This window comes from Solea senegalensis, linkage group LG4, assembly GCF_019176455.1.
Source record: "Solea senegalensis isolate Sse05_10M linkage group LG4, IFAPA_SoseM_1, whole genome shotgun sequence".
NCBI lineage: Eukaryota > Metazoa > Chordata > Actinopteri > Pleuronectiformes > Soleidae > Solea > Solea senegalensis.
Window position 1 is genome coordinate 1263012 of NC_058024.1, and position 141559 is coordinate 1404570.

Below are 141559 nucleotides of genomic sequence, written 5' to 3' on the forward strand. Positions count from 1 at the left end.
CAGTGTTGTAATGTAACAAAGTTCAAATACTTTGTTACTGTAGTTAAGTACAAAACTCATGTACCTATACTTTACTTTGTTTATATTTCTAGTAACTTGTACTTCACTCCATTTCCTCCAACTCTCTGTTAGTCAAATCAGAAGAAGGTTTTAAATGGAAACATGTGGAAAAGGGAACATATTCTGAAGATGTTGTAGATGTAGCAGCTGCCAGATTTGTCTTTGTCTTGTCCCTGATGTCCTTTCACTGACAACAAGCCTGTGGAGATTTTCTGTAAAGTAAAAAAGTAAATGTTCAAACACAGGGCGGCGCAAACACGCCCATCCATGACACGGCAGCGTCCTCGTCGGGAGGGTTTAAATGGCAGCACCTGCAGACGGAGAGTCAGTCTCCTCACAGAGACGACAGCAAGAGACAGAGACAGAGTCAGAGACAGAGACGACAAGAGAAGGAGACCACCCAGGCGAGAATAAGCTCATCCTTTGACTCATCATGTGGACTGTTCTTGTGGTTCTTGTCCTCTTGACAGGTAAGGAAATCAAGCTTTGACCTGTTGTGGTTATGAAGGTGTTTGTGATATACGTTGATGAAGATGATGATGAAGACGATGATGATATTTTTCTTTAATGGTTACAGCTGGATACAAAGCAGCGGCCTATGACAACGAACTCAACTCTGTGTTGGGGAAGTTCTGTCCTGAAGGCAACGTCGTGTCAGGGATAGAAAGGTAACACAACACACATGTACACACGTGTACACACATGTACACATGTACACACGTACACACGTGTACACACATGTACACACGTGTACACACATGTACACACGTACACGCATGTGCACACTGTCGTCTGAGACTTTTCATATTAAAACTTGAGAAAGTGCTTCACAAGGCAGCAATAAAAGACATTAAAAGACAACTGTTATATATAATATAATCTATTTTCTCTTTCTTGATAAGAATCAGAAAAAAGGCGAGTTGATTAAATTATTACTAAAGTATTATATAAGTTTCAGTAAAGGTGAGAGATTGATTAGATTTTATTGTCAGGCAGTCAAGACTCAAATTTGAGCAAAACAAGACGGGACAGTTGTGATTGACAGAAAATAAGTATGACAACATGTGGTTTCCCTCGGATTACGTTACATATTTAATGTTAGGATTGACTGATGCACAAATGGAGTCTTGGGGGACACCGTAGTCATAGTCAGAGACGTTTCTCGTAACTTACGAGTCTTTGATGAAATCATTTGGGTTTTTCATTTGCAGCGCCTACAATGACAACAACAAAGATCGCCAGTGGACGATCGGATGCAGGCCTCTTGTAGGCGTTTCCAAATGCAGCTGGTCTGGGTTTTTCGATCTAAATCAGCAAGAACTCAAATACAACTGCCCTGCTGATCATGTCATTAACGCCGTCTACAGCATTTATGACACTTCTACTCAAGACAGGAAGTGAGTCACAGCACGCCAGAGACTGAAGAAGAAACGTTTGCTTGACTTTTTGTTGTTATTGTTGAAATGATTACATGATTACAAATTAATAATAATGATGAATATTTTCAATTTGTCAAGGTGGAATTTCCAGTGTTGCAGTAATACAACACTGATCACCTTTGAATGTCGGGAAACATCAACGATGAACTACTTCGGAGAGCACTTCAGCTGGACTGTGCCTGGAGAGAGCGTCCTGACCGGCGTCAGCACACATGGCAAGAACGCTGACGGGTAATGGACACGAGCTGCCAACAAGAACCGCGCTTTGAAAATGAGGAAATGACTTTTTAAAATGATGTTTTTACTTTACAGAGATCATCGCTGGAGTTACAGCTACTGCAGAGCGGTGATCGTTGGTGATTCATTTCATTCTACTTTGTTCCCTTAACCTGCCGTAGATTTAAGTGATCTGACACTGGAAGCTTTCCACTGGAATTAACGAGAACAAAGTGGAAATATTCGTAATATATTGCATTCTAATCTTTGGCTAAAACAATCAGATTTGATGCAAATACAGATGAATATCGATGTAATTCCTCAATCACAGGCACATAGCCCACTACACTAAGCCCACATGCACTGTGCATTCCTCCGTCACACGACATTATAGATTATAGATTACAGATTACCACCAAAAACATCTGCAACAAAAAAGCCTTAGAGTAAATCCCACGTCAGCAGAAGTCTCTGAGTTGTCACTGAAATGCTGGTGTTTTTCTGTCTCTCTGTTTAGATTCAGAGACGTCCGCGTCAGAACTCTTTGCTGCAAACACAGCAGATTCTCTCACTGACGACGATGTTGTCACATCGACAAAGAATTCACCGTCCTGTGATGACTGCTTGTGGTCAAACGTAAACGGACTGGTCCAAGTTCCATACACAATAAGTGACGCCTTTACCAGCAATGAAAAGACCATCATCGAAAAAGCCATCAATGAATTCCACCTGAGCACATGTGTGCGCTTCGTCCCTCGCACGAGTCAGATCAACTACGTCAGCATTGTGAAGAAAACAGGATGTTTGTCAAAGATTGGTCGAAGTGGAGGGATGCAGGAGTTATCTCTCGGGGCCGGCTGCACATCAAAGGGCATCATTCAGCACGAGTTAATGCACGCGCTCGGCATCCAGCACGAGCAGAGTCGATCCGACAGAGACATCTACGTCAGGATCAACTTGGACAACGTCAACACTGATTACCAAAGTAACTTTCGGCGCCTGGACACGATCAACGTCAACGTCCCGTACGACTACTCGTCTTTGATGCATTACGGACGCAAAGACTTCTCAAAGAACGGACAGGACACCGTCACACCTTTGATCGCCTCAGCATCCATCGGCCAGAGGATCGGTATGACAGAGAATGACTTTCTGAAGATCAACAAGCTTTACAGCTGCAGTAAGTACAACACTTCTCCTGGTTTGTGTTCTCTGAGAACCTTGAGTGGAACTCTCACTGTGGGCTTCTCCTTCCAGAGAACTACCTCCATAAGAGCGGAGAGTGGGACAGTGAGGTGGGGCAGAGTTTCACTCGCCAGTGTCCCGAGGGCCAAGCTGTTTCCAGCATCACCAGGTGAGCTCCACGCTTGTTCGACAAGAGCTGACGATGATTTTACAACTCTGCCATCTAGTGGTCACTTATTTAAGTTTGTTTCCACTGCAGCGCCTACGTCAAAGCTAAACAAGATCGACACTGGGGGGTCACGTGCAAGGCTTTCCAGAACACCAAGATATGCCGTTGGTCAGCTTATGTGAACGAGTACTCGAAGGCCTTTAACTTTGAATGTGGAGACAACGAAGTGATCGCTGGCGTCCACAGTGAATTCAGCAGTTTGGTGTATGACAGGAAGTGAGTGTCCTTTGTTTTTAGATCGGCTGCATTCATGTAGACGAGTTCCGCTCATGTGTGTTTTTCATCATGTGACTGTTCCATTCAGTCACAAATGAACACAGCTTAAACTCAAACAGAATCCAGATTACAGATCATGGAGAGTGGTTCTGAAAAACTCTGAAAGCATTCAAACAAGTCCGTTTTTCTGCAAAGGTTCAGTACAGATGAAGACACATTAGAGTTTTACCTTAGATATGAAAGTAAAGTACCAATGACTGATGGTTCAGGTGAGCAGAGCACCAAGACTTTACACTTCCTAATCACCCTCATATTGAAAACTTCTCCATAATCCAACACAAGCCGCTTTTTTGGATTCAAAGAAAAGAGAGCAGCAGGTGTTTGCACAGGTGAAGTCACGCCTCACTCTCGTCTCACAGGTGGAAGTTTTACTGCTGCAAAGCCTCTTTCAGCCTCTTCAACTGTAATTCCGACCCATTCGTCAACTACTACAGCGAGTACTTCAGCTGGAAGGTCGCCAGCGCCAGCTTCCTCAAAGCCGTGACGAGCATTTTTGATCCAAACACAGGGTGAGTTTTTGTCCGTCAGCGTTTCCTCTGAGAAAACTCCGAATAATCCGTGTGTTTGTTTTGACAGCGATCGTCGATGGAAGTTCTCGTACTGCCAGAGTAAAGTGGAATGAATCTGCCGTCTCTCAGTGATCCACCTTGTATCATGTAGAGTAAATAAATACTGTGTGTGTGTGTGTGTGTGTGTGTGGGGGGGGTAATATGATTCATATAACAAAGATAAATCTTACATTTCAAATTAATATAAACTCTTATTAAACTTCTGAAATGCTCGATTTTGGAGTCTATTTTTTTGTGTGAAATTTTCCCACGATTGAACCAGAGTTTCTTCAAAAATGTCAAAAATCACATTGTAATTTATTATCAAAGTATTTATTAGTAATGCAATGAAAATTAGATTAGATCACAGAGTGCTGTGGTAGTGGCCTGCGCAAGATTGTGCAGTCAAACCAAACATGGCGGCGCACATCTAGCTGAAACATTTCCACATCGTACACTATCAAGAGGAAAAAATAAGGGGAAAAAATACTTGAGTCGTATTTTCTTTACTGCACGTGAAGAGGGCAAACACGGGAGACTGGAGGATCTGGAGGGAGACGACAGGAAGGCCAGCGACCACATCCAATTGTCGTGAAATTCAAACACTTGAAACTAAAAGGAATTGGTCAAGGGCCGAGGCAGCGAGCTGCGAGGAACGCACTTCAACGTTAACGACCAGTTCCCGAAAGAGATCCTGGAGCAGTGTTGCCAGGTGAGAAATGTAGGATTATCGCACCAGAGACATAAAATGATCGTATTTTGAGGGAAATTATCGTACACCCGTCATAACCAAAGTCTTTTGATGCGCTATAGTCACTCTAGTGTTGAATAGCGTCTAACAGGCACTCACAGGTTTGTGGCGACCTCTCCTCCTCCTCCTCCTCCCCCTTCCACAGGTTCTCTCATTTTCCATGCTTCTCCCAGACCGGCTCTGCTTCTTCTTCTTTTTTTCTCATGGGGCGGGCGCAGCGGACTATTCAGCCAATCATGGCCGTTGTTCTGAGGCCAACGCATGCAGGTCACTCGTAGCTCACGTTTAGAAAAGCACAATTGGCTGGAAACTTGTCACATGGAAACAGATGCCTTCAGGGTTCTCAAAAAAAGACATCAGCACACGCACATAGGCTGTCAGACCGGCACACACACACACATGCATACACAAGAGCACAAACACTCTATACTAGGCATCAGGACTTGCACATCTGCACGCAGAGAACACACACAGGCTACACTAGGTAAGTAGATATGGTTAATAAGAGAGACTGCCCCTAGTGGTTGTATACATAACAGCAACCTAACAGCTTTGCTGATGTCGGCACCGGCAGTCGGCTCAGTGGCGAGAGAATTTTTGCTGCCTAACCCTGTCTTTTTTGCCCTAACCCCAGTAACATCTGTGCATATTCAAGTTGGAAAATACTAGTAAAAACATACCTTTACGTCGCATTCAGGGGTTTGAAAAAATGACCCCCAGTCACGTTTTCAGAGAACGACCTATATCTACGTTTTCAGGGGTTGGAAAAAACGACCTATATGTACGTGTCAGTTGGACGACAGGTTAAATTAGACAAATACACTCAGGCTTGTCACTTGGAGTGTGCGTGGAATCGGCTCGAAGCATAAAAAACATAAAGTCCTCAACCACCTAAATAGTCTTCAATAAGTCAGATTGTCAGCTTGCCTCATTACAATTTCCCCACATATACACAGCAAGCTACAACTCTGGACAGAGAGGAGTAGCCATCATGATCAATAGAAAATTAAACTTCACACATAAAAACACTATAATAGACTCAGAAGGTAGATTTATAACACTTCACTTATTAATCAATAATACAGATGTCTATATATCTAACATATATGGTGCAAATGTCGACGACCCCTCCTTTTTTCACACTTTCTTCTCCTCACTGTCCACTCACCTAGACACAACACTGATAATAGGAGGGGACTTCAACATGGTACTCAACCCAGAACTTGATAGGCTCAGTAAGGCAGGAACAACACGGAACTGGCAATCGACAGAAACACTTCAACAATACATGAGTGATTATGGTCTTTGTGATGCTTGGCGTTCCTGTCATCCAGCTGACAAAGAATACACCTTCTGCTCACCTGTACACAACTCCATCTCTAGAATTGACTTCTTTCTCACCAACAGCTCAATTCTATCAGACATCACAGACACTCAGATTCACCCTATCACCATTAGTGACCATGCACCAGTTTCACTAAAGATAACTAATAAGGCCATCACACCACCAATCAGAAACTGGAGATTTAATACATCATTACTAGATGATCCAAATTTCATCAAATACTTCAAAAAAGAGTGGTTAATATTTCTGGAAACAAACAACCTGCCAGGAACACCACCGGGTGAGGGGTAGAATAATCTCCCACCCATTTAAAAAGAAGAAAGAAAACTTACTGGAATCAGAACTACAACATAAAATAAAAACATTAGAGACTGCTTATGCTAGCAAGAAGAGAACTTGCTAAATAATTTAAGAAAATTAAAACGCAGTTCCAACTGGAGAGATTACGCTTGGAAAACGTTGAACATAGCAATAAATCAGTAAATACCTAGCTAACCAACTTAAATTAAACAAAGAAAAAACAACCATCCACTCCATAAAAGACTCGGAAGAAATAAATAACATTTTTAGAGATTTCTATAAAACAATAACTCATCTAGTACAGACATAAACACATTTTTAAACTCCATAGAGCTACCAAAACATAATGAATGTTAATAATGAACAGGTCAAGTCAATGGAGTCATCATTAGACTCTGCCACCCCTAAATTCCTCTGGAAAAACAAACTAGCACGCATCAGTTTAAAAACCCTCCAAAAAGCAAAAGCCTATGGTGGTCTGGAACTTCCAAACTTCCTCAACTATTTTCTTGCAAATAAGCTTCACTATATCCAAAAATGGATTAAATCCAACCCACTGGACAGCCTGTGGCTAGACATTGAAGAAATTAAAATCTCCGTTGTAAGCTCGGACACACTCTCTTGATGTGGTTGTTAACAATTACTATAGAAACTGTACCTGACGTTGTCTATGTTATGTTTTGCCAGGTATGTTCTGTGTATGCTAAATAATTTCAATTGTTCAACGTTACTAACCCATACACTATGATACTGTTGTCCACCTCGCTCTCTACCTCCCTCCCTCCCTCCTCCCCGCTCACTCCCCCTTCCCTTGTCTGTCCACTCCCCGTCCCCCTGTCCGATCCGGTTGCCCACACCACATAAAAAAATGAGAGGAAATACAGTGCAGTGTGAAGCAGCTCATCAACACTAGAAATACAGACCATAATACTAACTCTTCTTCTTCTTCTGCTTTTATTTTGGTAGTAACAAAGAGAGTTATAATAATAATAATAATAATAATAATACATTTTATTTATAGGTGCCTTTCAGGACTCTCAAGGTCACCTTCCAAAAAAGAATTACAGAAAGACAAGAATAAAAACATTTTTTAAAAAAACAATTTGACTACGCAATTAAAATACAGAAGAGAAGGCAAAACAGTAACAATACAATCAGATACATCGCTGAACAGATGAGATGTGACTTGAAGGTTGACAGTGTTGTTAAAGTCCGGATGTCCTGGGGGAGGGTGTTCCAGAGCCGAGGGTTAGGGCAACTAAAAGATCTCAATCCCATTGTGGATAAGTGGGCAGAAGGGGTGGAGAGGAGCGAAGCAGAGGAGGTCTTAAGTGTATGGGAAGATTTGTATGTTTGAAGGAGTTCAGTGAGGTTCTGTGGCTTTGCTACTGAGCAATGCCTGTACTTCCTTGCTCTCACTGAGACTTGGATAACACCCTCCAACCCCTGCGGCTCTCTCCTCCGTCCACTCTTTCTCCCACACACCCAGATCCACTGGAAGAGGTGGCGGGACAGGTCTGCTCATCAACCCCAACTGGACTTTCACTCTTTACCCACTGCCACACTTCTCTTCACAGTCGTTTGAATTTCATGCCGTAACTGTAACTCACCCAGTAAAACTAATCATTGTTGTCATCTACTGTCCACCAGGCCCATTGGGACACTTCTTGGGGGAACTAGATGTCCTCCTTTCAAACATCCCAGAAAATGGCCCACCACTTGTCTTTCTTGGCGACTTCAACATCCAGTCAGAGAAGTCATCCAATCGACTTCTTTTACTTTCCTCTCTTTTTCTCACTTGCTCCTTCTCCACCAACTCACAAAGCTGGCAACCACCTTGACCTCATCTTCACCAGAAACTGCTCGGTAACTCCACTTCATGTCTCTGATCATTTCTTCATTTCCTACTCTCTCCCGCTCTCCCAATCTGATGATCTCATCTCATCAGATATTGCACTTGTCCGTCTTAACATTCGCTCTCTCTCTCTGTCCTCAACTGTTCTATCAACACTTCCTTCAGCTGACTCCTTCTCCCTCATGCATCACAACTCTGCCACAGACACCTTCCTCTCCACTCTGTCCTCCTCTCTTGACTCTCTCTGTCCTCTTACTTCACGGCGGGTTCGTAAGTCCTCCCCGGCCCTGTGGTTGTCGGACTCAGTGCGTGCTGAGAGAACCACGATATGGGCAGCAGAAAGGAAATGGAGGAAATCAAAACACCCTGACAACCTGCTTTCCTATCACTCTCTTCTCTCCACCTTCACTGCCTCTATCTCTGCAGCCAAACAATCTTTCTATCTGACTAAAATTCAGTCCTCTTTCTCTAACCCCAAAAAACCTTTCTCGATCTTCTCTAACCTCCTTGACCCCCCACTCCCCCTCCTCCCTTCTACCAATTCACTTTGTCAACTACTTCACAAAAAAGTAGATGACATTCGCTCTTCTTTCTCAACCCCACCTCCTGATCTCACCACTCTACCAACCACAAATTCAGCTCCTACTCTATCCTCTTTCACTCCTCTATCTCAGGATCAAGTTCTTTCCCTAATAACCTCTGCCCGCCCCACCTCCTGCCCCCTTGACCCTATCCCCTCTCACCTTTTCAGTCAATTGCTTCTGATCTTCTTCCTTTCCTCACCCATCTCATTAACCCATCTCAATCATCTGGTTACTTTCCGGACTCTCTTAAAGTGGCCAGAGTTACCCCCCTCCTTAAAAAACCCACCCTTGACCCGTCTGAAGTAAATAACTACAGACCTGTCTCTCTTCTTCCTTTTTTCTCCAAAACTCTGGAGCGTGCTATCTTTAATCAACTCTCCTCCTACCTTCACCGGAACAACCTCCTTGATCCTCTTCAGTCTGGTTTTAAAGCAGGTCACTTGACCGAAACTGCACTTCTTGCTGTCACTGAGCAACTCCACACTGCCAGGGCTGCCTCTCTCTCCTCTGTACTCATCCTCTTGGACCTTTCTGCAGCGTTAACCACCAGATCCTTACTTCCTCCCTCCAGGAACTAGGTGTCTCAGGCTCTGCACTTACCCTACTCTCATCCTATCTTCAAAACCGAACATACAGAGTAACCTAGAGAGGATCTGTGTCGGAACCCTGTCCTCAAGCTACTGGGGTCCCTCAAGGTTCTGTCTTGGGCCCGTTCCTCTTCTCTCTATACACCAACTCTCTTGGTTCTGTAATTCACTCTCATGGTTTTTCCTATCACAGCTACGCTGATGATTCCCAACTCATTCTCTCTTTTCCCAGCTCCGAAACACATGTATGTCTGACCATTGAAACTCAATCTCGACAAGACCAGTTTCTTTTTCTCCCAGGAAATGGTTTTCCCACCACAGATCTGACCATCACCCTTGACAACTCTGTGGTAACTCCTTCTCATACCGCAAGGAACCTGGGTGTGACATTTGATGACCATCTCTCCCTCACTGCCAACATTGCTGCAACAGCTCGATCTTGCAGATACATGTTACACAACATCAGAAGGATACAGCCTCTTCTAACCCAGAAGGCGGCACAGGTTCAGGTCCTGGCTCTTGTCATCTCACGCTTGGATTACTGCAACTCCCTCCTGGCTGGTCTCCCTGCGTGTGCCATACGACCTCTGCAACTCATCCAGAATGCAGCAGCTCGACTGGTCTTCAACTTACCAAAATTCTCCCACACTACACCGCTCCTCCGCTCGCTTCACTGGCTTCCTGTAGCTGCTCCGCTTCAAGACTCTAGAGCTTGCATTCCATGCTACAAACGGATCCGGTCCAGCCTACATCCAGAACATGATCAAAACCTACACCCCAGCCCGCCCACTCCGCTCTGCATCGGCAAACCGGCTTTCACAGAACTCAAGACTATTTGCTTTAAGAATGCTGGTAGAGAAATACAGAGAAGGTCAGAGGGAGGCTGCATTGTACCTTTGTAGATCTGGAAAAAGCCTATGACAGGGTGCCGAGAGAGGAACTATGGTACTGTATGAGGAAGTCTGGAGTGGCAGAGAAGTATGTTAGACTGGTGCAGGACATGTATGCCAACTGTGAGACAGCGGTGAGGTGTGCTGTAGGTGTGACAGAGAAGTTCAAGGTGGAGGTGGGACAACATCAGGGTTCGAGTCCCTTCTTGTTTGCGGTGGTGATGGACAGACTGACAGATGAGGTTATACAAGAATCTCCATGCACTATGATGTTTGCAGATGACATTGTGATCTGTGGTGAGAGCAGAGACCAGGTGGAGGAAAAGCTCCAGAGGTGGAGATATGCTCTAGAAAGGAGAGGAATGAAGGTTAGTCGCAGCAAGACAGACTATATGTGTGTGAATGAGAGGAACCCAAGTGGAACCATGAGGCTACAGGGAGTGGAGATAAAGAAGATGGAGGATTTGAAGTATTTAGGGTCAACAGTCCAGAGCAGTGGAGATTGTGGAAAAGAGGTGAAGAAACGTGTTCAAGCTGGTTGGAATGGGTGGAGAAAAGTGTCGGGGGTAATGTGTGATAAAAGAGTATCAGCCAGAATGAAAGGAAAGATATACAAGACAGTGGTGAGACCAGCGATGCTGTATGGTCTAGAGACAGTGGCACTGAGGAAAAGACAGGAAGCAGAGCTGGAGGTAGCAGAGATGAAGATGTTGAGTATCTCTTTGGGAGTGACGAAGATGGATAGGATCAGGAATGAGTCAATCAGAGGAACAGCACATGTTAGATGTTTTGGAGATAAGGTCAGAGAGGCCAGAATGAGATGGTTTGGTCATTTACAGAGGAGGGATAGTGAGTATATTGGTAGAAGGATGCTGGGGTTGGAACTGCCATGCAGGAGGTCTAGAGGAAGACCAAAGAGAAGTTTATGGATGTAGTGAAACATGAAGTTAGTTGGTGTGAGAGAGGGGGATACAGAGAACAGGGTGAGATGGAGGTGGTTGATTCGCTGTGGCGACCCCTGAAGGGAGCAGCCGAAAGGAAAAGAAGAAGAAGAAGAAGAAGAAGGACAAATTCCATCATACTGACTGGAGTGTGTTTGCCTCTCCTGGCTAGGATCAGTAGAGGGGCATCAACAACGCTAAGCACTGTAACAGTGCAAATGTCGCGGAGCACCTAACCAACTCTGACCCTGGGCATATGTGGCAGGGCATTCAGGCCATCAGTGACTTTAAAAGCAAAAACTGCAGTCCCATTGTTACAGATGCTTCCTTCCTGAACAAGCTTAATGAATTTTATGCTCGGTTTGAATGGGATAATGCAGATCCTGCCACTAAACTGACTCTCCCCCCTGACCACCAGCCACTCACTCTCACTCTGGCCAAGGTCCGCTCCATGTTAAGCCGTACCAACGCACACAAAGCTGCCGGTCCAGACGGCATTCCAGGGCGAGTGCTTAAAGCATGTGCTGTGCAGCTTGCACCAGTTTTTATAGACATTTTTAATCTGTCTCTTGCGCAAGCTACTGTGCCCAAATGCCTAAAAACAACATCAATTGTGCCAGTGCCAAAACATCAAAGTCCAAGTACACTCAATGACTGTGATGAAGTGCTTCGAGCGGCTCGTCCTGGCCTAGACCCCCACCAGTTTGCCTACTGTAACAACAGGAGCACAGAGGACGGCATCTCCCTGGCCCTTCACATTGTTATGACACATCTGGATAATAACAACACGTATGCCAGGATGCTGTTTGTTGATTTTAGCTTGGCATTTAACACAGTCATCTAGGCTGATCAACAAACTCCTTGACCTTGGCATCAATCCAGCTCTCATTTAGCAGACGCTTTTATCCAAAGCGACTTACAATGGAATTCAATCAGCCAGGGGTGGAATCGAACTTGCGATCATGATGTCTTTCGCACATAGAGTAACCACTTAACCACTTAACCACTGAGCCACGGGTGGAGTGGCTCAGTGGAACCCACATATTCCTAGGAACCCACATATCAGAGGTTTTGTCCTGTACTATCAACACCTCCAGCCTCGTCAAGAAGGCCCACCAGCGCCTTTTCTTCTTGAGGACTCTCAAGAAGAAACACATGTCCCCTGCTGTGATGATGCACTTCTATCACTCTGCGACAGAAAGCATTTTAACAAACTGCATCTCAATCTGGTATGGGAACTGTACTGTGGCGGAGCGTGAATCACTACAGCGGGTGGTAAAAACAGCCTAGTGCATTATCGGGACTCCACTCACTGCCCTTGAGAACATCCAGAGCAAGCGCTCTCTGCGTAGGGCTCCTAACATTGTGAAGGACTCTCATCCTGCACACAGACTTTTTAGCCTCCTGCCCTCTGGCTGCCGCTACAGGGAGCCTCTGGGCCAGGACCAGTAGGCTAAGAGACAGTTTCTTTCACAGAGCAGTAACACTCTTGAACTCTCACCCTGTTAAACGTACTTTAGTTAAATTAAATAAATATACGTAATTAATGTGATTAATGTAAATATTAGCAAGAGTAGCTTTCATACCGTCTCATATAGATCCATCTATATTTATCTGTGTTACAAATATTATCTAATACTTGCTCTATTGCACTTCTGGTTAGATGCTAAACTGCATTTCGTTGCATTGTTCATTGCAAGTGTAATGACAATAAAGTTGAATCTAATCTAATCTAATCTAATTTTTCAATATTTCCTGACATTTTTTGACCTAAACATGATGAATGGAGAAAATAGGAGTGAGCACCTGATGAAAGAATGGAAACGTTCCAGGACTTCGTGCCAGGGTTTTTACAGACTTATTAAGTTCATAACATGTTACGCAACATTTATCGTTTCGTGTCATGATGAGCATGAGTCACAGTTAATTGTCCTTTGGCAGGAGTCAGTAAAGTTGTTTTTAACCGTGATGTCACTGGTCTGGTCACACACACATATGAAGTAAGACGATTAAAACACAATCCTTGTTCAAATTTTATCAAACAAGCATTGAATGTTGTCTTTCATGTTTGTCCTGCACTACACTCATACCTCTGACCTTTCCCTGACTCATTCACTCGAGTGACCTGTGATTGTCTGACTGACTGATTATGTATCTCGTGTCGGTTTTTGGCTTTTTCAGTGTGAATATTTTCTACTTTCCGTCATTTTCCGGCTTCTTAAGTGTGAATATTTTCTACTTTCTGTCATTTTTCAGCTTCTTAAGTGTGAATATTTTCTACTTTCTGTCATTTTTCAGCTTCTTAAGTGTGAATATTTTCTACTTTCCATCATTTTTCGCCTTCTTAAATGTGAATATTTTCTACTTTTCGCCATTTTTCGGCTTCTTAAGCGTGAATATTTTCTACTTTCCGTCATTTTCCGCCTTTTAAATGTGAATATTTTCGACTTTTGACATTTGAGAACATCATCTTTTCTGTGATCGAACATTGATCAACATTTTATGATCATTTATGAAAATATTCACCAGCTGCAGGCCTACCTTCACACACACACACACACGCACGCATGCACGCACGCACGCACGCACTTCACACACACACTGAGTTGGTGATTGTGTAATTTTTGTGTGTCATTGTGTGTGTGGAACAGTTTGTACTGAGCTTGTTTTTCCACTGAAGTTTCTGTCACTGTGGGAAAAACCTGCTGCTGTCACTCACCCACAGACACAAACTGGTTTAATCTTTTATTCAACATTTATTTGTAGTAAAAATTCTTGTTAGAAACGGATTAAAAAGATGAAATGGGTTTTAAGATGTGTTTTTAAAAGTGGACAGTGAAGGAGCGTGTCTAACAGTGAAGGGGCATGTCTAACATGTTGTGGAAGATTCTAAACATCAGCTGTTCTTGTTCGGCTATTCTTCTTCTTCTAAATATTTAAATATATGGCGGCGCTGTACGGCAGCGGCTGCTTCGGCGATCCTCTCAGTGAGGGGGCAGCGAGCCGATTTGTCGATGCAGAGCGGAGTGGGCGGGCTGGGGTGTAGGTTTTGATCATGTCCTGGATGTAGGCTGGACCGGATCCGTTTGTAGCATGGAACGCAAGCACTAGAGTCTTGAAGCGGATGCGAGCAGCTACAGGAAGCCAGTGAAGGGAGTGGAGGAGGGGTGTAGTGTGGGAGAATTTTGGTAAGTTGAAGACCAGTCGAGCTGCTGCATTCTGGATGAGTTGCAGAGGTCGTATGGCGCATGCAGGAAGACCAGCCAGGAGGGAGTTGCAGTAATCCAAGCGTGAGATGACAAGAGCCTGGACCACAACCTGTGCCGCCTTCTGGGTTAGAAGAGGCTGAATCCTTCGGATGTTGTGCAACATGTATCTGCAAGATCTAGCTGTTGCAGCAATGTTGGCAGAAATATAGAGACACGGATCACATTACAAAGCCTTGGTCTGCTACGAATTAAAAAGATGAATTCATCTTCAATATGTTGTGACCTTTGACCTTTGCCTACAAACGCGAAGAAATGTCTTTATGGTGGCTGAAATGTTGTGATTTGACCTTTGATTGATCATTTCGTGACTTAAACATTGTGATAATATCGTGACTTAAACATCTCAATAATATCGTGGCTTAAACATCGTGATAATATCGTTTCGTGACTTAAACATTGTGATAATATCGTTTCGTGGCTTAAACATCGGGATAATATCCAATCCAACTTTATTTATAAAGCACTTTAAAAAACAACAACAGCTGAAACAAAGTGCTGTACATCAGAGATAAATAAAACAAATAAAACATAAAAAATTACATCATCGGCCTAACAAAAAATACCAATACCCTAGAAAGTATAAATAATACACAAATGAAAGAGTCATACAATAAAACTATAAAAAACGTCTCATACTGGGTCGAAAGTCAAAAGAGTAAAAATGGGTTTTAAGATGTGTTTTAAAAGTGGACAGGGAAGGGGCGTGTCTAACAGTGAAGGGGCATGTCTAACATGTTGTGGAAGATTCTAAACATCAGCTGTTCTTCTTCGGCTATTCTTCTAGGGCGGCGCCCTGTACGGCAGCGGCTGCTTCGGCTCCCAGTAATACAGCCAATACATCGCTTAATTCGCCATCTACATTACTGTCTGCTCAGCGGAACAGAACACGGTATATGACTGTCACAGTTTTCTTAGGACTACGTAAATTTAGAGAAGCGGATCACATTACAAAGCCTTGGTCTGCTACACCAGTCGGACCCAGCAGCCTACAAAGCAGCAGAGTCTCCCACCAGCGCAGTCTGCCCACGGAGACACCGGAGGCGGTGCGGGAGGAAACAGAAGTGCGGTTGTCGCGACAGACTTACAGCTAAGCTAAAAGCTAACCCGTTCTGATCGTATGCTCCCAGGAAAGCCAACTGGACTACCTGAAGCTGGACTTAACCACCAAAAGGGAAACAAGAAACTGCTGCATCCTCATTTTCACTGAGACATGGCTAAACTCATCTGTCCCTGAAGCAGCCATTAGCCTGGACAGGCTAACAACATTCAGAGCCGACAGGAGTCACGTTCTCACAGGTAAAACCCGAGGGGGTGGAATTTGCATCTACACTAATAACAGCTGGTGTAACAATGCTACCTTGGTCTCCAGTCATTGCTCTGTGGACATTGAGTTTGTGATTGTGAGATGCAGACCCTTCTACCTGCCCAGGGAATTCACCACCGTCACCATTGTTGTCGTGTACTTTCCACCCAGCACTAACACCACTGTACCCTCTACAGTGTCATCAGTGACATGCAAACCACAAAAAAAAAAACACACTGGACTTAGTCTACACCAACATCAAGAAGGCCTTCAGAGCATTCCCCCGCCACCCACCTCGGCTCCTCAGACCATCTCTCTGTTATGCTAATTCCAGCATCAGCCCCTGCTCACCAGAGAAAAGTGCTGTGAAGAAGGTGAGAGTGTGGCCTGAGGGATCTATGTCTGCACTACAGGACTGTTTTGAGTGCACTGACTGGGACATGTTCAGAGAAGCTGCAACAGACAATCAACATACAGATGTGGAGGAGTATGCTGCATCTGTGACCGGCTACATTCAGTGGTGCGTGGAGGAGGTCACAGTAGAAAAGACAATAGTCACACGGGCCAACCAGAAACCTTGCTCTGAACAGCACCCTGCGAGGAAAGCCACCCCCCACCTCAATGAACAGGCACTCAGGCTCGAAACCACTGCTGTACGGAGAGCCCTGAGAAAAGTTAATGCAAGGAAAGCATCTGGCCCTGATAACATCCCGGCCTGCATGCTCACAGACATCTTCAACACGTCACTGATCCAGGCCGTTGTCCCCCCGTGCTTTAAGTCTGCCATGATCATCCCAGTGCCCAAGAAACCAACCATCACATGCCTTAATGACTTTCGCCCTGTTGCACCAACAACGACCATCTTGAAGTACTTTGAGCGGGTGGTTAAGGACCACATCATTTCCATACTGCCTCCATCATACGACCCGCTCCAGTTTGCGTACCAACCTAACCGCTCCACGGAGGACACCATCTCCACTGCTCTCCATCTGAGCCTGGAGTACCTGGAGGACAAGAACACCCACGTGCGGATGCTGTTTCTGGACTTCAGCTCAGCATTCAACCCGATCATCCCCCAGGACCTGGTACACAAACTAGGCCCCCTGGGCCTCAACACCCCCTGTGCAACTGGCTGCTGTGCAACTGGACTTCCTCACCGACAGAACCCAGTCTGTCCGTGTGGGTAACAATACCTCAAGTGTCATCTCCCTGAGCACCGGTTCCCCACAGGGCTGCGTCCTGAGTCCCCTGCTGTTCACCCTGATGACCCACGACTGTCATCCCAGGTACAACACCGACAACAACGACATCCTAAAATATGCGGACGACACAACAGTTGTGGGCCTTATTCTGGACAACAACGAACTGGCCTACAGAGAGGAAGTGCGACATCTGGTGGACTGGTGCAGGGTAAACAACCTGCTCCTGAATGTTGAAAAGACAAAAGAGATCATCGTCGACTTCAGAAGATCCCGACTACTCCCTCACTCATTGTCAAACATTTTTACTGTATAATCTTTGAGATATTAAGCATCAAAGTTGTCTCTTTTTTTTACTCAGAAAAAGGCAGAACACTCCATTTGTACTGTACAATAAAATCACTTTAAGTTCTGACATAAGTTCTGACAATGGTTGGTACGGTTGACCTCAGGAGCATGCTGACTACTACACCACAGTTTTGCCATTCACCCATTCACTCACACTTACAGTACATACAGCACATCTATGTGCAGCGCAATTTCTGTCACTCATCTTTCATACCCACTCACACGTCAGCCGTCAGATGACCTGTGAGTATGTAGACTAGTGGGCATGTAGACTAGCGGAGCCGGGAATCGAACCCACAACTATCAAGTTGAAAGGCTACTTGCTCTACCAGTGAGCAACCGTTTGCCCCTGGTGGGAAAAAAAGGCAACTTTAAGGCTTAATTTCTCAAAATTGATACAGTAAAAATGTTTGATAATGAGTGAGGGAGTCGTCAGCATGTCCCTGAAGTCAACTGTACCAACCATTGTCAGAACCTATGGGCCAAAGTTATTTTATTGTACAGTAAAAATCAAAATAAATTAGGGAAAATATTTCTTTCAAAAGCTTCTGGATAATGTGACCCAATGTCTTAAAATCAGCACGATTGATTGCACTGGTATTAGTAACGTCTTATTTTGAAAACCGATCTCCCTCTGTATCAAACTAGCGCTGACATTCTCAGTCGACCGTAAGTTTGACTACAAGGGCGCACTTAAAAACGAATGACGGCTCACTTGACCGCAGTTTAAAGGTGGCCTCTTTAAACATCAATGGGGGTAGAAACGTACAGAAGAGAGCTTTAATTTCTGAGGTAATTTTCCTTCAAGAAACACACAGTGATAGTGTGAATGAGACAGACTGGAACTTATGGTGGGGGGGACAGATCGTGCTCAGTCACGGCTCTAACATCAGCGCAGGAGTAGCTGTTCTATTCTCTCCATCAGTAAATGTAAATGTTTTAAATAGCACAGAGGTTTTAAAGGGGAGGATCCTCTCAGTAAAGGCAGAAATTCATCGTTTCTGTTTTACTTTTATAAATGTTTAGGCTCCAAACAAAGGCCCAGAGCGCTCAGTTGTTTTTAACATTTTAAAAGATCATTTAAGGCTGTGTGGTTATGGGGCAATGTGTGGTTAAGGGGGGGGGGACTGGAACTGCTGCACAGATCCTGTAGACATGACTGGTCAGGAGCTGCACCCTCAGTCCAGCTAGCAGCAGAAGCCTGCCTTCACTCAGGCAGTACACCTGGATACGAGTGATGGGGGGAGTGGTTAGTGCAGCCAGACAAGACAGGGTTTACCTGTCAGCTGGTTGCACTAATCGGGCTGCTACTTGTTACACCATCCCAGTAGGGTTTACTGACCACCATGCGATCTGCATGGAGTTTGTTTTATCCTCAAACTGCAGTACAAAATCATTTTAGCATTTCAATGTTAAACTTTTTATTGACTGTGTTTTTAATCAAAATTTTAAATTGTTCTGGGAACACTGCTGCAAACACTGCACAACACACATTACTTATGCTAGTGGCAACATGCTACCGCATCTGCGGAGGCATCAGCCCAGTGTGACGCTTGACAGCTCCCCGCAGCATTTAAACAGGCACTCAGATGTCAGAAGTCAGACAGGACAAAGGCCATAAGTAAAGCGATGAGGGTGTTTACAGCGAAAGATATGCAGCCTTATGCCGTGGTGGATGCAGGATCTCAGCATATGATGAAAGTAATTGAGTCGTCTTGTTTTGTACTATAAAATCAAAAATCATTTAACATATTTTGAAATATATCATAAGTACAGTACTGTGAAAAAGTCTCAGGGCACCAACAGTTTTTTTATGTCTGTCAAATGTTTTAGATCATGTGCAAACCTCCATTTTACAGACCCACCCACTTTATGAAGGACACACAAGTGAACATCTTTGTGAAGCACTGACACAATCAGTGACACAATGGAAACTAGAATGAATATAGAAATGTCTTCTGTCCTCTTATTGTTTCTAAATCTCTGGATTGTGATGTTGATGATGTTCTTAATCCCTAATCAAGCTGCCTCATTATTTCAGTTTTTGCATGATTGCATGACATATCCATAAGAATAACTGATAAAAAAATGTAATTATAAATATCTATCTATCTATATATGTCTATATATACATATATATAGACATACACATATATATGTTTATATATTCACATATATATGCACACTCAGAATCAGTTTTCAATACTTAACCTGAGACTATTTAAAGCCATTGTTTATAGCTCAGGCTTGAGACAGAAGGTATCATGAACTATGGCTGAGCAGAACAAGGGACTCAAATGCAGGACTCAGAACACGAATCAGTCAGTAACAGAGTTTAATTCCAGGCAGAGGTTCGGTACACGTGAAGTCAAAGAGATCAGGCAGAGGTACAAAAGCGTCAGGCAAAAAGGCAAGGTTCAAAAAGGCAGGCAAGGTTCAAAAACACGAGAAGACAAGACTACGGCTGTGAAAAAGAATGCTGGGACGTGAGCTATGAACTACAACGAACTGGCGACGAGACAAGACACAGAGGGGAATATAAGCAGTGGTTGATTAGGGAGTGATAGGATGCAGGTGTGGTAGACACAATCAGGGATCAGGTGCACGCAGACAAGGAAGGGGGCGGGGTAGACAGGAACCTGAAACAGAGACAAGAGTGAGTGTTTTCCAAAATAAAACAGGAAGACAAGACATGGAACATGAAGGGAGAAACAAAACAAGATACTTAACGGAAGTGACAGATCATGACAGAAGGTGGTACAGAATTATTAAAGCTTTTGGTTAATAGTTATAATAGTTAACAGAGATATATTTGTATTTAATTCAGATTTAAAGAATATGTTTTTTTAATAATTAAATTTTCCCAAACGTTGGAAAGTGTGTCACTTTATAAAAAGCATGTTCACTTCCAAAAATAGCCACTAGTTGGCTAAACCGAGGGTGAGCAAAACTGAAAAACACATTTACACTTTCATTTAGTGAAAACTGTGTTATTTCAGGATTTGGGCGATTTTTTGGTTTGGGAGCACGTGGGGGAGGGGTCTAGAAAACAGTACAACACCCGGTCCTCAAATACGTCCTCATTTTTCTGAATGTCCCAATATTGTAGTTGTTTTATCTTAAAATGTCCCGAGTTTCCACAAATACAAACACACACTCACAGCAGGCACACGACATGTACTCTTTCTCGTGTGTGAGCGCGTGCGTGTGCGTGTGCATGCATGTGTGTGAGTGTGTGTCTGCGTGTTTGTGTGCTAGTGTGTGTGTGCATGTCAGTGATGCGCGGGTCGGGATTATTTCCAACCCGCGGGTCCCGCATTTATTTAATTGCAGCTGTTAATTTGACCCACTCCATCCCGCACGCACAACCGCATCTATTTTCACAAATAATAATTCACAAATTGTTGCTGGGATGTAGAGAATCATCCTCGCCACCTTGGCAAGCAGAGGGAAGGCCTTTGACTGCGACTCCCAGAAATTTAGAAGATCATCCCCATCCCACAAGAACTGGCTGTCAATGTAGCGCTGAACCTCGTCTTTCTCGCCATCTTCTTCACCGTAATCCTCCCACTCGCTGAACTCATCTCTTTTTCTTTTCGCTCTCTCAGGTTCCTCAACTAAACAATAAAATTGAATAACATAGATTTACTTTTGATTTACATTATTCCGCCGTAGGAAATTGTTGATAAATAAACCATCAATACACTGTTATAGAGTATTTCTTATTATGCCTATTAGTCACTGGCGTCTGGCGCAACCTAACTCGGACAGTGGCATCTGGCTCCCCCGCTGGGGCTGGTGTTAGCACTCTGTCAAATTCCCTGAGAAGTCGTCTGGCCTGGTTGTGGACAGTGTTTCTCTCCTCAGCTGGAAACATCTTGAGGGACTCCAGTTTGCGTACCAACCTAACCGCTCCACGGAGGACACCATCTCCACTGCTCTCCATCTGAGCCTGGAGTACCTGGAGGACAAGAACACCCACGTGCGGATGCTGTTTCTGGACTTCAGCTCAGCATTCAACCCGATCATCCCCCAGGACCTGGTACACAAACTAGGCCCCCTGGGCCTCAACACCCCCTGTGCAACTGGCTGCTGTGCAACTGGACTTCCTCACCGACAGAACCCAGTCTGTTCGTGTGGGTAACAATACCTCAAGTGTCATCTCCCTGAGCACCGGTTCCCCACAGGGCTGCGTCCTGAGTCCCCTGCTGTTCACCCTGATGACCCACGACTGTCATCCCAGGTACAACACCGACAACAACGACATCCTAAAATATGCAGACGACACAACAGTTGTGGGCCTTATTCTGGACAACAATGAACTGGCCTACAGAGAGGAAGTGCGACATCTGGTGGACTGGTGCAGGGTGAACAACCTGCTCCTGAATGTTGAAAAGACAAAAGAGATCATCGTCGACTTCAGATGATCCCGACTACTCCCTCACTCATTGTCAAACATTTTTACTGTATAATCTTTGAGAAATTAAGCATCAAAGTTCTTTCTTTTTTTTTTACTCAGAAAAAGGCAGAACACTCCATTTTTACTGTACAATAAAATCACTTTGGCCCATAAGTTCTGACAATGGTTGGTATGGTTGACCTCAGGAGCATGATTGAAGTTGCATCATTGCAACTTCACTGTTCCACCGTGTTTCACATTCCTGTATCACAGCGTGCGGGAGGTGTACAACAGCACTGGACTTCTTTAGGTAAGTCACAAGGCTTTTGCATTTGTCAATTACATGACTCACATCATGCATGTATGCTGGTGTGACATCAAATGTGTGTTTGAGGACGATGTTGATGACATGGGCTGCACATGGCATCCACTTGTGGCTGCGGAGGGCAGCGTTGATGTTGGCTGTCTGGTCACTCACGAACATGACTTTTGGTAAACGTTCAGGTTCAATACCGAAGTCATGCAGCTCCTCGATCCCCTGCTCGTGAAGGTTGTAAACTGTCTTTTTAAGAGTAGAGTCAAATTCGGCCGTCGTTATGACGCGACTCTTCAATTGCCAGTCTTCACTGACGAAGTGACCGGTAAATGCGGTGTACGCCCGTGTGTTGTAATCGTCAGTCCACAGTGGTCAGAGGTAATTGCAATGCCACAATCCAGAGCTTTATTAATCTCTTTGGCGAGGATTTCTTTTTTGTCTGTGGCCGTCGCTTTGGCTCTGTCGCAGACGGTTTGTCTGTGAGGACGTGCACTGCTGGCATCCACACGTCCATAACGTGCACCTACGTTAATAAGTGACTGGGCTACAGCACGGAATCCATCGCCAGAAACAATGTCAAAGGGACGCAGATCTTGACAGCACAAGTCAACACAGGCGTCGGTGACCTCAGATTTGACTTGCGTTGGAATTTTGTAACTTTTTTGGAACATTTCTTAACTAGTGCACGTGTGTATGTGTGTGTGTGTGTGAGTGTGTGTGTATCTGTGGGTGCATGTGTGTGTGTGTGTGTGCGTGTGTGTGAGTGTGTGTGTATCTGTGGGTGCATGTGTGTGTGTGTGTGTGCGTGTGTGTATCTGTGGGTCCATGTGTGTGTGTGTGTGAGTGTGTGTGAGTGTGTGTGAGTGTGTGTGAGCTGTTTCTATTTGCCGTCACTGTTTGCAGCCAACGTTGAGGATGGTTTGTATTTCAGATTAAAATAATAATCCCATAATAACCTCCTCTAAGTAGATGATGTTGTTTGTCTGACTTCAATGTACAGAAGAACATTTTCAGAGAATGTAGGTCACAGAAAATGAGATTTCCTCAACATATGGATATTATATCGCCGTTTATTACGATAAATCGTACACCAAACATTATGGTGCACATAGATTATCACAGATTATTAAAGATTGTAACAGATGATTAAAGATAGTTATAGATTGTTATAGATTATAAAAGATTTACATTATAATAGATTATTATAGATTATAATAGATTATTAAAGATTATTATGTATTCTAATAGATTATAATAGATGGTCATGTTTTCTTTCTTGATACATCAAAGAATCAACCCATGGAGGTGCGCGCGTGTGTCTGTGTGTGTGTGATTTGAAACTTGACTGTTCTTTTTCTTTTCTTTTATTGTTTTATGTTCATGTTTGAAATGAAGCCATCATTCATTCATTCATTAATTCATTCATGGAAGTTCCTTCACTTTTTCACACTCTTGTCATTTTTGGGCTACATAGTTGATGGAACATGTCACACCTGCTCCTTATAAATCCAACCCGAGTTGCTTTCTTCTGTTGTCCAAATGTTTTTTCTGCTTGGAGGAGTTGTATAATGAATGAATGAATGAATGAATTATTAATTAATTAATTAATTAATTAAATATAATTAACTGCATTAATTCTGTAAAAATGTTTTCAAAACCAAATAGGAGTGGTATTGTAACTGAAATAGTCCTAATCAAATCTGAATTGAATTGAATCGATTCAGGAAATTGGTGGCGATACTCAGCCTGAGTCGAGCGGTGCTTTGAGAAGGAAAGTGTGTGTGTGTGTGTGTGTGCGCGTGTGTGTGTGCGACTGCAGTGCTGTGGGCTTTGGCTTCATCTGACGGCACGAGTGTGAAAAACATGTTCTGCTTCTTTCACTCTGTCACATCAACATAAACAGCAGAAGCTAAACAAACACATTAACGGCGTTAAGAAGACAGTGAAGCGGCAAAGTCAACACACGTTTGTGTCCATGCAAATACCACAAAACCACCTCAGTGACAGACATTTACAATAACAACACATTTACATCTGCAGTCGACAGAAGTAGAAACGTAAATGTTCCTCAATGTATCGTCGACTTTATCTCATCATCAAATATTTACAGTATTTATACAAAGTTCTTAAAGTTCTCAGAACAGTCCTGATCAAACTGCTGCTCTTCATCCTTGTATTGATTTAACATTTATATTATTTTGTATATTCTTTTATTCTGATTTATGTTTTTACTTTAATGCTTTAATTCATCTGTTACATAATTGTAACACACACACTTTTTAAAGTTGTCCTGACACACTGCAGTTTTACTTTTACATTGAAGTGAAGTGAGTTATTTCTTGCTTTGAATGTTATTTGTTCTGTTTTAAACTGAATCACATCCAGAAATATTAGAACTTGTATTTTTAAGACAAGTTAATTTGTGTTTTGTTTCTGCATTATTTATTCATCTGAATAAACCGAATAAACCTTTACTGCATTATTTATATTGGAAACACTGATTAGTGACTTTAGCCATGAACTGGAAAAGGTGTCAATGTTATTTTGTCCCTCATCCGTCTTCATTAGCTGGTCATTAACAAAGACAAAAACTGTATGCAACCTGTATGCAACCTTTACGCAACCTGTACATAACCTGTACGTAACCTGTACATAATCTGTACGCAACCTGTACGTAACCTCCTGTACGCAACCTGTACGTAACCTCCTGTACGCAACCTGTAACCTGTATGTAACCTGTATAACCTGGCAACCTGTACATAACCTGTAACGCGTAACCGTACAACTGCAACCTAACCTGTACGCGCATAACCTGTATGAACTTGCAACCAAAATACGCAACCTGTACATAACCGCTCCTGTATATAACCTCCTGTACGCAATGCGCAACCTGTACATAACCTGCAACCTGAAACCTGCGCAACCCGTGTGCCATAACATGCAAAACCTGTATGTATGTACAGGTAGTGTACAAACAGCAGTGAGTACCACTGTGTGCAACCTGTACATGTTGTATGCTAACCTGTACAACCTGTGTACAGTGTACATAACCTGTACGAGCCCCCGATGGACCAAATGGTACAGTGAGTACTTCCGACCAGTGTTGTAATGTAACAAAGTTCAAATACTTTGTTACTGTAGTTAAGTACAAAACTCATGTACCTATACTTTACTTTGTTTATATTTCTAGTAACTTGTACTTCACTCCTCTACATTTCCTCCAACTCTCTGTTAGTCAAATCAGAAGAAGGTTTTAAATGGAAACATGTGGAAAAGGGAACATATTCTGAAGATGTCGTAGATGTAGCAGCTGCCAGATTTGTCTTTGTCTTGTCCCTGATGTCCTTTCACTGACAACAAGCCTGTGGAGATTTTCTGTAAAGTAAAAAAGTAAATGTTCAAACACAGGGCGGCGCAAACACGCCCATCCATGACACGGCAGCGTCCTCGTCGGGAGGGTTTAAATGGCAGCACCTGCAGACGGAGAGTCAGTCTCCTCACAGAGACGACAGCAAGAGACAGAGACAGAGTCAGAGACAGAGACGACAAGAGAAGGAGAAACGGAACCACCCAGGCGAGAATAAGCTCATCCTTTGACTCATCATGTGGACTGTTCTTGTGGTTCTTGTCCTCTTGACAGGTAAGGAAATCAAGCTTTGACCCGTTGTGGTTATGAAGGTGTTTGTGATATACGTTGATGAAGATGATGATGAAGACGATGATGATATTTTTCTTTAATGGTTACAGCTGGATACAAAGCAGCGGCCTATGACAACGAACTCAACTCTGTGTTGGGGAAGTTCTGTCCTGAAGGCAACGTCGTGTCAGGGATAGAAAGGTAACACAACACACATGTACACACGTGTACACACATGTACACACGTACACACGTGTACACACATGTACACACGTGTACACACATGTACACACGTACACGCATGTGCACACTGTCGTCTGAGACTTTTCATATTAAAACTTGAGAAAGTGCTTCACAAGGCAGCAATAAAAGACATTAAAAGACAACTGTTATATATAATATAATCTATTTTCTCTTTCTTGATAAGAATCAGAAAAAAGGCGAGTTGATTAAATTATTACTAAAGTATTATATAAGTTTCAGTAAAGGTGAGAGATTGATTAGATTTTATTGTCAGGCAGTCAAGACTCAAATTTGAGCAAAACAAGACGGGACAGTTGTGATTGACAGAAAATAAGCATGACAACATGTGGTTTCCCTCGGATTACGTTACATATTTAATGTTAGGATTGACTGATGCACAAATGGAGTCTTGGGGGACACCGTAGTCATAGTCAGAGACGTTTCTCGTAACTTACGAGTCTTTGATGAAATCATTTGGGTTTTTCATTTGCAGCGCCTACAATGACAACAACAAAGATCGCCAGTGGACGATCGGATGCAGGCCTCTTGTAGGCGTTTCCAACTGCATCTGGTCTGGGTTTTTCGATCTAAGTCAGCAAGAACTCAAATACAACTGCCCTGCTGATCATGTCATTAACGCCGTCTACAGCATTTATGACACTTCTACTCAAGACAGGAAGTGAGTCACAGCACGCCAGAGACTGAAGAAGAAACGTTTGCTTGACTTTTTGTTGTTATTGTTGAAATGATTACATAATTACAAATTAATAATAATGAATGAATATTTTCAATTTGTCAAGGTGGAATTTCCAGTGTTGCACTAGTACAACACTGATCACCTTTGAATGTCGGGAAACATCAACGATGAACTACTTCGGAGAGCACTTCAGCTGGACTGTGCCTGGAGAGAGCGTCTTGACCGGCGTCAGCACACATGGCAAGAACGCTGACGGGTAATGGACACGAGCTGCCAACAAGAACCGCGCTTTGAAAATGAGGAAATGACTTTTTAAAATGATGTTTTTACTTTACAGAGATCATCGCTGGAGTTACAGCTACTGCAGAGCGGTGATCGTTGGTGATTCATTTCATTCTACTTTGTTCCCTTAACCTGCCGTAGATTTAAGTGATCTGACACTGGAAGCTTTCCACTGGAATTAACGGGAACAAAGTGGAAATATTCGTAATATATTGCATTCTAATCTTTGGCTAAAACAATCAGATTTGATGCAAATACAGATGAATATCGACGTTATTCCTCAATCACAGGCACATAGCCCACTACACTAAGCCCACATGCACTGTGCATTCCTCCGTCACACGACATTATAGATTATAGATTACAGATTACCACCAAAAACATCTGCAACAAAAAAGCCTTAGAGTAAATCCCACGTCAGCAGAAGTCTCTGAGTTGTCACTGAAATGCTGGTGTTTTTCTGTCTCTCTGTTTAGATTCAGAGACGTCCGCGTCAGAACTCTTTGCTGCAAACACAGCAGATTCTCTCACTGACGACGATGTTGTCACATCGACAAAGAATTCACCGTCCTGTGATGACTGCTTCTGGTCAAACGTAAACGGACTGGTCCAAGTTCCATACACAATAAGTGACGCCTTTACCAGCAATGAAAAGACCGTCATCGAAAAAGCCATCAATGAATTCCACCTGAGCACATGTGTGCGCTTCGTCCCTCGCACGAGTCAGATCAACTACGTCAGCATTGTGAAGAAAACAGGATGTTGGTCAAAGATTGGTCGAAGTGGAGGGATGCAGGAGTTATCTCTCGGGGCCGGCTGCACATCAAAGGGCATCATTCAGCACGAGTTAATGCACGCGCTCGGCATCCAGCACGAGCAGAGTCGATCCGACAGAGACATCTACGTCAGGATCAACTTGGACAACGTCAACACTGATTACCAAAGTAACTTTCGGCGTCTGGACACGATCAACGTCAACGTCCCGTACGACTACTCGTCCTTGATGCATTACGGACGCAAAGACTTCTCAAAGAACGGACAGGACACCGTCACACCTTTGATCGCCTCAGCATCCATCGGCCAGAGGATCGGTATGACAGAGAATGACTTTCTGAAGATCAACAAGCTTTACAGCTGCAGTAAGTACAACACTTCTCCTGGTTTGTGTTCTCTGAGAACCTTGAGTGGAGCTCTCACTGTGGGCTTCTCCTTCCAGAGAACTACCTCCATAAGAGCGGAGAGTGGGACAGTGAGGTGGGGCAGAGTTTCACTCGCCAGTGTCCCGAGGGCCAAGCTGTTTCCAGCATCACCAGGTGAGCTCCACGCTTGTTCGACAAGAGCTGACGATGATTTTACAACTCTGCCATCTAGTGGTCACTTATTTAAGTTTGTTTCCACTGCAGCGCCTACGTCAAAGCTAAACGAGATCGACACTGGGGGGTCACGTGCAAGGCTTTCCAGAACACCAAGATATGCCGTTGGTCAGCTTATGTGAACGAGTACTCGAAGGCCTTTAACTTTGAATGTGGAGACAACGAAGTGATCGCTGGCGTCCACAGTGAATTCAGCAGTTTGGTGTATGACAGGAAGTGAGTGTCCTTTGTTTTTAGATCGGCTGCATTCATGTAGACGAGTTCCGCTCATGTGTGTTTTTCATCATGTGACTGTTCCATTCAGTCACAAATGAACACAGCTTAAACTCAAACAGAATCCAGATTCCAGATCATGGAGAGCGGTTCTGAAAAACTCTGAAAGCATTCAAACAAGTCCGTTTTTCTGCAAAGGTTCAGTACAGATGAAGACACATTAGAGTTTTACCTTAGATATGAAAGTAAAGTACCAATGACTGATGGTTCAGGTGAGCAGAGCACCAAGACTTTACACTTCCTAATCACCCTCATATTGAAAACTTCTCCATAATCCAACACAAGCCGCTTTTTTGCATTCAAAGAAAAGAGAGCAGCAGGTGTTTGCACAGGTGAAGTCACGCCTCACTCTCGTCTCACAGGTGGAAGTTTTACTGCTGCAAAGCCTCTTTCAGCCTCTTCAACTGTAATTCCGACCCATTCGTCAACTACTACAGCGAGTACTTCAGCTGGAAGGTCGCCAGCGCCAGCTTCCTCAAAGCCGTGACGAGCATTTTTGATCCAAACACAGGGTGAGTTTTTGTCCGTCAGCGTTTCCTCTGAGAAAACTCCGAATAATCCGTGTGTTTGTTTTGACAGCGATCGTCGATGGAAGTTCTCGTACTGCCAGAGTAAAGTGGAATGAATCTGCCGTCTCTCAGTGATCCACCTTGTATCATGTAGAGTAAATAAATACTGTGTGTGTGTGTGTGTGTGTGGGGGGGGGGTAATATGATTCATATAACAAAGATAAATCTTACATTTCAAATTAATATAAACTCTTATTAAACTTCTGAAATGCTCGATTTTGGAGTCTATTTTTTGTGTGAACCAAAGTTTCTTCAAAAATGTCAAATATCACATTGTAAGTATTTATTCATAATACTAAAACTCTGCTTTTATTTTGGTTGTAACAAAGAGAGTTACAGTATGTGCATAATATATATAATAATATAAATAACAACGTGAAGTACAGATACGTGACAACACTTCATGTTTCATGTTCCCGTGATCATCTCCTCCTCCTCCTCCTCTTCCTCCTTCTCCTGCACTGGCTAAAAAGTCATGAATGTCGTACGTGTGTGTGTGTGTTTGTGACCTGATTAGAACGCTCCACTTCATACTCTTCATCAAGTCTGACACCGTGTGAAACGCACACTTTTAAAGACAGTGGTGACACATTTGTGTGTTACTCCAACTTTTGATTTCATTTTTTGAATCAAATCAGTGGCATGTTAAATTTGACAGGATGAATGTTTGTGAGTTAACGTGTGAATATGTGTGTGTGCGTCATTTATATTTATACACAAAAATCTCTCCATGTTTTCATATTTGCTCCAAAGCTGCTTTAGAAATGTAATAATTACGATAAATACAGTGGCACAGGAATTTCCTTTGGCTGTGACCTAATTATACCATGAGATGTCGGGTAAATGGTTATTATGTAACCAATTCACCTAAATACCATTACACACACACACACACACACACACACTTTGATTGTTAGTCACAGTAAAATGACAGAACTCTTCTTAATTACACCACGACAACACTTCTGGTAAATAATTTCTAATTCATGATGTAGTAGAAGTGACAGCGCTGTCAAGTATGAGGAAGCGAACACGCGTGTTTAATGACCGTGCTGGAAACGACACAGTGTCGCTGCTTCCTCGTGTCCAGAGTATAAAATGCAGCACCTGCAGACAGACAGACAGTCAGTCTCCTGCCAGAGCAAGAAGAAGAAGAAACAACGAGCTCATCATGTTTAGCATCATCATGGTTCTCGTCCTCCTGACAGGTAAGAGAGTCGACCTTTGACCTGTCCTGTATAAAGTACCTTAAAGTGACACTTAGTAAAAGTGTGTGAGCAGAAAAAGTCTTAAATTTTATGACATTTACTTAAGCATCAAAAGTCATTTCTCATCTAAAATCTACTGAAGTTTTAGAAAGTGAGGAGTTAGGATTGAGACATGGTGGGTCAGTGGTACGGCCAGTTGTCTTTCAAACTGGAAAGTTGTGGGTTCAATTCCTGACTCTGCTCATTTATGTGTCCTTGAGCAAAGACACTTAAGGCCATGATGATGATGAAGATGTTTTAACGTTGGTTACAGCTGGATACAAAGCAGAGACCTATGACAACCAACCCAACGGCATTTTGTACAAGACATGCCCAGAAGATCAGCTGGTGTCTATGATTAAAAGGTGAGAACTTTAGCTACTTATAGCTATGAACCATGTTAGATTTAATCTGTAATCTGGATTATCATTCTGAAGATAGAATGTCTGATCCTGCATACACACTTGGCACAAAAGTGGAAATTCAAATAAATAATCCAAAAATGTCATTTATGTAAAATCGTGAATGATTTGTCATGAAAGCTACGGCTGTCATTTACTGTTGATCATCATCATCATCATCATCATTGTCGTCGTCGTCGTAAAATATCTCACACATGATTGTTACAGGCATAAACATCCAAGTATCATCTGTATACACAATAGAAGTGCATGTGTAACCATAATAGGAACGGTCCCAGAACTGAGCCTTGGGGGACGCCATAGTCAAGTGTGGAAGATGAAGAGAATTGTCTGGTCTCTTATGATCCTAATATTCAAGTCTTTGGCTTTACATCACAGCTCCTACGATGACGGTGACAAAGATCGCCAGTGGAAGATCGAGTGCAAGGATTTTGGCAAATTGTCAAACTGTGTCTGGTTCCGCTTCGACAATCTCCATCACCAAGAACTCCAGTTCAACTGTCCAGCCGATCATGTGATCGACAGCATCCACAGTGTGTATGACACCAACAATGAAGACAGGAAGTGAGTGGTTTGTTGAAGTTTTAGGATTTAGGATCGTGATGACGTCATTTTTGTTTAAATGCGTTTCACGTGTTGAACACAAGTGTCTCGCTCAGGAGACCAGAGGACATTTATTTTGGACTGAAACACAAACCCTTGTTTTATCATTTCTTTCTCCAGCTGGAGTTTCAGGTGCTGCACCGCTGCACTACTGACCACCTTTGAATGTCGGGAAACGTCCAAGGTCAATTTCTTCAAAGAAGACTTCACCTGGCACGTTCCTGGTGGAAACTTCCTCAAAGGCTTCAGCACCCATGGCAGGAATGATAATGGGTCGGTCCACTGACGCCACACACACACACACACACACACACATAGGCTAACCACACTAATTAATGAAGCCACTTCTTAATAACAATAATAATAATAATAAGCTTTTTATTGTGATTGACAGAGATCATCGCTGGAGTTTCAGCTACTGCAGAGCAGTCATCATGGGTATTTCATTTCACTCTACTTTCAGATTAAAGGGATAGTTCAGGTGTTTTAAAGTGAGCTTGTACGAGATAGTGACACATATTTCCACCGGCTCTACTCGCCTCACCACAGCACAGTTTAAGTAGCGTTTCCACTAGCATAGTAACTTGGTACCAAGTACTATTTTTAGTTCCTGCTCCAGCGAGGTTGTGATGATTGGTCAGACTGCCGGCCACTGACTGGCCAGAGTGTCGTCACAGGAAGTGACGTCACACACACAAATCAAGCCCAACTGTAGATCAGTTAAAACAACTCAACAATTCTAAACATGTGTGTGTGTGTGTGTGCGTGCATGCAGTGATGACTCCGCCCACGTTAATTAGGTACTTGTTTTGTAGTGGAGATGCGACCTAATCTTGCCGTGCCGAGGCGAGTAGAGCCGGTGGTCAGCACTGAGTGTGTCACCCCCCTGTGGTACGGACTGTTTCAGTGCCTCATACAACCACACTTGAAATAAATGTTGACTTTTTCCTTTAATATAAAGAAAAAAACAAACTGTAATGCTTGATGTGAAGTTGAGACAGTGATTTTGACTTTCTTTGTTGTCTTGGTTCAGATTCTGAGACTCCGTCACCGATCCTTGTTGCAAACAGTCCAACCCAACACTCTGAGACTGACGGAGATATTGTCGTCCATTCAAGAGACAAGCGGAGCGTCAAAGTCTGTGAACCTGAGAACTGCTTCTGGTCAAAGGGAGCAAACGGACTGGTCCAAGTTCCATACACAATAAGTGACACCTTTACCAACAATGAAAATAGCGCCATTGAAAAAGCCATGAATGAATTCCACTTGAGCTCATGTGTGCGCTTTGTCCCTCGCAAGAGTCAGATCAACTACGTCAGCATTGTGAAGAAAGACGGATGTAGGTCAGAGGTCGGTCGAAGAGGAGGTGAACAGGAGTTATCTCTCGGGTACAACTGCGTGAACAACGGCCACATTCAGCACGAGTTAATGCACGCGCTGGGTTTTTGGCACGAGCAGAGTCGATCCGACAGAGACGTCTACGTCAAAATCAACTTGGACAATGTCAAAGACGAGCACGTTAGCAACTTTGATCGTAAGGAAACGCTCAACCTCAACGTCCCGTACGACTACTCGTCCTTGATGCATTACGGACGCACAGAATTCTCAAAGAACAGACAGGACACCGTCACACCTGTGATCGCCTCAGCATCCATCGGCCAGAGGATCGGTATGACAGAGAATGACTTTCTGAAGATCAACAAGCTTTACAGCTGCAGTAAGTACAACACTTCTTCTGGTTTGTGTTCTCTGAGAACTTTGAGTGGAACTCTCACTGTGGGCTTCTCCTTCCAGAGAACTACCTCCATAAGCGTGGAGAGTGGGACAGTGAGGTGGGGCAGAGTTTCACTCGCCAGTGTCCCGAGGGCCAAGCTGTTTCCAGCATCACCAGGTGAGCTCCACGCTTGTTCGACAAGAGCTGACGATGATTTTACAACTCTGCCATCTAGTGGTCACTTATTTAAGTTTGTTTCCACTGCAGCGCCTACGACAGTATTGAGAAAGATCGACACTGGGCTGTTACGTGCAAGGCTTTGGAGAAAACCCACGTTTGTCAGTGGTCGACTTTTACCAACCAGGCTTGGCACGACATAAACTTTGAATGTGGAGACAACAGCGTGATCGCTGGCGTCCACAGTGTGTACAACCATATGATGCAGGACAGGATGTGAGTGTCTCTGTTTGTACCTGTACTGACTTCATGGATGATGAGCTGATGTGAAGTCACACCTCGCTCTTGTCTCACAGATGGAAGTTTTACTGCTGCCGAGCCTCTGCCACCGTCAGGCTTTCCAACCTCAAACACACACCTCTGGTCAACTTCTATGGCGAGTACTTCAGCTGGAAGGTCGCCAGCATCAACTACATCACGGCAGTGAAAAGCAGCTTTGATACGACCACACGGTGAGCCACACGCACACACACACACACACACACACACAGCAGTGATCTTCAGGAAATATGGAACAGCTGTTTTGTAAAAGTTGTTGTTTTGTTCACAGTGATCGTCGATGGAGCTTCTCATACCAGCAGAGAAGTGTTGAGTGAAGCTCACATGAATCTTTAAATACTTGCTGATCTAGATTAGATCTTGTCATGATGGAAAATAATGGCTTCAACACATGATGTCTGTATTTGTTCATTGTAAATCTTGTGGATTTACTGCTTCATGCTCACTTCTTGTAGAGTTTTGTACCGTGTTTCCTGAACTGTGTGTCGCTGTTGTTTCTGAAATAAATGCAACGTTAAAAACAGCATCTCACTGTTTGTGTGTTTACATTCAGACAGAGTATCACAGCTGTTAGTTAGGGTTAGTTCACCATAGTTAATTAATGTCAGATAAACACGTGAACGTTACGACTCAGAGGCACAAAATCACTTGATCTCCAGTACAGTTAGTTATTTAGTTAGTTATTTACTTAGTCAGTTAGTTATTTAGTTATGCCGGTGTTGATGCTGGGTAGCCTTACTTCATCGAGGTGGGGCCACTTTTCTACGTCCTTCTGAGTCGGATGTCCTCCGCTGACACTGGAAGTCTTTTCCCGTGTATAAACCATGGGCAGATCAGCATCGAGCTTCTGATTGGGAACGACGTGCCCAAGGCACACCAGCCATGGAACGTGATCGCCACCTGTGGTGACGGGCCATATGCCATCAAGACCATCCTAGGGTAGGCAATCAACGGTCCATTCGGAGCTCGCACGAGCACCGCTTCAGAAGGCTATGGACATGCAATAGCTACAGTAAACCACATTTCAGAAAAGAACGTAGAGCAGCTTTTGCTGCAGCAGTACAACCAGGATTTCCCAGAGCGCCTGTGCGATGATAAGGAAGAAATTTGCAAGAAGATCGACAGTCCATGCACCACGTGACAGCCTCGACCCATCACGATGATGGTCACTGTGGCGACTGTGGTGCCAAGGCACTTCGCTGAATGAGGAGCTTCTGCAGAGTCCGCAGAATCTCCGGCTGACGAATGATGATGGACGAGTGCACTGTGCATTCATGTTGGGAAAGTCAAGGGTTGCACCCTTAAAGCAAATGACAATCCCACGAATGGAGCTAACAGCAGCAGTGCAAGCCGTGAACATTGACAAGATGTTGAAAAAGGAGGTTCAAATGAACCTGCAAGAATCAATACACTGGACAGACAGTACAACCACCTTGAAGTACATTGAAAACAACACTCGTAGATTCAATATGTTTGTAGCTAACAGGATCTGTACCATTCGGGAGCTAACCAAACCAGCACAATGGAGATATGTCAACACAACAGCAAATCCAGCGGATTGTGCCTCCAGAGGCCAAGCATCAGGTAAACTAGTCTGCAACCTCAGTTGGATTCAAGGTCCTTTCTTTCTTCAAGAGAAAGAGTATTTGTGGCCAGAGAAACCATGGTCACTGGAAATCAACGATGATGACATGGAGGTGAGGAAGTCAGTTACCACTAACCTCATCCATGTAACCGAAAGTACGGACTCTGTGAACAAGCTCATTCAATACTATTCTAGGTGCTACAAATGAAAGAAAGAAGAGAATTACTGACAAAGGACAGCTACTCCCAAACTGATAAAGAACCACGACAGGTCATAAAGCAAGCCCAAGCCCATAAATTAACAAAAGGGAAAAAGGCTCTAACTGTCCAGGACTTAAAGAGGGCGGAGCATGAACTAGTCCACCTCTGTCAAGAGCAAAGTTTTCAAGATGAGGTATCAAGCTTGAAAAGGGGCGACTCCACCCTAAAGAAGCCCTTTGTACAAGTAAGATCCAATATTCCATGATGGATTGTTAAGAGACTGAGGTCAGCTCCGCAACTCATGCATGCCAGCAGAAGCCATGCACCCAATCATCATACCTAAAGATGCTCACATCACCACCTTGATACTGAGAGATATCCATGAAAAAATTGGACATAGTGGAAGGAATTACATGCTGTCTCATCTGCGCCAAAAATTCTGGATCCCCGACGCAAATTCCACTGTAAGGAAGTTTCTGTCTAAATGTGTCACCTGCAGGGCCAGAGGAGGGGAACAAAAAATGGCTGACTTGCCAAAAGATAGACTTCAGCCAGACAAACCACCATTTACGCATGTTGGTACAGACTACTTTGGACCTTTTTTGGTAAAAAGAGGACACTCAATCGTGAAGAGATGCGGAGTAGTTTTCACCTGCCTGACAACTAGAGCCGTGCACATTGGAATCGCTCACTTAGAGCTAACGACTATCCTGTGGCTTTGGAATTAAGTGTACTTTAAGTGTACTGTCGCCACTACAACAAGTTAGTGACGAAAACTAGTGATTTAGTTGGTTAGTTATTTACTTGGTTAGTTAGCTATTTAGTTGTTTGGTTGGTTAGTTAGTTGGTTAGTTAATTATTTAGTTGGTTGGTTAGTTATTTTCTTGGCAAGTTAGATATTTAGTTGGTTAGTTATTTAGTTGGTTAGTTATTTAGTTGGTTAGTTAGTTATTTAGTTGGTTAGTTATTTCATTGGTTAGTTAGTTATTTAGTTGGTTAGTTAGTTATTTAGTTGGTTGGTTATTTAGTTGGTTAGTTATTTCATTGGTTAGTTATTTCATTGGTTAGTTATTTACTTGGTTAGTTAGTTGGTTAATTCACTAAATCAGACATTTTGAACTTGTGTATGATGTTTGGTGTGGGAGAGTGAGTGTGTGTGTGTGTGTGTGTGCGTGCGCGTGCATGCGTGTGTGTGTGAGTGTGTGTACGTGCGGCGGAGTGTGATGTTTGGTGTGGGAAAGGGAGTGTGTGCGCGGTGTGCGTGTGCATGGCGTAAGCGGCGGCGTGTGTGTGTGTGTGTGGGTGTGGGAGAGTGAGTTCCTTTCACCACGTTGTAAACAATGATTCTCACTGAGTGACTAAAAGACTTTCCTCAGGTGATGGAGCTTCGGTTGGTGCAGCATAAATAAATTTAAAATAAGTGCAGCAGTGAAGCCTTCACACAGATTAAATCCCACAGATTACCGCTGCTGTTTATTCTCTGTCACTGCTGTGTTCTCTCCACACTGTTTGAAATGTGTTTGAAATATATAATTCAGACTTAACTCAGTGACGGTTACGCCCCCGGGGTCGTGACTGCTTGTTTCCTGTGTGTATGTGTGTGCATGTGAATGTGAGATGGGTTTCAGGTGTGCATGTCTTGAGTGAATGACCTGTGTGAGTGAGTCTAGGGTGGATCCTGGGAGCTGATCCTGGGACGACTTCCTCAACCACTCACAGCCAGACTGCCAGCAGACGTTTTGTGCTTGATTTTAATAAACCTCTAAAATGGTTTGTTTGACACAAGTGACACAAAGTGACCACACGAGGCAGCAGAGGACCAGCAGCTCCTGTGTCCCCGCCAGCTAACATCACTGATGTCTCTATGAGGTTTGGTGTGAGAGAGTGAGTATGTGTGTTTGTGTGTGTGTGTGCGTGCGTGCGTGCATGCGTGTGTGTGGGGGGGGGGAGTGAGTGGTTTACAAACTTCAGTGTCAGAAAGATCTGTTTGTAATGTTTTAAAGGTGATCGTGAACAACTTGAAAACCACACACACACACACAATAATGACAGCATGTGTCTGTTCAGCCACAACAGACCACCTTCTCGTGTGTGTGTGTGTGTGTGTGTGTGTGTGTGTGTGTGAATCTCAATTAATGGAAAGGAACGCTGGTCATGGACAGGAAGAGCAAAATTGGGAATGACTGTGCTCTCAGTGGAGGAGTGGAAGCAAATCAGATTTTATGACCTCACGTGTATTAGAGCGAAGAAGATTAGCTGAGAGGGCGAGCGATGGAGAGAGAGAGAGAGAGACTGTGTGTGTGTGTGTGTGTGAGAGAGAGATGAATGTTCCAGAAGCTGCAATTTGTTTTATTTTTCTAATTTCCTAACCCTCGTCAGGTTTCGGGGGATGCACTTAATAACCTTTATTTATCTGGAGAAGACTTAGACTGAGCACTATTACCACACACACACAAACACACACACACACACACACACACACACACACACACACACACACACACAGGTGTCAGGGAGGAAGAATGTAATTAATAATCACAGTGGGAAGGGTTTCACAGCTTAGTGCCTCAGTGTGTGTGTGTGTGTGTGTGTGTGTGTGTCTTCCCACAGACAACATTAATATCACATTATTTGTTTATTTTAATTCACTTTATGTTTTAGCCTAAAGATGTGATTTAATTTAATAGTTTCAACATATACACACACACACACACACACACACACACACTCTTTTATGAGTTGTTAAAGTAGTTTTGCTTGTGCTGTTACAACCATTGGATGTGGGAACAGACACACGTACGCCTGTACTCACACACACACACACACACACACACACTCTCTCTCACACACACACACACACACCAAACCTCATAGAGAAAATCAGTGATTTCAACATCACACACACACACATGCTGCCTCCATCACTGAGTTCATATGTCTGATTTTGTCACTTCAGTGTTTGAAATCATTTGTTCAGATTTTCTTCAGTGACACAAAGTGACCACACGAGGCAGCAGAGGACCAGCAGCTCCTGTGTCCCCTCAGCTAAAATCACTGATTTTCTCTATGAGGTTTGGTGTGGGAGAGTGAGTGTGTGTGTTCTGGTTCTCAGCAGCAGGGGGCGCTCACAGCACAGTCATCTGAATCTGTACCACCACACTTCTTTTTCTTTTACAGTGTTGTCACTTCAACATTTGCATCATCATCATCGTCACACCTGTGGTTCAGAGGTCAGAGGTCAGCACTTACTTTACATGTCAACAGGAAACAATGAAAGTACATGTGAAGAGCTTTACCACAGGCAACAGCAATGTGTGTGTGTGTGTGTCCAGGTATTACTAATGTTGTGGGGACCTAAACCTGTTTACACAGTCACATTATGGGGACTTGTCATCCTTGTGGGGACAAAAATCAAGTCCCCACAACGTAAATGACTACATTTTAAGGTGAAGACATGTTTTAAGGTTAGGTTGAGGTTAGAGTTAGGATTAGGATTAGGATTAGGATTAGGATTAGGGTTAGGATTAGGATTAGGATTAGGTCAGTAGTAATTGTGGTTAAGGTTAGAGTAAGACTCCAGGAAATGAATGTAAATCAATGCAATATCCCGTCAAGTCATGAATGTTGAACGTGTGTGTGTGTGTGTTCTAATAATACCAGGAGACATATTAGGACAGTGCAGCTCTGAGTCTCATGGACAGCTGATCACCGAGCAGCTCACGTTTCACACAAACAGCAAGTAAAAATAAACAGGACAGAGAGAGAGACACGTCTTTATCTCACTGTGAGACAGACGTCTGTAAACCTCTCTCTCACACACACACACACACACACACACTCACTCTCCCACACCAAACACACAGGAGTTGTTGATCCACTGCTGCCTCCATCACTAAATTCAAATGTGTTATTTTGTCACTTCAGTGTTTGAAATCCAACGTTCAGATTGACCTCAGTGACACAAAGTGACCACACGAGGCAGCAGAGGACCAGCAGCTAAAATCACTGATTTTCTCTATGGGGTTTGGTGTGGCAGAGTGAGCCTCAGTGTCAGGCTGGTGACCAGCAGGGGGCCAGTACTGTATGTTTACATGTTAAGTGTTTCCTTGTCTGTCAGTCAGTCTGTCACACACACACACACACACACACACTTATGTGAAGTGTTATTTCAGAAACAAACACGTCGAGAAACGACCACCTGGTTCAGACCTGCAGCCCCTTAAGACACACACACACACACAAATAATACAGTCAGTGTGTGTGTGTGTGGGTTGTGTCAACAGTGATTGGTATGCAGGGAATGTTTACATGAATCTGCTGCAGCTTACGCTGAATTTTACTCGGAAAAAAAGAAAAGGTTTATAAACCCAGTGAACCTGTGTGTGCATGTGTGCGTGCGTGTGTGTGCGATCATGTCTGACATGTTTCATAAAACTTCTTTAATCACAAACACTTGACGCATTAATCGAGTGTCAAAGATCTGATGTGATGTGAAACTGAGACGTCTCACTCTGTTGGATCTGAGCAAATAATGTTGTCAGAGAGAGCTAACTGGTGCTAAACAGCGCTAACAAAGCTAATCAGAGCTAACCAGTGCTAACCAAAGCTAATCAGAGCTAACAGCACTAACCAAAGCTAATCAGAGCTGACCAGCACTAACTAGTGCCAACCAGAGCTAAGAAGAGCTAACTAGAGCTGACCAGTGCTAACCAGAGCTAACGAGTGCGAACCAGAGCTAACAATGCTGTCACAGAGACTTAACTAGTGCTAACCAGAGCTGACCAGAGTGTGTGTGTGGAAAACCCCGGAGCTAACTGTTAGCCGTTAGCAGAGAGTTAACTGTAATTGTGTGAACTTGATTTTGCAGACTGGTGCAAAAGCAGCAGCAGTGAACCTACGATGTTGTTTCCTGTGTGTGAACGTGTGAGATGCTGTAAAGCGTGAATGTTTGTTTAATGTGATGCTAAAGTGTTTACACTGAAGCTGTTACAGCAGAATAACTCTTTTTATTCTGCTTTTCATTTATTTCAGAACAGGAAGTGATGACATCATATTAAGCATCAGAAGCAAAAAAAAACATGGACGTAACCGTGTCTCAGGCCAGACATCGTTAGCTATAACAACAACAACAAGGCTTTACTTGGTCTTTAGTTCACACTAACAGCAACAAATGTAAAGCAGCAGGATCCAGCGCCAAAGTCACTGAAGTCACTTTATGTTTGGCCTCTCAGCTTCAGGTTCACGTGGAAACGCGTCAACCAGAGGACGAAGACCGTGAGAAGACGACGACTGTAAAAAACAAACAAACCGGTGTGTTCATGAATTAGTGCCCTCATATGGCCGTGCTTTGACATTTATTGTGTGTGATTCCAACAACCACACGGTGATAAATGTCTAAGCATGTGAGTCAGCGTTCCCACACGTCCTTTAAACCCTTGAAAGTCTGTGGATTTGAAAAGAAAATTCAAGGCCCTTGAAAGTTTTTGAAAATGTCCCTAAATAGAAATGATAGTCCTTGAATTTTGGACAAGAAAGACATAAAGTTGATATTTAGGTAAATGTCTCCTGTCCCCAATGTTCGCTTCAGGTTTCCCACAGGTGCTTGAAATCCTTGAAAGAGCCATAATAAACATGGGTCATTGAGAGTGCTTAAATGTGGTGCAGTAAAGTTCAGTTGATATTTATGACGCCACCTACTGTTTGATGTTTACTGTTTGCTTGATGTACGTAGACGAGGCCGACGCAGGACAATGAGCGAGTAAAGTTAAGTTAAGAGAGAGAAAATGATGACATGATGCCCAGGGAAGGAAAATTTCAACATCTCTGTCTCTCCAAAGACAAACGAGAAAGACTGACTTTGACCAAGATCTTGAGGACATCACAGATGCAGAGCGTGCTGCACATCAATAAAATCAATAAAAAGGGACGCCATGGACAAAAGTTGTCCTCCCATCTTAAACTGTCAGCACATTTGGTCCTTGAATTTGAGGGAACTGGACCTGGAAAGTCCTTGAAAGGTCATTGAATTTGAGGCAATTTGACCTGGAAAGTCCTGGAAAATCCTTAAATTTGCAGGACCTGGAAAGTCCTTGAATTTGACCTGGAAAGTCGTCGAAGGTTCCTTGAATTTGGGCAAACTGACCTGGAAAGTCCTTGAATTGACCTGGAAAGTCACCAAAAGGTCACTGAATTTGAGACTATTTGACCTGGAAAGTCCTTGAAAGGTCCTTGAATTTGATGTCAAGCCCAGTGTGGGTGGGGCCAAAGTGACGTATCTTTGTAACAGTTTTCAAACTTTCAGACGTTTTGTTGCATCGTCTCCTCTTTAGTTGAATTCCAGAAGAAAAGTCTAAAACATCCTGTGATGTTCTAAAGGTCAGAGGTGGCAGATGTGTGAATGAAGGGGCAGGACTCTTTAACATCACCTATGCTAATGTATCTCGTACCCTGCTGAGGCCTGAGGACGTTAATAACAGAGGAGCAGCATGTGTGGAGGAGCTCGTCTCCATGACAACAGAGCAGGGAGTGAAGCCCTGTGACCTCTGAACCTTTAAACTCTGCAGCAGGCGTGAGAACAGGCTGTGACCAAGACATGATGATGAGCCATGATCAGACATGATGATGAGCCATGGTGAGACATGATGATGAGCCATGATGAGACATGATGATGAGACATAATGAGACATGATGATGAGCCATGATGAGACTGATGATGAGCCATGATGAGACATGATGATGAGCGTGGTAAGACATGATGAGAGATGATGATGAGCCATGATGAGACATGATGATGAGCATGGTGAGACATGATGAGAGATGATGATGAGAGACATGATGAGACATGATGATGATGATAAGACATGATGAGATGAGATTTGACATGATGATGCATACGATGAACATGATGATAAGACATGATGAGACGATGATCTATATGATGAGACATGATGATAAGACATGATGATAGACATGACATGATGATGCAATATGATGAGACATGATGACATGATGACATGATGAGACATGATGATGAGACATGATGATGCAATATGATGAGACATGATGATTGATACATGATGAGACATGATATATGAGACATGATGTTGAGACATATGATATTACGAGATATGATGAGACATGATGATAGGACATGATGTTGTGACATGATGATGCAATATGATGAGACATGATGACATGATGAGAATGATGATGATGCAATATGATGAGACGTGATGATGAGATATGATGAGACATGATATTGAGACATGATGAGACATGATGAGACATATTTATGAGCATGATGAGATATAATGAGACATGATGATGAGACATGATGATGAGCCATGATGATGAGACATGATATTGAGACATGATGAGACATTATGTGCGATATGATGAGACATGATAATGAGAGATGATGAATCATGATGATGAGACGTGATGAGGAGTTAAGGGGGTGGAGTGGCTCAGTGGTTAAGACCCTACCTTGTGTACCAAAGACATCATGGTCGCAAGTTCGATTCCACCCCTGGCAAATTGTACTTGATTCCATTGTAAGTCGCTTTGGATAAAAGCGTCTGCTAAATGACATGTAATGTAAAGACTCAGCATGTCTCAAAATGAAGACAAACTGTGGATGAGTGAAAAAGTTGTGATGTTTCTGTGAGGAAACTTTTACAATGAGCTTTGTTTGTTGCTGCTGTTCACGCTGTCCTGTCCTGAAGACCACATCTTCTCCCTGAAGGACAAACAACCAGATCAGAGACGTGTCCAGTGCTGTGGACAGTTATTGATGTGTGTGCAGACACAGCACAGATGTTTCAGACTGTAAATCCACACAAAGACAGAGGACGAACACAGAGGCTGCACTTTTCCTTCACTTCTTTGTTTTTGCTGCCAAGCACAAGATTCACATTCTCTTTGAAACATGTGAACTAAGAACAAAGCTCTCACTGCAGACTGAAGAGTCTCATCGTCTGATCATGAAGATTTAAACTGAATCTACACAAACACTGAGGACACACGTCAGTTTAGTCACTCTCCCACACCAAACCTCATAGAGAAAATCAGTGTTTTTAGCTGGCAGGGACACAGGAGCTGCTGGACCTCTGCTACCTCGTGTGGTCACTTTGTGTCACTGAGTTAAGTCTAAATTAAATATTTTAACTGAAGTGACAAAATAATACATTTGAACTTCGTGATGGAGTTCAAATGTAATCTAGCAGTAGATCAACAACTCCTGTGTGCTGTGTTGTTAAAATCACTGATTTTTTTCTTTGAGGTTTGGTGTGCGAGAGTGGGTGGTTTACAAACTTCATATTCCTGCCTAACAGTGAGATAAAGACGTGATCATGTGACGTAGATAACATAGACTTAAACTGATGCAGGTTTAATTCACTGAGTGTTTTAGAAAGCTGTTTTTCACCCCTACATTTCAGGTTGTTGGTTTCACCTGAGTCCAGGTGTGAATGGGTTAGGTCACCTGTTGTCTGAGTGTTGAAAGACAGCTCAGGACAGTGATGTGTGTGTGTGTAAGGCGGTGCATCGTAGCGCAGCATAAGCGCAGGAGAGTCAGTGGTATACCAACTTGACTCTGCTGTTGGAAAAGTCTTGTCTGATGGCTCAAAATTAAAAATGCTGATGACAGAAACTAAACGTGAACATAGAAATAACAGATGAATTAGTTTTTATATTGAAATCAACATAATTAATGTGTGTTTTTGTTAATGAAGACGACCTTGAATTAACCTGAACACCCCTGTGTCTGTATCTCTGTTGTTTCTCCTCTCTCTCTGTGTCTCACACTCGCCATCTTCCCTAGAGGCTGGATCAATGTGTGTGTGTGTGTGTGTGTGTGTGTGTGTGTGTGTGTACACATGCACTGATCAATGGTGATTACTAGCAGCCTCTCGGCTCTTTGTAATTGCAAACTGAGGAGTGATTGGCACTGAGCCACAGGCCACTGCCGCCACACACACACACAGTCTCAGCCTCAGATCAACTCTTTTAATCTGCTCTAAAACACCGATGTGACGACTTTGAGGTGAAAACTGTTGTTGACTGAAAAACGTAGTGTGTGTGTGTGTGTGTGTGTGTGTGTGTGTGTGCCTGCAGCCTTGTGTGGAAACGTTTGCTTGAAGATTCTCTTTGTTGTTGTGTTGTTTCAGTCTGATCTGTGTTTGTCTGTGTTTACTAAAATCACTTATTTATTTGTGATTATTTAAAGGTTGTGTGGACACAGGAGGTGGGCGTGGGGGTGGGGGGTGTTGTGTCTTGGTCCATTTATTCACTCTTTCATTCAGGAAAGTCAGTTTATTAAAACATGTGAATGTAAATATTTGCGTTCACTCTCTGAGCGAGCTCGTTCTCCTCCGTCCACGACTGAGGACACAGTGACTCCTCTGTGTGTGAAGACAGTGTCCACTCACAGTTCACACACACACATGCACTGTTGCTGCCTGTTAAACTGCGACTTTTATTTTGAAAACTGTGATTTAGTTGACCAAAAGAATCTCTGATTTTTATTTTAAACAGACATTTATTTTGAAAAACTGTGGGTTTGCTTTTAGTGGGGACAAAGAGAAATTTAGGCTTTTATTTTGAAAACCACTTTCTTGTGTTTTAACAAAAACAGAGACTCTGACTTTGAAAACTGTGGCCTTTTGTTTTAATGTGGACAGAAAGCCTTTTATTTTGAAAAACGCTTTGCTTTCAGACCATTAGACTTTTATTTTGAAATCTGCATGGTTGTGCTGCGCTGAATAAAATGGCCTCCATGTACAGATGTGGAAACAGCCAGTCACCAGGGGGCAATTGTGAACTGTTGTGATTTTCATTCATTCATAGGGTTTGAAGTGGATTCTGGATCCTGGATTCTGTACCTGAACCCGGTTGATGATCGTGAAACAAGAGTGAAGCGGACAACATGATTGGTCGATCCCTGGGGCAACGTAAAAAAAAAAATCTCATTTGTAAACATTGTAAAGAGTCACAACGTTTTATTTCAACACGATTCATTTTAACTGCTCAACGTTCGAAAATTCAATGAAACCACAAACATTCAGTTTCTGATGTGGCCCTCTGCTGTCTGTGAGAGGAACTACAACCTCACCAGGTCAGGGTGGTCCATACAGAGGGAATGGTTTACACAGAGGGAGCGGTTTACAAACCTTCACTGTTCTCCAAAACCTGTGAGGAACATGTCAGACCAGCAGCTCCAGAACCTGCGAGGAACATGTTAGAAACGAGCTCCAGAACCTGTGAGGAACATGTTAGATCAGCACCTCCAATCTGTAGAGACATGTTAGACTAGCAGCTCCAGAACCTGTGAGGAACATGTTAGACTCCAGAACCTGTGAGGAACATGTTGAGAACCAGCAGCTCCAGAACCTGTGATCATCAGCTCAGAACCTGAGGAACATGTCTAGAAAACCATGTTAGACCAGCCCAGAACCTCATGTTAGAAACCAGCTCCAGAACCTGTGAGGAACATGTTAGGGCTCAGAACTGTGAGAACATGTTAGACCAGCTCAGACCTGCGAGGGGCATGTTAGAAACCAAACATGAGATCCTCAGAGGAACATGTTAGACCAGCTCCACTCATGAGGAACATGTTAGACCAGCAGCTCCAGAACCTGAGAACCCAGCTCCAGAACCTGTGGGAACATGTTAACCAGCCCCAGAACCTGTGAGGAACAGTGTAGACCAGCAGAACCTGTGAGGAAACAGAACCTGTGTGAGGAACATGTCCAGAGCCCAGCAGCTCCAGCAACCTGTGAGGAACATGTTAGACCAGCAGCTCCAGAACCTGAGGAACATGAGCCAGAGCTCCAGAACCTGGGGAACTGCTGGAAACCAGCTCCAGAACCCAAGTCCAGCAGGTTAGACATGACCAGACAGCAGGGAACATGTTAGACCAGCAGCTCCACCTGGAGTGAGGAGAGTGAGGCCTAACCTGTGAGGGTATGTTGTAAAGCTCCATGTTGACCATGCTCCAGAACCTGTGAGGACATGTTAGACCAGCAGCTCCAGAACCCAAGTAGGAACATTAGCAGAAGCAGCAAGCAACATGCCAGCAGCTCCAGAACCTGTGAGGAACATGTTAGACCAGCAGCTCCAGAACCTGTGAGGAACATGTTAGAAACCAGCTCCAGAACCTGTGAGGAACATGTTAGACCAGACCTGCAGGAACATGTTGGAAACCAGCAGAACCAGGGAGGAGAACATGTACAAACCAGCTAACCAGCAGCTCCAGAACTCAGAGGACCTTAGCCAAGGCTCTCCCAGAACTACAGAGGAACATGTTAGACCAGCAGCTCCAGGGCTGCAGCTCCAGAACCTGTGAGGAGACATGTGTAGGAACCAGCAGCTCCAACCCAGAGGAACATGTTAGACCAGCAGCTCCAGAACCTGTGAGAACATGTTGAAGCAACCAGATCCAGCAGCCAAGTGAGAACATGTGGACCGGCCCAGAACTGTGAGAAGTGTTAGACCACAAACCCAATAGGGGGCATGTTAGACCACCAGCCCAGCCTGTGAGGAACATGTTGGACCAGCAGCCCAGACCCAGCCCAACCCCGCATGTTAGACCACCAGCTCCAACCTGAGAACATGTACCAGCAGCCCATACCTCGAGGAACATGTTAGGACTCCACTAGCCCAGAACCTGTGAGGAACATTTGACCAGCAGCCTAACTCAAAGTAGAACATGTTAGACCAGCAGCAGAACCTCCACCAGCATTCCATCAAGAAAGGAACATGTTGCAGCTTGTGAGAACATGTTAGACCAGCACTCCATAACTGAGGAACATGTTAGACCAGCAGCTCCAGCTGTGATAAGAAAAATCATCACCGTTAGACCAGCAGCTCCAGAACCTGTGAGGAACATGTTAGACCAGCAGCTCCTGTGTTACTGTGATCTTTGTAAGAAAAATCTGTTCAGAAAACTTCTGTAACTGCTGAAGTTTAACACATCACCACAGTTCACCATGTCACCACCCCGTGTGTACGTGTGCATGTATGTGTGTGTACGTGTGTGTACATGTGTCTCCTGATGTGAACGTCTGTCAAAAAAAGGGAGGAGGCAGTTTTGAGGGGAGGAGTCATGAAGAGGCGGTGATGCTCCGCCCCCTCTCTCAGCGTCAGCAGCAGTTGCAGCAGCAGTTCTCTCAGTAGCAGGACGTGTGTGTGTGAGAGAGAGAGGGAGAGAGAGAGAGAGAGAGAGAGAGAGTCCCGGTATCTCTATGGACGTGTGTGTGTGTTCGGTCAACGGAGCCACACACACACACACACACAATTAGAGTCGCGATCTTTGTTTCGTCTTTTCTTCTGTGAATCGCGTCAATATTTTCTCACAGAATCTCAGTGTGGATTTGTTCTGAACCGGAACCGGAGCGGGAGGAGCAGGAGCAGGAGGAGCAGAAGGGGCAGCAGGAGCTGGAGCGGGAGCAGGAGGAGTAACGGCTCTCACCGGAGCTCAGTCACGGTCAGTTCATTGTTATCAACGCAGCGTTTCCTGCGCTGTCCGTGTGTCCGTGAACGCAGCACCGTGTGTTTGTGTGTGTGTGTGTTTATTTTGCTGTAAAGAGCAAGTGCTCGCCCAGCTACTGTATGTGTGTGTGTGTGTGTGCGTGCGTGCGTGCGTGTGTGTGTGTGTATCGTCGCTGTTGCTACAACGTTTCATTTGGGGCTGACTGTGTTTTACAGCAGCAGCAGAAGGTGGAGATGTTGTTACTGTAGCTGTGGTGTTTCCTCTGAGCTCAGGTTATTTTTAGTCCTCTCTCTCTGTCTGTCTCTCTCTCTCTCTGTGTCGCTGTCTGTGTCTCTCTCTCTGTGTCTCTGTCTCTCTTTCTGTGTGTCTCTCTCTGTGTGTCTCTCTTTCTGTCTCTCTCTCTCTCTGTCTCTCTCTGTTATTAACCGGCTTTCTGAGCCACTTATCTCTGCTGCCTCTCCTCCTCTCCTCGTTCCCTTTTGTCTTTCCTTTCCTACATACCCATGTGTCCTCCCTCCCTGCAGGACAGCTGAACATGGACAGGTGTGTTTTTAAAGGCCTGACACTCACTGAGGTCCAACCCATGGCTCTGGGTTCATGGTTGGTTCAGTTCCACTCGGTGGAAGAGTCCATTGTTCTGAGTGGGAGAATCTCTCAGGTTGTGGGTTTGATTACCGGCTCCGCTCGTCTATGTGCCGATGTGTCTTTGGGCAAAGACACTTAAGCCCACGTTGTGTGAGTGAGTGAGTGAGTATGAAAGATGAGTGAAAGATGTGCAGTATGAAAGGGTGAGTGAATGGCAAAACTGTAATGTAAAGCAGCTTTGAGAACACCTCTGTGTGTGTGTGTGTGTGTGTGTGTGTGTTAATAGAAGTAAATCAATACTTTGTCCCTTCATCACACACACACACACCTGTTGGAGGTTTACTGGATGATCACATGACTAACATCATTATTATCAAAATTGATTAATTCTCTGGAATAATCTGTGCTTCACCGATGCCTTGCTCGGTGAAACCAGGTCGGGCAGATTTTCCAGCTCCAAAGGAGAGGTAGAGGAATTCCTGAGGAATGCCTGTGACCCACACTGGCCTGAAGACCCTTCACAAGACCTTGGGAAGGGAGCCTCCAGACCTCCAGACTGGGTGTCCTGCCCTACAAGGTCTACAGGAAAGGCCCACTGTTGCTATGTACACTGTGGACGCGACCGGGAGGGTGACAGAGGGCTGGAACCCTCTGAGATTACGTCTCCCTTCTGAGTGTAGAAGCCAAGACTTTCCTCTCGAGTGATGGAGAATGGCTATTTAGACCCTGGCCTTGGCACACTACCAGATCCCAGACAGAATCAGGTTCAGGACCTCATGGGCAGGTCCTGGAGGAAGGGGATTGTTACAGGATGCATCCTGTGCATCATGGGGATGAACCTCCAGATGAACCAGTGACTGCAACAGGCAAGGTGGGTCCTGAAGACTCTGGGGGAGGTGGCGTCATGGACAAGGATGGTCTTCAAGCCCAGGAAGTCGTGGAACACGGAGGGAGGGGAGTCAGAGTGAAGTGGTTTGAGGACTCCCTCAGGGACAGGAACTCAACAACAGCTCAGTGAGGAGGATCAGACCGACCACGACTCCAGGCTTGGATTTACTCGTTTAACAAAACTTTGTCCACTTTGTTTTTCTCATTTCATTTCAGGATGAGTCGCCTCAAACTAAAACATCGATTAAAATAAGAAATAAAATCCCTCCTCCTCTTCCTCCTCCTCCTCCTCCTCCTCCTCCTCTGATGATCAGATGTTCATATTTGGTGCATGTATGAATGAATCCACTGCTGTTTACACATGATTGCCCACCAGAGGGAGCTCAGCCGTGCACCAGCAGTGGTACACACACCACAGTTTGAGAACCATGGCTCTAAAACACACAGCAGTAATTCAGTGGATTAACACGTGGCGACCATGTGGTCGGGAGATGAACGACTGTTTTATTGATTTTAATTTAGTGCAATTTCACTCAGCCTAGCGTGTGCGTGTGTGTGTGCATGCGTGTTTGTGTGTGTGTGTTTGTGTGCGTGTGTGTAAACATGGTGGCAGTGCAGAGTCATTAGTTCTGGGGCATTAACTGCATATGATTGGACACAACATGATCACCCCCTGTCTTTTGTTTTGGCTGGTTAGTCTGCTGCTCATGGAGCCAAACATCTCTCTCTCTCCCTCTCTCCCTCTCTCCCTCTCTCTCTGGGTTGCCATGTCAACCGAGGACGTCCTCACCACCACAACACCACAGTTATGTCAACAAATGCTATGAAACACAACTTTTAGATTTATGAGCACAATCACACGGACGTGACGTGATCATGTGGACATTTCCTCATGTGTGCAGGAAACAAAGAAGAACGGCACCGGTGCTGGTTTCACGCTTTAACAGAACCTGACTATCAGCCTTATATGCTGCCCCCTGGTGGTCTTTATGAGTACGTAATCAGCTGGACTGGACGTCGTTTCTATATCGTCGTATATATGTATACTCATATATGAGTATACATAACAGCATACATGGTGTGTGTGCGTGTCTCTGTCCCTGTGTGTGTGTCTCTGTGTGTGTGTGCATGCGTGTCTCTGTCCCTGTGTGTGTGCGTGTGTGCTTGTCTCTGTGTGTATGTGCGTGTGTGTGTGAGAGCTGCAGACACAGTCACCTGTTTGTAAATGTAGTGAAAACTGTGGCGTGTGAAAACACGTTGCTCTGTGGAGGAATTTTAAACTTCTCCACGACCACAGCAGCCACAGAGCGTCTAAGCATAACGGTGCAGTAACCATGGAGACGGACGGGGGAGGGAGGGAGGGAGTGGGGGAGGAGTTGAGAAAATCGAAAAAGTCAAATAGTTGAATAATGTTTGGTTTCAGTTTGTGGTTAAAGATGACGAGTGAGTGAGTGAGTGAGTGAGGGTTGTTTAACGTCAACAAACAAACAAATAAATATGAAACATGAGAGACACACACACACACAGAAGCAAAGGAAATGAGATCCAGCAGAAACAGACACGTTAAATTTAACAGTCAAACAACACCGTGTGTGTGTGTGTGTGTGTGTGTGTGTGTGTGTGTGTGTGTGTGTGTGTTAGATTCTGAATCGGTGACTTTGTTCCTGGCATCGAGTCAAAGTCACACACTCATGCAAGCAGAGGCAAACACACACACACACACTCACACTGTGTCTCTGCAGCTGCTGCATGTGTGTATCACTGCGGCAGACGTGACCCACGTGTCATGTGACGTGAAGTTGACCCACATCAGAGGTCAGAGCTGAGTTTATGTCATGTGACCACAGACAGGTGAGCGGACCTGTGATCAGCTGACATCCTCCGGACGAGGACAGAGGCGGGGTTTCACTCTCACTGATTAATGACACAACTGAAGGAGCACAAAGGGGGCGGGGCTTAACTTTACTGTAATTTGTTACAACTCTGAAAATTAAAAAATAGTCACTGACGTGTGTGTGTCTGTGTGTGTGTGTGTGTGTGTGTGGAGTCTTGTGTTGCCCGGCTGTCATTTTCTGTCAAACTGTCCCCAGCTGTCTCTAGCTTGCTCACACACACACACACACACACACACACAGACACACACAGCTGTCCCTGTAGCTCCTCTCTTAGCTGGTGGTCTCAGTAGAACATCATTTTCAGGAATGACAGTTGCTCACTTTCTCTCACACACACACACACACACACACACACACACAGGAGTAGTTGATCCACTGCTGCCTCCATCACTAAGTTCAAATGTCTGATTTTGCTCAGATTGACCTCAGTGACACAAAGTGACCACACGAGGCAGCAGAGGACCAGCAGCTAAAATCACTGTTTTCTCTCTGGGCTTTGGTGTGGGTGAGTGAGTGAGTGAGTGAGATAAAGAATGAAATGTAGAACTTTAATAACAAAGACACAGCGAAGACGAGCTGATGCATTACATGTTCTGCCTCTGTGTGTGTGTGTGTGTGTGTGTGTGTGTGTGTGTGTGTTTTTGCAGTAGTTGCAGTGTTATAATTAACCTTCTGAGACACACATGCACACACACACACACACACATACACAGAGGGGGTGAAAGCGCTGATGATGCGTTGACGTCCTGAAAACACAGCTCTAATCAAAGTGGGCGTGTTTTTTGGCTGCGTTTGCAAAACACTCGCAACTCCCATGACTCCGCCCCCTGCTGCTGCTGGTGTTTTTTTTTGTTTGTTTTTTTAATCCTTGTTTTTTGGGGAAACGTGAAGTGCGGAGTGGGCGTCGACAGGATGTTGCTCCAACATTTTTTTGATCCATCTGTTTTTTTTTTTGTTTTTTTTTCAAACATCCCAGTTGAAACAACAGTGTTTGGTCGTCACGGCGACTGTTGTTCGGGGTTTGGTTAGGAGAGGTCGTCCGTGTTTAAAACAAACGCTCCTCGCTGTGTTTGTAGAAGACGTGGACACACCTCCTGTATGTCAGGACCACGGGGTCAGGGGTCACTGTCACAACAACATGGCCTCAAAATGGCCTCCGCACCTTAATATGATGTTTATCACAGGTTTTTAGCCATTTAAAGGGACACAGGCTGACCATTATTTGACACTTTCAAACAAACGTTTTTAACACAAAAAAAGTGAAAACTGAATTGAAATCTGGGCGACTCAAAGTTCTGCTTGAATTTTTCACCATTTGAAATATGGTGAAAAATATCTTTATGTTTGTGATTGATCGATTAATCATTAAAATTCAGCCCCTTTGTAAACCATTCACTCTCTCCCACACACACACACACACAGGTTGATCCACTGCTGCCTCCATCACTGAGTTCAAATGTCGGCTCAGATTGACCTCAGTGACACAGAGTGACCACACGAGGCAGCAGAGGACCAGCAGCTAAAATCACTGATTTTCTCTATGAGGTTTGGTGTGTGAGAGTGAGTGGTTTACAGACTTTGTGATCATGTGACGTAGATATCGTAGACACATCATAGACTTGTGGTCGAGTTTACGTCTTGTGTTCAGAGGAACACTCACTCACTCACTCACTCACTCACTCACTCACTCACCCACCATGTGGCGTCGGCTTCCTGCCGGGTCGTATTCACTCGTGACTTGACACTGCTGTGTCATTTCGCTCGACTTACCACTACAGCTAGAACGCTTCAAGTAGAACAAACTATGAAAGTCTGAAGTCGTCGGAAGTCGGCGTCGTGGAGGCTTTCAGCTGTCCCGGGATCGTCGGACAGTCAGTCTCGAGTTCTGCGAGTTCTGCTCCAGCAATGTCGATGCCTGGGCGGGCTGATCATGCTGGGTAGGCTGACCGGACTGCTGTTGTTTGAGTTCACATGTGTCTGTCACCGCGAGCACTCCTTCCTCTCTGCTGGAGCTCTGCTTGTTTTTCTCTGGACTTTTCTTTCTTCACCTTCATAACATCCGTGTTTGTTGTTCTCCTGCGGCGCCCCCTGCTGTCGCCTCGCCCCTCTTTCTGTCAATCAAAGGGTTTACAGTTTATTTACAGTCAAAGGATGAGTGAGTGGATGATTCTACAGCTGGAACTTGTTTTTATCGTTTCACTGGGAGCGTTTGAGTGATGCTGATGTAACCAGGTTATATTTTAACCCTTAAACTTACATGTAAATATGTTCATATAAACTCAAAAGGGTCTGGGATCACAACTTAAGATAAAATAAAAATGTGCAGTGTATAAATAATAATAAGAAAATATGCTGGCCAGATTGTAGGAACAATCTTACTGGCAGAGCGACAGACGTTCATCCAGAACCCAGGCCTGAAGTCCCGAATCCCGCCCGTAGCTTGACCACAATCTTCTCCCCCTCCTCGCAGTGTGACTCCGCCCCTCCTCGCTCTGTCACGTCACACACACACACACACCAGCCGCGCTAATGTGAAATAAAATGACTGTCAGACACCAACATGGAGACTCCACTGTAAGATTTCCACTCTCATATCCGGAGCTAACGTACACGACGTGCTTCTCCTTCAGCAGATCGTAAAGAAAAAAAAGAAAAGAAAAAGAATCACAGGTGTATCCCAGAAGCCACCTGGTGGACTTGACTGTAAACCGCCCGAAACTGCTGTAACTGTTGGAAATCATAACAAAACAGTGAAAAAATAATATAACGGTGCCTGATAGCAGTTTAAATAGAAACAAATCATTTTTAATGTTTTAATGTTAAGTGTTTTTTTAGTACTAAAGCCTGTGAACGACCATAAACACTTCAGATATTATATTATAATTAATTTAATTACTTCATCAAAAAAATACAGTAATCCTCACTAAGGGTGGGATACACTGAGACTCCGCCTCCTTCACACATAATCATATCAAACACGACCCGCCTCTGCTCTGCTGCTGTATGCACACAAACGCTCCCTCAGTCAGATCTGACAGATAAAGACGCGCGTAATAAACCGTTACATTGTTTCTGTTCATGAAGAACAAAGACATGAACACATGAACAGTGACAAACTGCAGCTTTAATGACATGAACACATGAACACTCACTCTCCCACACCAAACCTCATAGAGAAAATCAGTGATTTTAGCTGCGAGGACACAGGAGCTGCTGATCCTCTGCTGCCTCGTGTGGTCACTTTGTGTCACTGAGTTAAGTCTAAATGAATTATTTTGTCGAATTCACTAAAATCAGACATTAGAACTCAGTGATGGAGGCAGCAGTGGATCAACAGCTGCTCTGTGTGTGTGTGTGTGATGTTAAAATCACTGATTTTCTCTGTGAGGTTTGGTGTGGAGAGTGAGTGTGTGTGTGTGTGGGGAGGAGCTTCCTGTCACAGAGACATAAAGACGGAGAGATCCTAAAATGGTGCTGTGATGTATCCGTGACCTCTAGTGTAGAAATGGAAAAACCTGTGATTAGTAAAGGACGTATGATTTATGACCGTGAGACCTGTCGCAGTGACAGAGGCTCCTCCCACATCCTCCTGAAAAAGAAAGTGTGTGTGTGTTACAGTTGTCAGTGTCACCTTTCTGTCTCTGAGCTTCCTCTCGGACTCAAGACTCCAGCGCGCTGTCGAGGGAGGAGCCAGAGGAACGCCGACCTTTAAAGAGCGACTCGAGTGCTGAGACAAGATGTCTATCTCTGTGATTGGTCACCACAGGGGAAATTCCTTTGCTCTAATTGGCCGCTGAGTGGTGACTCTGCGTCCTGATTGGCTGCTGAGAGAAATTCCACAGGAGGAATTTCCTGCTCTTTGATAGGTGTCTTTTTGTCTGATTGTTTAGTGTAACTGCAGAGGGAGGGATACGTCACATGACCACGTCTTTATCTCACTGTTCACCTGAATCACAAAAGATCCTAAAATGATGGTGTTTGTGGTGTGATGGGATTTTTCTGGTGTAAAAACTGAAAATCATGTTGTAATCTGAGATTATGTGAAGATCTGAGTCTTCTTGTGTTCAGCTAAATTCCTGGTCTTCAGACTTCAGCAGCTCTCGAGGGCGTCTCTGACATGTTGCTGCTTGTCGTGTGTGTGTGTGTGTGTGTGTGTGTGATCGGACTTCCCACCTCCACCTCTTTTTTTTCTCTCTCCACCTGAGGGGAAGGAATCAAAGCAAGTCTAGAAATGTTACCTTTGGTGTCTCTAAACCTTCCTCCTCCCTCTCTTCACCCCCATACACACACCCTCCGGTACTGACTTGAAAGTCTCAGGTCTCATGACTCCGCCCATGACACCTCGCCTTTATCCTTCATCTGCAAAGAGATCGCAGTTTTCACATCATCTTCAGCTGTTTCCAAAAACTCACTGAACACTTTTCTCACTGTTCCGTCAACACACGGATCCTTCTTAGTCAGAGGACCGAGATGATTTATTTAAACATTACAGGACAAATTTGAATGAAATGTGTTTCTACTCAACTGAGAAATAACAAAATACAACAGCAGTGGACGTGTTGTTAGCATGTGTGTTGGTGGAAAGCATGTGTGTTGTTGGTGGACGGTGTGTCTTTGGTGGACATGTGTGATGTTGGTGGATGTTGTTAGCATGTGTGTTGTTGGTGGCGGTTGGTGTGTTGTTGGTGGACATGTGTGTTGTTATGTTGTTGCATGTGTGTTTTGGTGGACGGTTGTTAGCATGTGTGTTGTTGGTGGTGTATGGTTAGTATGTGTGTTGTTGGTGGTGGTGTTAGCAGCATGTGTGTTGTTGGTGGGTGTGTCTTTGGTACGTGTTGTTAGCATGTGTGTTATGGGTGTTGTTAGCATGTGTGTTGTTGGTGTGTCTTTGGTGTTGTTAGCATGTGTGTTATGGGTGTTGTTAGCATGTGTGTTGTTGGTGGGTGTTTGGTGGACGTATGTTGTGTTGTGTTGTGTGTTGTGGGCGTGTCTTTGGTGGCGTGTTCTTAGCATGTGTGTTGTTGGTGGGCGGTTGTTAGCATGTGTGTGTTGGTGGTGTTGTTAGCATGTGTTGTTGGTGGGTGTGTCTTTGGTTGTTGTTAGCATGTGTGTTGTTGGTGGCGGTTGTTAGCATGTGTGTTGTTGGTGGGTGTGTCTTGTTCTGTGTCTTTGGTGGCGGTTGTTGGCATGTGTGTTGTTGGTGGACGTGTTGTTAGCATGTGTATTGTTGGTGGGTGTGTTGTTGGTGGATGTGTTGTTAGCATGTGTGTTGTTGGTGGACGTGTCTTTGGTGGACGTGTTGTTAGCATGTGTGTTGTTGGCGGACGTGTTGTTAGCATGTGTGTTGTTGGTGGGTGTGTCTTTGGTGTACGTGTTGTTAGCATGTGTGTTATGGGTGGGCATGTCATTGGTGTCATGTGTGATTCAGCGTGTCATGTCTGGTGTGAGGTGATAGGTGGCGCCGCGTTCAACATTAAAGAGTAAAAGCATGTTTCTAACTAAAGACGGAGAAAGTTTTCACATTGTGTCCTGACACTGAAAACAAATGCTCCTCCCTCACATTCCTTCTCTCTTTTTAGCCCTCTCACCCCATTTACCCCCCTCCTCCTGAGAGGAGGTGCGGTGGTGAAGCGGGCGAGTGTCCAGTGAACACTGTATTTATAAACCTGACGGTGGAGAAGAGGTGTCATGTCTGGATGTTTATTTTGATCTCAGAGCAGCTGGTGTCTGAAAAATCTAATATGAACACAATATTGTGTTTAACGCGCACGTTTGCATCATGTTAACCTTTTATCTTCATTTTATGTATATATATGCAATATATACATACATATATACAAATACGTACATATACATATATGCATACATGTACATATGTACACATATATGTATACATATACACACACTGCCTGGCCCAAAAAAAAGTCCCACCTAAAAAAACAAAAAGGGTCACATGGTTGGAGCGCCTTTAGCTTTGATTACTCACTCATTCACTGTGGCATTGTTTCCATAAGCTACTGCAATGTCACAAGAATTATTTCCGTCCAGTGTTGCATTCATTTTTCACCAAGATCTTGTTTGATGATGGGAGAGTCGGGCCACTGAGCAAAGCCTTCTCCAGCACATCCCAAAGATTCTCAATGGGGTTAAGGTCTGGACTCCAATGGTGGCCAATCCATGTGTGAAAATGATGTCTCATGCTCCCTGAACCACTCTTTCACAATTTGAGCCTGATGAATCCTGGCATTGTCATCTTGGAATATGCCCATGTCATCAGGGAAGAAACAAATTTTGATGGAATAATCTGGTCATTCATTATATTCAGGTAGTCAGCTGACCTCATTCCTTGGGCACATAACGATGCTGAACCTAGACCTGACCAACTGCAGCAACCCCTTACCTATTTGCTTAGTTAAATCCAGGTGGCGACTTTTTTTTGGCCAGGCAGTGAATATATGTATGTATACAGTCTAACTCCCTCTCTCTCTCCCTCTTTTTCTAACCCCTCGGGGGAAATCATTTGTTGTGACACACACTGGCACAGGAGGAGATCCTGTGCTCCATGAAAGAGCTGAGTGAATAACAAACCCCAGAGTCCACATACACACACACACACTGACCTGGGCCTCCATTCATCCGTGGTTCCAGTAAAGCTTTGACCGCTCAGGCTTTGTTAGCTAATCCACGGTCTCACCATACATCACCTCCACTCTGTCCATCTGTCCGTCCACATGTATATGATTGTGCAAAAGCTCAGTATATCGCTGTATGGTGGTAATATTATATCGGGACTCAAATATTGTGACTTAAATATCGTGATCACAAAAGATCAAGATCGCAGTGTCTCTGGTGATCACAGCCGAGACATGATCGGATATTTTTGGGTCATTTTTTTTCTGTTTGTCTGATTTGTCTCGTTCAAATAAAACAATTATATTCTTGTCAAAATACACTAAACTTTGATAATAAAGTGTGTGTCTCTCTCTGTCTGTCTCTCCACAGATCTGTGAGTGTGATGGAACTCCTGACCCTGTGAGGGGGGAGGAGGACAAAAGAGCGAGGGAGGAGGACGAATAACTCCAAAGGAAAGTGGAAGAAAGAGGACAAAAGAGATTCCTGCTCGGCGCCAGGCGAGGACAAGAGTGGGCGGAGACGGAGAGGGAGGGAGGGAGCTTTGAAAAGAAGGATTTGCTGGATCTGTCGGGGGTGCATGCTCCTCCCCCCTGACCCCCCCCTCCTCCTCCCACTTGGACGTCGTCCTCTTGTTTCTTTTTTCTTGGCCGATAACAAAGGTGAAGAATGTGTGGTGAAGTGAGAGTGGGCCCCCTGCTGGTGACCAGGGTTCTGGACGTGAGACTCTCCAGGACGTGCGCTCTTCTGCTCTTCTCACTCGTCACCATGGCGACCTGGCTGCAGCCGCCGGTCCACGCCCAGGTGGAGATCGACGCGCTGAGAGAGGGCGTGGTGTTGGCGGAGGCGGGAGGGCGCGGCGAGCTGGAGGCGTCCATGTCCTCGTCTCTCCTACAGGAGTTCCGCGAGGTGACGGAGCGGATCGGGGCGATGGAGGGCGGAGCTCAGCAGAACAGTGCCCCGCCCACTGCCTTCCCAGACTCCTCAGCAGTGGTGGGTCGAGTCTTTCAGATGAAGGTGCCAAACAAGATGGAGGACGTTTACGTGGGCGATGTCGTTGAGGTGAGTTTGTTTGTTGGCTGTGCTGTAATGTCTTATTTTGTTCAGATTGACCTCAGTGACACAAATTGACCACACGAGGCAGCAGAGGACCAGCAGCTCCTGTGTCCTCGCAGCTAAAATCACTGATTTTCTCTATGAGCTTTGGTGTGGGAGAGTGAGAGGTTTACAAACTTCAGTTTAACAGTGCATTAAAGACTTGATCATGTGACGCACACATCGTAGACTCAAACTGACGCAGATTTTCATCTCTGTTCTAGAGTGGACAACAACTCAGCGTGGTTGTCAGAACGTGTTTCTGTTTGGAACGCTCCCACTGGACACTGGCTGTGTGTCTCAGACAGCGTCACATGACAGCGTTGGACACTTCGCAGCGTCACTGCAATGTCACACAGCAGCGTCACAATGACAGCGTCACAAACAGCGTGCAGCGTAGCGCCACAACAGCACCACAATGACAGCGTACAACAACAACAGCTGCAACATCACAGCAACAGCCACAACAGCGTCCGACAGCGCCACAACACATCACAACAGCATCACAACAGCACCACAATGAGAGCACCCAACAGCACCACAATGACAGCACCACAACAGCATCACAGCAACAGCGTCACAACAGCGTACACAACGACAGCGCCACAATGACAGCCTCACAACAACAGCCTCACAGCGACAGCCTCACAGCGACAGTGTCACAGTGTGTTTGTGTGTGTGTGTGTGTGTGTGTGTGTGTGTGTGTGGGTGGGTGAGTGTGTGTGTGTGTGGGTGGGTGGAGCTGGCAGAGCATTAGCAGTGGAAAACTGCTCCCCACACACACACACACACACACCCACACACACACACACACACAAACTCAGAACATATGAGTCACCCTCACTGTGATGCGTTCACTGACCATGTTGCTCTGTAATTAAACATCAGACGAAGCTTCGTTTTGATTCATATGTTCCAAATGAGAGAGTCGTTCACCCCCCCAACTTTGACCTTTGACACACAAACTGTTTCTGACTCTGTGAGTGTCCCGGCGTTGTTGTGTTGTTATGGTGTGTCCTCCTGTTGCCAAGTAACCACAAGTTTTTTGCAGTGGCCCCACCCTCGGTGAGTGTCTCTCGTCTCTCATTGGTCGCCTAGTCTCGGTGAAGGCGGCCATGTTTGGTGTGTGACGGTGAGAGCGGCAGGTTTATATTTAGATGCTGGAGTTTGTTTAAAGATGACACGTAAAGGTCGGAGTTCACCGGAGATTAAAGGGAAAATGAGGGCGGGTCTACACATCTGACTGTGCTGTGAGCGCCCCCTGCTGTAAAATCAATTTAAGAACATGAACACATCTTTATCTGACTGTGAGAGCGACATCTCCCACACACACACACAGGAGCTGCTGGTCCTCTGCTGCCTCGTGTGGTCACTGTGTGTCACTGACGTCAAACTGAACAAAGGATTTCAAACAATGAAGAGACAAAATAACACATTTGAACTTAGTGATGGAGGCAGCAGTGTGTACGTGTGTGCACGTGTGTGTGTGTGTGTGCGCGTGCGTGTGTGTGTGGTTTGTTCTCTATTAACAGTCTTGGTTGTGTTTACTAACAAAGTAAAAGTCTCAGTAGTTGTGCTTTTATTTTGGCGGGGTTTTGGACGTCATGTTGCAGTTTCACAGTGTGACGCGTGTTCTCACTGATGAACTTGGTACTTGTGTCTGGAGGGTTGCTGGTTCGAGCTGAGGAGCTCCTGAGCAAGGCACTGACTCCCCACTGTGACCCGGTGTCAGGTCAGAGTCTGTGGCGCCCCCTAGAGGAGGCTGCCGGTGTTTTCTCGTCACATGATCACATGTCCACAGCGCCCCCTAATAAACACAGTGTGTTTACACTGTTTTCACCAGGAAACAGGAAGTTTGTCCAAACTGAGTCAAACTTCACACGTCCTCCTCCTCCTCCTCATTCTCCTCCTGTTTCTCCTCCTCCTCGTCCTCATATTTTCCCAGAATCCCTTGCTTCCTCTCTGGATGAATATGAAACAGTGTAATTCACTCTCTCATAAACATCAGTCCATCTCTTTCTCTTCTCACATTTTCCACTGGAAACAATTCACTGGGCCAACAGCCCCGCCCCCTTCTCCCCCTCCTCCCCCCTCATGTGTAACCTCTATCTTGCTGCACTGTTTTTTCTTCACTTCCATCCTCTTCCTCTTCCCTTCATGCTCTCTCTCCATGACAAGTCTAATTTCACCCTCAGCCATATCATGCCGTCCACACCTCCTCCTCTCCTCCTCCTCCTCCTCCTCCTCCTCCTCCAAAATATGAGTCTTATCTGTGGAGCTGTCGGGTCGACGCTAACAATGGCCTCTTTTCTCCACGTTCTCTTCTCGCCACAACAATGAGTCGCTTTATTTTCCCGTCGGCTGAGAGACTCCACACCTCCTCCTCCGCTCCTCCTCCTCTTCTCTCTCCCTCATTCTTCTTGCTTGATCTGCGTCTTTTATTCCCTCCATCCTGCTCGTGTGTATGGATGTGGGTCATAGTTTCAAAGGTCTCGGCAGTGACAGTAAATCTTATAGAAAGTATATCATTGAACATAAATAGAATCAGAGCTGACTTTGTTGTTGTTGTGGTTTCACAGTTTTAAAAAAACACACACACGTTTATACTGTATATATACATATACACTGTGTATATGTATATATATATACATATATACTGTGTAGACGCGGCGTGTTCTCCGCGGGTGACAGCCGTGTCACCCTTTCATCCTTTAAATCATGCATGAGCCTGTCATTTCCCAGAGGCCCCGGCTGCGTGGTGCGTTTGAGTTCATTTCCTCGTGGAACAGTTTGTTGTCTTTGTTCTGAAAGCTTCTGTTACGTCTTTGACCTTCGCCGTCCTTGCAGTCCGGATTCTTCTGGCTCATCTCAGCTCCTCAGCACAGAAATGTTCCAAACGCAGGTTTTCCCCCGTCGCTGCTCTAAAGGCTCAGGCTGCGTCTGTGCCGGTGTCCAAGCGTACGTCCCTCCGTCCGTCCGTACACAAGCTCTAAAGACACGCGTGACCTTCAGCAGAAGATCTGTCCTGACATTTCCAAGGATTTCATGCATGTTCGTTCCTCTGCACAGGAAGTGCTTTAATGATTTTAAAAACACGGACAGTGATGAATGGTTTATTGAAACAGTTAATACATTTAGAAATGGACAAATAATGGAGTGGATGAGTGGATGCAGCTCTGTGGGTCTCGTTTGGGCTCAGCTCCATTTGTTTATGATTATTTGTTAAAAGTGCAGCTGGTGGGACGTGTGTGTGTGTTTGATTCTGTGTGTGTGTGTGTGTGTGTGTGTGTGTGTGTGTGTGTGTGTGTGTGTGTGTGTGTGTGTGTGTGTGTGTGTGTTCCTCCATCAGCCTCCTGTCATCTCCACTTGCATAATTGAGTCAATTTAATTTTGGTCATGTTTATATCGTGTGTCAGCGTCAGTGTCAACGTGTGTCATTTTCTTTCAGATGACTGAGATGGCGAAGGATTCGCTGCCCGTGTGGCTGCACTGGGACGCCAGCAGCCGAGTCCTGCAGGGTCTCCCTCTGGAGGAGGACAAAGGCGTCCATTACATCTCCGTGTCCATCTCCAACAACACCAAATCCACATCCTCTGAGGTCTTTTCCATTGAGGTACACCCTGAAGATCACTCGGACTCGGACGCAGCCCAGTCAGGGTCCAACCAAGCCCCCACTGAAGACGCCGTCCAGCCGTTCATGTGTGGCAACGAGGAGCCTGTCACTGTTCTGACGGTGATTCTGGACGCTGATTTAACCAAGATGAACTCGCAGCAGAGGGTGGAGCTCCTGGATAACATGAAGGTTTTCTCAGGGGTGGAGCTGCAGCACATGAAGATCCTCCCTGTGGTCAACAATCGGCTGTTTGACATGTCTGCTTTCATGGCCGGGCCAGGAAATGCTAAAAAGGTGAGTCAATGATGAAATGAGAATCAGTGTTAATGAAGTACATGCACATATGCTTTTGTGGTTAATCAAACACAAGCGAGCCAGTGAATCATTTCATCTCATTATCTGATGGATAATTAAACGACTAAGTGACTCTGATAAACTGTGTCTGTAGGTGGTGGAGAATGGTGCTCTGCTGTCGTGGAAGCTTGGCTGCTCACTGGACCAGAACACCGTCCCCAATATCGACAGTGTCCAGGCTCCGGCGAAGGAGGGCACGATGTCGGCCATGCTCGGTTACCCGGTGGTGGGATGGCACATTGCCAACAAGAAACCTCATGTCCCAAAGAGAGTTAGGCGGCAATTAAACAACACTCCTACACCTGTTCTGGCTGTGGTCCCCCCGACGACTGTCGTGGAGCCTCCGGTGAGGATTATCCCAACTCTGTCCTCCCCGTCTATAGCTGCACCTACTGAAAGCTCTGCTCCCCCTGTACGAGGCCCAGTTCCCCTTCCAGGAAAGCCTACAATCAAAGTCCGTGACTCGATTGCTCACACTCCCACACTGGGACCTCCTCAACCAACACGGGTGATAGAGACCACCAGCACGATCCCCATCCAGGCGACCATGACCAGGCCTATTTATGTGGAAGCCACAGCCACACCATCCACACCCACCAGACGACCTACCAAGAAACCCAAGAGGCCTAAAACAACACTTGTGCCCAGAGAGCCAAAGACCTCAACAGCAAAACCGGCCGCACGCACCACCCCGTCACCTGGCATCATCCCAGATCCATACAATCACAAGCCTATATTGAGTAATCCCCTCGACCAGGTCGACGCATTGGTCGGCACGTATTTCGAGGTTAAGATTCCATCTGATACGTTCTTTGACAAAGAGGACGGATTAACAGAAAAGCTACGTCTCACCTTGAGACAGAACCACAATGAAGTGGTGGGAGAAGGTTCTTGGATTCAGTTCAACACCACCAGCCAACTTCTCTACGGTCTACCTGATATGCAGCATGTGGGAAAACATGAATATTACATGTACGCCACAGACAAAGGTGGCCTCAATGCAATAGATGCTTTTGAGGTCCGAGTGAACCGCTGGCCCATCAATGACAAGACACCAGTGATTTTCACGGCGCGATTGGAAGGGGAGCCGCGGTCGGTCACTCATGACATTCACAAGAAAATCCTTCTGGTCAAAAAGTTGGCGTATGCCCTCGGGGACCGCAACAGCAGCACAGTGAGTCTTCGGAATATCAGCAAAGGCTCCATTGTGGTGGAGTGGACAAACACGAGCCTCCCACAGCATCCTTGTCCGAGGGAACAGCTCGCTGTCATGAGTAGAACACTCGCCAACGCTGATGGTAGGCCCTCGCAGACATTGAGATATGCGATGGAGCCTGAATTTAGACCCCTGGACGTCAGTGTCAAAGGAAGGGCGAGCTGCAGAATGTATTCCTTCATCCCACCGGGAGAGATTGATATTCCAGATCCTCCAGCTGTCACTCCAGGTCTGGGAACAAGCCGGCACAGCACCGACGACGTCTATCTCCACACCGTCATTCCTGCTGTGGTGGTCGCAGCAATCTTGCTAATAGCAGGTATCATTGCGATGATCTGCTACAGGAAGAAGCGAAAGGGCAAGCTGACCATCGAAGACCAGGCCACCTTCATCAAGAAAGGCGTGCCCATTATCTTCGCAGACGAACTTGACGACTCTAAGCCCCCTCCGTCTTCCAGTATGCCCTTGATTCTGCAGGAAGAGAAGCCTCCACTTCCACCCCCCGAGTACCCCAACATGGCCACGCCAGAGACCACACCCCTAAACCAGGAAATGCTAGGGGAGTACACAGCACTGCGGGATGAGGACCCCAACGCCCCCCCATACCAGCCGCCACCTCCCTTCACGGCTCCCATGGAGGGCAAGGGCTCCCGTCCCAAGAACATGACTCCATACAGATCTCCACCTCCCTACGTGCCACCCTAAGACTTGCTCAGCCCTCCCCTCGCAGGGAGGAGGGAGAGGATGCCTGAGGAACTGCAATGGTTTCCATTCTGGTGTCTGTCTGGACATTTACAGGGAGAGATGTCAAAGAGGTGCTAAAGTACAACACAGCTACAAGGGGTTTTGGTTTGGGTGGGGGGGTCGGGGACAGCTGGGAGGGACTACTGTCTTTTGTGGTAGCCCAGCTGCTACAGTGGCCTCAGACAAACACGTTCTGGTCAGCACTGGCTCTGGGGTGGAGACGAGCGCTTCTTTCCCAGCAGCATTTCATGATTCTCCTCCGTTGATTTGGCTTTAATTTTCCTTTTTCATCTTGATCCAACATTTTCAGTCATTTGCCTAAGAACTCTTTTGTGTGAGGAGACCGCGTCCTGCCGTGAGACCGCTGCAGGCAACAACTGGGTTTTTTATGATATGCAGGATCTCAGCTCACGCATGAATGAGTGGGTGTGGTTATTCAGATTCAGTACAGTTTGCCTTTTAACACTCGTTGTGTGTTTATATCTTTGTTCATATGTTTAGTAAAGATGAGAATAACAAGGTAGTCTAAACCATTTACAGATGAATAATCTTTGTGTTTCTTTCTTTCATTTGTTTTTAAGAAACTAAAGAAACTGTGTGAGCTTTTTTATTCCTGTTTCGATTCGATTCAGTTTTAGAACCTTGCTTCACTAATTTCACAGAATTTCAAAATAAAAGCGTTGACTTTCATACGTAAAGGAGTCAAAACGGCAGCTTTAAGGAAAACAAGCGGCTTTATGTGGAGGGTGTCGCTGTGGGCGGGTTCAGGTGAGGAAGTCGCTCACTGCAGGCCGACAAAATAAAAGCCCAGTGGTTTGTTTGAGGTCGAAAGAAAAAACAATAAATCTGCATTTGCACAATTCAGCTCTTCTGGTCCTCGTGTGCCAAAACTCAAGTGTTCGTTTTCGGAGTTGCAGTGAAGACTGTGTGTTTCAGGTTTTACAGTTGGGAACTCATTTGTCAAGTGATGAATCCAGAGATATTTTTCAAACAACACTTTATGAATCAAGCAAAAAATCAGAATCACGGCACAACTGCTCGATTCATAAGGTGTTTGAAAATGTTGTGACGTCACAGTTTAACATCATCAGCATCAACAGGAAGAAGAACTCTGCACCTCCTCCTCCTCCTTCTTCTTCTTCTTCTTCTTTTTATATGTAGTCAGGTTTGTTTCTTCTCTCAGGATGAAAAGAATATTTGTGCCGTAAAAGTGATTTTGGAGGCGGAGTTAAAGATCCCGACAGAAGAAAAGAATTTCTAATAATTAGCATAATTAACATAATCTTCTAATTTTCTTTATTTGAACTGTTTTGATACAGCCTCAGATGATTTGATGATTAGTAAAACTTTAGTGTAGAAGTTTAATGATTCATTTATGTGTATGTTCATTTCTTTTATCGCATATTAAGTGTTTTATTTTACCGCGTGTGCGTGTGCTAATGTTTCCGCCCACTATAGCGAGATGAATGACTCATGTTTTACATAATCACACATTTGATTTTCATGTTTGCTGATGAGTTTCTACTGAAAACAAAGTGACTTTGCAATAACAATGACGTGAAACGACGAGTTGTCGTTCTTTTGCAGGATGCCAAGGCTTTTTGCTGCGAGTGTGCGTTGTCATAATAAAACTGGTACGATCAAAATAAAGAAAAAATCGACCTGTCTTTGCTTCTGATTTCTTTTCTGATTCTAAATCACTGAACAAATCCACTGATAACAATAATCATTCAGCAGATGCCTTTGTAAAAACGAAGGTTTGAACTTTGACCTCGTCTACAGTTTGGCATCGTCCTGATCTCACACACACACAGTGGGCAGCATATATACACATATATGTGTATACGTATATATAGACACATATATCTACGTATACATATATTCACTGCCTGGCCAAAAAAAAAGTCGCCACCTGGATTTAACTAAGCAAATAGGTAAGGGGTTGCTGCAGTTGGTCAGGTCTAGGTTCAGCATCGTTATGTGCCCAAGGAATGAGGTCAGCTGACTACCTGAATATAATGAATGACCAGATTATTCCATCAATGCATTTGTTTCTTCCCTGATGACATGGGCATATTCCAAGATGACAATGCCAGGATTCATCAGGCTCAAATTGTGAAAGAGTGGTTCAGGGAGCATGAGACATCATTTTCACACATGGATTGGCCACCATTGGAGTCCAGACCTTAACCCCATTGAGAGTCTTTGGGATGTGCTGGAGAAGGCTTTGCTCAGTGGCCCAACTCTCCCATCATCAATACAAGATCTTGGTGAAAAATGAATGCAACACTGGACGGAAATAATTCTTGTGACATTGCAGTAGCTTATGGAAACAATGCAACAGTGAATGAGTGAGTAATCAAAGCTAAAGGCGCTCATTGTCATTTTCTTATACATTTGACTTCAATCATCAATTTTCAAAGATTAAAGTAATGTATTTTTGTATATATGTATGTATGTATGCATGTATACAAATACATATATATGTATGTATATATATATACATATATATGTATGTATATATATATATATATATATATACATATATACATATATATGTATATATATTTACAGTTTATAAACGTAAATTGTCAAATCTGTGTCTTTTTAAATGAGCATACAGTATTTTTAGTCGGGGCTGAGTGAAAACTAATATAAATAATGAGAATAATGTGATTTTCTCTTGTTGACTCTCACTGTAACTCACTGACATTTAAATCCCACAAATGTGATTTATGAGCAGCCTGTTCTCCTGAGATATAGACACACGTTATTTACAACCTGCTGCAGATTCTTCACGCTCGTATTTCATCACCGCTGTCGCTGACGACAACCACACAAACTCAGTCTGGAAACAATCTTTGTTTTTCACGCACGATGCAGTTTTTGAATCAGGACTGAAGCGACAGTCACATTCACCACAGTCAGATGTGACTGAAGATTAAGATGAGATGAGCTCAGCTGACCTCTGACCTCATGAGACACGAGGATCATGAGGTCAGAGAGAAGACAACAAATTTAAATGGAAACAAAGGACTTAATTTCTTTCTCCATGAGTTCGACTCATGTCATATTTTACATGAAAGGAAAATAAATACTTAAGGATGAATGAATGAATGAATGAATGAATGAACACAACATTTTTTATAACTTTATAACAACATATTTATATTTTACATTAAATTAGTTTGAACCATAAACAATAAAATTCTATTTAAAGAAAATAAACACACAGATAAAATAAAATGATGATTCTTTCATTATAAACATAAAAGTTTATTTAAAATATAAATATAATGTTTGTCACTGAGCGAGTCAAGTGTGGCCATGATGAGCAAACACCAGGTATCAGTACACAGTAAAAATCTGCCTGGGCTGGTCGTGGTGAAAGGACAATCTCATTTATTTATTTAAAAAAACAAAGTGCTTCACAGATGAATCGCAATAATAAATGTATAGTTTGAGTCGGTGCCATGCGATCGAGGTCTCCGTGGAGATCAGCTGAGCGAGCGTCTCTGTGAGTCTGTCTGTTCCAGCAGAAGCTTGGTGGTAATTTTTCCTCCTGCAGAACAAAACAATTACAGTGAGTTAGAGACGATGACAGCTCAGATTATTCAATAATCCCCCGTCACATCTGCTCCTTTTTCCCCACGAATGCTGTGATGATTTAGTGAAGAACAGCAGCAAATGTTCCTGCATCTTCTGTTTAATCTGCTGAGATTAGTTGGTCTGGATTACTTAGTTTGGAACGCTGAGATTACTTAGTTTGGAACGCTGAGATTACTTAGCTTGGAACGCTGAGATTACTAAATTTGGAACACAGATTAGTTAGTCTGAATTACATAGTTTGGAACACTGAGATTAGTAAATCTGGAACACAGATTAGTTAGTCTGGAATACTTAGTTTGGAACGCTGAGATTAGTTAGTTTGGATCACTGAGATTAGTTGGTTTGGAACACTTTGATTAGTTAGTCTGGATTAGTTAGTTTGGAATGCTGAGATTAGTTAGTTTGGAACACAGATTAGTTAGTCTGGATTACTTAGTTTGGAATGCTGAAATTAGTTAGTCTGGAACACGGACTAGTTAGTCTGGAATACTTGGTTTAGAACGCTGAGATTACTTAGTTTAGAACACTGAGATTAGTTAGTGTGGAACACAGATTAGTTAGTCTGGATTACTTAGTTTGGAACGCTGAGATTAGTTAGTTTGGAACACTGGGATTAGTTAGTCTGGATTAGCTAGTTTGGAACACTGAGATTAGTTAGTTTGGAAGCTGAGATTAGTTAGTCTGGATTACTTAGTTTGGAACTGATATAGTTTTGGAACACAGATCAGTGAGTCTGGATTACTTAGTTTGGAACGCTGAGATTAGTTAGTCTGGAACACAGATTAGTTAGTCTGGATTACTTAGTTTGGAACGCTGAAATTAGTTAGTCTGATTACTTAGTTTGGAACGCTGAGATGAGTTAGTCTGGAGATTAGTTAGTCTGGAACACAGATTAGTTAGTTCTTTACTTAGTTTGGAACGCTGAAATTAGTTAGTCTGGATTACTTAGTTTGGAACGCTGAGATGAGTTAGTCTGGATTACTTGGAACGCTGAAATTAGTTAGTCTGATTACTTAGTTTGGAACGCTGAGATGAGTTAGTCTGGAACACAGATTAGTTAGTCTGGATTACTTAGTTTGGAAGATTGAGATTAGGTAGTCTGGATTACTTAGTTTGGAATGCTGAGATTAGTTAGTCGAACACAGACTAGTTAGTCTGGATTACTTGGTTTGGAACGATTACTTAGTTTGGAACGCTTGAGATTACTTCGCTTTGGAACACTGAGATTAGTTAGTTTTGGAACACAGATTAGTTTGTCCGATTACTTAGTTTGGAACGCTGATTAGTTAGTTTAGAACGCTGAGATTAGTTAGTCTGGAACACTGAGATTAGCTTTCTTGAACGCTGAGATGAGTTAGTCTGGCTGAGATTATAGTCTGGAACACTGAGATTAGTTAGTCTGGATTACTTAGTTTGGAACCCTGAGATTAGTTAGTCTAGAACACAGATTATTACTTAGTTTGGAACGCTGAGATTAGTTAGTTTGGAACACTGAGATTAGTTAGTTTGGAACACAGATTATTTAGTGGATTACTTAGTTTGGAACGCTGAGATTAGTTAGTTTAGAACGCTGAGATTAGTTAGTCTGGAACACAGATGAGTTAGTTTGGAATGCTGAGATTAGTTAGTCTGGAACACAGATTAGTTAGTCTGGATTACTTAGTTTGGAATGCTGAGATGAGTTAGTGGAACACAGATTAGTTAGTCTGGATTACTTAGTACATGAGATTAGTTAGTTTGGAACGCTGAGATTAGTTAGTTTGGAATGCTGAGATTAGTTAGTCTGGAACACTGAGATTAGTTAGTTCTGGAACACTGGATTAGTTAGTCTGGACTGTTAGTTAGTCGCTCTGAGGAACACGTCTGACGCTGATTAGTTAGTCTGGAACACTGATATTAGTTAGTCTGGATTACTTAGTTTGGAACGCCTGAGATTAGTTAGTTTGAGTGCTGAGATTAGTCTGCTTTGGAGTGCTGAGATTAGTTAGTCTGGAACATAGATTAGTTAGTCTGGATTACTTAGTATGGAATGCTGAGATTAGTTAGTTCTGGAACACTGTTAGTTAGTCTGGAATGCTGAGATTAGTTAGTCTTGAACGCTGAGATGCGTTAGTCTGGAACACTGAGATTAGTTAGTCTGGAACACTGAGATTAGTTAGTCTGGATTACTTAGTTTGGAACGCTGAGATTAGTTAGTTTGGAGTGCTGAGATTAGTTAGTTTGGAGTGCTGAGATTAGTTAGTCTGGAACATAGATTAGTCAGTCTGGATTAGTATGGAATGTTGAGATTAGTTTCTGGAACACAGATTAGTTAGTCTGGATTATTAAGTTGAGATTAGTTAGTTTGAACGCTGAGATGAGTTAGTCTGGAACACAGATTAGTTAGTCTGGATTACTTAGTTTGGAACGCTGAGATTAGTCTGAACACTGAGATTAGTTAGTTCTGGAACACTGTTAGTTAGTCTGGAACGCTGAGATTAGTTAGTCTTGAACGCTGAGATGAGTTAGTCTGGAAAGCTGAGATTAGTTAGTCTGGAACACCGAGATTAGTTAGTCTGGAACGCTAACATTAGTTAGTTTGGAACGCTGAGATAGTTAGTTTGTGTTTGTGGTTGTGTGTGTGTTTGTTTGTTTGTGTTTGTGTTTGTGTTTGTGTGTGTGTTTGTGTTTGTGTTTCGCTGACCAATGAGTGTGATGAATCTTATCTCAACAAAATCCTCACAAACATCATGTGATCATCTCAGTCACTGCTTCACAGAGTGAAGAAGTTGGACGACGTCCTCTGTTGTTAACGACATCCTCTGTTGTTAATGTGGCCTTTAGCAACACAACGCTTCTGTCTCTGTGAGAGGCGGAGAGGAACAAAAGCAGGAGTGGAATCCTGATACAGTGGGGGAGGAAGGAAGGAATGTGTGAAAGAAGAAGGGATGGAGGAATGTGGACGAGGACAAGTGAGGACAGACAAACACGTTTTAGAGCGGTGCAGTTACAACAATGAATAGATTATAAATCTATTACAACATTAATTGTCACTTATTTTGACAATCACTGTTTTTGTTCATAATCAAAACCAGTTTGTCATTTTTCAGCTTCTTTAATGTGAATATTTTCTACCTTCTGTCATTTTTCGGCTTCTTGAATGTGAATATTTTCTACCTTCTGTCATTTTTCAGCTTCTTAAATGTGAATATTTTCTAGTTTCTGTCATTTTTCAGCTTCTTAAATGTGAATATTTTCTAGTTTCTGTCATTTTTCTGCTTCTTAAATGTGAATATTTTCTACCTTGTATTTCTGGCTTTGAAAGTGAATATTTTCTACTTTCTTTCAGCTTCTTAACAAATATTTTCTAGTTTCTGTCATTTTTCAGCTTTTTTCTAAAGTGAATATTTTCTACTTTCTGTCATTTTTCAGCTTCTTAAATGTGAATATTTTCTACTTTCTGTCATTTTCAGCTTCTTAAATGAATATTTTCTACTTTCTGTCATTTTTCGGCTTCTTAAATGTGAATATTTTCTACTTTCTTTCATTTTTCAGTTTCTTAAAAGTGAATATTTTCTATTTTGTCATTTTTCAGTTTCTTAAAAATGAATATTTTCTACTTTGTCATTTTTCAATTTCTTAAATGTGAATATTTTCTACTTTCTGTCATTTTCAGCTTCTGTAATGTGAATATTTTCTACTTTGTGTCATTTTTAGGCCTCTTAAATGTGAATATTTTCTACTTTTCTATTTCTTTTTTCAGCTTAAAAATGTGAATATTTTCTACTTTCTGTCATTTTTCTGGCTTCTTAAATGTGAATATTTTCTACTTTCTGTCATTTTCAGCTTCTTAAATGTGAATATTTTCTACTCTGTCATTTTCAGCTTCTTTTTAATGAATATTTTCTACTCTGTCATTTCGCTTCTAAATGAATATTTTCTACTTTCTTTCATTTTCAGCTTCTTTAATGTGAATTTTTTCTACTTTCTGTCATTTTCAGCTTCTTAAATGTGAATATTTTCGACTGATACTCTGACTCACACTCAGATTAAGTCTTTACACTAACAAAGCCTGTTTCAGTCTGGTTTGACTTGAAGTGATGGATGAAGGCTCCAGAATTGGCTGCAGGATTTTAGCTTTTTATCTTCTAACTGCATCACAGTGAACATTTGATGCAGTTCACTCACTTTATCTTGTCTTTGGTTTTACATGTCATTGGTTTAAAATTTAAAAGGATCACAAAATACAAACGGCATTGTTTTTGTTTGATTTTATTTCAGGAACAGGAAACTGATGTTTGTAAACCTCCTCTCTCCCACACCAGAGCCCAGAGCGAAAATCACTGATTTTAACATCACACACACAGGAGATCCACTGCTGCCTCCATCACTAAGTTTAAATGACTGATATTGTTAATTCGGCATTACAAATCCTGCATTCTAATTAAAGTAAGTGACACAAAGTGACCACACGAGGCAGCAGAGGACCAGCATCTCCTGTGTCCCCACAGCTTAAATCACTGATTTTCTCTATGAACTTTGGTGTCGGAGAGTGAGTGATTTACATACAGGGGCTGCAACAGTCAAAACATCTCCATCCTTCTCTCTCTGTCTGTCTCTCTCTCTGTCTCTCTCTCTTTCTGTCTCTCTCTCTCTAATGTTGAACTTTGATGATGTCATCAACAATAAAGCTCCACACAAAAACCCCAGGTTTGTCCTTTTGTGGACAGAGAGCGCTCTCTGCTGGTGGTGTAGTGGACTTACACTCACAATCTACTGTATATATATTTGTTTTCTTGAAATACTTTTTTTCTCCAAAGAAACTGCAGCATAAATTAAAAAAAAACAAAACAATAATTTTAGTGTGGACAAAACATTATTTTAACATTTTTTAAAAAGTCTACACGTCTTTAGATACAGTTCTGTCTGAAAAGTGTTCATCATAAGTCGTTTGGTTTGATTAAAGTAGTTTGCAGTAAATTGTTGTATTTTGTTATTTTCTTTTATTCACATTCAACAAAACAGTGGTTTGGTGAAAATAACTCTGCACTTTCATAAAGCATAGTTGCCTAAGTCATATTTGAACGTTTTAGGAAAACAAGAAAAAATACATTTTTTAGCAAGCACATTGGTATTTTTTATTGATATTGTAACAGAAAGTTCAACCAGATGTGTGAACAAGTTTCCAAAAAAAGTAAGACACAACAATGTTGTTTTACTCTCCTAAACATAACATAATAATTGTGTTACTTACTTTTTGTTTACTTTAAGCAAGTTGTTTTAAATGTCTAACCTTAACCAAAGTCCCGCTCAGGTGCTGTCTACTGATGAGGGAGGGTGTCATAGTACTGGTGGGCCACTCTTGGTAGTACTGGTTTCATTGCCTGCAAGTCATTGAATTTCCTCTGCAGTTTCCTCTGTAGTTTCCTTTGTAGGTTCCTCTGCAGGTTTCTCTGTAGTTTCCTCTGTTGGTTCCTCTGTAGTTTCCTCTGTAGGTTCCTCTGCACTCTGTTGTTTCCTTTGTCCTTACACTGCAGGTTCCTCTGTAGTTTCTCTGTGGTTCCTCTGGGTTTCTCTCCCTGTGTGTCTCTGTGGTTTCCTCTGTAGGTTCCTCTGCAGGTTCCTCTGTTGTTTCCTTTGTCCTTTCCTCTGCAGGTTCCTCTCAGGTTTCCTCTGTCCTTTCCTCTGTCGCTTCTCTGTCCTTACTCTGTCCTTTTCCCTCTGCAGGTTCCCTCTGTAGTTTCCTCTGTTGGTTCCCCTGTAGTTTCCCTCTGTAGGTTCCTCTGTAGCTCTCTGTAGGTTCCCTCCAGGTTCCTCTGTTGTTTTTTGTCCTTTCCTCTGCAGGTTCCTCTGTAGTTAGCTCTTTCCCAGGTTCCCTCTGTCCTTCTCTTTACTCTGTCCTTTCCTACAGGATTTCCTCTGTAGTTTCCCTCTGCTTTCCCTCTGTAGTTCCTCTGTCCTTTCCTCTTTAGGTTTCTCTGTAGGTTCCTCTGTAGTTTCCTCTGCAGGTTCCTCTGTAGTTTCCTCTGTAGTTTCCTCTGTCCTTTCCTCTGTCCTTTCCTCTGTAGGTTTCTCTGTAGGTTCCTCTGTCCTTTCCTCTGTCCTTTACTCTGTCTTTTCCTCTGCAGGTTCCTCTGTAGTTTCCTCTGCAGGTTCCTCTGCAGGTTCCTCTGTAGTGTCCTCTGTAGGTTCCACTGGCTTCCGGTAGCTGCTCGCATCCGCTTCAAGACTCTAGTGCTTGCGTTCCATGCTACAAACGGATCCGGTCCAGCCTACATCCAGGACATGATCAAAACCTACACCCCAGCCCGCCCACTCCGCTCTGCATCGACAAACCGGCTCGCTGCCCCCTCACTGAGAGGATTGCAGAGGCACTCGCAGAACTCGAGACTGTTCACTGTCCTCGCTCCCAAATGGTGGAATGATCTCCCCATCGACATCCGGACAGCTGAAAGCCTCCACATCTTCCGACGCCGACTAAAAACACATTTCTTCCGACTCTACCTCGACTAAGACGACAAAAAAAAAAATTTGTACATCGCACTTATGACTAGCACTTCATAGTTTGTTCTACTTGAAGCTCTTACTTACTTCTAGCTCTTATATGTACCCAAATGTTTAAATGCACTTTTGTAAGTCGCTTTGGATAAAAGCGTCTGCTAAATGACATGTAATGTAATGTAATGTTCCTCTGTAGGTTCCTCTGTAGTTTTGTCTGCAGGTTCCTCTGTAGGTTCCTCTGTCATTTCCTCTTTAGGTTCCTCTGTATGTTCCTCTGTCATTTCCTCTTTAGTTTCCTCTTTAGGTTCCTCTGTATGTTCCTCTGTCATTTCCTCTTTAGGTTCCTCAGGTTCCTCTGTAGGTTCCTCTGTATGTTCCTCTGTAGGTTCCTCTGCAGGTTCCTCTGTAGTTTCCTCTGTTCTGCTGCAGATGGCAGCAGAGATGAAGAAAAACAGGAAGGATGAGAGAGAAAGAGAGAGAGTAACAATGAACGTCTCTGTTTCTCATTGGATGAAGGAGGAGGAGCTCTCTCTCTGTCAGCTGCAGTCTCCTCCTCTCTCCCTCCCTCCCTCGCTCTCTCTGTCAGCAGCAGTCTCCTCCTCTCTCTCTCTCTCTCTCTGTCAGCAGCTCTCTCTCTCTCTCTCTCTCTGTCAGCAGCAGTCTCCTCCTCTCTCTCCCTCTCTCACTCTGACGATGCGGACTGAAACTAAGGATTAATCATTTGAATCCAGGGGTTTTTTCATCTTCTTCCTGTTTTTCACGGTAAGAGTCTCCACTCATCTTCATCTTCACCGTCATCATCTTCTTCTTCTTCTTCATCATCAACAACATAATAATTATGATGTGTGTGTATGTGTGTATGTGTGTGTATGCACACACACACATACACACACATGCACGCACACGTTAGTCTATGTGGATGGTGTGTGTGTGTGTGTGTGTGTGTGTGTGTGTATCAGGTGATCTCATGTGCTCCAACAGGAAACTGAAGTTTGTAAACCGCTCACTCTCCCACACCAAAGTCCATAGAGAAAATGAGTGATTTTAACATCACACACACAGGAGCTGCTGCTCCTCTGCTGCCTCGTGTGGTCACTTTGTGTCACTGAAATGTCTGATGGTAGATTTTTAAATGAACTCAGTGATGGAGGCAGCAGTGGATCAGCAGCTCCTGTGTGTGTGATGTTAAAATCACTGGTTTTCTCTGTGGACTTTGGTGTGGGAGAGTGAGTGGTTAACAAACGTCTGTCTAACAGTGAGATAAAGACGTGATCATGTGACGTAGATATCGCCGACTCAAACTGACACAGACTGACAAGTCTTTTGTAAAGTGACGAGCTGAAGATGGACGTGATGAGTTTGTGGTGGAAAATCTATAATGGTAAAAAGTTCATGGACTTCAGAGACAACAACATCCTCCACCACTCAGAGGCGCTATTGTGTCATGAATGCTCAAATTATGTGAAGAAGACGAAAAACAGAGAAAGCATGAAATGAATGTTTCCCCTTTTATTAACACACACACACAGCTGCACTGTGTCCTGGCTCCTCCCCCTCTCCTGTGACAAAGCTGACCCTTGTCTCCATCTCTGTCTTCGGTTGTCTTCTGTCTTCTATTGTTTTTGGTTGTCTTATGTTGTCTTCTGTCTTTTGTTGTATTCTTGTCTTTTGTTGTATTCTTGTCTTTCGTTGTCTTCTCTGGTCGTCTTCTGTTGTCTTCTGTTGTCTTCTCTGGTCTTTCTTCTGTTGTCTTCTCTGGTCGTCTTCTGTTGTCTTCTGTCTTCTGTTGTCCTTTCTGGTCATCTTCTGTCGTCTTTGTCTTCAACCACATTATTAGTTTAATTTCAATCAGATTAACATAATAATCTGTACATTTTGTGTAGAAGTGTAGAAACATTGTTTTAAGTTCTGATGTTCTTGAGTTCTGATGTTCTTAAGTTCTGATGTTCTTGAGTTCTGATGTTCTTGAGGTCTTGAGTTTTGATGTTCTTGAGTTCTGATGGTCTTTTGTTCTGATGTTCTTGAGTTCTGATGGTCTTGAGGTCTTGAGTTCTTGAGTTCTGATGGTCTTGAGGTCTTGAGTAGTTGAGTTATGATGTTCTTGAGTTCTGATGGTCTTGAGGTCTTGAGTTCTTGAGTTCTGATGGTCTTGAGGTCTTGAGTAGTTGAGTTATGATGTTCTTGATTTCTGATGTTCTTGATTTCTGATGTTCTTAAGGTCTTAAGGTCTTAAGGTCTTGAGGTCTTGAGTTCTTGAGTTCTGATGTTCTTGAGTTCTGATGTTGTGATGTTCTGATGTTCTTAAGTTCTGATGTTCTTGAGTTCTTATGTTCTTGAGTTCTGATGTTCTTGAGTTCTTGAGTTCTGATGTTCTTAAGTTCTTAAGTTCTTAAGTTCTTAAGTTCTGATGTTCTTAAGTTCTGATGTTCTTATGTTTTGAATTCTGATGTTCTTATGTTCTTGAGTTCTGATGTTCTTGAGTTCTGATGTTCTTATGTTTTAAATTCTGATGTTCTGATGTTCTTGAGTTCTTGAGTTCTGATGTTCTGATGTTCTGATGTTCTTGAGTTCTTGAGTTCTTGAGTTCTTGAGTTAGTTCTTGAGTTCTGATGTTCTTGAGTTCTGATGTTCTTGAGTTCTGATGTTCTTGAGTTCTAATGTTCTTGAGTTCTGATGTTCTTGAGTTCTTGAGTTTTTATGTTCTTGAGTTCTTATGATCTTGAGTTCTGATATTCTTGAGTTTGAGTTCTTGAGTTCTGATGTTCTTGAGTTCTGATATTCTTGAGTGATTATGTTCTTGAGTTCTGATGTTCTTAGGTTCTGATGTTCTTAAGTTCTGATGTTCTTATGTTTTTTGATGTTTATGTTCTTGAGTTCTGATGTTCTTAAGTTCTTGAGTTCTGATGTTCTTAAGTTCTTGAGTTCTGATGTTCTTGAGTTTTTATGTTCTTGAGTTCTTATGATCTTGAGTTCTGATGTTCTTAAGTTCTGATGTTCTTATGTTTTAAATTCTGATGTTCTTATGTTTTGAATTCTGATGTTCTTATGTTTTAAATTCTGATGTTCTGATGTTCTGATGTTCTGATGTTCTGATGTTCTTGAGTTCTTGAGTTCTGATGTTCTTATGTTTTCTTGATGTTCTTATGTTCTGAGTTCTTGAGTTCTTGAGTTCTGAGTTCTGATGTTTGTTTTTATGATCTTGAGTTCTGATATTCTTGAGTTCTGATAGTCTTCAGTTCTGATGTTCTTGAGTTCTGATATTCTTGAGTTCTTATGTTCTTGAGTTCTTATGATCTTGAGTTCTGATATTCTTGAGTTCTGATATTCTTGAGTTCTGATGTTCTTGAGTTCTGATATTCTTGAGTTCTTATGTTCTTGAGTTCTATTGTTCTTGAGTTCTGATGTTCTTATATTTAAAATTCTGATGTTCTTATGTTTTGAATTCTGATGTTCTTATGTTCTGATGTTCTTGAGTTCTTGAGTTCTTGAGTTCTTGAGTTCTGATGTTCTTGAGTTCTGATGTTCTTGAGTTTTTATGTTCTTGAGTTCTAATGTTCTTGAGTTCTTATGTTCTTAAGTTCTTAAGTTCTGATGTTCTTCTGATGTTCTGAGTTCTGATATTCTTGAGTTGTGATGTTCTTGAGTTGTGATGTTCTTGAGTTCTGATTGAGTTTTTATGTTCTTGAGTCTGATGTTCTTGAGTTCTGACGTTCTTGAGTTCTGATATTCTTGAGTTCTGATGTTCTTGAGTTCTGATGTTCTTGAGGTCTGAAGGTGCAGCTCATTTCTACAGAAATAAAATATGAATATTTCAGTGAGTGGGGGAAGAAAAATAAGAAGAAAGAAAAAAGAGAAGTTTCAGTCCCACACAGCTGAGGTGAAGGAGGAGTAATGAGGGAAGATGTATACTCTCCTTTTTTAATCTGCTAATGAGAGAGAGAGACTTCAGTAAATCATTCCCACAGACGTTTCCTACATTAGTCTAATTGTTATCAATAAAGATATTTCAGTGAGAAACACACACACAGCAGTTAATGTGCTGTTAGCGCCCCCTGCTGCTCAGAAACAGCCGAAAACATGGATGAAACAAATACCAGGAACAAAAAAACATCTTAATATCTGTGTCACATGATCACATCTTTATCTCACTTTAGTAAACCACTCACTCTCCCACACCAAAGCTCATAGAGAAAATCAGTGATTTTAACATCACACACACAGGAGCTGCTGGTCCTCTGCTGCCTCGTGTGGTCACTCTGTGTCACTGAGGTCAATCTGAATGAAGGATTTCGAACACTGAAGTGACTAAATCAAACAGTTGAACTTAGTGATGGAGGCAGCAGTGTGTGTGTGTGTGTGTGTGTGTGTGTGTGTGTGTGTGTTAAAATCACAGATTTTCTCTATGAGGTTTGGTGTTCTTTAAAAACTGAGATTTACTGGGAAAGATAAGAGGACGACTGACCGTCATCTGACCACAGCCTCGCTCTCTCTCTCTGACTGTCTGTCTCTCTCTGACTGTCTGTCCGTCTGTCTCTGACTGTCTGTCTCTCTCTGACTATCTGTCTCTCTGACTGTCTGTCTCTCTCTGACTGTCTCTCTCTCTGTCTGTCTCTGACTGTCTGTCTCTCTCTGTCTGTCTGTCTCTCTCTGATCTGTCTCTCTCTGACTGTCTCTCTCTCTCTGTCTGTCTGTCTCTGACTCTCTGTCCGTCTGTCTCTGACTGTCTGTCTCTCTCTGACTATCTGTCTCTCTCTGACTGTCTGTCTCTCTCTGACTGTCTCTCTCTCTCTCTCTGTCTGTCTGTCTGTCTCTGACTGTCTGTCTCTCTTTGTCTGTCTGTCTCTCTCAATCAAATCAAAAAGGTATTTATCGTCATGGTAATGTACATCTTACATTTATCAACATTGTTCATACACTCTTATTCACACACTATATACAATATGAACAATATCTGTATAAACACCCATATTATGAGTAGTAAATACAGAGAGTAGCTGTTCAGTAGGTTAGCTGCTCTTCTCTCTTGACTGGCTGTCCCTCAGTCTCTCTGTCTCTCTCTCTGGCAGCTTGACACACATTGTGCTTCATGGTGCATTTACTTTTCTCTCCCAGGACAAACTGTAATGCTGCTTTGTCTGGGATGTTTTCAAATTCACTGTATTGTTGCAGATTTTGGGGAAAACCGAGTCTCTCAGGTCTTTGTTTGTGTGGCAGTGTAGTAAGAAGTGCACGTCTGTCTGTCCTCTCTTGGTTGCCAGGTCTGTCTGTGTCGGCCTGTGGTCACTTCTCCTGTATGGGGTCAGGGTCTTCAGATATTTTGGGGGGTGTTTTGAGGCAGGGGAGGGTTGGTGGTGGTCAGCCTCCGGACCAGCTGACTGAGGCCACTCCTCTCTATGTTGCTCTCTTGGCTGTGTAAGGCTTGGTGGTGATCTGAGGCGTGGTCACTAGTTTGGAGGTGTTGAGAATGAGATGGCTCTTTTCTGGATGTCAATAAGGAGCGGAAACTGGTCCAGTTCAGCTCTACATGCATTATTTGTGTATGTGTATGTGTATGTGTATGTGTATGTGTATGTGTAAGTGTTTGTGTAAGTGTAAGTGTATGTGTTTGTGTTTGTGTTTGTGTATGTGTTTGTGTTTGTGTTTGTGTATGTGTATGTGTATGTAAGTGTATGTGTATGTGTAAGTGTTTGTGTATGTATGTGTATGTGTATGTGTATGTGTATGTGTATGTGTTTGTGTAAGTGTATGTGTATGTGTATGTGTATGTGTATGTGTTTGTGTACATGTGTATGTGTTAGTGTTTATGTAAGTGTTTGTGTGCTCAGCGTGAACTGAGGTCTGTTTCTCTCACTCTGAAACACCATGATCTTAGTTTTCTTCTTGTTGACTGACAGAGTTGTTGAAGGTGGTCTAGGAGCTGTTGTAGTCCCTCTTCAGGTCTAGGAGCTGTTGTAGTCCCTCTTCAGCAGTTGGACAGCAGCACTAGATCATCTGCATACCAGAGACATTTGATGTGTGTGTTGTTCAGGAAGAGGCCTGGAGTTGACGACTCATCTAATGTTTTTGCTCGTTGATTTGTGTAGATGTTGAAAAGTGTTGGGCTCAGACTTTCCTTGCATTAATCCTCAGTTCTGGGAGAAAAAGCCTGTTGTGTTGTCTTGGATTTTGACTGCACACTTATTGTTAAGGTACATTGTTTTGATGATGTCGTAGGTTTTTCTGTAATAATTGGAGCAGGACGCCCTCGTGCCAGATTGAGTCCCATACTTTTTCAAAGTCTACAAACAGGAAGATATTTTTGATTTATTTTGTTTGACTGTGTCTGAGGATATTGAGATTAGCGAGGTATCGCTGTAATCTGCTGTTGATCATTGAGCAGAACATCTTCCCCAGGTTGCTGCTGACACATATCCCTCTGTAGTTGTTAGGGTCTAATTTATCTCCATTTTTGAAGATGGCCGTTATTAGTCCCTGTCTCCAGATGTCGGGACAATGTCCCCCACTCAACACCATGTTGAATCATTTCAACAGTGCTGTGTGGAGTTGTCTGTCTGCATATTTGATCATTTGGTTTAATATGCCATCAACACCACAGGCTTTTTTCTGCTGTAGAGCCTTAATTGTTTCATGGAGTTCTGTTTGTGTTCTAGGGAAATCTAGAGGGTTTTGTTGGTCTTTTATGATCGGTTCTAAGATTTGTAGTTTTTTGGAGATACCCTTTTGGGCTGGGTTAAGTGTGATTGGACTGTACATTTGGATAGCCAATTCTTCTTTGTCGGGTTTGTTGAGTTGTTTCCAGTTTTTCCAGAATTGATTGGAATCTATCGCTTCTTCCATTTCGGTGAGTTGTTGTTTGATGTGTTGTGTTTTCTTTGATCTGATGGTGTGGTGATATTGTTTTTGTGTTTGTCAGTATTGATGTCTTATCTCCTGGTTGTCTGGTTCTCTATGCTTTTGGTTTGATAGTTTCCTAAGTGTTTTTCTGAGGTTTTTGCATTCTGAGTCAAACCACTTGTTTTTGATCAAAGATTAGGTTTCTATCCCTCACGGCTAGATTCATTCCTTCTTTGTTATGTAGATATGTTTGAGTGAGGAATGTGTTTATTATTGAATGAACTGCATGTTGGTCCTGGTCTTGGCTGTTTTCAGTCCATCTATAGGGTTGTTCAGTGTTATGTAGTTTGTTGTCCTCTTCTATTGTGTAGTGTGTTTTGTTGTGTTTTAGGTACAGGGTGATGTTGATGTGGTCTGATGGGGGGTCAGAGGACTGACTGTAGAGGCTCTGAGGTGATCAGGCTCTATGTCTGTTATCATGTAGTCGACGGTGCTGCTGTGTGTGTGTCTCCCAAAAGAGTCTCCTCATTGCCTACCATTAACGATGTACAGTCCTAGTGATCGGCACAGCTGTAGTATTTGGTTGATGTTTTTGTCATAATTATTCCTGGGCTGTTGTGATGAAGTTAATGCCTCTGTGGTTATTAATGTTGTCCGGTGCAGTGCCTGTTCTAGCATTGATGTCCCCGCAGACCAGGATCTTACCCTGGGTCTGGCAGTGACTGATATCATCTAGCCTCTGAGAAACAGTGTTCTTTAAAGTATTGGGATTCCGAGGGGGGTATGTATATCGCGCATAAGAACATGTTTTCTTTTATCGAGTGTATGTCTGTGTGGTGTGTCTTCTATCTCACCCATCAGCTGTGAACATAGTAAGTTCAGCATCTGCTGGATGTCTGTCAGCTCAGTGGTGGAGCTCCGGACTGCCTGTGCATAGCTGTGGCTCTGTGATTGCTGCTCCTGTGGATTAGTGCTTGACGAGGTGTGGGGTCTGACTGGGTTTTGGATGCGATGGTAGACTGAAGGCGTGGCTAGTAGAGGCTGTGGCCTCTGCCGGGGGTGGCTGTAGGGTGGTGGTGTGGGGAGTAGTGGCATCCTCTGGGCCTAGAGGGGTGTTGGTCTGTGGCTGTAGGGTGGTGGATGGGGGGGGTTTTGCCGATATCCTCCTTGATTTGGTCGGTTGCTGGTGGTCTTTCTCTGTCCATCTGTCTCTCTCTGTCTGTCTGTCTCTCTCTGTCTGTCTGTCTCTGTCTGTCTATCTCTCTCTTATTCTCAATAAACTCCTGTTCTATAATTAGATCAGAGTGAGCTGTTGGGAAATTGATTACTGACCTAGATTACATTACATTACATTACATGTCATTTTGCAGACGCTTTTATCCAAAGCAACTTACAATGGAATTGAGTACAATCAGCCAGGGATGGAGTCGAACTTGCGACCATGATGTCTTTCGCACACAGGGTACCGGTCTTAACCACTGAGCCACTCCACCCCATTCACACACCACACACACACACACACACACACACACACACACACACACACACACACACACACACACACATACTTCTGTGAGTTTCAGTCCAGCTAACTAGCCTCTGTCTATCTAAGCTAGGCTAGTGATTCTATTGTATTTGATTTGTGTGTGTGTGTGTGTGTGTGTGTGTGTGTGTGTGTGTGTGTGTGTGTGTGTGTGTGTGTGTGAGTGTGTGTGTGTGTGTTACAGATATACAGTATAACAAACTGAGAGCAGCTTCCCGTTAAAGGTTATTGATCTGTCTCTCTCTCTGTCTCTCTCTCTGTCTCTCGGGTGGTCTCAGGTTCTCTGAGTCATTAGTGCATGGAGGCAGACAGACAGACACACAGACAGGGGGAGGGCGGGCGCCTGAGAGGATGGATGAGGAAGGACAGAGAGAAGTGATGGTCAGGTCATATAACAGAGAAGAAAGGGTGGAGGAGACAGGGAAGGATTTAAGGACAAGAGGAGAGGACAGATGAACAGAGAGGAGAGGTGCATGATGGGAGTAATGAATCACCTAAGTGAGACACCACATGTCCTTCAAACCTATGTGAGGTCAAAGATCAGCGCGGAGACATGTACACACACAGACACACGGGGTGTATGTTATTATTTGATGACATCACGGTGTCTCCGCCCACTAAAATGATGTCAGGTGTAATTGTGTGACATCATCACAGCTCAGGAGATGATGGATCAGGTCAAAGGCTCAGTGATCGGCTGCTCTGGTCTAATGTGATAAAGACTTCCTGTCTGTGTCTCTGCTCGTCTGTTACTGTCTGCAGGGCCGGAACAAGCCTTCATGGTGGCCCCTCCCACCACCTCAGAGCTGTTATTCATGCAAATGTAACACGATACATGTATTCACTATGTTTGTGTTATTGTTTATTTTCCTCATCCATTCTCCTTCTCCTTCTCCTTCTTCTCCTCCTCCTTCTCCTCCTTCTTCTCCTTCTTCTCCTCCTTCTTCTCCTTCTCCTTTATCTTAATCTCTAACATTCTGGGAACAGAGAGAAAGTGAGAGTGGGCGAATGACAGAAGGGGAGAGAGAGGGAGGTCATTTCCTGTCATGTGATGCTGATAATCACTGTAATTACACAGACAGGCTAATGCTAGGATGCTCAAAGGGACGGTTTGTGGGTTTTTATTAGAAGATGTGGAAACTGACGTGTGTAAAGAACTCACTCTCCCACACCAAACCTCATAGAGAGGTAAAGACGTGATCATGTGACGTGGATATGTCGTAAACCGACGAAGATTTTATTACATAAAATCATCAAATGTTCCATTTTCACTGAGAGTGAGTGTCTGTGTCTCAGCAGCAGGGGGCGCTCACAGCAAAGGTCAGAGCTGACTTTGTCATCGACATCAATAAAAACTGTGATTTAATTAAAGCTAATCAGTATAAAGTAATGTATTCTAAGTCATGTGACATCATGTCCGCAGAGGAAAGCTCACCTGAGACAGGAAGTGACATCATCACTAACGCTCACAGACAGAACTTTTTCCCTCTTGCTGTTGTTGCTGTTGTTGTTGTTGTTGTGGTTGTTGTTGTTGTTGCTGTTGTTGTTAGTATTCTCACACACACACAGAATAACATTGATTTGAAGTGAGTCCTGTGAGGAAACCACTCGTCGTCACAGGATGTAAAAATGTCCCGGGTCAGGAACGGTACCTTCACTGGGTGGGCGGGGTGTGGGCGGGGTGTGGGCGGTGCCTGATGACCACGTCAGCGAGATACCAGTGACAGTTTTATGTTACAGGATCAGTTATTCAGACACACATTCTTGCTGATGTTGATGATGAAGTGAAATGTTATAATATTGTTTTTATGGAGCGTGTATAATATATGAACACGAGTAAATAACCTCGACGATCACAGCAGCACACACTGTTAGCCACGCCCACTGTCCGTCCACATAATGTGAGTGGACAGATTTTTAGTCTCAGTGTGACCTTCAGCACAGTGTGTGTGTGTGTGTGTGTGAGTTAAACCACAGAGGTTAACGTCCTGCTGAAGGAGCCTCAATAATTCATACACTCTGGATTTGCACCCCCACATCCCTCTCTCTCCCACACACACACACACACACACACACACACACAGACTCAGTACTCTGCTGTTCTACCATATCTGCGTCTTTGTAAGTTTGTAAACCACTCACTCTCCCACACCAAACCTCAGAGAGAAAACCAGTGATTTTACAGAAGAGCTGCTGGTCCTCTGCTGCCTCGTGTGGTCACTTTGTATCACTGAGGTCAATCTGAACAAAGGATTTCAAACAGTGACAAAAATCAGACATTAGAAGTTAGTGATGGAGGCAGCAGTGGATCAACGACTCCTGTGTGTGTGTGATGTTAAAATCACTGATTTTCTCTATGAGCTTTGGTGTGAGAGAGTGATTGTGTGTGTGTGAGTCAGTGGTTTACAAAAACACACACGCTAAGAAACATGAATGTAACTAAAAAAAAGAGCAGTTTCACTTTCATCTTCTTCCATCTCTCATCTGTGTGTGTGTGTGTGTGTGTGTTGTCATCAGACTCTCTTCATCTACCATGGCAGACCGCCTGCATCATGACCTACTTCAGCAGATTGTGTATTTTTTATGAGACTGGGAGGTGCAGACACTCTCTGTGCTAATGGAAATGCACACACACACACACACACACACACGCACGCACGCACACACACACACACACACACGCCTGTGTACCTGAAGATCCTTGACAGATGCCTTTAATGCTGTTCTCCAGACGACACATCAACACACACACACACACATACACACTCAGTGCTAATCACCACTGAGTGATTGTGTCCTCTCGTCTTCTCGTCCTCATCTTCATGTTCTTTCTCTTTCTTACAGAGTTAAAGAGGAACAGGAACGAGGATTAAACTTTGACCCCACGCCGGTCTGTCCTCCCACGCCAGTCTGTCCTCCCACGCCAGTCTGTCCTCCCACAGCTCCAGGACTCTTCAGGGATCCTCGTTGGGTTCCTCTTGAAGGTTCTCTGTGGTGTTCTGGACAGATCCATTCGCCTCAGGACATCAGACCTTCATGCGTCTCCCAGCAACCAAATCCAAACACACGTCCACGTCCACATCCACGCCCACGTCCACCATGAGCTGTGAACGGGAGTTTGGCGACGGGGTCATGGGAGTCACACTCACACTGCGCCTTCTCATGCACGGAAAGGTGAGTGAGTGAGTGAGTGAGTGATGGTTTCTATTTTTTCTTTATTGTTCACAAAAAAACAACAAAGTCTCAAATACAACATATACTAGCTAAGCTAAGTTAGCTAACTTAGCTAAGTCAGATTTTGTGACTGGGGCCTGGATAAGACATTATTAGCTTTAGAAGCTAAATTAGTAAAACGGGGACCATTGTTTACCTAGCATTAGCTACTAACTTTACTAAGTCATATTTAGTGACCGGAGCCTCTGTGTTTATTAGCTTTACAAGGTAGGTTAGCTAAATCAGAGCTGGCTGTTTCGAACATTGTTTAACAACCATTAGCAGCACATTATTAGCTTCACAAGCTAAGCTAGCTCAGGTAGCTGAGTCAAACTCACAGTATATGAAATATAAACAGATTTTTAAGTCAAAAATGTTCTCCCTTAGTGTCAAGTGTGTCATTCTGATGCTAAAAATGCTAAAGGCAACACTGTTTGTATTCTCTCCTCAGGAAGTCGGAAGCATCATCGGGAAGGTGAGTGACTTATTTAAAAACAAGTATATATCTTTATGTATGTGCATATATAAATAAATCAAAAATTAAGTCAAAACTTAAGACAAGATAATGAAATGTGACATGAACACACTCAGCGTCACCGTGAACAGTGGATTAACAGTGTGTCAGACGTTCAAACAGTGTGTGTGTGTGTGCGTGTGTGTGTGTGTGTGTGTGTGTGCAGCGCTCACAACAACAACCCTCCTTTCCAGATTAAACCCGTGAAGCAGCACAGGTGTGGGAATGAGATTATGGAAGAAAAGTGTGGAGATGAAGCTGCTCCGGGGTCTTTTCTCTCTCCTCTGACTTTATTAATATTCTCTGAATGATTGTAACACACGATCAGAGCTGAGCTCCTGATTCTTCACTAAACACTGAATAACATGGAGAAATGATGATGATCTCAAACGTCACAAAGTTAAAATCATTCAAAGAAATCTGCACAAAACACATGAACCTTGTTTGTTTGTTTGTTTGTTTGTTTCCACAGAAAGGAGAAACTGTGAAGAGAATAAGAGAAGAGGTGAGACACATACAAACACACACACACACACATACAGTAGATGCGCTCCTTCTTCTCCTCCCTCACTTTTATTCTTACTGATGATAAATCTCACGCTTTCCTCTCCTCCATTTCCTGGCATTCTTCTTTCCTTCTCCTCAAAATCACCTCTCCTCCTGCACTCCTCCCTCCTCTCTCCACCTCCTCCTCTCCCCTTGTCCCCCACAGAGCAGTGCAAGGATCAACATCTCTGAAGGTTCCTGTCCTGAGAGGATCATCACCATCACTGGTCCAACAGACTGTGTGTTCACAGCTTTCACCATGATCACATTTAAACTGGAGGAGGTACTCACACACACACACACCTCTATCACTGAGTTAAAAATGTGTCTTTTAAAATATTTAATTTAGACTTAACTCAGTGGCACAAAGTGACCACACGAGGCAGCAGAGGAGCAGCAGCTCCTGTGTCCCTGCAGCTAAAATCACTGATTTTCTCTATGAGGTTTGGTGTGAGTGTGTTGTAAAATAAATTTTAGTAACTGAACTATAGACTCAACTGATACAATTCAGTTTAAATAATGATATTTTTAGTATATGTTCATGTCTCTCTCTCTCCCCCTCTCCCCCTCTCCCCCCAGGACCTGGCAGTGTTGCTAGTTAACGGCACAGTAACCAGTAAACCTCCGGTCACGTTGCGGCTGGTGATCCCGGCGAGTCAGTGTGGCTCCCTCATCGGGAAAGGTGGCTCGAAGATCAAGGAGATCCGAGAGGTGAGAGGGTGAAAGAGTGAGAGGATGAGAGTAAGGTCCAGTTTGTTTGACACGTGTGTGTGTGTGTTCAGACGACAGGTGCGCAGGTGCAGGTGGCAGGTGACCTCCTCCCCAACTCCACAGAGAGAGAGGTGACGATATCAGGGAGCCAGGACGCCATCATCCATTGTGTCAAACTCATCTGCACGGTCATCGTAGAGGTACGAGTGTCCAGCAAATCAGTGCTGCTGGTCCACTGCTGCCTCGTGTGGTCACTTTGTGTCAATAAAAGGAGTCTGAATGAAAATGTTTAAAAATCACAAAATGACTTATTTGAGTGCTGGAGGCAGCAGTGGATCAACAGCTGTTGTGTGTGTGTGTTGTTTCCTGTTCGTCCGTCGCTGCAGTCGCCGCCGAAGGGAGCGACGATCCCGTACAGACCGAGCCCGACGCCCGGCACCGTGCTGCTCACAGGAAACCAGGTGAGTGCATCGCCACGGCAACCGCATCATCAGCAACATCTCACGTGTATATTTATTAGAGCTGTCAACGGATTAAAAAAAAAGAATGAATGAATCACAAATATAAACCTGTATATATATACATATATATATATATATATATATATATATATATATATATATATATACTGTGTGTGTGTGTGTGTGCGTGATGGAGACAGAGGGGTGCAGGAAATAGAGAGGGATGGAGAAGATGGAGGAATGATGGAGGGATGATGGAGAGATAATGGAGAGATGATGGTGGGGATGATGGAGGGATGATGGTGGGATGATGGAGAGATGATGGTGGGATGATGGAAGGATGATGGAGGGATGATGGAAGGATGATGTAGAGATGATGGAGGGATGACTGAGAGATGATAGATGGATTATGAAGAGATGATGGTGGATGATGGAGATGATGGAGGGATGATGGAATGATGATGGAGAGATGATGGAGGGATGATGGTGGAATGATGGAAGGATGATAGAGATGATGGTGGAATGATGGAGAGATGATAGTGGGATGATGGAGAGATGATGGAGGATGATGGTGGGATGATGGAGAGATGATGGAGGATGATGGTGGAATGATGGAAGGATGATGATGAAGGGATGATGGTGGAATGATGGAGAGATGATGGGGATGATGGAGATGATAGTGGGGATGATGGAGGGATGATGGAGGGATGATGGTGGGATGATGGAAGGGTGGTGGAGGGATGATGGAAGGATGATGTAGAGATGATGGCAGGATGACTGAGAGATGATAGAGAGATGATGAGAGATGATGGTGGGATGATGGAGTGATGATGGATGATGATGAGAGATGATGGAGAGATGATGGAGTGATGATGTGGGGATGATGGAGTGATGATGGAGGGATGATGGAGGGATAATGGAGAGATGATGGAGGGATGATGGAAGGATGAGAGATGATGAGGGATGATGGAGAGATGATGAGGGATGATGGAGAGATGATGTTGGGGATGATGGAGGGATGATGGAGAGATGATGGAGTGATGATGGTGGAATGATTGAGAGATGATGGTGGAATGATGGCAGATTATGATGGAATGATGGAGAGATGATGGAGTGATGATGGTGGGATGATGGAGAGATGATAAAGAGATGATGAAGGGATGATAGAGAGATGATGTGGAATGATGGAGAGATGATAGTGGGGATGATGGAGTGATGTAGGTGGAATGATGGAGAGATGATGGAGATATGATGGAGAGATGATGGAGATATGATGGAGGGATGATGGAGAGATGATGAGTGATGATGGTGGAGGGCGGAGCTCTAACTGGTGTTGTCTTCTCATTGGCTGAAGGTGTTTGAGGCGTCAGACTTTGGTTCACATCCTCTGTTCTCAGTGACACAGGGAGGAGTGGATCTGCAGCAGGTGAGTGAGGACGACTGACTGAAAATGCAGCAAAACCAACATGAAAATAACTTTTTGTTTTTTGAGAGAGAGTTCTTTTACTAAATCTATTTTATCTATGTCACATGATCACATCTTTATCTCACTGTGAGACAGACTTTTGCAACAGGAAACTGAAGTTTGTAAACCACTCACTCTCCCACACCAAACCCCACAGAGAAAATCAGTGATTTCCCCATAGAGAAAATCAGTGACCACTGCTGCCTCGTGTGGTCACTTTGTGTCACTGAGTTCAGTCTAAATTAAATATTTTAAATGCTCAAGTGACATTTGAACCTAGTGATGGAGGCAGCAATGGATCAACGACTCCTGTGTGTGTGATGTTAAAATCACTGATTTTCTCTATGGGGTTTGGTGTGGGAGAGTGAGTGTTTTTTTCTGTTGGAAAAGTCTGTCTCACAGTGAGATGAAGACGTGAACACGTTCATCATGTTATCTAATTATAGTTAAAAGTCACTGAGACCTGTTGTGTGTGTGTGTGTGTGTGTGTTATAGACATATGCAGTACAGAGTCACTACAGCATCCCACATGCAGAGGTGAGCTCCACTCCAAGACAAGCAGTGCCTCATTTGCTTAAATCACAGAGTTATTTATTCTCTTAGTAACATATATACTTATAAACAGTACATATGTATGTATATATGTGTATATATGTATATATTTATACATACATATACATATATATATATATATATATATATATATATATATATATATATATATATATATATATATATATATATATATGAACCTTTTTTCTGTATTTCAGTTAGCAAAGCTGCACCAGTTCTCACTGCAACAGCAGGGCCTGACTCCCATCAGCCAATCAGCTTCACAGGTTCTGTCTGGTATGTATGGACATACATACACACACACCAGTGAACACATGTTCATGGAAACATATGTTCATAAATAACATAATAATAATAATATTTGTCTCAGTCAGGGGACAAACAAATATGTACAAATACAAAGTAATAGAAGCTAATAATAAAATAGTAATAACTGTATGTGTATACATATATTTGTGGTAACATAACAATATTAAAGTCACGATATTATCACCATATTTTATCACAATATTATCACAATATTTAAGTCACAATATTTAAATGTAAGAAAATACAAATCAAATGTGTTTTTTTTTTCTCAGGTGCTGTTGAAGCTTCTTCCCAAACATCATCTCAGGAGCTCCTCATTCCAAACGATGTACGTGTTCACAAGAGAATCTGGGTCTCCATATTAAGTCACTATATTTAATCACTGTATTTAAGTCACTATATTTAATCACTATATTTAAGTCATTATATTTAAGTCACTATATTTAAGTCACTATATTTAATCACTATATTTAATCACTATATTTAAGTCATTATATTTAAGTCACTATATTTAAGTCACTATATTTAATCACTATATTTAAGTCATTATATTTAAGTCACTATATTTAATCACTATGTTTAAGTCACTATATTTAATCACTATATTTAAGCACTATATTTAATCACTATATTTAAGTATTTAAGTCAGTATATTTAATCACTATATTTAATCATATTTAAATCACTATATTTAAGTATTTAAGTCAGTATATTTAATCACTATATTTAATCATATTTAAATCACTATATTTAAGTCACTATATTTAATCATATTTAAATCACTATATTTAAGTCACTATATTTAATCTATATTTAAGTCATATTTAATCACTATATTTAAGTCATTATATTTAAGTCACTATATATAATCACTTTATTTAAGTCACTATATTTAAATCACTATATCTAAGTCACAATATTTAATTACTATATTGAAGTCACTATATTTAATCACTATATTTAAGTCACTATATTTAATCACTATATTTAAGTCATTATATTTAAATCACTATATTTAGTCACTATATTTAATCACTATATTTAAGTCACTGTATTTAAATCACTATATTTAAGTCACTATTTAAATCACTATATTTAAGTCACCATATTTAAATCACCATATTTAAATTACTATATTTATGTCACTATATTTAAGTCACCATATTTAAGTCACTATATTTAAATCACTATATTTAAGTCACCATATTTAAATTACTATATTTATGTCACTATATTTAAGTCACCATATTTAAGTCACTATATTTAAGGCACCGTATTTAAGTCAACATAAGTCACCATATTTAAGTCAACATGAGTTATCATATTTAAGTCAACATAAGTCACCATATTTAAGTCAACATAAGTCACCATATTTAAGTCAACATGAGTTATCATATTTAAGTCAACATAAGTCACCATATTTAAGTCAACATAAGTCATCATATTTAAGTCAACATAAGTCACCATATCAAAGTCTCCTCCCTGATGGCAGCAGGCTGAAGAGGCTGTGAAGGGTGGGTGGGATCTCCTGCAATGTGGGTGGCTTTGCGAGTGAGGCGGGTGTTGTACAGCTCTTGGAGGGTGGGGTGAGAGGTGCCTGTGATCTTCTCCGCTGTTCTCATCGAGGCGCTGAAGCGTCCTTTGGCATGATGCAGTGCAGGCGCCATACCACACCGTGATGCAGCTTGACAGGACGCTCTCGATCGTACCCCTCTAGAAGGTGCACATGATGGGTGGCGGGGCTCCAGCTCTTAGTTTGCGGAGGAAGTGGAGGCATTGGTGAGCCTTCCTGGCCAGTGATGAGGTGTTGGTTGTCCAGGAGAGATCCTCTGAGACATGCACACCGAGGAACTTGTTGCTGCTCACCCTCTCCACAGCAGCGCCGTTGATGGTCAGAGGGGGGTGTTGGGTGTGCGCTCTCCAGAAGTCCACAACAATCTCTTTTGTCTTCTCCACATTCAGAGAGAGGTTGTTGTGCACGCACCACGAGGTCACATGGCTCACCTCACTCCTGTAATTTGTCTCATCATTGTTACTGATGAGACCTACCACGGTTGTGTTGTGCGCAAACTTGATGAGGAGGTTGGAGTTGTGCAGTGGTGTGCAGTTGTGGGTCAGCAGGGTGAAGAGGAGGGGGCTCAGCACAGATCCCTGGGGGGCCCCCATGTTCAAGGTGATGGTGCTGAGTCTTTATTGTCCAGATGTGTGAGGGCTGGGTGGAGGGCGATGGGATCCTCGGTCGAGCGATTTGACCGGTTTGCGAACTGGAAGGGGTGTAGGGAGGGAGGAGCAATCTGTTCAGCTCATTTAGCAGAGAGGTGGAGCTGTCACAGGTCTGTGGGGGCTTGTAGTGATTGTCTGTAGCCCTGTCACTGAAGCCGTGGGCTATCCTCCTGGAGTACTGCCTCTTTGCCTCTCTGATGCCGCATGACAGGTTGGCCCTTGCTGTCCTCAGGCCGACCTGGTCTCCTGCTTTGAAGGCAGCGTTCCAAGCCTTCAAGAGCCTGTAGACCTCCCCTGTCATCCATGGCTTCTGGTTGGCCCGAATACGTCTTGAGGACAGTTACCTCATCAATGGTCATTTGGTGATGTATGCAGTGACGGTGTCAGTGTACTCCTGGAGGACGGTGGTGGAGTTGTGGGAGGCAGCTTGTTTGAACACCTCCCAGTCTGTAGTGTTAAAACAGTCCTTTAGTGCCTCTACAGACCCGACACTTTATGATCATGAGCTCTACTAGTGGTGAGCAGTGCTTATTCACTACAACAGCGTCCCGACAGCACGCGTCGTTGATGTAAACACAGAGCCCCCCCCGTGTGTCTTACCCCCTTCGATTAGGGCTGTCTGCCGGATGGCATGTTAGCCTCTCAAGTCGAATGGCGCGGCCCGGGACTGTGTCATTCAGCCATGTTTCCGTAAAAACAGCAGTCTCTCACATTCCTCTGGGTATTCCTTAGGAGCCGTATGTAGTCCATTTTATTGTCCAGGGAGCGTACGTTGGCCAGCACGATGGTTGGGATGGCCGGCTTGTGAGGGCTAGCCCCTAGCCTGGCTCGGATACCTCCGCGATTGCCCCTCTTCTGTTTCCTCTCACACCGCTTGTGGCGCCTCCACTCTGGGCGTGGTGCAGGAGTGGGGGTCGGGGCTGGTCCAGGCCTCCAGAGCAGACCGCAGCCTTGTAGTCTTTCCTCATACGCTGGGGTCGTGTTTGGGTCTCAGATGTTTGGTGACACAACACGACTAAAGACAAACAAAAACAGTAAGACTTGTACAGAAAAGTTGTATTGTCGGGAGGGAGAGAAGCCCAGGATGTTCAACATAAGTCACCATATTTAAGGTGAATTTTATGGCTGTAGAATTGTTAATACATTCATAGGGTGAACGGCAGAGACACACCCTGGACAGATCGCCAGTCCATAGTTTTTGAATTTTATATATATAGATATAGATATATATTCAGATAGCAAACTTGTTATGGTAGTTATGGTAATGAGACGTACACATGCCAAGTCCTGTCAGTTAGATATACTGTACATATATTCAGTTCTACAGCCATACATACATATATATACACACACACACACACACACACAGCAGCTCACGACTGGCTGCTTTGGCGTGTTACATGTTTCCAGTCAGTGAAGCAGAACTGATGACACTGATAAGTGTGTCTCACTCAAGGACGTTTGACATTTGATGGACATGTTTACGAGGTCAAAGCTGCGACCTTTAGTTTACACACACAGTCTGGTTTCCATGACTTCGAAGGACATTACAATGTAATGTCCTTCTCATTTCCTGGAGACTTACTCTGAATGTATAGCAGTGTTTTTAAAACAACGACCACAAAGACTGTTCATGTTTTCTTGTGTTTGGAGGCTCTGTTAGTGTTTTCTAACACGAGCAGAGGACGAGGGCGGGGTCACGCCTTCATGGGAAACTGAATAGATAATCAACACCTCTGTGCTGCTGCTGCTGCTGCTTCTGCTGCTTCTACTGCTGCTGCTTCTGCTGCTGCTGCTGCTGCTGTCGCCTTCCAGCTTAACACTGAGCAGTTTTAGCATGTTTGTACATACACAGTGAGTGTGTGAGGTAAAGAGCAGAGCAGTGTAACACAGCAGCTTAAAGCTGCTGCATGAACGTGTGTGATATGTTTGTTTGTGTGAGTCACTGAGCAGCTTAAACATCACCCTCTCACACACACACATCACCACAGCAGCAGGGGTTCGCTCAGAAATAGGCCTCTCTCTCCGCCCTCTTCCTCCTCAGCTTTAAAGGAGAACTATGCAGGATTTTACCTTAATTTAACAGCTCCAGAGTCGTTGTGACGGTAAATGTCTTGTTGTGTGGAGACTCAGAAAATCACTCACTCTCCCACACCAAAGTCCACAGAGAGAATCAGTGATTTTAACATCACACACAGGAGTTGTTGATCCACTGCTACCTCCATCACTAAGTTCAAATGTGTTATTTTGTCACTTCAGTGTTTAAAATCCTTTGTTCAGATTAACCTCAGTGACACAAAGTGACCACACGAGGCAGCAGAGGACCAGCAGCTAAAATCACTGATTTTTGGTGTGAGAGAGTGAGTGGTTTACAGATTTCAGTTTAACATCAGTGTGTTATTAAGTAAGAAAACTCCTCTCTGGCTCCTCCCCCTCTCACAGCTGATTGGCTCTATCATCGGTCGCCAAGGCTCCAAGATAAACGAGATCCGTCAGGTGTCAGGAGCTCAGATCAAGATCGGCAGTCAGATGGACAGCAGCAGTGATCGTCACGTCTCCATCAGCGGCTCACACGTCGCCATCAACCTGGCACACTACCTCATTACTGCGTGGTAAGCACCTGAGGCTGGAGGAGGAGGAGCCAAAGGAGCCAGAGGAGGAGGAGCCTGTTGGTTTCCTGAACGTCTCGAAAACCTCAGTCATCTTGGTTTGACCACATGACATTTAATCTGAGGTTATATAACAAGACCCTCTACATCAAAGGTTAAAGGTCAGAGAGTGAAAGGCTGAAGGTCAGAGTGAAAGGTTAAAGGTCAGAGAGTGAAAGGTTGAAGGTCAGAGAGTGAAAGGTTAAAGGTCAGAGTGAAAGGTTAAAGGTCAGAGAGTGAAAGATTAAAGGTCAGAGAGTGAAATGTTGAACGTCGTTGAGTGAAAGGTTGAAGTTCAGAGAGTGAAAGGTTAAAGGTCAGAGAGTAAAAGGTTAAAGGTCATTAATATGCAAATTCATGACTGAGGGACAAACTCTCTCACTCACAGTCCAGTTTACCTCATTCTTTCATCTGCATGTTTTGGACTGAGAGGAAACAGGAGAACCTGGAGTTTAAGTTTAACTAGTGGTGCTTTTCCACGACATGGAACCAGAGTGATGAGTGAGTGAGTGAGTGAGTGAGTGAGTCATGCAGGCGAATGATTCAGTCACTCGTTTGTGTTGCGTAGAAAACAATGTCACCACAGTTTCACGCAGTCGTGCTGCGATGACTCCGCCCACGTGGAGGAGGAGCTATGAGTCAAGCCGTGCTGGGCCTGTGTCGTGGAAAAGTAGATTCAGAATAGGACTTTAAAAGGTCACACTAAATCCAGAAATGATGTCATGATTGTTTGTTTTTCATGCTAATGTGTCGACAATGGTCTTGTTCCCTCCTCCCTAAGCCCCTCCCTCAGCCACACCCTCCATCTGTGCAGTGAACTCCCACAATAATCTGTTACAAAACAACAACAAAAACACGCCCGTCTTATCATTTCACTTTGTTTACCTTTTATTCTCCAAAGTTTCCTCTTTGGTTGAGTTTTTATTTTTATTTTTTTAACATGTCTTTGATTTAACCCTTTAACCCTTCTCCATCCAAAACTCCCCCTCCTCCCTCCTCCCTCCTCCCTTCCACTTCCTGTCCCCCGTCCTCCAGTTTAGAGACAGCCAAATCCACCGCCCAGTCCTCCTCCATGTCGTCTCCCGTTGACCTGACCATGAGCTTCACCCAGCCTGCTCCCCCCGCCTCTACCTCGTCCTCCTCCTCCTCTTCCTCCTCCTCCTCCTCCCTGGCAGCGATGGGCGCCGCGCTGCCCCACGCTCCCATCCTGGGCGCTCCCTACGCCCTCCCCCTCTCCAGCCTCCTGGGAGTGAAATCCTTCCCGTACCTAGCGCTGTCCACGCCCTCTGCGGCGGTGGCTCCCATGTTACCGGGCTCAGTGGCGTCGGGAGCGAACGTCCCGGTCCAGGCTCACGCTGCGGCGGCGGCGGCGGCGGCAGCGGCACTGGCGTCCTACACCACTAAGATTTCCACGTCAGCCAATGGGATGAAGAAGCCTGAGCGACAGAAGTTTGCTCCATACTGATGAAGGTCAGAGGTCAGAGGTGGGGTTTTTCTCAGATGGAGGGCATTTGTATTTTGTCTTTTCTCTTTTTTTTTCTTATTGATTCGTCTGAACTGAACAAAGTGGGATCAGTGGAAAATGTTTATTTATGATCAGGTTTGTTGCTAAGAATCAGGTTTTTTTGACGTAGGCTCTACGTCAGTGGAAGCTCGGGTTCACACTGGACGCGGCTCGTTATGTCACATCCTGTTCTTGTTTCAAAGTAAAAGAACTGAAGCATTTCTTTTTATTTCAACAAAGCTTTAATGGACCAACAGAGCCATGGTTCTCAAACTGTGGTACATGCACCATCAGTGGTACATGGAGGATGTTCTGCTGTATAAACCAGGGTGTGTGTGTGCAGTAGAGTGTGTAGAAAATGATTAAATAATAATAATGAGTCACTTTATCTCTCACTCCATGTTAACCCTGAAGGACTATGTTCATGTGTTCATACATATTCATATATGGATGTTTTCTTTGTTCCTACAGTCCTACTAAAACAAGTGTTACAATCAGACCCTTAAGGACAAAAATGTCCTTTTGAAACTCATTCAAACTGCATTTTTTCATCCCTTACATTAAAACATAAAACATGCATTTGATTATATCTGGGTTTTTACCATGGACCTGATCCTTTTTATTAATCTCCAGCAGGAAAACATGCTATTTCCACTAGATGGCACTGTGTAAGTGTTGCTGCTAATTATTGACATTCATTTTTTTTTTTACTTTGCATGTTGTATATTGAAAAAAAAGTCATCTAAACATGGTGACGTCATGACCAAAACCTGGCATTTAAAGGGTTAAAATCTTAGAAAAATGAATTAGTATTTGATATCAATAATTAAGTCAGATGTAGGTGAAATGAAAGTAGAATTTTGTAATGGTTTGCTTTTTGTTTGAGTTTTTCTTGTGGCTTTTTTCCTTGTACGTTATTATTATTGTTATTATTATTATTATTTTTAGAGCCCACCCTACTTTCACTAAACCAGTGTTTGTTGAGTATATGTGAGGGAGAGAATAAATCTGCCTCCTGTGAAAAGGTTTACACCACTGTATTTTAACAGTTATAATATTTTCTCAGCTGTTTCTTGGTATGTAAAAAATAGATGTTTTATGATTTTCAAAGGCAGCGTTTGTGTAAAAACCAGTGTGAACCCGACCTCAGTGAAAAAACATCAAGGGTCGTAAAAAACCAAAGATAATAATTCATGTAGAAAATATTGAATTATAAGACAACGTTTAAACTCTTAAATATCAATATTTATATCATGGGTTGAGTATCATTAGGATTATACAGATACTCATAGTGCTTATCAATACTTTTATTGATACTCGTGCAAAATAATGAATACGTGCATTAGCAGTGATTTAACGCTATATTCCACCTGCAGTCGCAACTCTGGATTTTACCGTTAATCACACTTATGTCGCGTTTGTTTAATTTATAAGCATAAATGTGTCGCTAATGCTGTTTCTGTTCGCAAAATACCACAGCTGCTAATGCTAACAGATCAGTTAGCAGCTGCTACATTAGCCAACATAACCAGTTAGCAGCTGCTACATTAACTAACATGACCTGTTAGCAGCTGCTGCTATATTAGCCAACATGACCAGTTAGCAGCTGCTACATTAGCTAACATGACCAGTTAGCTGCTGCTGCATTAGCCAACATAACCAGTTAGCAGCTGCTACATTAACTAACATGACCTGTTAGCAGCTGCTACTATATTAGCCAACATGACCAGTTAGCAGCTGCCACATTAGCTAACATGACCAGTTAGCAGCTGCTACATTAGCCAACATGACCAGTTAGCAGCTGCTATATTAGCCATGAATGTACAAATGTAGGTACACAATCATTGTTAGTTAAGTTTCCCCTTAGCGACCAGCAAGCTGTGAATTTAACTAACTTAAACTTAAACTTAAACTTAACTAACTTAAACTTCTAACTTCAGCTTCGTTAAAGACTCCAGAGCTAATTTACGTTTTTACATGCTTTTATTGTGACGTGTCAGAGGAAGTTTATCAGAAGGTTGAAAATGTTGTAATGATGTCTGTACTGGTGAAAAGCACCAGGGGGCAGTGTAAGCATTAGCATACTTAAAGTGACAGTGAACTCTTCCGAAGTAAATTTTTCACACGTTTTTTTTCCTGCCAACATGGCGGCGTAACCAGAGTCATATGACGTCTGATCATTTGGAACCAACGAGGAACTGGTTCCAGTTTAGTTTCATATCGTACAGCTTTGTCATGGGTTTTTTTGCGATCACGTTTGCAGTCGTGTCAGATTCGCGATCACACGAGCTTGTGTGTGATGTTTCCGACATTTCTTTCCTCAGACAATCGTGTACAGCAGCAGTTTTGCTGAGTCACTGTGAGCAGAAATGAACCTCAGGGTCACTCATTCCTCGCGTGTTTACGTCTCTGTGTGCAAAGACAATTCGCAAAGAGACAAACAAACAAAACTTCAGGTAACATTTGACTTTTTTAAAGGAGCAGTTCCCTGTTTTACTGTAAAGCTGTGTCTCGTTTCACAGGTCGCCGAGCAACAGAGCTAACAGCACATAGCGGTTTTGAATAAATTTATTTTTTTAACATATGTTCATGTAAAGCCTGGTAATTATATTTAAATGTTAGTTTTGTTTGTTAGCCGTGGACGGAAAAAACACGCATTTCTGGGCTGAGACTATTCACTGTTTTCCATCACACACTTCTAACTCGACTTGTTTTCCATGACTTCATAGCTCCTCCTCCACGTGGGCGGTTTCACAGCATGTCTGTGTGAAACTCTGGTGACGTGGTTTTGTCTCCACGACACAAACACAAACGAGTAAACTTGTAAAGCAGTTGTTTTGGGTGAAAGTGAATCATTAGAATCATTAGAATCATTAGTTGACAGAATGGTCGTTCAGTCACTGCCGTCTCTGAATCCTCCACACTCCTCTCTGAAAACACATTTACTGAATGTTGCAGATGAACTTTTTTAAGTCTCTTAATTTTGATCTACAGTGACATCGTTGACTTTGATGTCGCGCTCGTGATTCTTCAGTGATGACACTCTCTGACCAATCAGAGGCCGGCAGTCTGACGTTACATGTTAGTATCATCTGAACCTCGTCAGAGCAGGAACTAAAACAAACAGCAGGTTCTGTCACTGCTTACTGTTGAGTTAGAAGTGTAGTGTAATGGAAAAGCGTCATCAGACACTGTGACACACTCAGCCTCCAAATGCAGACTCTGAAGGAGGCGGAGCCTGGACAGACAATAATCCAACCTATGACATCATCATTTTCCAATAATCCCACTTCACTCTGTCTTCGTCTGAACTCTGTGTGTGTGTGTGTGAGTTTTGTTTGTTGCCCTTGTCGCGGAGACTCCGTCAGAGACTTTGTCAGAGACTCCGTCAGAGACTTTGTCAGAGACTCCGTCAGAGTTGGTTGATGTTGTTGGTGCGGTGGAAACTTTAAAAGCCATAAAGACTTTAGCAGCTTTCTCTCTCTTGTATACTCACACATGTATTGAATAATGTGAAATATTCCCTCAGAGAGTTTCTAACACTGAGCTTTTCTATAACATGTATGCGACTGTTTTGTTGTGTTGTTGTCGTCGTTCACATTTAAAAATGTGTTGATTATTAAATTATTTTTTTTAACTTATAGTGTTTTAGAAAAAAAGAATCTTCCTAAAATGGCTGCAGGTAAAAACTCTTTGAACAAAACAACAACAACAACATTATAATAATAATAATAATAATAGTAATAATTATTATCACTGTATAATGAATGCTAATAACCAGATGTTTCTGTTTGTTTTCACCTGTGACCACACACACACACACACACACACACACACGTCTCCTCACTCACTGTATTTGTTTACGTTTGTTTTTGCATGAGTGCAACTTGAATTGATGTCTATGCAAACACTGTGTGTGTGTGTGCGCGCGCCCGCGTGTGTGTGTGCCCGCGTGTGCATGTGTGTGTGCTTTATACTCCACTTGAGGGTTGCAGCTAATCAGTTTAAGATAATCTGAAAATATAAACTTTGGGACTAAAACAGAAACAAACGTTTTTATTTTTCTTCATTCATAGAAACTTTTTTTTTTTTCACTGGTCATGCACCAAACTCCCAGCATGCACTAGGGTCACTGAATCTGACCACACTGCAACGCCATACGAGGCAGCAGTGAGCACACACACATTCACACATTCACACGTTCACGGTTATGAAAACTGTATTATTGCACTTGAACATGAAAACATAATCATCCATCTTTGTTTTTGCATTTCAGTGTTTGTGATTCTCTGTTTTCTTCATGTTCTAATAAATAAATAAATGAAAACAAAGTTGTGTGTTTGTGTTTAATCACAGAGAAAGGGCATGTGTAGCTCAGTGGTTCAGACCAGTACACTGTGTGCAAAAGACTTCGTGGTCGCAAGTTCAACTCCACCCCCGGCAGGTTGTACTTAAGTCGCCTCGGATAAAAGCGTCTGCTAAATGACATGTGATTCTGTTAACACACACACACAGATGCTGCTTCTTTCATTCGTCCTGTGTCTCCGCCTTTAAATGCAACAAAATCCAATACTACACACACGCCCACCTGTCAGTCATGATGGATAAGGTTTTGTGATTGCCTTGTCAGATCTTTGGAGCATCTGTGTGTGTGTAAAGTATTTATATCTGTGACGTGTAAAATGTCGTCTTCTCCTCTGTCACAGCGCCTCTCACAGGCCTGGCACATGTACTACAGCAAAGAAAAAGATGGTTTATGTTTCCGTTTGTCAAACCAAACACATCCATTTTAATTCCTCCTCCTCCTCCTCGCTGCAGACAGCAGGTTATTTAATCACCATATTGTTCAATGGCTCCTCCCACTCTCCTCCTCCTTCCTCTCTCTCTCTGCCAGACTCCTCCTCCTCTTCTTCCGCCTCCTTCGCCCCCAGAAGTCGGTCACAGTCAGATAGAAGTTGTCGGGTGACGATTTTGGTGTGTCGGGCTGTGATAGTGCCCCGCCCTCCCTCAGCCTAGAACTACTATAAATACGTTTATAGTAGTAGTATTTTTATAAATAAACACTCATAAAAAAGTGTTTATTTTGCCGCTCTCTTAATCATATTGTCCAATCAACAGCTGGAGTTTCACTTTCCCCCCCAAAAAAACAGTAGCCCCGCCCCCTTGGGTCGATTTCAGTTAGATTGAAAATCTCATAGATTTACATGTTGACATTTGTTTTTTCAAATTTTGGACCCTACACTTCATTTCAATGAGCTCCAGCAGGACACGCCCCAACATGATGACATCTAAATCTAAATCTTATACTTCATTAATTATTATTTCTCTGAATTTGACCCATCCTAGAATTAGGAGCAGTGGGCAGCCACACTGAGTTGCGCCCGGGGATCATACGCACTGATGCGTCACATGGGCCGTTTCTTAATATCCATACATGTGTGTACTTGTGCGTACTTGTGAGTACTTGTGCGTACTTGTGAGTACTTGTGCGTACTTGTGCGTACTTGTGTGTACTACTTGGTAAAGCCATGTATCCCAGAATACATTTGGGCGGAACATAGCAGCAGAGAATAGAAATATAAACCTGAAATAAATATTTTTCTGTCTCCTGAACAAAGTTTTAAGATCATTTGAGGCGAGAAATTAGTTATTTAGAATTCAATCATGTGGTTTGTGTATTAAGATCTGACGTATTTATAGTAGTTCTAGTGTTTATAGTGTGCTAAGCTCCGCCTCTGCGGACGCTGGTGCTCACTGTGCCGGTGCAGAGCAGATTTTTTGTTGATGTGTTATTTTGTTTTTAATTTAAATGTTTTGACCTGAAAGTTTGCATATTATTAATGTTTTATTTATTTTAACTTTGAATTTTAGATCCATATTAAAGTCCCATACTCATTGTATCTGTATTTAAATATAATATGTACATATATGTATATATAGTATATATACACACGTTGTATATATATACAATGTTGTAATATATCTATTTCCACATTGTACTGTAAATTTTAATCAAAAATAAATTAATAAATGAAGTTAAATTTTTAAAATGTGAAAATAATAACACGTACATCCTTGCGTACTAAGTATTGAGAAAGGGCCGTTGTCTGCATAGATATATAAAGGGCTTCATATGGCTATAGTTGTCTGTCTGTCAGTGTTTCCGGCGGAAACGGAAATGCCTCCGCTCGCTTCTCTGTAAGTTATGCTAACTTTACCAGCACTTAATTGCCGCTTTCATCATGAGAAAAGAAGCACAAACAACTTTCTGTCGCTGCAAAATAAGACGTTTCATAGAAGAAAAGCTTCGGCTTATAGAACTCGGACCCGAGCAGCCGAACGTCGCCGTAAAACAGCGAACAAAGAACAGGAACTGCTATGAGAAGAAGGACTGGTTTGCCCTCAGACCGGCGCCATGTTCTGTTTCACTGCGGTCAAGTTTTTAAGTGCGCCCGTGCAGTCGAACTTACGGTGAATGCTGGGAGTCGGCTGAGAATCAGCGCTCGTTTGATACCGAGCGAGATCACTTCCGGTTTTCAAAATAAGACGTTACTAATACAAGGGCAATCAATCATGCTGATTTTAACACATTGGGTCACATGGGACACATCGGCATGTAGACTAGCGGAGCCGGAAATCGAACCCACAACTATCAAGTTGAAAGATGACTTGCTCTACCAGTGAGCAACCGTTGCCCCGTTGGAAAAAAAAAAGGCAACTTTGAGGGTTAATTTCTCAATAATTATACAGTAAAATAGCTTGATAATGAGTCAGGTAGTTGTCAGCATGCTCCTGAAGTCAACTGTACCAACCATTGTCAGAACGTATGGGCCAAAGTGATTTTATTGTACAGTAAAAATCTAAATAAATTAGGGAAAATATTTCGTTCAAAAGCTTCTGGATAATGTGACCCAATGTCTTAAAATCAGCACAATTGATTGCACTTGTATTAGTAACGTCTTATTTTGAAAACCGATCTCGCTCGGTATCAAACGAGCGCTGACATTCTCAGTCGACCGTAAGTTCGACTACAAAGGCGCACTTAAAAACGAATGACGGCTCACTTGACCACGTGAAGACGAATGACGGCTCACTTGACCGCAGTTCTGTTTTCCACCGAACAAGCCTGGATTCACACAGGTAATCCCGATTTAAAACATTTCTCTGAGAGAGCAAAACAACATGTGGACAATACTGTGCAAACAAAAGAGAAGCATGCACAAGGAGAGACGGACACAATTCAAATGCCTGAAGATACAAACACTTTGTTGTGTATTTTTTTTTTTTTTAAATAATGTTATCAGGCATGAGAATGGTGCACCTAGTGGTGATATATGTAACCACAGAAAATGAAAATGACTTGACGATTGTACAAGAAAAATGTCACCAGCCGCCACTGCTCCAAAGTTTATTGAGGAATTTTTTGGGAATTTTTGAGGTGAAAAAAAGTGTCATAAATTGCATTAAATGCTAATTTCTTTATTTTTTCTATCGTGTCTAAGTGGAACATAGTTGTTCTGATTTGAACCAAACTTGGTAAACTCGTTGCTCTCATGATTCCAAACAAATGTCTAAAGTATATCCATTAGCTCGGATATAATGGATATACCGACTTCTAGCTACCTAGAAGTCGGCCATTTTGAAAAAAACAAAAATGGCTAGCTTATGCCGCGGCCGCTTCTGCATCAGAACCAGCTTCAGGAGCAGATTCAGAACAGGCTGCCGGAGCTGGTCTCAGGCTAGCCGGGAGGACAGACACTAATCCAGACACAGACAGATGGACACAAGTCTGAGGAAAATAAAAAGCTCATAGTTTAGTATGTTGTCCAAAATGAGACAAAAAAGTCATAATTACATCATCATATAGAAATAGTCTCTCTCTTCCTGTCTCTCCCTCTCTGTCTCTCTCCCTCTTTCTGTCTCTCTCTCTCTCCCTGTCTCTCTCTCACTCTCTCCCTCTCTGTCTCTGTCTCTCTCTCCCTCCCTCTCGGGGTCTGTCTCTCTTCCTGTCTCTCCCTCTCTGTCTCTCTCTCTGTCTTTCCCTCTCTGCCTCTCTCGCTCCCTCTCGGGGTCTGTCTCTCTCTCTGTCTCTCTGTCTCTCACCTCTTGTGATTCCTCATCAATATTTCATCACTCTTCCATTTCCTGGCTGAGTCGCTGTAACAGAGAGAGAACGAGGAAGAGGAAGAGCACAGACTGAGAGAGAATTTTCATATTTAAAACATCATCCATTCATTTCAGAAACAGCAGCAGATGATGATGATGATGATGATGATGATGATGATAGTGACACAGAATCAGAGCTGACTGTGCTGTGAGCATCACATGATCTGTGTCTCTGTCCCCCTGTTCCACAGACTCACTCTCCCACTCCAAAGTCCACAGAGAAAACCTGCTGCAGGCTGTTGTTGTCCCACACTGCCCCCATGTGTTCATATGTGTCAGTACAGACTAGAAAAAAACATATGTGTGTGTGTGCATATGTGTGTGGGTGAACATATATATATATATATATATACACAAACACATATATGTATATGTGTGTGTGCGTGTATATATATATACACGCACACACATATGCACACACACACACATATGTATAATTTACAATATTGAGTATATTTCCCTGATGTATTCACTATAATAACTCTGATGATTATCAATGTAACAGCCTTTAAAACAGGGAAAGTCATCACAGATAATCACATGATGATATCTAACATGTCATGTCACTATATAAAGATATAATAGAGATACAGTATGTTGACGAGGTTTGTTTGTGTGTGTATGAAAAGTGCTTTAGAAACAAAAGTCTTTTGTTTCATTCTCGTACAATAACTTCAAATAGAACGTGATTTACAGTCATTTTGACCGTCATTTATTTATTAAAGGGGACATATTATACCCTATTTCCCCCATTAAAATAGTTCCCTGGTGTCCTAATGAACAGTGACATGCTTTGGTCAAAATACCATAAGGATGACGCATCATAGTAGTTCAATAACCCTGCTAAACACGTCAGAATGGTCAGTTATGAGCTCTATGTGACCTCAAGTAGAAAACTTAATTTTATGCACGTTGTTTAAAACATAAATCTAAACTAAAGGTTGAACTAACAGTTTGTATGGGGACCCCAAAAAAATCTAGCTTCTCTATTTTCTACTTTCTGTCATTTTTCAGCTTCTTAAATGTGAATATTTTTTATTTTCTGTCATTTTTCAGCTTCTTAAATGTGAATATTTTCTATTTTCTGTCATTTTCAGCTTCTTAAATGTGAATATTTTTCTACTTTCTGTCATTTTTCAGCTTCTTAAATGTGAATATTTTCTACTTTCTGTCATTTTTCAGCTTCTTAAATGTGAATACTTTCTGTCTCAATTTCTGTCATTTTTTCAGCTACGTAAATGTGAATATTTTCTATTTTCTGTCCTGTTTTACCTACTTAAATGTGAATATTTTCTACTTTCTGTCATTTTTCCTACTTAAAATGTGAATTTTTACTTTTCTCATTTTTCAGCTTCTTAAATGTGAATATTTTCTACTTTCTGTCATTTTTCAGCTTCTTAAATATGAATATTTTCTATTTTCTGTCATTTTTCAGCTTCTTAAACGTGAACATTTTCTACTTTCTGTCATTTTTCACCTTCTTAAATGTGAACATTTTCTGCTTTCGCTCAGTTTTTAATTCTTAAATGTGAATATTTTCTACTTTCTGTCATTTTTCAGCTACGTAAATTTGAATATTTTCTATTTTCTGTCATGTTTTACCTTCTTAAATGTGAATATTTTCTACTTTCTGTCATTTTCACTTCTTAAATGTGAATATTTCTGTTTCTTCAGTTTTCAGTTCTTAAATGTGAATATTTTCTACTTTCTGTCATTTTTCAGCTTCTTAAATGTGAATATTTTCTACTTTCTGTCATTTTCGGTTCTTAAATGTGTATATTTTCTATTTTCTGTCATTTTCAGCTTCAATGAATATTTTATTTTCTGTCATTTTCAGCTTCTTAAATGTGAATATTTTCTATTTTCTGTCATTTTTCAGCTTCTTAAATGTGAATATTTTCTACTTTTGTCATTTTCAATTCAATTCAATTCAATGTTATTTGTATAGCGCCATATCATAACATACATTATCTCAAGGCACTGTACATAGACAACATCAAGGAGAGCAGAGAACCCCAACAGTTCACACAATGAGCAAACACTAGGCATCAGTGGAGAGAAAAAACTCCCTCTTTACAGGAAGAAATCTCTGACAGAACCAGGCTCAGAGATGTGCGGTCACCTGCCTCGACCGGTTGGGGTGAAAGGAAAACGGAGGACAGAGGAGAGGTGGGGGACAGAAAGGGGGGAGAGAAAGGACAAGAGGGAGATGAGGTAGAGACAGAAGAGAGAGAGAGACCAGGAGCAGATACACAACTGTATCAGGTTACAAGTTTATACAGTTAATGATATCGACTTTTAATTATAGCACAATAATAATGGTGATGATATGGATAGCCTCGAAAACTGGATCTTGATCCTGCAACCTGCAAGATGAGAATACAGAGAGAGAGAGGGAAGGAAGGAAAGACACAAACAATCAATGGTGTCAAATGCAGCACTAAGATCTAACAGGACAAGTAAAGAAACTAGACCATTATCTGAGTTACTAACTTTAACTAGTGCTGTTTCTGTGCTATGGTTTAATCTAAAACCTGACTGAAAATCTTCAAACAGGCCATTAATGCGCAAATATTCACATCATTGATTAGCAACTGCCTTTTCTAAGATTTTAGAGACAAAGGGAAGATTAGATATAGTTTGGTAATTAGCTAAAATATCTGGGTCAAGGGTCATTTTTTTTAGAAGGGGTTTAATAACTGCTACTTTAAACGTTTGGGGCACATATCCAGTTAATAAGGATAGATTAATTTGAGTTAATATAGAGTTGTTAATTAAAGGAAACACATCTTTAAACAGTTTGGTGGGGATAGGATCTAACTGACAGGTTGATGGCTTAGATGATGAAACTAATGATGTTAACTCAGGGAGATCTATAGGGGAGAAACTGTCTAACTGTGCACCTGGTGCTTCTAAAGCTCTTGTGCTAGAAGATGAGTCAGTCCCAATATGAGGGAGGAGATGATCCATTTTTTCTCTAATTGATGTTATTTTATTCACAAAGACGTTGATAAAGTCATCACTGCTCAGTGTTAAAGGAATAGATGGTTCAGTGGAGCTGTGGCTCTGTGTCAGCCTGGCTACAGTGCTGAAAACAAATCTATGATTATTCTTATTTTCTTCAATTAGAGAAGAATAATAGGCAACTCTAGCTTTGTGTAGGGCTTTTTTTTTAACCTCCAAAACCATCTTTCCAGGCTATATGAAGTTCCTCTAGGTTACTGGAACGCCATTTTCTTTCTAATCTACGTAACGTCTGTTTAAGAGCACGAGTATTGGAGTTAAACCATGGTGCTCGTCTCATCTGATTCACCACTTTCTTTTTCAGAGGAGCAACACGATCTAATGTAGTACGCTGTGAGGCTGCTGTACTATCTCAGCTTTTAAACACTAGAACATTTTTTCCATCTCAGACAAAATGACTCCAGTTCATGAATTTCTTACCAAAAAAGAGCATAAAATGTTTATTTAGTTTGATCTTTCATGAAGAAAACATGCTTCTCTGTCGACACCAAAACAAAAACCAGAGAAAATCTGTCTTTACAGAAACCGATGGATCGACTCGTCGTCCTGCCGCCGCTCTGTGACGCCATTTAACGTCACTAGTCCAGGGCGGTTGACAGCTGTGTGTGTGTGTGTGTGTGTGTGTGGACATCTGCGGCGACTTTTCTCTTTAACAAGCTTTTTCCGTCATTTGTTGTGAGTGAGTGAAGCGTCCAGCTGTCGTGATGTAAACGTGACGTGTGCAAAATGAACAACAAAATAAAAACGTATAGTGTTACAATCGCTGAGGCATTAAAGGGACAGTTCATCCGTTTTTTAAGTGTAGTTGTATGAGGTGATGATTAAAGGTCAGACTGAGTTTGGCATGAGCGCCCCCCGTTGGTCAGACAGAGGCAAAACATTCTGTCTGAAAACCACCAAACTTAAGACCTGTGTAATAAAATCTATGTCAGTTTAAGTGTATGATACTTTTAAGAACACGATCACGTCTTTATCTCAATGTCAAACAGACGTTTGTAAACCACTCACTCTCCCACACCAACGTCCACAGAGAACATCAGGCTTTGAAATAAGACGAGCTCTTTCAACGTTAATGATTACTTTTTACTAAAATACTCAACAATAATAGACCTCGGCGACACTTTCACGTCCGTCGTAAAAACTGTTGCACACTTGATATCGTTCAAATTCTGAAGCGTAGAAATGTCGCAACACTGTAACGATCATTTTTCCTTCAAATTCTTCTTCTTATTATTATTATTCCGTGTTTTTGAGGAGGTTAACAGGCATAAAAACTCTGGAAAACTGATACGGAGGTCAGGTGTGGCCATAATGCAATATTGTCATAGGGTTCGGAACTGTGTGTTGCACAAGGGCTCTGTGGCGCCCCCCAAAGATGAAACGTGGATGGAGCAGGCCGAGATGAACCACGGCGTCAACTCAACAGGAAGTTGAGGAAAATTTTGGCGACGGTCTTGGCGATTTGACAATCAATACTTGATATTATAGATTAATTTGACTTGATGAATGATTGTGAATTATGCGCCGCTTATTGTTGAAAATAACCTTTACTGTGCTATATCACGGTGGAATATTGTAATATCAATTTAAGCTATAAAAAAACAAAGGTCCCCTCCTGACCAGGCTTAAAGATCACATGTATATCCGATGTAAATGGGAATGCAGCACATTTGTCTTTGAGTGAAAGCGGACGGGACCATTGAAGAGGAAACGGTGACGTGTTTGTAATTAAAAAGAGAAAAGATTGTGGTGTGGAAGAAGCGAGTGTTTCACTCGATAATTCACTGTCGACTGATTAAATAATCCATGAAAAGTCTTCCTTTCTTTAAAAAGACATTAAAACATAATTAAAAGGGGTTTTTCTGCTTCTTGAATGTGAATAATTTCTGGTTTCTTTGCTTCACAAAAACAAAAATCTTTCAAACTGAATCATTTTGAGTTTGACAAACACTGATCAATATTTCCTGACATTTTACAAAGCAAACGACTAAGAAAGTAATCCACAGATAAACCGATGATGAAGATAATGGTTAGCTGCAGCCTTAGCAGGACTGAGCGCGCGCGCACACACACACACACACACTGGAATGTTGAACAGCTTTAAAAAACCTCCAGAACTACTAAAGAGTCACAGGGACGGGGTCAAGGGTCAGGAATTCACCTCCGCATCTACTGGCCGTGAAGCTGGTGCCTTTATAACAAAACAATAATAAAGAAAAACGTAAAAAGATACCTGATGACAGACGAGGAGAAGACTCAGTGCAGACTCAGGGTTAGTGTTTCAGCACAGACTGAAGTTTGAAGATTATTATCAGTGCTGAGCAAGCTGTGAGCGCCCCCAGCAGGTCAGCCTCAGTGACAACATGTAAAAACCCTCGTGAAAGAACGCGATCACGTCTTTATCTCACTGTGAGACAGACGTTTGTAAACCACTCACTCTCCCACACCAAAGCCCAGAAAATCAGTGATTTTAACGTCACACAGCTGTTGATCCACTGCTGCCTCCATCACTACGTTCAAATGTCTTATTTGATCAGTTCAGCCTCAGTGACACAAAGTGACCACACGAGGCAGCAGAGGACCAGCAGCTCCTGTGATGTTCTCTCTGGACTTTGGTGTGGGAGAGTGGGCGGTTTACAAACGTCAGTTTCCTGTTGGAAAGATAAAGACGTGAACATGTGACGCAGACATCGTAGACTTGTGTTTTCATTTAGAGACCCGTCCTCAGCAGCAAGTTCATACAACCACACTCAGAAAACCCGAACTACCGCTTTAAGCGTAGTCCGAGGGAAGGAGATGAAGAAAGACTTAGTGTCACTTTAAAATACATCGAATAAAACAGTTTAAAAACATGGAAGTTCCTGTGTGTGTGTGTGTGTGTACATGGACTGAATGAAGTCCTCAGTTAGTGTCAGAGACGATAACAATCACCATGTGTTCCTCGTCAAGATTACCCACAGTCCTCTTGGCAGCCTGTAGGTACTGCTGCGAGAAGTCTCCGGGGGGGAATGCGTACAGCATGGCTCCAGGCCCGCCCTCTTTGGCAGCAGGCAGACTCACGACTCCCGCCGCTTCCTTGTTGCGCAGGTAAGTCACCAGGTGGCGCAGCAGGCGCACCTGCAGTCCTGGCTCAGGGGCCGGGGCCTGGCGGTCCACGGGGCCCTGGAGAGCTAGCAGGATGGCGAACCCGTCGGGCCGGCCCAGTTTGATGCGTCGCGAGACCTCGTCGAGCCGAGTCTGGTCCATGCGGAGCCTCTGAGCGATCTTCAGCTGGCTGGGCTGGTTCTGGCTCTGCAGTCTGAGCGTGTCCTTCATCACGGCACTGAAAAACGAGGCTCCGCCCTCCAGCAGGAACAGGTCTGTGGGGAAGCTGCTGTTCTTCAGAGCGAAGAAGCCGTGCCACGATTTGGAGAGCGAGGACAGGGCGAACTCCGACAGCGTGCTCGGCGGCGAGGAGGTGTGCGTGTCCGTGCGGGCGGCAGGAGAGCCGGCTGCGATGACCTCGCTGTTTCTATGGTGATGGTTTGTGAGATGCGCGTTGGAGGACCGCTTGCTGTGGTGCCGGCCCGACGGTGGATCTTCCTCTGTGGCGTTGGCAGCGTGTCGTCCGGCGCTGTCTGGGGAGTGGTCTCGCGGCTCTGTGGTGGAGTCAGGTGCTCTGACCCGTGCTCGGTCTGGGCTCACGTCAGGAGAAACAGCGCCACCTTGACCTCGAACCCTGGACCTCCCCCTCTCTTTCTCCCTCTCTCGCTCTTTTTCCCTCTCTTCCACCTGTTTGTCAGCGGATGGGCTCCGGCTCCGCCTTCTGTTCCTCCTCTCCTCCCTCTCCTTCAGCCAGCGCTCCCTGCTCCTGCTGCGGCTCCTTGCCGCTCTCGCGCTCCTCCCAAACGCCTCCACCCCTCCCCCTGCTCTCCTTTCCAGGCTGCGACTCGGGCTGGTGGGAAAGTCTCTCTCCAGCACAGCTCTGTCTCGCTCCCTCTGTGAGAGGAGACTGTGTGGCGGCGGTGGCGAGGGGCGGTCCCTGTCCCTGGTGGCCCTCAGCTCTCGCTCCAGGCTGCGGTGGCGGCTGTAGGCGTCCCCGAGGATGTCATAGCTGGAGGGCAGCGCAGCAGGCGGCTGGTAGGCCGAGGGGAACGGACGGGAGGGGCTTTCCTCTACCTTAGCGAAGTCCACCCTCAGACGACGGTCAGCGCCGCCTAAAGGAAAACCCCTCATCTGGGAGCAGGCGGCTTGTGCAGCGTCCAGACTTTCGTACTGAACGTAAGCAAAACTATCTCCTTTAACGTAGTCGATATTCCTTATACTTCCAAACCGGTCAAACTCCCGAACGAGAGCAGCCAGGGAATTTCCAGGCCCGATCCCACCCACCCAGAGCCGAGTGGTGGGGTTTGCTTTGCCGTATCCAATTTTTATCGGGTTGCCACCTATGAGGCGCCCCTGCATGGCCACTTTGGCCCGGTGGGCCATGTCCAAGTTCTGAAACTTCACAAAAGCATACGCCCCGCCCTGACCACGGGCGGGACGTTTAATCACGACATCCTCGATGATGCCGTACTTGTCAAAACCCCTCCTCAGTTCTGCCTCCGTCACGTTACCGTCCAGATTTCCAATGAAGAGGTTACTGGTCGCCCTCTGATCGTCCTCGGGTTTTAAATCCTCAACCACTGGCATTGGAGGGAAACCGTAGGGCCGCCCCCTTTCGTCCAGCATCCCATAATAATCCAGCAGCCTCTCCCTCTCCCTGCTCAGGCCCAGAGTCTCCAGGGCGTAATGTCTCGCCCTGAGCTCTCTGATGTTGCTCACGCCAGGCGCGGGCGGGGACAGGGAGCGCTGTCTGTACGGGTACGGGGCGTGCAGAGGTAAATACCCCACGTCAGGTGGGGTCACGCTCCGCCTCCTCACATACATGGGTTCGATTTTTAACTGCCGCTCACCCAGGACCAACCTGAAGAAAGGAAGTGTACATGTTAGCATTTGAGTTTCAAAGTAAGAGAGGAAAACTGACACTGGCTCCATACTTGGACCAATTATTACGATTTCTTGAGACCAATTTAAATCTTTGATTTACGACATGTTGATCACCAATGTGCGCTTTATTTATTCATACAATTGCTCGTACAAATCAGCTCGTTAAAAGATTCCTTTAGGTGAAGATAGTGATGATGATGTTTTACGTTAGGTGTTTTTTTTTAATTAGGTTTGTCATAATGTTAGTGATGCATTTGAATCATTTTTCATTACATTTAATATTTATTATTATATTACGGTTTTTAGTGACGTAAGAAGTGTTGAACCATTACGAACCAACTCAATAGAACAGATAAGTACAGTATATAATACCAAAAATAATAAGAATTATTTATCGTTATGACAATAATAATAATAATAATAATAATAACAGTGTTTCTCTAACCTGGATGACTTGGCGTGCCGCGCCTCCTTCGCGTCCTCTGGGTGCCGAAAATTCACGTAAGCGATCCGGCCCAGCTCCGGTGTGTGCGACAGTTTCACGCTCACGTCCCCGAACTTTTTGAAGTCGTGGAACAGCGCGTCCTCCACGTCCTCGTCCGACACCTGCGAGCCCAGGTTACTGATGAGCAGCGTCTTGTACTCCAGAGTTCCGGGCCTGGCTGCAGGCAGCTCCGCCACCGCCGCTGCTGCCGTGGCCGCGGCAGTCGCCGCCGTGCTCCGCAGCGGAGGACGGCCGAGCAGGCTGAGCTCGTGACGGTGGTGGAGCTCCAAGGCGGCGGCCGCTCGCTCCTCCCTGAGCCGCGGCTTCTCTCGCTCTCGGCTGCGGCTGCGGCGGTGGTAGCCGCGGCTCTCCGCCAGCAGCAGAGCCAGCGGCGGCGGCGGCGGCAGCTCCTCTCTCCGCACACTCTCTCGTTCCCGCTCCCGCATCCGCTTGGAGGCGGCCCTGGACGGGCTCGTCTCCCTCCCGGCCTGCCGCTTCATTTCCACTGGATGATGGAGCTCAAAGTTTTCGGTACCTGCAGTAGCGGCGGGAATCCGTCCCGAGGAGCGATTTTCAGCGGTGTTTGCGAGAATAACGCGACACACGACGGCTTCGGTGAAGAAACGCTGCCGCTGTGGACGCAGAGAATTCGCTCATTTATCGAAGAAAACAGGACAAACTCGTTTAAAAACATGTCGGCTTCACAGGATCCGTGCCGACGCCGCCATCTTGGACAATAGGAATGTACGTGCGCTGTCGCCTGGAGGGCGGGGACACGACGCCAACTACGTCATGACGTACGACGCTTTATCAAAAACACCCAGTCTATATTATTCCTTTATTAGTCCCGCAGTGGGGAAATTAACGTTGTTTTAGCACAAAAGACAGTAAAGATAAAGATGATAAATAATAAACATGCATTACCAAAAAATTACAATATAAAAGACTATAAAAGATGTAGAATGTACATTATAGACAGTTTGCCGAATATAAACAGTATGGACTTGATATTTATATAAATAAATATCTATAAGTATATTGCACTTATGAAAATGTACAGTATATCGTTTGTGGAAGGGACGAATGAGGAGCCTGGTTATGTGTGGTAAATTGATTTTTAAATTAAAAAAACCTTCATTATCGTGAAAAAGTTGTAAATATTATGATTAAAAGGTCATAATATTAAAAATGTATTACAATAAAAAAGTCGTAATATTATGATAAAAAAATTCACGGTATTAAGAAAGTCGTAATATTACCAGAAATAAAGACATGATACTACGAAAAAGTCAGAACAATAACAATAAAGTTGTAATATCGTGAGAAAAAAAGTCACAATATTAGGAGAAAATAAACGCTGTGGATGCAGAGAATCCTCTAATTTATGGAAGAAAACAGGATGAATTCATGTGGAACCTCATCAGAGCAGGAACTAAAGAAACAACAACAGAGTCCAGTTACAAGTCAGTCATCATCTAACCGCTTTATCCTCCACCAGAGGGAGGATAAAGCGGTTGTGCCAATTGTGCCAATCTCAGCTTCATCGGGCGATAGGCGGGGTACACCCTGGACAGTTCGCCAGTCCATCGCAGGGCCACACACAGCTAGAGACAAACAACCATTCACTCTCACACTCACTCCTACGGTCAATTTAGAGTGTCCAATTTACCTAATCCCCACATTGCATGTTTTTGGACTGTGGGAGGAAGCCGGAGAACCCGGAGAGAACCCACGCACACACGGGGAGAACATGCAAACTCCATGCAGAAAGGCCCTTGTTCCAACCGGGGCTCGAACCCGGGTCTTCTCGCTGCAAGGCCACACCACCGTGTGGCCCCAGTTACAAGTGTTTAATAGCAAATCACCAGTCCTGTATAAAGTATCTTCTTTTTATATAAATGTAGTCACTATCAGTTCACTTTATGTACAGTTCTTATTTCTTGTTTATATGCATATGTTTACATTTATTTTATGCATATATGTTATGTTAGTTTTTTTGTAATATTCTTATTCTTTGTATATATGCATATGTTTACACTTATTTTATGCATATATGTGATTTTAGTTTCTTTGTAATATTTATATTTTTCTTATGTATATTTATACTTTTTATCTACAAAAGCATCTCTTTTCTACTTTATGCTGGTGTTTTTGAGTGGACAGCAAAGTAAGAATTTCATTGTACAGGGAAACGTGTTTCTTTACTGTGCATATGACAATAAACACTTTGAATCTTGAATCAAAAGTCATTTTCTGATATCAAATCTACTTCAGTTTTAGAAGTAAAAGTAAAATTATTTTAAAAGTATTGAATCAGGATTGAGCCATGGTGGCTCGGTGGCATGGCCAACTGTCTTTCAATGGGAAGGTTGTGGGTTCATTTCCCAGCTCTCCATGTGTCCTTGAGCAAAGACACTTAAGCCCATGATGCAGTGTGTGAATGTGTGAAAACTGTTGTGCAAAGCAGCTCATCAACAATAGAAAAGATAAACTATATGGTCTCTATATAAATACAGACCATAATAGCAACTCTTCTGCTGGTTTTATTCTGCCCTGCACACACATGTTTTCAAAAGTTTCCTCTCAGTCACATGAGGAGGATTACAACACGCACCGCCCACCACATTTTCCCAGGAAATAAACATCCCACGCAAATTATTTAATTCAATCATTCATTCATTCATTCATCCATTCATTTATTAGATTATTCTTTCTTTCTGTTAGTGATTATTAATTATGTCACTTATCGTCCTCCGTACACTGCAGGCGCGCGTGCAAATCAAACACGCCCCTTTCCCTGAAAGACCCCGCCTCTTTGAAAACAAACCAACCAATCAGGGCCCAGAACGCCAGAGCGTCGTTTGAATATTCAGTACTTTTCGCGGGCTTTGGCTGACACGTGACGTTTTTCGCGCGAAAAGCGACTCCCGGCAGGAAGAGGAGTTTAGTCGTGAAGAGGCTGAAGAAGACGGACGTGCAGTAATGGCGGTGAGTAAAAAACCTGCACAAACACACTGAAAACACACGGAACGGCTCTTTAATGAGCCATTATTGACTAACGGAAGAACCGGAAATTAAATGATAAAAGACACAAGTGTGTGTAAATAAAGTTTGACGTGTGTCGAGTTGTTGCGAGTAGACAACAAAAGACAAGAGACGTCACTGCTTTATAAGTCGGAATATTCGTTAAAATGTTAGCGTTCTGAATCACTGCAACAATAATCTGCATTTAAAGACGGTGTCTGCTGCTTTGTGTTGTTATCAGACAACGCTTTATGACCAAAAACTGATGTTTTGTGTCGTATTGTTGACCAGTCACTCTCTCACACCACATTCCATAGAGAAAATCAGTGATTTTAACATAATGGTCGATCCACTGCTGCTTCTGTCAGTCACTTCCAACGTGTCGTTTTGTCAATCCGGCAATCTGAAATCCTTCGTTCAGTTTTAATCCTGTGTCAAACTCACGTCACGAGGCAGCAGCGGCTCCTGGGTCCCCGCGAGCTACAAACGCTCGTTTCCTCCATGGACTTTGGTGTGGGAGAGTGAGTGGTTTACAAACTTGGGTTTTTAATGATAATGGAATATTCACTCAAACATTTACGTCATATTCGAAAGAATCGGATCACTCATTTGTAAACAAGTCTCGTGTGTTTTGTATTTTACGTCGCCATGAAAGCAGACGCATAAGAAAGCGGATTAAGTGTCGGTTTAGATGTAAACATGTTTGTTTTTTTTAAAAGAGTTAAAATTAAAAAATAACAACAGACGTGTTCAGAGTGGATGAAAAATCCATCACATAACAAGTGTGGATGTGCCTCCACACGGGGTCGCCATTCCCTCTTTAAGGCATTTGACTTTCATTGTAGGTTATTTTTAATTTAAATATACTAAAACAGTGCTAAAAAATCTGACACTTAATGTTTTTGTGCCTCTTTATTTGTCGTTGTTTACGACAGATTATTAGGGCCAAGCAATATTAACAAAGTCATAATATATGATATTATTTTATCAATATTTAAGTAAATGTATTGTTAGTAAATAGCAACAGAAGAAATGCATATATAAATATATAAATGAATAAATAAATGCATATATAGTTGTATGAAAGAAAGTATGGTATTCAAATTTACATTAATGAGAGAAACGGCTGAATTGGTGACTGATCAGATGGAGTCATAAATGTGTTGAATAACTTTAGCTCTGTCTCTTTTATTCAAACCCTTATGTCTGTGAAAGCTGTTGAGATGTAGTTGTTTAAATAATATATGGTGTCACAATGTTCGGTTCAGCCAGATTACAGACACATACAGCTGAATAGATGGATATTTGATATGTTTGTGACACAGCTGGAGAATGATGAAACGTGTTGTTACAGCTTCATGGTGTAAAACGCCTCAAATGACGTGAAATTCAAACGCTTTTTTGTCGTTTGTGATCAGGATTCCTCTGAGTCGCTCCACATGGCCATGAGCCCCAGCCGAGCCTCCAGGAGAGGAGACCTGACGTCCAGCCCCGGGCGAGACCTGCCGCCCTTTGAGGACGAGTCTGAGGGACTGCTGGACGAGGGGACGCTGCCCGGAGAGGAGGACGGGGACGGGGAGGAGCTGATCGGGGACGGGATGGAGAGGTGAGGACCAGGACTCTTCAGTTTCTCGTAGAATAATCATTTTATTACGGATTAGGGCTGCAACAATTATCTGATTAATCAACTATTTTGATAAAATCCAGTTAATTTAAAAATCATTCAAACCAGTGATTTTTCAGCTTCTTAAATACTTTCTAGAAAACAAGACATTTGAGAACATCATTTCCAGAGTTTGACAAACACTGATCAGAAAATATTGAAGAAGCTGAAAAATCACAAACTGGTTTTATTTATAAAACATGAAATAGTCAACAATGAATTGAGTAACTGATTGAGTGATTGTTTCAGTCCCACTTACGTTCACTTGTTAAAAATAAAGCATTCACTCGTTCATTCAAACGACATGATACTCCCTGTGTTTCCCTGTCACATCACGGTTTAGAAGAATCTTGACATGAATGTGAACTCTGTTCAGGGATTACCGTCCTATCCCGGCTCTGGATCAGTACGAGGCCGAGGGTCTGGACCTGGACGACGATGATCTGTCGGAGCTGTCGCCCGGAGCTCGAGCCGCTGCCGAGGAGGAGATGAGACGGAGGGACAGGGAGCAGAGAGTCAGCAGGAGACCCAGAGGACTGCTCTACGGTGAGGACACCAGGGTTCAGTAGTAAAGACACAGTTTTATTTACAGTTGATTTTACTGTGCTAAAATGGCTACAGAGCAGGAAGTGGTCTCCTGAGGTGTGTGTATTTTGTGTAGTTTGTCAGGTGTGTGTGTGTGTGTGTTGTTGTGCTGGCCCAGTTTCCTGCTCACAGACACATGAATGTTTATTTTTAGGTTCAGTGAGACGCAGATTTTCAGTATCAGCAGAAATCTGTGCAAACACAACACAACACACACACACACACACACACAGAGGTTTGTGAGTACCAGCTGGCTTCATTTTAACGCTTCTACTGTTTAACAACATATAACAACAGCGCTTTGTTTTTAAAACAGACAGTGAAGATGAGGATGACGAGCGTCCGGCAGCTCGACGAAGACGACTGGCTGAGCGAGCGGCAGAGGGCGTCGACGGCGAGGAAGAGGAGATGATTGAGAGCATCGAGAACCTGGAGGACATGAAGGTCTGGAGCAGGGATTTGACATAAGTCACTGTCAAATCTCCATACATGAATCTACGGAAGAGGATTAGTGCCACATGAAAAAAAATAAATAAATCAATAAATAAAACCACATGAATTCTGAGAAAAAAGTCAGAACTCTGACTTTTTTTCTCACAATTCCGATTTGGCCTTCAGGGTTCCCTCAGGTCCTTGAAATCCTTGAAAGTTTTTTCACTCTATTTACATAGGTAATGGGTCATTAGAGGTTTTTAATTTGGAAAAATTAAAGGCCCTTGAAAGTTAAAGAATAGACATAGGTCATTGAAAGTGCTTGAAAGTTTTTGAATGTGGGAAAACATTCAAGGCCCTTGAAAGGGCACATGGGTGATTGAAAATGCTTGAATTTTATGCCAGAAGAAGTTGAGATGACATTTAAGTCAATGTCTCCCATTACTGATGGGCCCTTCAGGGGTCTCACTGGGCCTTGAAATCCTTGAACGTGTGTGAATTTTAAGTTTTTGAAACAAGTAGACAGGAGTCATTGAAAGTGCTTAGATTGAGTGCAGAGGAGAAGCTGATAAACATCTTTAAAAGTTTGGCATCTTTTTCATCATATTTTCCTGCCCTCACAGGGCCACACGGTGAGGGAGTGGGTGTCTATGGCGGCTCCCAGACTGGAGATCTACAACCGCTTCAAAAACTTCCTGCGGACGCACGTGGACGAGAACGGCCACAACGTCTTCAAGGAGAAGATCAGCGACATGTGCAAAGGTTTGTCTGCCGCTCGTCTTTCACGCGCTGTTGTCGGGGCGACGGAATCAAAACATCGCAAATGTTGTGGTGAATCGTGGCTCAATTGTTGATCCTGTGTCTGTTCCCTCCAGAGAACAAGGAGAGTCTGGTGGTGAACTATGAAGACCTCGCAGCCAGGGAACACGTTTTAGCATATTTCCTTCCAGAAGCTCCCACTGAGATGTTGAAGGTGAGAAAAGACAGAAAATAGAAAATATTCACATTCAAGAAGCTTAAAAATGACAGAAAATACAAAATATTCACATTTAATAAGCTGAAAAATGACAGAAAGTAGAAAATATTCACATTTAAGAAGCTGAAAAATGACAGAAAGTAGAAAATATTCACATTTAAGAAGCTGAAAAATGACAGAAAGTAGAAAATATTCACATTTAAGAAGCTGAAAAATGACAGAAAGCAGAAAAAATTCTGAATTAAGTAGCTGAAAAATGACAGAAAGTTGAAAATATTCACGTTTAAGAAGCCGAGAAATCACAGAGAGTAGAAAATATTCATATTTAAGGAGCTGAAAAATGACAGAAAGTAGAAAATATTCACATTTAAAAAGTAGAAAAAAGTAGAAAATATACACATTTAAGAAGCTGAAAAATGACAGAAAGTAGAAAATATTCACATTTAATAAGCTGAAAAATGACAAAGTAGAAAATATTCACATTTCAGAAGCTAGAAAATGACAGAAAGTAGAAAATATTCACATTTAAGAAGCAGAAAAAACACTCAAATCGATTCATTTTAAAAATAGTTGATCATAGTCGATCATTAATGGTGGAGTAAATGTTGCAGCACTAATGAATATTAAAGGTTTATTAACATGAATGTATCTTCCTCTCAGATTTTTGATGAAGCTGCCAAAGAAGTGGTTCTGGCCATGTACCCGAAATACGACCGCATCGCCCACGAGATCCACGTCCGCATCTGCAACCTGCCGCTGGTCGAGGAGATCCGCTCACTGAGGTCAGGGTTCAGGCTTTCTGTCACGTCACATGGTGGCCATGGTAACAATGACCTGAGAAAAAGACTACATCAGATTAAGTCTACGATATCTGCGTCACATGATCACGTGTTTATCTCACTGTGACTTTCTAAACCACACACACACACACACACACTGCTGCCTCCATCACTTAATTCAAATGTCTGATTTGATGAGTTCGGCCTCAGATTGACGTCAGTGACACAAAGTGACCACACGAGGCAGCAGAGGAGCAGCAGCTAAAATCAGTTCATGACCGTGTGAGTGAGAACCTTTATGCTCCGCCTCCTGTAGGCAGCTGCACCTGAACCAGCTGATCCGCACCAGCGGCGTGGTGAGCAGCTGCACCGGCGTCCTCCCTCAGCTCGGCATGGTCAAGTACAACTGTAACAAGTGCAACTTTGTGCTCGGGCCGTTCTTCCAGTCCCAGAACCAGGAGGTGAAGCCGGGCTCGTGTCCCGAGTGTCAGTCGCTCGGACCCTTCGAGATCAACATGGAGGAGGTGAGACTCCAGGCAAACCTGGAAAATTATTCCTTTGTTGTTCCCATTATAGACATGAAGTAACCAGAATATATATATGTACACACACATGTATATGTGTATATATATATGTATATGTATATATGTGTGTGTGTATGTATATATATATGTATATGTATATATATATATATGTGTGTGTATATATGTATGTGTGTGTGTATATAGATACACACACAGTATAAACAAGGATTGAAAGAGGTCATCTGAAGTCAAATTATTGTACACGTGAACACATGAGTTCACTCTCAGCTGTCAATCACTCAGATGTTTGCTTCTTTTTTACAGTTTGAAAAACAACAACACAGGAAATAAATTATCAAAGATTAAGAAATAAAATATGACAAAAATAATATTGACTTGCACAAAGCAAATCAAATCACAATTATTGATCAGATTGACAATAAAAAGCACAGGAACGTTTGCTGGCTGATGTGTGAGTGCTCGTTCTGTCCTGAAGCGTCTCTCTGTCGCCTCCTTCAGACAGTTTACCAGAACTACCAGAGAATCACCGTCCAGGAGAGTCCTGGTAAGGTCGCGGCCGGACGCCTGCCGCGCTCCAAAGACGCCATCCTGCTGGCCGACCTGGTGGACAGCTGCAAGCCCGGGGACGAGATTGTGAGTGTTTGAGCAGATTAACTCGGACCACGGTCCACGAGGAGAGAAACATGAGTTCTTTCACTCTCACACACCAAACCAAGCTGCTGCTGCTCCTCTGCTGCCTCGTGTGGTCACTTTAAGTCACTGAGTTAAGTCTAAATTAAATCTTTTAAATGCTCAAGTGACAAAATCAGACATTAGAACTCAGTGATGGAGGCAGCACTGGATCAACAAGTGTGTGTGTGTGTGTGTCTCACAGTGAGATAAAGACGTGGACATGTGACGTAGATGTCTGTAAATCTAAATAAGAATTTAGTCACGTGACTGGAACACAAACGTGTTTTTTTTTAATCGTTTCTCAGGAGTTGACGGGAATTTACCACAACAACTATGACGGCTCGCTCAACATGGCCAACGGCTTCCCGGTGTTCGCCACGGTCATCCTGGCCAATCACGTCACCCGCTGCGACGACGGCGTCGCCGTGGCCGAGCTGACGGACGAGGACGTGAAGGCCATCGTGTCTCTGTCCAAGGACGAGCGCATCGGAGAGAGAGTGAGTGCGTGACAGCAGCTGATCCGACCATCCGCCGGAATCTGTCCTCTGACGCCGCTTTGCTCTCGTCTGCAGATTTTTGCGAGTATGGCGCCGTCGATCTACGGCCACGAGGACATCAAGAGAGGCCTCGCCCTGTCTCTGTTCGGAGGAGAGCCCAAAAATCCAGGTGAGAGCGTTCGACTCGCAGCGGAACGGAAAACACGACAGAGACCATCACGCGGTTTCTGAGTTTGAAAAAGGCCTGGATTTTATGCTCCTGCCACTGGTGTCCCTTTCAGGGTTCCCACGGGTCCTTGAAATCCTTGAAAGTTTTTGAATTAGAATTTTCGAATTAGAATTTTCGAAGACCCTTGAAAGTTTAGAAAAAAAAATAGACATGGGTCCTTGAAAGTGCTTGAATGTGAAACCAAGGTGTGTTTGTGTTTGTGTTACAGGAGGGAAACATAAGGTGCGTGGAGACATTAACGTTCTCCTGTGTGGAGACCCGGGAACGGCCAAGTCCCAGTTCCTCAAGTACGTATCAGTGTTCGCTGTCAGCGTGTCGTCATGACAACTGTAGGTTGTTTCTGTCATTTTTCAGCTTCTTAAATGTGAATATGTTCTACTTTCAGACATTTTCAAACATCACTGATCAACATTTTATCAACCAAACCACTAACTGAGGAAAATAACAGTTAGAAACAGCTAATCTAATCTAATCCTTAATCCAAAGGTATGTGGAGAAGGTGGCGAGTCGAGCCGTGTTCACCACGGGTCAGGGGGCGTCCGCTGTGGGTCTGACCGCCTACGTCCAGAGACATCCTGTCAGCCGCGAGTGGACACTGGAGGCCGGAGCGCTGGTGCTCGCCGACCGCGGCGTCTGTCTGATTGACGAGTTCGATAAAGTCAGTGAGACGTGACTGGACTGTTAATCTGTAGAATAATTGAAAAGCATCAGACGTGTAAGCGGTGTCTCTCTGTGCTGCAGATGAACGACGCTGACCGCACGAGCATCCACGAGGCCATGGAGCAGCAGAGCATCTCCATCTCCAAAGCCGGCATCGTCACCTCGCTGCAGGCCCGGTGCACGGTCATTGCTGCCTCTAATCCCATCGGTGCGTAACACACTGTTAAAAACCTGGGTAATCCCACAGCTGGTCAGGACACCCTGCGTCATGGGTGCTCAGCTTGTCAGGAAAAGAAAGTTAGCCTTAGCTTTAGCCTGTGAGGTTTAAACTAAATCAACACTAAACTGTGGGCGGGGTCTAATATTAGTCACACTTGTTACAGTACAAAAAATGTGCAAGCGATACAAAATATTCTACATTATTATATTCTGTTCTGACCTGATTACTGATATTAAATACTTTGTTTAAGATTTGAACCCTTTAAATGCCAGGTTTTTGCCATGATACACGTGCTCTGTAGTGCCAACTAGTGGAAATGGCATGTGTTTTTTCCATATGCCAAATATGGGCAAAATGGTGCCACCAGGTGGAGAGTAGAAAAATGATCACTTCCAAGGCAAAAGTCCAGATTTGACACCCAGATATAATAAAATGTGTGTATTATGTTCTAATGTAAGTGATGACGTTTTTGTCCTTAAGGGTTTGAGTGTAACATTTGTTTTAGTCTGAATGTTGGAAACGAGAACAACAAAGAAAATCTGTATGAAGAATGAAACGAGCGACACAACGGTCCCTGAACTACAGCTGTTTGTTGCAGGAGGCAGGTACGACCCCTCCCTGACCTTTGCTGAGAACGTGGACCTGACGGAGCCCATCGTGTCACGTTTCGATGTGTTGTGCGTCGTGCGAGACACCGTCGACCCTGTGCAGGTACACACACACACACATACACACACACGCACTCACCCACCTTTAAACCTGTGTCTTTAACTTTTAAGTCGATGTTCTGTTTTCAAATCGTCACACCCTTCTGACTCGACTCAGTTTAGTTTGAGTCGTGTGGTTTTCCATGACTTCATAGCTCCTCCTCCACATGGGCGCAGTCATTACAGCACAGCTGCGTGAAACTGGTGGCGTGCTTTGCTTTCTCTGCAACACAAACGATTGACTTGTAAAGCAGTTGTTTCGGGTGAAAGTGAATCATTAGAATCGTTAGTTGACAGTGAACGTGGTGCTGACGGTGCCGTCTCTGAATCCTCCACACTCCTCTGTGACTGTAAATGTTGCTAATGAACGTTTTTAAGTCTTTTTACGACTGACCAATCAGAGGCCGGCAGTCTGACGTCACATGTTAGTATGGGCTGAACCTCGTCAGAGCAGGAACTAAAACAAACAGCAGGTTCTTTCACTGATGGAGGAGAACAAGTCGAGTCGTTAAAGTTAATTCCTTCAGCTTCTCACAGACTTTTCTTCCAAACAGGACGAGATGTTGGCACGCTTCGTGGTCGGTTCCCACATCAAACACCACCCCAGCCACAAGGAAGGGGGTGTGGCCTTGGAGGAGGTGGTTCTGCCCAATTCATCTGACGTGCCGCCAATTCCCCAGGAACTCCTGAGGAAGTACATCATTTACGCCAAGGAGCGGGTACGAACACGACCACCGAGCAATGAATCTGCTGCGTTTATAGATGATGCAGATCAAAATGAACTTCAAAAATCTTTGGTTTCTTGCTCAGATTCATCCAAAACTGAACCAGATGGACCAGGACAAGGTCGCTCGCATCTACAGTGACCTCCGTAAAGAGTCCATGGTGAGTCCTCAAGTCAGGAGCACATGAGATACGAGTGAAGGGTTTGTGCGATAGAACTCTTCATATGTCAGAGGCTTCTTCAGAGGAGGCTTCTTCAGTGGAGGCCTCTTCAGTGGAGGCCTCTTCAGAGGAGGCTTCTACAGGGAATCGAAGCCTCTTGGACGAGACGTAAAATATCTTCAAATTGAAGTTATAAAAGTCCAGTTGCCTCCAGCTAATGATGAAGTGTGGTTCGGATCTCTGAGCCTGAGAATGGCATGACCAGCAGCTTCTCGCTCACTGTCTGATTTGGTGTCACTCGCAGGCGACGGGCAGCATTCCCATCACAGTCCGCCACATCGAGTCCATGATCCGCATGGCCGAGGCCCACGCCAAGATCCACCTGAGGGACTATGTGCTGGAGGACGACGTCAACATGGCCATCAGAGTCATGCTGGAGAGTTTCATCGACACGCAGAAGTTCAGCGTCATGAGGAGCATGAGGAAGGTGAGTCATCATCAGCTGTGATGAAGCAAGATTTGTGATTGTAGGGATTTTTTATGTGATGTTGACTGAGTCGTTGTCTTTGTGTCCAGACGTTCGCTCGGTACTTGGCCTTCCGCAGAGACAACAACGAGCTGCTGCTCTTCATCCTCAAACAGCTGGTGGCCGAGCAGGTCGCGTACCAGAGGAACCGCTACGGCGTCCAGAACGACACCGTCGAGGTGCCGGAGAAAGAGCTGCAGGACAAGGTGACCAGAAATATCTTCAGTTCCTTCTTTACAGAGAGACGAGTCGCTACGAGGGGGAATGTGTTTATTTCTCTTGTTAGTATTAGTCTGTTTTTTTTATCTTTCAGCTACTTCTTAGCATGTGGTAGCAAATGCACCAAAACCTGATTTGTTCTGCACATGTGCGAAGTGCAGCTACTTCCTGTTGCTGCTGTTAAACGAAAGATAACGTGAAATCGCAACAGGTTTTTTTTGTTAGAGTAACAAAGGAAGAGCCTTTTTTTTTTTTTTTTCCCTAATCAAGTTAAACAGGAAATAGGGAGGAGAGAAACTCTTATTTTGGTAGCCAGGGTGAAAGGAAGTGGTGACTGGTTTGATTTGTTACACTCACAAAAAGATAAACAAAGATAACATTTTTAAGATTTAAAAAAGTGTCTAAAATGAAACATAACGGCTCATTATTTGGCAGCCAGGCTGATGCTGGATTTAAAGAACAGCTCATTATTTGGCAGCCAGGCTGATGCTGGATTTAACAGACATCTCATTATTTGGCAGCCAGGGTTAGTCATTAAGTGGTTTTGGTTAAGGTTAGTGATGTGTAGAATAAATTGTGTTTGTGGTACAGATCGTAAATTTTCATTCGTAGCTCGTTATCGGATCGCGTTAAACCAACATTTCAGTCAGATGCTAACGTACACACTCTTCTTCTTGGTTCAGGCGAGACAGATCAGCATCCACAACCTGTCAACTTTTTACAACAGCGACATCTTCAGCTCCAACAAGTTCAGCTTTGATGTCAAGAAGAAGCTGATCCTGCAGAACTTCTGACCTTCTGACCCCTCCCCCTAGTCTTCACGTCACACTGAGAATGAAAAGAAAAGCTGATGTGATGAAGACGATGTTCAGTTTCTCTGATGTTCTGCTTCATCAGCACAAAAAGAAAAAAGTCAAATAAAACGAGTAAATATGTAAAATCAGAGATTTGTTTGACCTCTGACCTTCAATGTAAATAAATGTAAATGTTGTAGAAACAGGGTTTTTCTTCCCATTTGTCAAAGTTTGTCTTTATCTCAGTTTAAAAAAATAAAAAACAAACCTGTTACTCATGTTTCTACTGTTGTTTGATTGTTTTGTTTTTGATAATAAATTACAAAAAATATGAACTTGTTTTTGTCTTTCACACAACTCATTATTTGGCAGCCAGTCTGTCTGTGGATGTATGGAAATGCTCATTATTTAGCAGTGAGTATGTTGGTTGTTTAGAATGGCTCATTATTTGGCAGTCAATCTGATGCTGGATTTAAAGAACGGCTCATTATTTGGCAACCAGTCTCTTGGTTGATGTTTAGGGTTAGTTTATTAATTGGTCATGGTTAGGGTTCATTTATTAACTGGTCATGGTTAAGGTCAGTGATGAGGATTATTTTAGTCAGTTCAAATGAATGAAGTCAATGCAGAGTCCTGAGAAGAACAGCTGCACAAACCTGTGTGTGTTTCTGACATTGTGTTACATTTTAAGCATAAATAAAAGCGAGTGGTTGTGAAAATATGAGTGCATTTTTTTCCTGTATTTCTTGAAACCGTCTCCCTTTCTTCGTCCACCGTCTCTGCTGTCCACACTCAAACAACACATCCTTTCTTAGAGAAAACCACTTTTGTTTTATATAAGGACGTGGTCGTCATTTATCATTATTTTTATTATATTTCATGTGAGGCACATGTTTCAGGTATGTACATAAGTGGATAGAAGACATTTTTCAAAGTTTATATCATGTAAAATGTTAATGTGAATGTAACAAAAAAGAAAGAAACCGAGTCCCATAATCCATTTAATATATATTATATAATATATAATAATTTTGTGCCACAGTTAAAAGGTGAACATTGGTTATTCATTTGTATATTTAATGATTGTGCCTGTTTTGCATGTGTTGTACTTTTGCAAACTCCTCTGTCAACTTGTTGTCAAAGGTTCTACTTTTATAATTTTCCTGTGGTGTTGCCTAAAATATTTAACCTATGGAGTCACATGTAAAAACAGCCCCTTTTCCAATTCTGACTTTGATTTTGTTCCCATGTGTCCTGACTTCCTTATTTTCAAAAATTTCTTTACAAAAAAAAAATCACATGTGGATTTTTCCCCTCAGAATTTTGTCTTAAGAAATAAAAATCCTTTACATTTTTTTTTTTGTTTAATTTTCATGTCAGAATTCTGAGAAAAGGGTCTATATTCTGAATTCTAAATCTTTACTTGTTTATCTCAGAATTTTGGCCATTTTATTTCTTTTTTTAAATCTTGTTTCCAACATTTTTCTGAGTAAGGCTGTTTTTAATTTTATTATTTTGTTCCACATTTATTTTTAATTTATTTTCCCTTTTTTTTTTCATTTCCTTTCCCCTCAAAATTCTGACATTAATCTCAGAAATTCAGGCTGTTTCAATTTCATTTGTTTGTTCCAAAATGTTTCTGATTTTTTTTCTGAATTCTGACTAATCTCATAATTTTACCTTTTTTTTCCAGAATTGCAACTTTAATCTCAGAATTCAGGTTATTTTTATTCATTTTGTTTCCAAATATCCAAAATAGAGGTTTTTTTCGCCTCACAATTCTGACTTTAATCTCAAAATTCTGACTTTAATCTCAAAATTTCGACTCTCATCTCAGAATTCCGACTTTCATCTCAGAATTTCGACTCATCTCAGAATTTCGACTCATTTCAGAATTGTGATTTAAATCTCAGAATTTAGGCTGTTATAATTGTATTATTTTGTTCCAAAATGTTTCAGACTTTTTTCTCTCTCTGCATTACGATTTTAATGTCATAATTTAGGCTGTTTTTAATTTTTTTTACTTTTGTTTCCAAAAATGTCCTGACTTAATCTCAGAACTCAGTTAATGTAGTAAGTGTGTGAGTGGGTCCGTGAACGCACCACGCCTGTCTGTTTCAGTATGGCGTCTCAGACTCGCAGAGAAGCAGGAACAGAAGGAGAAGAAGAAGAACTTGTTGTAGCTTTTCTCCAGTGAAGTGTGTGAAGGCGGAGGCTCGGACACTCGGCGCTATCTCAGCCTGGACTGAGGAGGAGCGACGACAGTAACAGCGGCGGCGGACGGAGCGTATTTTTCAGGCTGGTGTGATGCGTGAGGAGCCGCAGTCCAGAAACTCCCCTGATTTTTTTCCGCGTCTGTTTCTGCCGTTACTGGCTGTCAGTTAGCCGGCTAGCTGTTCGGTAACGGGAGCTCCATGCTACACTAAACAGTTGCCGAATTTGCCTGTTTTCTTCGCGCCGGGAGACAGTGATGGCACTCGGCCTCCATTCGGTAAGCGGACTGGTCGAAGGGGGCGCGGGGAAAATGTTTGCGGAGCTCGGTGACAAGTTTGTCGGTACTCATTAGCCTAGCCTAGCCTAGCCTAGCTTGTTGGTGCAGCGCCAGAAAACGTTTGGCCGACAGCTTTACGCCGCTAGCGAGCTAGCCAATTAGCATTTGTAGTTTATATAAGGAGCCCAGCTAATCCCCCACTTCATCCCCACCGAGTGTGAGTGGTGGGTCCGCTCCGCCGAGGCTTCACTTTGACCCGGTAATGTCGTCATAACCCAGGGTTGTGTTTCAGTCTTGCTAGGTGTGCGTTAGCGGTCAGATAGGTGTTCACTGGAGGGAGTGGTAATGCTAGGTGGCTACGCTAAACTAAGCTAAGCTAAGATTCCCTGCATCAGGGCTGTACATGACGAACAGGTTCCACTTGACTCTTCTCTAATTCTGAGAGAGATTTTTTTTTTTAACATATAATTTACCTGCTACAGACTCTCACTGCAACAAGGTATATATTATTAAGTTAATCACCAACTATTTTTTGGGCAGTTGATAATTTCATAGATTTAATTTAATCTGGTTTATTTGTGCCTTTAAACTCAGAAGTCAGAAGAGGAAAAACTCAATTGGTTTGTTGACACAATCACGTCTAATCAGATTGGTTTTTCCCACCTTCTCTTTGTGACATGCTGCACATTGACCAAGTAAAACAAGAAGAAATCCATCAACAATGACAAAAAGTGAGTTATTTGCCACCCCAGTGAAGACAAGAGAGCAGGTGTAGTTTGTTATAGATTGGTGATTGAATCGATAATCATCGGTGCTATCTTTGGGACTGGGCTGAGTTTGATGGACGTAGGAGGCTGTGTGTCAGACTGTCAGTGGTGTCTGTCCTGACCTATGGCCGCCTGCTCTTTACATCGTGCCTGCTGTCAGACGTGAAAGTCGTTATGTAGCTTTGGTGGTCGCTCAGTGAAGGGAATGTCTTGTCTTTTTTATACTTGTTTTTTTGTTTTTTCTTCCCAACACACAAGAATCTACAGTGGTACAGCCCGGGCTGTGTTAAAAATGGACAATGTTCATTAGTTAGTTAGTGCCCAGAGGCTTAAAGGACTTAAACGACACTGCCTGCACACAGGCCACAGACATTGTAGATTATTCGTCGGGGATTAGCCACAGACGCCCGCCACTCTGGATCAAGAAAACTTGTCCCTCGTGTCCGGTTGGAGTAACACTCTCAAGCCTAAATCAATGCCTTCAGCGTTGGCTGTGTTCGCCTGCCGACCCAACTCGCATCCATTCCAGGAGCGACATGTATACCTGGACGAGCCAGTCAAGATCGGCAGGTCGGTGGCTCGGTGTCGCCCGGCACAGAACAACGCCACCTTCGACTGCAAGGTGCTGTCCAGGAATCACGCCCTGGTCTGGTTCGACCACAAGACTGGCAAGGTAAGAGATGTTGAGCTGACGAAAAAGAGACCACGTGGTCGCTTTAAGTAGCAGAAACATGGCTGTCAGCAGGCACAAGGTAAAAACTGGTTTTGATGAAATCTACGATAAAGAATGTGTTCACGTCTTGATCTCACTGCGAGCGGACTTTTCCTCCTGGAAACTGACATTTGTGAACCACTCACTCTCCCACACCAAAGTCCATAGAGAAAACCAGTGATTTTAGCTGCCGAGGACACAGGAGCTGTGTCAGGAGATTTCAAATACTGAAGTGACAAAATAAGACATTTGAACTTAGTGGTGGAGGCAGCAGAGAGAAAACACTGGTGTGTGTGTGTGTGTGTGTGTGTGTGTTTTCTCTCTGGGGTTTGGTGTGGGAGAGTGAGTGGTTTACAAACTTCAGTAAAGTCAGATTAGAAGGGTAAATATTTTCTTAAAATATCGTAGGCTGAAGCAGGTGTAGATCACGTGTGTCCGTAACTCATACAGCCACACTTCAGTAATCCTGAACTGTCCCTTTAATGACAGGATTGGGTTTCACATGAATCTTTGCACATTATTAAGTTTTGCCGGCTGATGAAAAGTCAGGTTTAAAGGATTGCGACTCATTTGGAATAATTTCACAAACAGCTGACTGTATGACGTGTGTGCACACTCTTTGACACCATTACACCCCGCTGCAGTAAGTTCTCCAGAGTCTGAACATCTTACCTCTCTCCTTTTACGCTCAAGCTTCTTTTAAAGGGGAAAACGTAAAACTCTGTTGTTTTCTGTTGATTTATCGTCCAACAAAACAAAAAGTAGCATAAAGTTTTCAAACACTCGAGGGGACGATGAGCAGAACACTCAGCTCGGGGCGCACAACAGCCTGAAGTCTGGTTTAATTCTGAATTTATGTTCCATTTTATGTTGCCGTATATCTCTGCAGTCTGAAGAAGCTTGTCAGAAACCCTGCTTATTCAGCTGCGTGTGAGTCACATGACCACAAGTGTTGGAAAGAGTCAAATATTAAAAAAAACAAACAAAGAAAAACAAATTCACAGTAAAGTAGAATCCCTTCAGAACCTGTTCACGTTTCTGTTGACACAACTTGAAACAACCACAAAGTTGTTATGCAACGTTTTTATCGCTTGTGTTTTTTCACTTATTTCATTATTTGTTTCTAATTTATTTATTATTCTAATGAAAACATGCAAAACTGTCTCACAAGACCAGATTCAGTCTTTTGATTTGGTCAAGTCATGATAAATGTGTATCTGTGATGACTGTTCCTGGTTTACTGATAATCATCATATTTATTATATTTAATACATTATTCAATATTAACAGATCTACGACCAAAGTTTGTCCAGGACTCTGTGTCTGCGTGCGCCGAGTTGGGCTGCAGCCATTATTCCACAAATCAATTATTCATTCATGTGATGGATCCATCGACGATGGAACGTCATCATTAGTTGCTCAGAGTCGCACGCTCGAGAAAAGCTAAAGAAGCTACGACCGTTTGTAGTGAAGTCCTTCAAATCAGTGTTGTAGTGGAACAGGTTAAACAGGCTGAGACAGCCGCACAATGACACGGCTGTGTGGTATGCAGAGAGAGTCTGTGTGTGTGTGTGTGTGTGTGTGCGCGTGTGCGTGTGTGTGTGTGTGTGAGAGAGAGAGAGAGCACACACCATCAGCTATTTATAAAGACACCAGTGTCGTCATCCTTTCCCCTCCTCTCATGGATAAACACATGTATGCATTGACCTACAAGGATCTATGAATCGCATTGACAGGAGATCAATATTTGTTGTAAAACACACTGTGAATACATTGTAAAACACACTGTGAATACACTGTAAATATACTGTGAATACTCAGTGAATACACAGTAAAAAACACTGTAAAATGAGTCTGATGGCTCTGAAAGCGTTCTGCATCATGTACATCTGTGCAATATCACAGCCCATGATTTCCGAAAATGTACCATGTCAACTAGTGATATCAGCACAAGAACAAGATTATTTGGCTCTGCGCATGTTACTTGTGAACCCTAACACACCCATTAGCACTTGGTGCTTTCCTCTTGATGAAATGAACCAGATTGTATGAAATGAACACGGCAATACTCTGTGAATACTCTGTGAATACTCTGTGAATACACAGACACCAGTTCTACTTTCTTCTGAAAATACCTTGACATTGTTGTGTCATCGACACTTGTTTACTTCCTCCTTGATTTTCACACACACACACACACACACATTTAGTGGCTTCTGTCATTTTGTCTGTCGTGCATCATCTTAGCAACGGCAGCTGAGCGCCTGAAGTCTTTTTTTCCACTGAAACACAAACACCTGCGAACATCTTTTGTGTTTTTTGTATTTGCATCTAGCGATGATTCTCTCAATTAATCGATTGCTTGTTTGTCCATTAAAAACCAGAAAATGTTAAATGTTGATCAGTGATTGTCAAACCTGGAAATGATGACCTTGATTTATTTGTTTTATGAAGCAAAGAAACCAGAAAAATGACAATATTCTCATTGAAGAAGCTGAAAAATGAGAGAGCTTGTTTTTAAATTATTGAAGAAAAATAAACCAAATTCAATGATCAAAATAGAAGCCATTTATTTTATGAAGTGATAAATCGCGACAGAGTGGAGACGTAAAACTGACATTCACTGATCAGAAAATAATCCATAACCTTCTTTAATTATGGTGGCGTTGAATGTTCAAAATGTCTGAATTCTCTTGACTTTTGTCTTTCGAAGCTCAAGTAAACAAGTAAAAAAACCAAAAGGCGCACCTTTGTTTTTTTTACTTGTTTTGGTCCATTACATGTTGTGATAAAATTGAATTTATAATAAGATTCTCTTCAATATTCACTGTGATGGAGCCACGGCAGTGGAAGGATTTCCTCCATGAATTCATGTCAGAAAACATTGAGAAAGGCGACGTTCTCAACAATAACAGTGTTTTTCACTTCTCGCTGTTGGAAAAATCGGGTATGATGTTAACTGCCGTGTGTGTTGGTCACAGAGATGTTTTATGAACGTCTAAAGTGACAGTTGTTACCTTGCTGTGAGACTCGTGTGTGAGACCTCCGGTGGTCGGCGGACAGTAGGGGCAGTGCAGGCATTTAACATCTCAATGATTCTGAAGATGTTAAATTCAGCTTTATTCAGGACATCCAGGAATGGTGTTGTTCCTGGAACAGTGTGATGGGAACGTGCCTGAAGCCTGGACTCTCTCTTTTAGTTTGGTCAGTCGAGAACTCGGACAAAAAATGCCGACCGCCACTCATCGTTTTATCGTCCTCGTCCTGACTCGACCGTTTCATTCATTTGAAAACACTTCCAGTCCTGTGGTGTGACCGACGCGTTGACATCCAGCTCCACAAAGAAGTCTTTATCATGGTTATTAAAAACAAATTTCATGGCCGTCAATTACTCCGGGCCTTCAGGCTGTTGTCATATGGATTTAGTTTTCTACTGTGAGAACTGCAGCTGAACTCAGGTTCACTGAATCTCAACCTTATTTTCTCCTGAAACGTTTAAAACTCTTTGAGAACGTTTTCGGACGTGAAATGAATTCATGGAGGAAATCCTTCGACTGCTGTGGCTCCATCACAGTGAATATTATTATAAATTCAATTTTATCACAACATCTGTCGGAGAACATGTCATGGACCAAAACAAGTAAAAAAAACAAAGGGGCGGAGCTTGGAAAGACAAGTCAAGAGAATTTAGACATTTTGAACATTCAACGCCCCCATAATTAAAGAATATTATTATTTTCTGATCAGTGAATGTCATTTTTACATCTCCACTCTGTCACGATTTATCACTTACTAAAATAAATGCCTTTTATTTTGATCATTGAATTTGGGTTATTTTTCTTCAATTTAAAAACAAGCTTTCTGATTTTTCAGCTTCTTAAATGTGAATATTTTCTAGTTTTTCTCCATAAAACAAAGAAATCATTCAAAACTGAATGGTTTTAGTTTGTGGACATTTGTCTTCATCATTTCCAGGTTTGTCAAACTGATCAACATTTTTACACATTTTCTGACGTTTTAATGGAGCGAAAAACAAACCAAAGCCAAATCAATTATGAAAGTTTGCAGAGTCTGAAGCAGAAATATCAGTCAGCTGACTGATACTATCTGTTTATGAAAGTGTGTGTGTGTGTGTGTGTGTGTGTGAGAAACTGCTGACTGGCTCAGTGACTGGTGGCATGGACCACTGTTGGAGACTGAAGGCAAATTAAAATCCCAACACAATAACATGGCATTCATTTAGATGACACCAATGGGAAGAGGAAGAGGAGGAGGAGGAGGAGGATAAATGGCTGCAGTGTTTCCCTCAGAAATGTTCACTGTGGGTGAAAGTTGTGCAGGAATGTTGCTGTGAAACACTGAAAAGTGTCGCCAGATCTGTTTGGCTCTTTTCCATCACACACTTCTGACTCGACTCAGTTTAGTTTAGTTTTCCATGTCCTCCTCAAGGTGGGCGGAGTCATCACAGCACGGCTGCATGAAACTGTGGTGACGTGGTGAGCCTGGTGCAGCTCGGCTCGGTCTGGTGCCGCTTGGTCTAGTGCAGCTCGGTCTGGTGCAGCACGGCCTGGTGTAGCTCGGTTTGGTGCCGCTCGGTCTAGTGCAGCTCGGTCTGGTGCAGCTTGGCCTGGTGGTTCTGGACTTGGTTGTCTGACATTTTTAATTTGATGTTATTTAGTTACAGCCTGAGAATGTGTTGTCTTTGATGTGTCCTCACAAGATATAAGAACGTGTGAGTGTGTGTTGCTGGGTGAAAAGCTCTATAGTTAGGCCCCCCTCCCTGACTTCAGGTTACCATGGGGACAGGAGGTGTGTGTGTGTGTGTGTGTGTGTGTGTGTGTGTGTGTGTGTGTGTGTGTGTGTGTGTGTGTGTGTGTGTGTGTGTGTGTGTGTGTGTGTGTGTGTGTGTGTGTGTCTGTGTGAGTGTGTGTGTCTGTGTGTGTCTGTGTGTGTGTGTGTGTGTCTGTGTCTAGAGTGTGTGTGTGTCTGTGAGTGTGTGTGTGTGTGTCTAAGAGTGTGTGTGTGTGTCTGTGTCTAAGAGTGTGTGTGTGTGTCTGTGTCTAAGAGTGTGTGTGTGTCTGTGTCTAAGAGTGTGTGTGTGTGTTTATGTGTGTGTGAGTGAGAGACACTGCGTGTTCCTAAAATGTTGAACTTGAGTGTCAGTCGTGTGTGTGTGTGTCTGTCTGTCTGTCTGTCTGTCTGTCGGTCTCGCCGCTCGGTCTGATCGACACGATAATCGTGTGTGTGCGTTAACTTTTTGTGTGTTAACTTGTCGTAAGACAAACTGGCGTATAGAGTGTAACAGTGTTATGTGTGTGTGTGTGTGTGTGTGTTTCAGTTCTACCTGCAGGACACAAAAAGCAGCAACGGAACCTTCATCAACAGCCAGAGGTTGAGTCGTGGCTCTGAAGAGAGTCCGCCCTGTGAGGTCCTCTCTGGAGACATCATCCAGTTTGGTGTTGACGTCACTGAGAACACACGCAAAGGTACGCACACGTGTGAGGGGGCAGGTACGGTGGCCTGGAAGAGCTAACCCTTAACACAAAACACTGTTACAAATCCCCCAAAACTAAACCTGTGTCTGTGTGCGTGTGTGGTCAATTCTGTCAGTGAATTTCTTTGACAGTAAAACACAATATGTAACAAAAACATTGATTTCATTTATAAATCAGGTGTTAAACAGTGAACGTTTACACAAAAGAATGATAGAAGTCGTGTCTCTCGTGGCTCTTATTTTGTGTGGTCACTGGTTCACGCTCCCTTTCCGTCAGAATTGTGTTTTTTGTAAATTTGTCTCCAGCTTTTTGAAAAGAAATAATGTTTTTCCTCTCCAGGCTGAACATTGACAACATGTCCACATACTCATTCATGAAATGTTAAATAATGTAAAATACACAGAACTTAGTAGATTATAATACAGCTCATTGATTTTATTTTGCTCATTATAAACACAAACAGGAAGTTAATGTTGTTGTTTTTTCAGTCACTCATGGCTGCATCGTGTCAACCATCAAACTCTTCTTACCTGACGGAATGGAGGCACGGCGTCGAAGCGAGTAAGTCTTCTTCTTTGCACCATTTTTTTTTGTAATTCTGACTGTGGGTGGGGCTTACGAAGCTGCCTGCTGATTGGCTACTGAGTTCTGGTGTGACAGCTTAACGGACCGGAAGTAGACACAGGCTTGGAGTCGCTGTCCGTCCCTCTGACGTTGTTAGACACAATGAGGAAAACTGCTGCTGCTGAAGCTGCTGCTGCTGCTGAAGGTGCTGCTGCTGCTGAAGCTGAAGCTGAAGCTGCAGCTGCTGAAGCTGCAGCTGCTGAAGCTGAAGCTTCAACAGCAGCTGAAGCTGCTGCTGCTGCTGAAGCTGAAGCTGCTGCTGCTGCTGCTGCTGAAGCTGAAGCTGAAGCTGCTGCTGCTGAAGCTGAAGCTGCTGCTGGGAGCAGGGAGGGAGTGTTTGTCTCCTCACAGTCAGTGACAGCAGGGGGCGGAGCTACAGGAGCTTGCACAAGTTAAAGGAAGAAAATCAGCTCTTTTGCCCAAAGGAGAGGGCGGAGCAGAAAGTAGACAGAAAGAAGGAAAGTTAGTTTGTGTGATGGAATGACTTCTTCACTCACGCTGTGGAAAAGTAGACAGGGATCGACTGCTAGGGTCTGAATAATCTGGTGGATTAAACAGAGGAAGTTTGAGTTTCTCCACACACACACAAAGAGAAGCTGAACTCTGAACTCTCTGTGGTGACAAATACAGGTAATGACCCACATCATGTGACCGAGAGACTCTGAGGAGACGTGTGGCGCTTTCTTTACTGGAATCACTCAGCATCATTTCAAACCCGGTCAGACATTTAAACGACAGACAAACGGACATGTAACTTGTTTTTATGGAAAGATTCTTCTGGACGAGAGCGTGTTCTTGGACAGTCTGGCTCCGCCCACAGCCTCACCTCTCTTGCTGGTTGGTAGTTACACATCAACAGAGTCGGCTTGTACTTTGCTCGTCCACACAAACAGGTTTATGTGAATACTGAGTGCTTCTGTCCACACAGAAACACGGTGTGTTGTTAAAATCTGAGAAAACGCCGTCCTCGCGTTTCTGTGGAGACGGAGAATACGCAGCTTTAGGAAAACAATGACGTCGTATTCTCAGCTCTCTCTCTGCTGTCAGTCATTGTCTTTGTGAGATGAGGGAGATGTGAGAGATGTGACATCTCTAAAGACGGGACGTGTCCTTGTGTGTGTGACATCATTCCTCATTTGTCGTGGTTCCTCCACCTGTCTGTCTGTCCTCCTCCCTGCTGTTTCCATGGTGACTCACTGTTTTCTTCTTCTCTGTCGTTTTCCTTCCAGTGTCATCCAGACTCCGTTACCACTACCTGTAGACAAGGTAAGAACGCGTTTGTGTGTTGTTGTTCTGTGACATGTGCTGTGTGTGTGTGTCTCAGATATCTCACACACACACACACACACTTAATTAATCAACATGAATGAAGTAGAACTCGTACTACAACTAAAGCTCTCGGACCAGTTTGTTCAAAAACCATTGGTGTGAAATTGAGTCGGCATTCGATCCAAGATGGCCGCCTTCCTCCTGGGTCTTCCCTGGCTTTTTTTGACCGTCTTGACCTAATGAGCGAGTTTTATCAAGTTTGGTTCATGTACGTTAAACTCAGTTATTAGCCCCTCCCACTTTCAGACGTAGGTCTTCACCAGGTCTGATGTGGTTGCAGAAATCCTCTGCACCGTGTGTGCGCTCAGACTGTAATTAATGTACATAATCAATCAATGTGTCCATAAAATGTCATGGTGTTTTATGATCAAAGGTCTCTGAGTTTGAATGATTTCTTTGTTTTCTGGATCAAAGAAACCAGAAAACATTCACACTTAAGAAGCTGAAAAAAAATCACAGAAACTGGTTTTATTATTAATAAAAATGAATAAAAAAGAGTCAATGTCCTTTCAGAATGAGATTTTGATCGTTTCGAGATTATATCAAAGAAGACGCAATGTGTCTTATTTTCTTTCACAAACATTCTTATTCTGCAGAAACACTTGAGTGTAAACAAACCACAGTGAATCAGGACATGTGGAATATTAAAGGAGACATATTATACCCTATTTCTCCAAGTTAAAATAGTTCCCTGGTGTCCTAATGAACAGTGACATGCCTTGGTCAAAATACCATAAGGATTAAGCACCATAGCAGTTCAATAACCCTGCTAAACCCGCCCCTTTCAGAATGCTTGGTTTTGTGCATGGTCCCTTTATATGCAAATGAGACGCAGGCAAACACACACCCACTTCTTCCAGGGGGTTTCTGATTTGTCCTCTGTACTGCGCTCACTCGCTCAGCTCCTGTTCCCTCCGCTCCATTCCTCTCCCCCTCCCTCCACAATTTCTCTGACAATATCGACATGGCAGCGTGCGCTGAAAACAGCGAGAGTGTTGTCACAGGAAGAGACGTCCGACACAAGGATCAAGCCAAACACTGTCCAACTGTAAATCAGTTAAAAAATCTTAGGGACAGCACCACTGATCGCCAGCGGCGAGCTGCATAAACAGCTGCTGTATGTGACTGTATCAGACTGAGTCTGTGTCAGAATGGTCAGTTATGAGCTCTATGTGACCTTTTCTTAACAATGTGTGTGTTTATACGTCGGTGAAATACGTCCCCTGACTAAATACGGCGACCGTTGGCCGCAGTCTGATGTGAAGTGGTGCGAACACGCGAACACACGTTTGCTGACTTTATCCGGCACATTAGCTTCATATATAAAATCCTCTGTAAAACACTGTGCTCCACTGTGCAGCCACTAACAGCACACTTGTCTCTCCGTGTTGACATAATATCGCTCTTCCTCCCTCGCCTGCACTCTCACATTTTATAAGAACAAGGTGGAGCTAAGGTGGAGCTCTCAGAGTAAACTTACTGGTGGGGTGGTAACATTCGCGGTGAAATGTGCATGCTACCGTCATAATGCTAAAGGGAATTCAACATCACTTGTTTTATCGCCTATACTTACACTAAGGGGGACCACGAAAAAAGGACTGAGTATTCTTTTTCCACACTTTGTACTTTCGTGTGTGTGGGGCTATGATTACATTCAAACCACTTCTCTGACATAATTAATCCAACGACAGCAGAAGTCCCTGCACCTCCCAGGTCTCACACACGCACTGTGTCGGTGACGTCAGGTGGAGATGTACTGATGCTGGTTTTCATGTGATCAAGATCGTTTCTCCGTGTCAGGATTTATTAAAGTGTGCCAGGATGCCTGAGCTGTGAGCGCCCCCTGCTGCTGCAACCAGCATATTAAGCGGATTAAGGCCACGATTGATTCCTGACACTTATCTCACAGTTAAACTGAAGTTTGTAAAGCACTCACTCTCCCACACCAAAGCCCACAGAGAAAATCAGTGATTTAAGCGGGCGGGGGCACAGGAACTCCTGGTCTGCTGCTGCCTCATGTGCTGCTGCCTCGTGTGGCCAGTTTGTGTCACTAAAATAAATCCAAATCTAGGATGTTTAATGCCAAAGATGATACAATCAGACATGTGAAGTTAGTGTTGGAGGCAGCAGTGGATCAACAACGTGTGTGTGTGTGTGTGCGCGCTCGCTCGCTGTTAGAATCACTGATTTTCTCTATGGACTTTGGTGTGGGAGAGTGAGTGGTTACAAACTTTACTTTTGAAGTGTTTCAAAGACATGAAAAGCTGTATTTTATTTGTGTGTTCCAGGTTGCAGCCAACACTCCCAGCATGTATTCTCAGGAACTGTTCCAGCTCTCCCAGTATCTACAGGTAACACACTGACACCTACTGGTCTTCCTGTGGAACTGCATGACCTCTGACACAGACTCAAGTGTTTTTTTCTAAAGCAAATGAAACAAAGGCCGTTTCTCAATATCCATACTTTGTATACTTGTGCGTACTTGTGAAAACGTCATCAGTCTCAGTCCAAGTTCTGTTCCAATTCTCAAGTAAGCAAACAG

The 141559-nt window shown here is 43.2% G+C and overlaps 8 protein-coding genes across 19 annotated transcripts in view; 7 read left to right on the forward strand and 1 right to left on the reverse strand.

Annotated features, from left to right (window-relative positions):
* Positions 1–389: 389 nt before the first annotated feature.
* LOC122767682 (zinc metalloproteinase nas-14-like) lies at positions 390–4189 on the forward strand. The gene is made up of 10 exons (XM_044023122.1): positions 390–530; positions 638–728; positions 1272–1457; positions 1578–1730; positions 1812–1855; positions 2233–2895; positions 2973–3069; positions 3160–3345; positions 3765–3914; positions 3982–4189. The coding sequence occupies exons 1-10, from the start codon at positions 494–496 to the stop codon at positions 4025–4027; spliced, it is 1653 nt and encodes a 550-aa protein (XP_043879057.1). The 5' UTR covers positions 390–493; the 3' UTR covers positions 4028–4189.
* Positions 4190–25523: 21334 nt separating this feature from the next.
* LOC122767709 (zinc metalloproteinase nas-14-like) lies at positions 25524–29330 on the forward strand. The gene is made up of 10 exons (XM_044023160.1): positions 25524–25680; positions 25788–25878; positions 26414–26599; positions 26721–26873; positions 26955–26998; positions 27376–28038; positions 28116–28212; positions 28303–28488; positions 28908–29057; positions 29125–29330. The coding sequence occupies exons 1-10, from the start codon at positions 25644–25646 to the stop codon at positions 29168–29170; spliced, it is 1653 nt and encodes a 550-aa protein (XP_043879095.1). The 5' UTR covers positions 25524–25643; the 3' UTR covers positions 29171–29330.
* Positions 29331–30252: 922 nt separating this feature from the next.
* Positions 30253–34142, forward strand: LOC122767788 (tolloid-like protein 2). Its single transcript, XM_044023260.1, has 10 exons — positions 30253–30322; positions 30636–30726; positions 31162–31347; positions 31507–31659; positions 31781–31824; positions 32420–33103; positions 33181–33277; positions 33368–33553; positions 33634–33789; positions 33888–34142. Exons 1-10 carry the CDS (start codon positions 30286–30288, stop codon positions 33931–33933), a joined length of 1680 nt encoding a protein of 559 aa, XP_043879195.1. The 5' UTR covers positions 30253–30285; the 3' UTR covers positions 33934–34142.
* Positions 34143–47605: 13463 nt separating this feature from the next.
* dag1 (dystroglycan 1) lies at positions 47606–66577 on the forward strand. The gene is made up of 4 exons (XM_044024373.1): positions 47606–47885; positions 58262–58951; positions 62433–62891; positions 63046–66577. The coding sequence occupies exons 2-4, from the start codon at positions 58559–58561 to the stop codon at positions 64870–64872; spliced, it is 2679 nt and encodes an 892-aa protein (XP_043880308.1). The 5' UTR covers positions 47606–47885; positions 58262–58558; the 3' UTR covers positions 64873–66577.
* A 9079-nt stretch (positions 66578–75656) lies between these two features.
* LOC122768000 (poly(rC)-binding protein 4-like) lies at positions 75657–101019 on the forward strand. 4 transcript variants are annotated; one of them, XR_006360263.1, is made up of 14 exons: positions 75657–75762; positions 86222–86551; positions 87042–87065; positions 87577–87609; positions 87817–87933; positions 88230–88361; positions 88433–88561; positions 88748–88822; positions 90177–90248; positions 90783–90824; positions 91058–91136; positions 91442–91497; positions 95835–96155; positions 96198–96581. XR_006360263.1 is itself a non-coding variant. In XM_044023597.1 (14 exons), exons 2-14 carry the CDS (start codon positions 86414–86416, stop codon positions 97503–97505), a joined length of 1497 nt encoding a protein of 498 aa, XP_043879532.1. In that variant the 5' UTR covers positions 75657–75762; positions 86222–86413; the 3' UTR covers positions 97506–101019. The 4 variants fall into 4 exon arrangements, 3 of the variants coding, with proteins under 3 accessions (XP_043879532.1, XP_043879534.1, XP_043879533.1); XM_044023597.1 differs by lacking the exon at positions 96198–96581 and adding an exon at positions 97076–101019 and having other exon boundaries at positions 95835–96004; XM_044023599.1 differs by lacking the exon at positions 96198–96581 and adding an exon at positions 96822–96999 and having other exon boundaries at positions 95835–96004.
* A 10549-nt stretch (positions 101020–111568) lies between these two features.
* Positions 111569–114942, reverse strand: rbm15b (RNA binding motif protein 15B). Its single transcript, XM_044023596.1, has 2 exons — positions 114148–114942; positions 111569–113679 (listed from the first exon to the last, which is right to left on the reverse strand). The coding sequence occupies exons 1-2, from the start codon at positions 114684–114686 to the stop codon at positions 111636–111638; spliced, it is 2583 nt and encodes an 860-aa protein (XP_043879531.1). The 5' UTR covers positions 114687–114942; the 3' UTR covers positions 111569–111635.
* A 2162-nt stretch (positions 114943–117104) lies between these two features.
* Positions 117105–128318, forward strand: mcm2 (minichromosome maintenance complex component 2). The gene is made up of 20 exons (XM_044024815.1): positions 117105–117174; positions 118629–118816; positions 119250–119419; positions 119775–119902; positions 120514–120652; positions 120766–120863; positions 121527–121648; positions 121962–122169; positions 122689–122823; positions 123168–123359; positions 123435–123528; positions 123797–123875; positions 124075–124246; positions 124330–124456; positions 125067–125179; positions 125730–125894; positions 125986–126060; positions 126365–126547; positions 126637–126792; positions 127489–128318. Exons 1-20 carry the CDS (start codon positions 117169–117171, stop codon positions 127597–127599), a joined length of 2661 nt encoding a protein of 886 aa, XP_043880750.1. The 5' UTR covers positions 117105–117168; the 3' UTR covers positions 127600–128318.
* A 1383-nt stretch (positions 128319–129701) lies between these two features.
* slmapa (sarcolemma associated protein a) overlaps positions 129702–141559 on the forward strand; it is a 32914-nt gene continuing 21056 nt past the window's right edge. For 5 of the 9 annotated variants that reach the window (XM_044023647.1, XM_044023646.1, XM_044023648.1 and 2 more), the window contains exons 1-5: positions 129702–131530; positions 136908–137055; positions 137553–137625; positions 138918–138954; positions 141306–141368. In XM_044023647.1, coding sequence (XP_043879582.1) covers positions 131333–131530; positions 136908–137055; positions 137553–137625; positions 138918–138954; positions 141306–141368 — 519 coding nt within the window. In that variant the 5' untranslated portion in view covers positions 129702–131332. Of the gene's footprint in view, positions 131531–136907; positions 137056–137552; positions 137626–137990; positions 138319–138338; positions 138526–138576; positions 138802–138917; positions 138955–141305; positions 141369–141559 lie in introns of those variants that run through there. The other 4 variants (XM_044023649.1, XM_044023655.1, XM_044023652.1 and 1 more) reach the window with 4 other exon arrangements.

Coding starts and splice junctions, on each gene's coding strand:
- mcm2 (XM_044024815.1), top strand. Junction 120,653..120,765: donor GATCAGCGACATGTGCAAAG/GTTTGTCTGCCG, acceptor TGTTCCCTCCAG/AGAACAAGGAGAGTCTGGTG. Junction 126,061..126,364: donor ACCTCCGTAAAGAGTCCATG/GTGAGTCCTCAA, acceptor TGTCACTCGCAG/GCGACGGGCAGCATTCCCAT.
- LOC122767709 (XM_044023160.1), top strand. CDS start 25,644: ATGTGGACTGTTCTTGTGGTTCTTGTCCTCTTGACAG. Junction 26,999..27,375: donor CTGCAGAGCGGTGATCGTTG/GTGATTCATTTC, acceptor CTCTCTGTTTAG/ATTCAGAGACGTCCGCGTCA. Junction 28,039..28,115: donor CAACAAGCTTTACAGCTGCA/GTAAGTACAACA, acceptor TTCTCCTTCCAG/AGAACTACCTCCATAAGAGC.
- LOC122768000 (XM_044023597.1), top strand. CDS start 86,414: ATGCGTCTCCCAGCAACCAAATCCAAACACACGTCCACGTCCACATCC. Junction 88,823..90,176: donor TGCTGCTCACAGGAAACCAG/GTGAGTGCATCG, acceptor CATTGGCTGAAG/GTGTTTGAGGCGTCAGACTT. Junction 96,005..97,075: donor CACTACCTCATTACTGCGTG/GTAAGCACCTGA, acceptor CCCGTCCTCCAG/TTTAGAGACAGCCAAATCCA.
- LOC122767788 (XM_044023260.1), top strand. CDS start 30,286: ATGTTTAGCATCATCATGGTTCTCGTCCTCCTGACAG. Junction 33,104..33,180: donor CAACAAGCTTTACAGCTGCA/GTAAGTACAACA, acceptor TTCTCCTTCCAG/AGAACTACCTCCATAAGCGT. Junction 33,790..33,887: donor AGCTTTGATACGACCACACG/GTGAGCCACACG, acceptor TTTTGTTCACAG/TGATCGTCGATGGAGCTTCT.
- rbm15b (XM_044023596.1), bottom strand. CDS start 114,686: ATGAAGCGGCAGGCCGGGAGGGAGACGAGCCCGTCCAGGGCCGCCTCC. Junction 113,680..114,147: donor CGGCACGCCAAGTCATCCAG/GTTAGAGAAACA, acceptor TCCTTTCTTCAG/GTTGGTCCTGGGTGAGCGGC.
- dag1 (XM_044024373.1), top strand. CDS start 58,559: ATGTGTGGTGAAGTGAGAGTGGGCCCCCTGCTGGTGACCAGGGTTCTG. Junction 58,952..62,432: donor ACGTGGGCGATGTCGTTGAG/GTGAGTTTGTTT, acceptor ATTTTCTTTCAG/ATGACTGAGATGGCGAAGGA. Junction 62,892..63,045: donor GGCCAGGAAATGCTAAAAAG/GTGAGTCAATGA, acceptor CTGTGTCTGTAG/GTGGTGGAGAATGGTGCTCT.
- LOC122767682 (XM_044023122.1), top strand. CDS start 494: ATGTGGACTGTTCTTGTGGTTCTTGTCCTCTTGACAG. Junction 531..637: donor GGTTCTTGTCCTCTTGACAG/GTAAGGAAATCA, acceptor TAATGGTTACAG/CTGGATACAAAGCAGCGGCC. Junction 1,856..2,232: donor CTGCAGAGCGGTGATCGTTG/GTGATTCATTTC, acceptor CTCTCTGTTTAG/ATTCAGAGACGTCCGCGTCA.